We start from the raw sequence: 120071 nt of genomic DNA on the forward strand, positions 1-120071 counted from the left end.
GGTGGGAAGGCTGCGGGAAAAGCGAGGCGGGATCGCTCCGGGCTCCGCAGGCACCGGACCCTTCCATGGCCGGGCTGGGGCCATCCCCTCACCCCAAATCCCCCCCGCATCCCCCTGCCTGACCCTTGGCTTCCCCACAGGAAAGCCCGAAACAGGAGCCGGGAGGAGCTGGCAGCGCTCCCTCGGCCCTCCACAAAAGCACTTGTTAATTCTCTATTCTCCCTTAATTACACGAAAGCAATAACCATTCTATCATCACTTTACAACGCTTCGGTTTAAATCCACTATTAAGGCAGGAGTGTTGTGGCTCAGACACTTTAATTAACATGAATGATCTCACCTTTGTCCACAGCATCTTTTTACATGTTATTATATCAGGTAATTGTTAAACTATTCACTGGTTTGGAGAGGTCTATGCTTTCATTGAAATGTCTTGCTTTTTCTGACCCGGCAGATTACCCACATTTTTACACTTAGAATTTTCAGGTGATTTGAGTTAAATCAATCTGCAAGAAAGCAGATGAATTATTTAAAGCACTAGTGGTCTCACACTAGGAAATGGGATTTGGTCAATGCTTCTCAAAATTTTAGAAGTTTCAAGGTGCTCCCAGAGCTGGCTGGGAAATCAACTCCCTATTGACCAAAGCTATCAAAAGAACGAACTGGATAGTTTAAATTCATTTGAAAACTCCCACACTTGTGGGGAAAAAAAGGGCATTCATTAATTTTTAACATACTCTTTCTTGTTTCCTCTCTCACCAGAAAAAAAAGCTGGGAGAAAAACCAGGGGCTCTTCCCTCAGGAAACAAAAGCCCTGCCAACTTTTTTTGAGCTTTTCAGAAATGCTACTCATGGGGGTTTTTTTTTAAGTGAAATTACATTGAAAATGTGGAACGATTAAATAAAACCCAGCCCAAACCCCCAGATGATAAGTCCTTTCAGGGCACACTCTGACATGGATGAAACTTGCTTCTGACCAATTTCCACCACTTGAAAATGTCTGTTTTCTAAAATCAGGGAAAATTGAAGTAATTTTTGTGCAAACAATCAGGACTGACTAAAGCATCTTGCTTGCACTCTATGTCAGCCCTGGAGATGGGAAGTGATTATGCTTTTCTGCTAAAACATGGCCCAGGGGGCTGCAGGAGGCTTGGTCCTTCCCAAGACCATCTCCAGTTCCTGCTTCCAGCGTTTAGATCAGGTGAGAGCAAGACTGGGATGCAGGCACAGGATGAGACTTTTGCCTCAGCTCCTCAAGGACGAAAGCACTGGGTAAAGCCTGAAATTTTGTCTGAACACCTGAACCTTTATTTCTTTCTCTTCCTCACCTTGAGTTGCTCCTTAAAAACAGCAACAAAGCTGAGTTAGGACAGACAGGTGGGAAAATTTTACTGCCATTGGCTTCCCTATCAGCAGCAGGAGCATCACCTGTCCCCAGCCCATGGCAAACTCTGATATCACAGAAGCACCTGGGGGCCCTGATGGCCTTGCCCAGCCTCAGCTGGGACTCACACCTGCCCATGGGCACTGGAGCCTCTTGCAGCTCAACCCTTCAGCTTTTCTTCTGAAGGGACCTTGCATCATCCCTTTTCTCCAGCCTGGAATCTGTTTGCTCCCATCTGCTGGACTGTGGTGAACCTGGATCTTGTTCACATCTCTCTGTGTGTGGATGGATGCTGGTCCCAGCCCGGCAGGACTGCCCCGTGGGCGAGGATTGTCCCTGACTCCCAGCTGGACCTGCTGCTCTCCAACAGTGAGTTTTTGTGTTTTGAGTGGTGGTGAAGGCAGAGCTGTGTGTGAGCCACATCGTTATGCTGGCATGAACCTGGGAAAAAGGGCTGGAGGGCAGCCTGCACTAAGGGACTGCCTGAATTCTGCCACGTGTTTGATCACCACGGCTGTGCCTTTCCCAGAGCTGGGACAGCCCTGCTGCACTGTCACCCATTGCTTTGGAAAGTGCATCTGAGTCTTGGGAACCGAGTTGGGTGTCAGGGTTCTTGTGCTGTCCTGCCTCTGAGAACATCCTCTGGCACTGCTGAGCTGGGGGAGAAGAGGCAGAGTCACTCTCTCCCTGCAGAGTGAGAATGGGGAGTGGTCCTGCCCCTCAGCCCTGTGGATGTGGCTGGGGACAGGGCAGGGAGGCTTCTGTGAGAGCAAGGGCAGGTTGGTGTGGCAGTGATGAGAGTTGTGGTTAACTGGGTTAATTATATTCATGTTGCTAGGAACACGGTGAATTATGTTAATAGCAGCATCTGGGGAAATTACATCTTCATTAATTGGTCCTGATTACTGTTTGGCAGATGTGAGATGTTTCTGACTTTAACATGCAGGACAAAATTTATTGTAATCAGCACATGCAGTAACTGCACAAGTACTCTTACCATACCTTGCTAATTGACTCTGTGAAGAGGAAGGGATGGCAAAGACCTGCAAGGCCATCTCACCCTTGCTCTCCTGCCCTAGCCAGGACAGGCTTGTCTTCTGATTCCTGCTCTAGTGCTTCTTCTGATAGAGCTCTGAATGTTGTTTTGAGTTAATAATGGTGATAATATGGTTGACAGACACAGGAGAGCAGTCATGGGGCTGAGGATGCTTCTGTTGGTGTTGTACCCTCGAGCTGGCCTTGCTCTGCCCCCAAGGCTCCTCCTCATGGATGTAGCCTGGGGGCAGTCGGGTCTATTCACATGATTGGAGTCAAACGCGTTGGTGATTTGGAGACCTTTGATCCCAGCAGGAAGGACAGGAGGCTCACCCGGGCAAGGCTGTCCTCAGGGCACCACCCCTGGGTGGCACACGGAGCTGCTGGCCCCATGTGAAGAGATGCCAGCCATGGCCAAAGCAGGGGTGAGCTTCATGCAGTCTGTGGCACTGATCATTGCAATGCTGCAGCTTCCAGTCAAGGAATAAACCACATTGCAGTGAGCTATCACACCGTGGCAGAAAGCTCCATTCTTAACCACGGAAGAGATCCTAATCCCTTTGGATAAAGCCCCCAAAGCTCCAAGCAAATGCAGAGGTAATTCATTACCTCCCTGGGGAAGCAGGGGCTGAAGCACAGGCGATGCACCGAGTCCCTCATAAGTTATGAGGCTCGTCTGGGGACAGCAGTAAGTTGTGTTATGGCCTTGCTTGCTCTGCCTTCTTTTTACACAGCACTATCTTTCATTTTAATAGTGGTTTTTCAGCCAGCTTTGTTAGGGCTGCTGCTAATTGGGCTGGATTCATGTGTCCCACCAGGGCACAGGACAAGCCTGGCACTGCTCAGAAGGGAAGGGTTTTACTGCCTGGTGCTTTCAATGGGCATAGCCCAGGATTTGGGGAGCAGGAGGAGGGGACATGACAGGGATGAGAGAGGAATTCAGCAAAAATTTTAACACTTGAAGCTCATATACCCTCCCTGACCCACATCTTTTGCTGTGAAATTGGCTTTAAAAGTTCTTCAGTGCTGAAAGTATCAGGTTCAGACCTTCACAAAGTAGTTTTCATAGGTCATCACAAGGAATGAGAACTCATTGCTGGGACAATTCCACCAGAGCTTTGGAAGCACTAAAGTCTGTGCCCTCAAAACCTAGAGCTAGGTTTCACTAGGAATCTGTGACAGGTGCTGAGTGGGGAGCTGACCGTGACTTTTCCACGACACTGCCCCTGTAAATAAATGCAAGGACCAGGAGAGCTGTGATGCACATGAGGTTTGGCTGCAAAGCAATTCTTCTGGCTTGTGAGACACTTTTACCAGCTCCAGGGCTCCCCACGTCCCTCAGCACAGGGGCACTGAGAGGTCAGAAAGCTCCAGGGTTTCTGCTTGTGTTCTCTGAGCCTCTGGGAGACTCACAGAAATCCTCTCCCCACCACTGCTGCACAGCACTTGCCACCTCTGTCCCTACAGCCCTACAGTCCTCTCTGGGTCCTGTGGTCCTGCCAAACTGGCTGTTCCATGGTGACCAGAACTTCCAGCTCCTAGTCACCCCACTAAGATGGACAAACCTCACTAATTAGATGGAGAAATTAATGTTTAGTGGGAGCATCCACTTGGGATGTCTCTAAAATGTGTGGTTCTTTAATCAGAGATGCCATCATCTCACTGCCCCCTCAGCCAGTGTGGCAAAGTGTGTCCCCATCTTGCTGTGGGTCAGACCTCTTTGTCTGGAGGACAGAAGAATATGGTACAGGAGATCTAGGGTCCTTTTTCTCCCCCATCTGGATGAACCAGATGGTAAAACCATGCCAGTTGTTTGCAGAGGTCTTCCCCCATCAGTCATACTGGAAATATCAGGAAACTCCTGTGAGTGGAAGCCTGCTCATGCCAAACACCAAAATAGTTCACATTTGTAGCCAAGAAACACAGCAAGGAGCTTACTAGTTGGCAAACAGACTGAATTGTAGCACTGCTTTTATTTTAAAGGGCAATTAATGCTGTGGAAGAATTCTCTCTGCCTCTTCAATATGCCATGTTTGTTAGTTAAAAGCTCAATTTATGGTTAATGTTATATGATCACATATGTCACAGCTCTGCAGTTGAGCTGCTCAGTGGCATCAAGAAAACTGTGCCACGGCAGAAGTTCTGAGAGAGGCAAATGGGGGCAGTAGCACTGTGAAACTCCGTGGTACCCACAGAAATGTAGTGGGGAGGTTTTCCAGAGAAGACTGAAACTCTGGAAGATGTTACTATTTGTGGGGTTTTCCCTTCCTGTCAGACCTGGGTGTGGTTTTTGCAGATTCCTTTTAGTGAGGGTGGTGCTCAGGGTGTGCGAGTGGCAATGTCAGTCCAGGAAAAGTAATCCAGGCTGGCCCATGAGCCATCCTGTGAACCTGGTATTGGGGCAGGGAACACTCAGGGTCTCCACAGCCAAGCAGAACAGCCTGCATGTGTGTGGGGAAATGAATGTGCTGGTCCATCCTGCTGCTTGGACTGGCCCTGGCCTGAAGCAAGACTTTAGCTTCAACACCAGGCACTGCTGTGTCCATCTCTTAGTCACTCAGCTAAAGCAGAGATGGCAAGCATGTCACCACTGTGACCACCCCAGTGATGGCTCCAGGCTATGATCTCAACTGCTGCCATGCCTACTGCTGACAGTGAGTGGGAAATACTCTTTTTTCGGGGAGAAAGATTCTATTAGCAGTTGCAGAGGGCTAGCACTGGGTTTCTCCTCTTCTTCTGGCTGTCACCAGAGAGATCAGAAATCATTTATTTTTAACGCTATGAATATGTAGAAACTTGTCTGAGCTTCTGCGTGCAGTGGCCATGAATTTAGAAACGGCGTCAGGAATCGTGGCATTCGGCATCCTGTGAATCGGTCAGAGCTATAAATTTCTCTTACTGGTGCACAAGCCATTTGCCATACGTGACTTGCTGAATTTGTGGTCATTTCTCTCTCTGCCCCTGTGCGCAGAGCGTATGACTGAGATTTTATATTGCACCTCTGAGACACAAAGTCCTTCTGGTGCTTTTGCCTTGCATCCTAAACAGCCTCACTCGCTCTTCTCCTCGTCCCCTTGGCTTAATGGCTTCTGGCCACAGCCTGCCCCTTAAATCATGGGCTGCACCTGGACAGGCATAAACTGCAACTGTCCCCTGACACGGAGGGTGTGACTGGAGTGGTGAGGGCCGTGACTCTGAACACAGCTCAGCCTTGGGAGAATGATGCTCCTACACTGAGCCCGAGACGCGTCCTCTGGCACAGGGACTAAAGGCGATTGGGGCAAGTCCTACAGAGACCCCTGACATGTTCAGTGAGGCTTTCCAAGGACACTCATTTGGAATACAGAGGGATGAAATGTTCAGTGTGGATTTTGTGGGATATGTTAAGATGATCTGTGTGTTGGGAGGAAAGCTTATAAGCTAAGCAAGTTCACACTGTGGAGACTGGAAGATGATGCTGTCATCCTCCACCTCCACTTTACTGCCTGTGCTTCTCCTCCCCCATCTCTATCTGTTCTAGACATAAAAGCTTTTTTATTGCAACACTATTTTTGCTCAGTGAATTAAAATGAAGCATTTGGAACCCCTCCTTCCCAGTGCAACTGCTCCCAGCAGCAGTGCTCTCTAGCTGGTCCCAGCCCCTCTGGTCAGTCTGGGAAAGGCAAGCCCAGTAACAGGATATGAGCAGGGTCTTGCTAAACCCAGCTCTGCTGAGATGTGCCTGTGCCTTAGAATGGGTCTGCCCTGATCCACAGACTGCTCCCTATGAGCCTGGTGAATAACTAAAGGCAGCAGAGGTGACCAAGATATTCCCTAACTGAATCAATTCATTGCAGCAGTGCCATCACACAAAAACAGGAACTGTATCAACAGGATTGTTTATTAAATTCTGGTCTGGTTGCAAGGGTACAACCCCACTGAGACCCTTTGGTGTAGAAACATGAAACAAGAGCAGGGGATTTTCTCACGTTGCTGAGAATTGTATCTCGCCTGCAGCTTGCCCTTGAGGATCAAGCACAGGTGTTATCAGGGTCTGAGCCCAATTACCAGGGCAGAGCAGGACACTGGAAACTGCACACTTGTGGGTCAGAGATGAAGCTCATGTGGCCTCTGCTACTAACTCACAGCCACTCTTCAAAGCCAACAAACTACACACACAGCTGTTTCCATCAGGGTGAGGTTTCTGTGCTTGTCAAACGTGAACCTTTGAGCCTTTTCAATTTAATCCTCTTCCAAGTGTATTAGATTTTTGGGGAGATTTTTGAAATAGCAAGGTTTCCTGAATTTCTGATCTATTGGTGCATATCTAAAGCCCTTAACATAATTCATCAGGGCCCTGCCAACATGCAATCTCAATAAAAGCAGAGAAAGCACCTTTGCTATCAGGATTTTTCAACTATAAATTAGTGGAAGGTGATCTTTGTGAAAACAGCACTAGCTTCATGTATTTAGCAGGGAACACATGCCAAGCAAAGGAAATACCAGCTGGAGGGCTGGTGGTGCAAGGTTATGGCTATGGGAACAGGCTGATGATAGAAACTGGTTTCTTGGTCTCTAGCAGACACAAGCAAAGAGACATTTTAAAAGCAAAGGTTTCACAGGAGCTGTCCCTGAAGCTGTCTCTTGAAACTGTGGTTAGGGAAAATGCCTCTGTTGCCTCCACAAACAGAAATCAGAGAAGGTGAGAGCATCCTGGAAGATGCCAGCAGCTTTCTTCTCAGGTTTTGTTCAAGCCTCCATGCATAGCTTCAGAGTTAAAAAACTTTCTTGCCGATATTTCATGTTCCCTAACTTTTCAATGAAAGAACAACACAGCCTTCAAAAACAAATCCGAGGACTTTGAAGAAAGGATGATCTTGTACAGCAACCATTTATAACCAAAAGAAAAAAAAGAATACATTTTGATTATTATGGTAAAGAGAAGGACAGAGGTAAAAAGTCAGAGCTCTTTTGCTGTTTTTTAGAGATACAGGACTGTGCAGATCTGGCTTTAAATAAATAATAACAGCAACTTCCCAATGGCCCTTAATCTCCCAGCTTCAAGAGTTTCTGAACTAGCTAAAGGCTACTTTCTTGCTAAGGGCTTTTGTCTCACTCCAACCTACAGCTTTGTGACAAAACTGAAGTTATTAGTGGAAGGGAGGAAGTAGATGCATTAGTGAGTGCACTGCCTTTTGGCTGAGGTTTAGGTTTGCCTGAATTTATTATTTTTAATGTAATCAACTGATTGCTTATTGACCATTTTAGTTTAAATGTGGTCTACAGTCAGTCAATCTATCTGCTCCCACCCTTGGTTCCCCTCTGCTATGTCACCATGTCCCAGCACTCTGTGTTGTTTATCAAGCCATACTTGTTTTCCAGCTCAGAGCTGAAGAACATTGTGAAGATCCCACCTGCACAGCACGGTGGGAATGTGACTGTGTGTGCTCTCTTATTCATAACACTGAGCAGCTCCCTGACTAAACACTCTTTTCTCTTCCCAGCCATCACTAACCAGCTATTCTTCTCTCAGCTCAACTTCAACCTGCACTTAACCATTAACTGTGTCTATCTGTACCTAAAAATTATTTGAAATGGAACATTCAATTATTACAGATCTTAAACACACAGAACAAGGCTGCTGTTTGATTTCTGTTTCAGAAACGATGAAACACTCCAACATCACACTCTCTTTCTCTCCAACAGCAGCTGAGCCACTAAACTGATGACACGAGGATTAACCAGACAGTCTAACAAGTCATTGGTAGAAAGAGCTGTTTGTGAGGTGCATGGACCACAGTCTGAATCCATTTGAGGAGCAGCTGTCTCACAGTCATTACTCATTAGCAATCTGTCCCTCTTGCAGTTTAATTTTCCAAAATGTTCTCCTTCATTTTCATGGAGATCTCCACTGTCACTTTCAACAGCAACAGCACCCATCACACTTGTTTTGTGAGACTGTGGTAAAACCTGAATAAGATGAGGCCCAAAAGGTATTTTCTGCAGCTCTTCTGCTTTGGGTGTTGGAAAGTCACATTCCTGGGCTAGTAATGTGCAGCTCCCTGGTTCACAGCCAGCTTCCCTTCTCTTCCTCTTGCATGAGGCGTTTGTCCTTTGCTTTGCACCAGCACTGCTGGAACGTGCCTGTCCTGACACACTGGCCTCCTGACACTTGAGGTATGCAGACACAGCTTTATTCAGGTACTGAAGATTGATTTCATGGGATGTTGCCTCAACCTAAGAAAACACCCAGAATACACTCAGTTAAAAGGAGACATGTTTCAATTCAGCCTTGCGTGACTATCTTCCATGAATTACTTTTGCTACGTGAAGGGATGGAACTTAAAATTTTTTTCTCAAAGCAGCATAAAGACTCAGGGGGAGCTAAGCAAAATGTCAGTAATTCTTTGTTATTGCTGCTATAATGGGAGCAGTAGAGGGCTTACCTCCGTGGGATTTAGCCAGAGATCTCCATCACTGGGATTTTCTGCTGATTTTATGGCGCATACCAGCATTCGAGTTATTGCCTCTTCTACACGGGCTTCATGATCTGCATCCTGCCTCAAGAGAACAGAAGGTTTAAGGAGATGCATTAGCTCATGGGTCTCTGCAGAAAAGCTGAAAGATCTTAGGAAAAACAGATGGCCTTAGTTTGAAAGCCACACTCATGTATGTGAAGTCAGTGGAAGGTTTCAGGCTCTCTTCCTGTGTACACCCCTCGAACAGGTGACAGCACAGGCTTTGGTGTGATTGCTCATCTGAATAAGAATTTGCAAAAAATAGTATGTGTATACAATATTTTTCCTTATTAGTGTTTTGTTAATTGAATCTGTTGCTTGAAATTACAATGCAATATTAGCATTTAATTAACGTACGCATTTAAACAGCTCTTTAGGACTATAAGAGCCATAGAAGTACACAGCACATTTTTATATCTACATATTATGTCTAATTTAAGCAATTAAAACACACAGGATGTTATAGCAAGGCAGCAGCTATCTAGGGGCTACACAAGCACAAAAGTGCTTGTATTAAGGAAATTTAGGAAATATTTTATGATGTAACAGAAGCTGACAAACTGCTGCACTTTTGAATGTTACCAGAACGAAAAGCATGTTTGCTCGGAAAACTCTCCTGCAAAACTGAAAACTAACTTACTAACCTAATAACAGGCTCTTTGGTTCAGGCCTTCACTTCCTGCATCATCTCCCTTGGACAGCTGGATACTAGCTAGGTTAGGATAGCAGAACAAAATTTTATAGGATCATAGCTTTTGTTTCCCATTTGAGTTTCTTGTATGTGGAAGGAACTGTAGGCTCTCCAAACAGGGTAGTGGTTTGGTTATCTCAATGACAAATTGATACCTAAATTTGCTTTAATTGAGCTGCATAAATGTATTTGTTTTGGAGGGAAGATGCAACATGGTCAACCCACAGCCCTGATCAGTCTAACTGTGGCTCTAGGAAACCTGTCAAGCAAACCACACATCTGGCTAGGATGAGTGCTGAAGGCAGCAATTTGTCCTGGAACCCTAAGGAGAATCTGGGATAGAAGCAGGGGGAAGTGATCTTGGTATTTCATGGGTTTGGATGCTAGGCTTTTTAATGGCCTTGTATAAAAATACCACCAAAATACAGAGTTTGGTATCTACATGTGGAAATGATTTAAGGTGTTGCATTCTTGGTATTCATCCTGGCCTGCTGTACAGGGCTGTACTGATTGCATGACAGTATGTTAGAAAGCAAGAAATACTTTTGGGTAGCTCAGATCCAGCTGAAAACAAATTAAATTTCCACTCTAAACTCTTGCCAATATAATTAATGGTTTCACTGGGACTGTAATTGTTGGTGTGATTCACATCTGTCAATATGAAAGCAGCTGGTAACAGCTGCAAGCAAGAACTGCTTGGTTTGGTAATGCAAATGTTCTGAGAATTGTCTTTTAGAATCCATGTCAGAATTTATTTTATAGATGGATTACCCTAACAAACAATGCTGCATCATCAGCTGCAGGGACGATTTCTGTAAGGAACTTTCACCTGGGCTGCAAGAGCCACATTTGCTCATGGCAGATACTGATATCTGGGGAGGGTGTGTGTAATTTATCAGCAAGACCAGCAAACACTCCTCTGCTTATGATGCCAAACAACCACTGACTCTTGCTGTCACCAAACAGGATCTTGGGATTTCTGCAAGACCTTTGTGACAGAAAAGGACATAGAGTTTAGCTCCGCTTTTTTTTTTTTTTTAACCTTGCAACACCTAAGAACAGCTAGAAATGCTCAGGCCCCACCCCAGCACCTGGGAGCTACCAGCTCAGCTGATCCCATTACAGCCTGCTCCTCCAGAGGGGGACAACCTGTGAGGCCCAGCTTAGGGCACAAGTGTGTGTGGTGACATCAGGGCCTTCCCAAGCTCAGGGCACACAGCCAGTTCCTCTGAATTACCTCAAAGGCTCAAATTCAAGACAGGCTTAAGTGGCTGCTCTACAATATAATTGGTGCTTTCTCTGGCACTGGAAGCAGCCTGACTGCACTTAGGGCTATGTAAGAGCCTGGGCTGGGCTGTGGGCCTGCTTTCCTTGCTAAATACACAAGTTTCATCTCAAAAATTTCTCCATGAGGGAAATACTCAAGTGAGTTCCTCTGCTCTGCTTGGTTTGATGTTGGTATGAGAAATGCTTCGTGTGGTCTTGGAACAGCAGATGAATGCATGTGTTCTGTGTTCTTTCCCCTGCAGATTTTCAGTCTAATACAGGTCTTACAAGTGGAAAAACAAAAAAAAAGGAAGTGAGTATTTTAGTGAGGCAGCTTTCACAGGCCATTTCAAAAGGTCTTTTTTTTTTTTTTTTTATATTAACCTAGAATTAATAATAATGTCAATCAGAAAACCTTCTGGAGTATTGAGATGATCTAGTGGAAGATGTCCCTGGTCCCTGCAGAGTGATTGGATTAGACAACCTTTAAATGTCTCTTCCAACTCAAACTATTCCATGATTCTATGATATCCCTGGAACCATCCCATATATACTGGTTAACATGAGCAAGAAAAATCAAAGCCCAGGGAGAAGAAAATTAATTAAGTTCATGAGGAAATGTAACTTCAGCCAAATCAAAACTATCACAGAGGAATGAAAATTCAAAAATCTTCTTCCCCTCCCTTCCTACTCACATTAATCTGATTTAAATTCTAATTTAGCTTTGCGCATAAGCTTGTCCTTGAAGTGAAGTTGCTGGTTTTTTGTTCTCTATTCAGCACAAAGCTGTCTGGCCCTTAAGAAACTAGGCATGAAAATTTAGCTTGTGCTTAATTGTTTACCTGATTGAAGTTGACCTGAAAGGGGATTTCTGCTGAACTGGGGCTTCAGATCTGGAATCTTGAAAGGTTCTTCCATAAAAAATGTGTCCATAAGGACTCTTTCCAGCCTCTGAACACAACACACCCAATAGGACTGAACCTGCCTGGCAAGGGACAGAAATCCCTTGGAAATGCTACATCCCCAGAACATTAAAAGGAAAATACCAGTTCAATCCAAGAGTTTATGCTGACAGTGACAGGATCAATGGATTCCACATAGTGCCACCAGTGCCTTGGAACGAGCAGGACCTGGAATTGGAGACATTACATTAGGGTACAAGCAGAAGCCTGAAGAAAGACACAGTTTTTAAATTTAGGTGATGTGGGATGTAAAGACAGAACCGAGGTAAAGACACAGGTGAGAGGTGATATTTATTTCTCTTTTTAAGAGCCTTTTCTCAAGACTTAAATGCCCACTCTACCAACACTGTCACATAAGAAATGGACATGATGCAGAACTACCTTTCACCCAAACTCCTTCCCATATGGTCCCAATCAGGACTATAACCTTTAACTGCTGTAGGTAAGCAAAGTCCAGCAGTACAGAGGGCTGCAGCTGGTGCAGCAGTACATCAGGGCTTCAGAGAGAGTCTCAGCCAAGCAGGAATTCTTTTGTAGACTCTCCAGCTGAGCAGACATCCCAGTTCCTTTAGGAACTGCCAGCTGGTTTCCCCAAAAAGCAGGCATCCCTATGCTCATCTAGATGACTAGGTGACAAAATATAGCTTTAATTCTGGTAAATAATCACCAGTATTAAATTTGTCACTTTTAGTAGACAGGCTTTTAAAAGACACTGTCATGATTTCTGGGACAATCTAGTTTAGATCAGAGCTTTATAACAATATCAGGACGATAGCTGTGACATAAAATTGATTCCAACCCATGGTTTTTATGGTACATGACAATGATGTTGTTTCGATGGTAGAGGACAAGCTTTGCAGATTAGATTAACATGGAGCTATCAAGGAAAGCATAAAAGATATTTTTTGACAAGTCATAAAAATGGTCAGAGACAGATAAAAATATACACTTCACAATGGGGAAAGTGAAGCAATGATCTGTATCTGACTTGCAGACAATTCTTTCTCTTGGTAGACACAAATTACTTAGAAGAATGTTCTGCTACCCAAATAGCCCTGTGCTTCATTATATCAAAACACGGCTAATGAGAAAATGTCTGTGGAAGAAACAATGGCACCAGTTCTGCAAACACTTACAGGACACTTGGAACACTCTCATTTTTTGGGCCAGATGACAAACTGTTCTCCACAGGCTTCAATTTAAATCAAACAAAAAAAAGCACTGCTCTCCAAAGGTCAAAAACATTTGGAAATTATTCTTTAATCCAGTACAGCATACAGAATAGAAAAGGAAGTCAGTCAGTGGAGGGTCATTACTTTAAAAATATCACTAGTTAGTTCTGATGTATAAATGGATGAAACCCTACAAACTGCAGCCAAAACATGTTTTCCACACTGAACAAGTTTCAGAGTTTTATTTTTATCAAGGAAACATCCACTTCAAATGAACAGTGCAGTTGTATTAGCAGCAATGGGTTTATCTGTAAGGAAGTGTTTGCCAGTTTTACTGACTGCAAAATCATACAACCCTCCCCCCCCAAAAATGCTCATCTGCTCTATAGGGGATCTTACACTGAGCTCTGCTAAAGATCTGGGTGCCCTCCAAGTGACTGGGTGTAATGATGAACCCTGGCAAACTTTGTTTTACAGCAGAAGAAAGGAGAGCTCCCATAAGCAGCAACAGCAGGATCCTTCCTGTGAGACTTATGTAGGAACAGTGAGCTTCCAACATGCTGGAGAGGTGGATGAAGACACTGGGGAATTGGGGCAGAGGGACTATGTAGCAGGGGAACATGAGCAAGAGACAAATTACAGGAAGTGTATAAATGTTTCAGGAAGAGATGCTGCCTGGAAAACCAAGAAGGAAATTATGGAACGTGCTGTCTCCACATGACTCACACACAAAATGGAGACAGAATTGCTTTGGAGAGAGGAGGTATAGCCAGAAGGAAAATGCAATCCCCCAACTTGTCCTGCATTTTCAAACCAAAGAGGAGGAACTTGGTCCTTTAGAGCCTAATCAGATTTCCCTTGCAGGGAAGGGTAATAACTACAAAGTTGTGTCTTTCTGGAGCTGTTTGTTGGTACTGTTTGCTGATGCAGTGAGCTGTGACTCAAATAGGCAAAAGAAGTCCATAAAGACACTTGCTCTCCCTTTTTTATTGTTGAAAAAGCTTATGCTCGTTAAAATAAGGATTTATAGCAACAAGAAAATTGAAATTATCAAAAAGCAAAAGGACTAAAACTTTAAGGAAGATAAAGAAATGGAAAAAGGTAATTAAAACCAAAACATACAGCTGGCAAGAGAGCAGAACTAACAAGACAAAAAAAAAAAAAACACACCCCAAAAAACACAACAACCCAGAAAAGAAAGAGGTAGGATTCTTCTATGTTTATAAACTAGTATTCTTCTAGGTTTTAAAATTAGAAGCAAACATATGCACAACAAAATGAAAACAAACAAAAAAAGCACCACTCCCACCTCTAATGATCAATTCCACAATAAAATAAAGCAGACTTCCATATGTTTATGAATATGGGACACAGATTTAGTTACATTCCTATAGGAAAGTAAGCCACAGTGAAACAACACATACAAATGCAGCAAACATACAAATTTTACAGGGAAAATGTAAAGTGCAATAGCAAGACAGACTAAGAGATAATCTTGTGCTAGCCTGCTTTCTACAGAACTTATCTAACTTTATTAGTGCTGGGAAGATACTGATCTAAACAGTAACGAATCAGATAATTTTAATATTTAGGCTAGTGACATCCAAATATAGCAAATGAAGTTAAAGTAGGGCAGAAGTCCCAGAAAAGATAAAATGAGATGCTGTAATGGGAGGAAAGAAACCAAAGGAACAGTTGGGAGAGCAAGTGGAGCAATGCTGAAGACTTGTACAGCACAGAGAACAGAGCAGGTTTGAATTCTCAGTGGACATGATTAACTTGATACAGTGCAAAGGTAGGGCAAAGGTGGAATTGCTTCAAAAGGAGAGCATACCCTGAAGTGAAATATTATACCAAGAAATTTCTGCTCATTAGAAGAAGATATTTACATAAATGCACACAAAAAGGAAGCCAGTGTGATGGGATGATAAAGACATCGAGCCATGGGGGGACCCAAGGAAATCCCAGTAGCGTTTGCAACCATGGCAATGAAAAATAAAATGAAGTAGGTGCAGGCATAGTGAATTCTGTGGCAACACCACCTGAGGACTCTGTGCGAGCACTGCTGCCCCAGCCTATGCCTCATCCCAGCTGGTGCCTGGCTGTCCTGGTGCTAGGAGGGTGCTTCCCATCCTGCCTCCCTTCCCGTGTCTTCCCACCTACTCAAATGGAGCTCCAAGGGTGACTGGAGTCAGAAATATGGCCACAGCCCTGGGGAAAAGCACAGTGAAGACGGAGGGAGTGGGGCTGTATCAGGCCATGCCCACAGTGACCCAGGCAAAGCTCAGGGAAGAGGTGGAGAAGTAGAGTCAGGAACCTGCAGCTTTGACCTTTTGTTTGCCTGGCTTTTGAGGCATTACTGGGGTTCTCCAAATGTTGCAGGTTGAGCAGTGTTTTTACCACCAATCCTAGAATAAATTCAGCTCCTGGACTCTTCTGCTTCCTCTGTGATGGAGATAATAGTTCTGGTGTCTTGAGGTTGGGTTGGGCTGTCTGCCTTCTCTATGGGGTGACCTGGGGCTAGCTCTGCATATGAAAACTCTTAATTCCTTCACCAGAACAGAATTATCAGCCATCTACTATGCATAATGCTGTGGCCAACTCTGAATTCTCTTTTAGTAAAATCACTTAAACTCTTCTCCAACAAAAGTAGATTTTTTTCACTGTAACCCCTTTTAAAAAGTCTTTTTTTACTTTGAGCTAGAACATTACGCTACCTTTGAATTACTTCATTTCTTGACTTACTAAAACACTTTTCTTTGGTATCAATTTATTTTCCTTGGCTATCTGGACTGTGTATTCTGCTGTCCACACTTTAAGCCCAATCTGATGTTCTCACACCCTTTCTTTAAGGGCAGCACACAGGGAAATCCCTCCCTGACTTCATGAAGATTTTTTCTTGCTCAGGGTTAGATTAGAAATCAGAGATTGCCTGTGCTGTTGGGAGCTCTGCTGCAGAGCAGGATCCCATGGTGTGTTAGATTCTGCAGCAGAAACACAGAAAGAGAAAATCCTGCAGCTAAATACAAGAACTGAGTGACAACTGTATCTGTGGCCACACAAATGTGCTTCTTTAGACTTTAAGAAAGCAGGTAAGCAGAAGCAGGGGAGGGGAGCTTCTGAGCAGCAGACCATGGTAAGAACCAGCAAGCAGTAATGTTCATACTTTTCTAAAATTGTTTTTTCCCATCCAGTGACAATATTTTTCATGGCTGGAGGGAGGGCATCCTTCTCAGACTCAATGTGCCTTTAGACTACCTCTGTTAGGCCTTTCCTTGCACTTCTGCACTGGCCAGGCCACAGGGCAGGCAAGCACTGCCTCTAACAGCACCTGCCTGGGGTAGCAAGAGGGGGAATGGGATTGCCCATGGCAGCCCAGAGTGGCAGCTGCTTGCTCTTCGTGCCTTCAGATAAACTCAGATGCGCTTTGTAGTCTCTCTACCATTGTCTAGTTATGTGGATATGGATTAACAGGGAGATGGATTAAGAGCAATTACATTAGCGAGCAGGAAGGAAGCCAGAAGTCAGTGAGAAGTGGGGCAGAGGAAAGAATGATCAGTGATTTTATGCTTGTACAGCATCTCAGTTTTTTGTAGCCTTTTCAGGTGGTATTCATCTCTCCTATTTTTAATCGTCAAAAAAGTTAAGCACTTATGTGTGTAGGCTCCTTCTATAGCCTGTGCTGAAGGACAAGGTGGGATGAATGCTCCTGCAGAACTGTAATTGTGTAAGACAGGAAGGATGAACCACCTTGTTGAGGTGCCAGGTGCCACTGATGGCAGACAGGACATCTGTCCTGAACAGGATTTAAGCTGAGGCTGACAGATCTCTAATTCTCTTAACACTTGTCCCAGAGCATGGGTAGAAGATACTAGAACAGATATGTTTTGTCCCATTTCTGGTCTTTTAGGGAGTATTTGTATGCTTGAGAAAAGAATCAAAGTGCTACTAGAAATGTTGCTCCACACTTAGTCCTCAGCTTTGCAACATAGGTCACTGGGTCCAAACATTTATAAGGAACCCCTACATTTGTGTGACACAACTTCATGGATATAGTGGATATAGTCATGTACTGCTGCAAGCCCTTCAACTGCTCAGCTGCCTATTTGAATAAGCTTGACATCTCAATGTTTTCATAATTTGTTTCAGAACAGATCACTAATGTATAACCAGAAATTATATCTGTTGAAATGCAGCTGACAGCCAATGGTTAGGTACAGGATGAAACCTTTTAAAACCTTGAGTCTCAGTCAGCTACCAAAATTCATAGCAGAGGTTCATCTCTGAACAGTACAATGGAAGGGCACAAAGGATCTAATTGAATCATACTCTGTGCACTGGCACAATGTTACATGAAGGAATTCTGCTTTCAGGCAGAAAGGGTGTAGAAAAATGGCTGGTAGCAAACATCGACCAGAAGGTGGCATTAGACACATTAAGTTTTTTTATATTCAAAGCTGCACTCACCCTACATGCAGCTGCTCTCCTGAATACCTAAGAACACCTTTGTCTTCGTTTTTTCAGTCTTTTATTGTTACAATAATCCAAAATGTTCTGCATACCCTCTGGGAATGAGTGGAGATGCTACATATTATCACAAAATAAAGATGCCTACAAATTCTGCAGTAATTGGGCTAATTCTATGTGAAAACCACTGTTAAGCACATATAAAGACATTATTTAGGAATCCTCTCCCTTGTTAATAAAGGAGTTCTTCTAGGTCATTCCTTTCCTCTCTATCAAATGGCAGCAGTTCCCAGCCACCTGCCTAAAAAGCTTCTGGATGAGATGCTGGCAAGCACCACACAGAAGGCACTGATAAAATGGATGAAGGCAATACCTCCCTGCTCCATCATTGCTTCTACATTACTTTCCCCCCCACAAGAAATCCAAACAATATCTCGTTCATGGCAATGCAGACAAATTGTATTACTGAGCTGGCTCAAGATCTTTATTCCTAGCAAGATTAATTTGTAATTGCTTTAAGCCTAATTAAAATTAAGATCATATTAAAGGTTCTCTAGTACACTTGATCATTGCAAAGGAGATTAGAAATTCAAATAGTATTGGGGATCAGGGATAACGCAGTACTGAATGGATGTGACATTTTTATCAATAGTAAAAATTTGTTCTTTGTGCTTTAAATTACTGACTACTGCAACCTTACAAAGTGCTGAATGTGAAACTAATGATTTGCTTTAGGAGTATGAGTATGAGCTAATGTAGTGCAAACAGTAAAGGCTGATCATAGATTCCCCATTTGCATCTGTACCAACTGCAGAGCATACACTTCCAGTAGATGGATATCACCCTTTTGTTGGAAACTACTATCCTGCCCCACTCTGCCTCCTCAAAATTAACTTAATTAGCAAAAATCCATTATTTAAATTGTTGAAGGGAGCTAGGTTTGCCAGTTAGGGACACGGGAACGCTCATACAAGTTGTTGAGCTGGCAGGTCAAAAGAGGTGACAATATCTGCTAGGAGAATGGCAAAAGGGCTCCAGAAGCAGCAATTCCACTGTCTGAGCAATGACCATTGCAAAATTCCTTCGGAAGGGCCTGACAGCTTGAGATGCACAGCAGTGCGTTACAAGGACATGCATGGCTGAACAAATGAAAAACGGTAATTCAGTCTCCAAATACAGACCTTGTTGATTAAATAAAGAAGGACACTATTTACAGCAGGAGACTGGGAATCAAGAGTCCTGAGCCCTACTCTCACGCTGCTGCTGCTGCCTGTGTGACTGTAAACCAGGCATTTACAGTTGAACCTTCTCAGTAAAGCAGGATTAGAAACATTCTCACAGCCCTGTGAAGCATCAGGAAACCTGTGAATGGTGTGCACTCTAAATGCAAGTATCATCATTAAAGTATTTATTAAAGCAACACGTGAAGGCTATTCACTACCAAAATATGAGTTCCTTTGCTAGCTCTATATACTCATTAACCAAATGCATTTTATGGAACATACTGCTGTCAGAGTAGACAGGTCAGAGTTCAAAAAAGTTCTGATGTAGACAGATTTGAGGTGGCTGCAAGAAAGATTGTTGAATGGAATCAGGCAGCTGATTGAACTAGCTCTCCAAATGTCTGCAGTTTTTGTACAAAAAAGTGTAGGTAAATAACTGTCAGCAAAAAGAAAGTTCCTGTGCTGAGAGAAATTTTATAAAGTCTGAATGTGGAGTGAAGGAAGAGGGAAGCTCCACCGTCAATTTGTTAAGATTTCCTAGCCCTTAATTAGCCAGTTAAATAGAGTATTAAGTAACGTAAAGCTTGTATGTAAGTGGTACCTGTCCTGGACTGAGTGTAACAACATGAGCTGTTGAGTTCCTAAAGTCAGGAAAGCGTTTCAGATCAGGGTTGGCAATGTTGACTTTGCTGAATATGCTGGATTCCTCATAAGGGATCCTAGTAGGATAAAGGAAACTGGTGTCACCAGGTGGGAAGAGGTGCCATCTCTTCCTGAAAATAGAGAGAAGATAAAAATGTATTCAGTGCATGTCACTTGCAGCAAAGAACTAAAGGCAGTAGCAAGGTTTTCAATAAAACATAAATCTGCCTCACTGTGTGAATCTCCTACGCAGTGAGAACAGAGACAGTGCTTACAGGCTGCCTCCTGAAAGTGTATTTAAAATATTCCACTTTTTAATTTTTTAACTGAAAAGATTTACAGCTTCTCACCAATCATTTTTAAAGGCAGATAAAATAAAATTTAAAAAACCTCTCCCATCTGGTTTCTTTTTCCTTCTTTTTACATGCAGCATTTACAGATGCTCAGAGCATAAAAAATTGCTCTATAAACTAGAGGAAATAATTTTGTTACAGACAATGTATTTTTGTCCACTGAATGAAAAGCTTTCAAAATCTGTATTTGTTTTGAAAGGAGGGCATTGTGTGTTTAGGATGACAACAGTAAAAGGATATAGATATTATTTTCTGTTTCCTGCAGTTCTTACATGGCTGTTAGTTGTGAGTCCCCCCTTCTCAGTAAAAATCACCTCGATATTCCCATGCCAAAGATGGCATAAATAAAAAACAGATACATCCATAGACATAAGAATCCTTAAACATCTGTATTTTTTTTGTGTTATCAGCACCACATGATGAAAATGTGGTTGGTTGTACATTTAAGAACTTACTGGTGTGACTAAATGCCAGATGGAGCAAGACAGGGTCATTCTGCTCATGAGGGCATTCATGTGTCAGGTTGCTCTCTACATGCCCAAAGAAGCACATGAATGCACACAGTACCAAGCAGAGCTGAGACCACCCCTTGTCCTCAGGAGCTAATGTCTCTATTTCACTTATAAAGACCAGATCAAAGAGAAAAAAAAGAATGTGCCAGAACTGGTGGTGCCAATTTTATGGGTATTATAAATGAAATATCTTAGCAGGTACACATGGGATTTAGAAATAGAAGTTTTATATGGCAGTACTTTAGGTGATAGAATTAACCAGGAGGAATACACAAAGAAAATTTATCACATTTAAGAGGTGCCAGACAAACATTACAATATGACCAATGCACTAAGCAACGGAAAAGTAAAGGCAGCACTTTACAGCACAGCTAGAGAGCTTATGTAGCTCTTCTCTTTGTTTTGGACTCTAGCAAGAGCTTTTCTTTGTGTCCTTTCCCTTGGCACTCACTTCTTGAATTTTGTCTATGGCTTCTGGTTGTCAGTTCTAAGTCACAGATCTGAAAATGTGAGCAAAGCAACTGAATGGCACAAAACCAAAAGGGACAGGAACAGAAGAGATAGGAATAGCAGGACAGTCAGAAATACAGAGACCAGCACAGATGCAAGTGCCATAGGCTGCTGATATTTCTTGGTAATTACCAAAGCAACTGCTGCATGCAAGCATAAAACCACTTCTGAAACTCAAGCCTTATTGCAACTTTCTTTTGCCCTCTAAGCTAGATCCTCTGAGGGGGCAGAAAATGACTAGGTTAGGAGGCTCAGGGTTAATCCTGCAGGCTGACGACAAAGCAATATCATAAAGCAAAAAATTAAGAAGCCTGAGGGATGCAAGGAGGAAATTCAAGATAGCAACAAAGGGCTAAGGAGTTGTCCCTGGCTTTCCTGCAAAGGCAAATCTATTTAAGTTTAGCATAAGCTTATATTCTGTTACAAAGCCTGTCTTGTTCGTGAGTCTCAAAAGGGAATCTTTCTGCTCTGAAGAAGCCCAGGATTCACAAGTTTGTAGAAGTTTGCAATCTATTTAAAGGCTTTGTTCTGAAGAGGAAAACAACCTTGTCTTTTCAGGCTGTGCAAAGGCTTTGGATTTCTTTCCCTAAGAGGAACAGGATTTTGGTCTACTTGAGGGGCAGAAAGTGCCTTGGGAAGGTGGACAAAATTGCTGCATGATGCTGGAACTCCGGCTTGGCTCGAGTTCAACATTTGAAGGTAGATATCAAAAAGGCTTGGCAGGTATTGTGTCTGCTACACCACTGTATTTATTTAGTACATCCAGTAGTTAAGTGGATCCTTAGAAGATTATGGCATTTGTCTCATGGTTTTCATTGAGATTTCTGGCTCCTGAATACACTGAAGTGTCTGGACTTCAACACACAATGCTTACTGATGTGATCTGAAGTCTATGGGATTGGCTGCAGCACAGCAGTGCTGAGGGAGGCTTCTAGAGTGTGCACACCCACCCAAGGACCTCAAGGCTGTTTAAAACATGAAAACCCTACACAAAGTTACCCTTCTTAGGGATAAGATGATGACAAATTCATTACCTCAGGCCTTAAAGCCAGTCAGCATGTGGCACTGCCCAGCTAAAAGGCAACACACCTGACTTCCAATCCTGCACCTTAATCACACCACCACCACCATGATCTTACTGTTCTATAAAATGGCAAAGTAATCCCATTGAAAACTTCCTAGCAAATTACTCCTTCCACTCCATACTATCAAACCTAAAAAGTGTGTGCAACTTGTTCTGTTACTCTAGCACTGCTCTAGCATAATAGATAACAACCCAAAAACAAAACAAAAAAACCCCACCACTGACCCTGAGGCCAATATGCAAGGAAAGGAGAAATCAAAGAATGGAAAAAAAAATACACAAACAGGCAGAAAGATACAGCAATTGCCACATGCTCCCAAATGAGTTTGGAGCCTCAAATGTCCCTTTCAACTTTGCTCACAGCTGGCTGCTCCCATCCTGACGGTCCCCTTTTAAATTAATTCTAGCAGGCTATTAGAGCCTCTTGCACAGACAATATTGTAAAAGTCTAAAGTAGTTTATTTCTATTTTGTTTGGGGGCTTTTTATTTTTAACTCTTTTATCTCCTAATTTCAAATTCCTGAATTCATAACTACCAGGAAGATTAAAGTGTTTATAACTGGATCATGTGACACACAGACTAGAAAATAAAATTGTGTTAACTCTACTTCAGAACGCCCTGAACTTCTGCCATTTCCTGTAGAACAGTTATGATGCTCTTCAATCATCGGGGAATACTAAAATAATCAGGACCTAGAATTAATATAAAAGAGTCCAAAACTAACTTAATGCATGGTATAACTCTCCCCTGTATTTGCTGTGTCACTTGTTACCTTCCTTGTACTTGCAACACTAAGTTGCAGCCGTAGGAGTCCAAATGGCAGGGGGTGTTTGCTCCTTCAGAACCAATCCACAGTGTGCTCTCTTTTCCACTTCTTCCAGGAAAACCAAAGTCAGACCACCTAACATCCTAGAGCAACGAAAAGGTTTATTTATGTAAGCTGTTCAACTGATTCACATCCTATCCTTAGTTCTGAGAGTCTCCTGTCTTCTCCTTCCACTGCTCATCACTCTTTATCCACTGCAGCTGTTTTTCCTTGGTTGGGTTCTGGAGCATTCATAGTCTGTTTCCCTTCCTCCAAAATTCTCATCCCCACCTTTCATATCACTCAGGTTACTCCTTTGCTCTTCAGAAGGGCTGCCCAAATTCTCATGGCCACACGGGGCTTCTTTTCCTTCTCAAACACTCGTTTTTATCTTTCTCCACTCTTAACCATCCACTCAAGCTCAAGATTGCTTTTAGAAAAATTCTTATATATGGCATTTAAAAAGATAATGAAAGGAAAGAAAAATCCCCATTCCCTTTTCAAACAATTTAATATGTATGTGGAATTTTTACTCTCTCTTTTCTCCTATTTCAGCTTCTCCCCATAGTCTGGGAACACAGACTTTACCCCATCTGTGACCCAGTGTTATGCTAGGCTAAGTTTCTTATTATTTAATGGACACATTTGCAACTGCAGAAGCAGTGAACTTAAAACAACTTGATGACAGGGTGAGAGAGGGAAGAACAGGTGTGCATGTATTATGAACACAGTCCTGGATCTTTCCAGTCTGTTGATCCTCCCACCAAGCAATCCTTTGAGGCTGACAGTTGGAAAGAGGCGCAGTGAGGTATTTTTCAGACAATCCAAGGGTTTTGCAGAACGGTTCTGTGTAGCTTGGATAAAGCTTTCCCATGTATCTACAGCTCTCCCTGCCACCTGCAGGGCCTGATCATTTGTTTATTGGAAAGCACTTGAGGAATACTGGCCAGATACTGGCACCTTTTGGCTGGAGCCCCAGACTGAGCCTTAAGAAACAGAGATTAAATTTGTGGCTTCCTGATGGTCTTGGGCAAATCGCTTAATCTCTGAGTTTTATTTTTCCCATCTTGAAAAGGAAGATAATGGTATTTGTTCCATTTCAGTAAAGCATTTTGGGGTCATTCACATTACCTAACTTTAGGAACCTAATTTAAGCTTGGCTCCTGCTCTAGTCAAAGCACTCTCAATCAAGCCTTGGAAAAGCCTCTCTCTCTCTACTGTCTATAAAGAGAAAATAGGAGTCTAGGAGTCCTAATTTAAGTATGTAAGCTTGCTGCCTGCAGACAGGTAGATGACTATCCTTTTTTAAGATCTATGGATGAGGAAAACTACAGCTAGACATTATAAGGATGACTTCACCATGACTCTGTATCAGGAAACCCTCAAAATGAGCAATAGCCTTCCCAAAAATTAGGTGTTAAAGATTCTGAATTTCAGAGTTATTGATTTTAAAGATATCATTTGAAAAAAACGCAGAAGTGTAATATAAACATTTGTCAAAGACAGCAAAAGATCAAAACGAAAAAGTTGCTCCTATAGATTTCAGCAGGCATAAAATTTGAAATTCAATACAACTATTTCAGTGAAAAAGTTAAGCATAACACCATTTCTACACTTTAATCTCACACCTAAATAGTTTTTATATTTTGCTACAATTTAAGTGAAAAGAAAGCACATATAATCAATATCAGATTTAAAAGAACTTTTTGAAAATGCTGCTGCTGTAGTAAATAGTAGAAACGATTATGGGTAAAATAGTTTTTAACCAATGAACTGAAAAGGAACTGGTAGTATTACTGAAATCTTGTCACACTGGGTTCCTTTTCTACAATAAAAAGCCACAGTAAGAAGAAATGCACTAAAAGGTGTTCCAACCATAACAGATGGCACATTACTTGTGATATATATTTATTTCATTTGCTGCTTATAATGAAGTTAATCTGTACCCGTATGTCACTTTAAAAGGTCTCATTTCTATTTAAACTTCATGCATGTATCTTGCTCCTGATTTATATCTCAAATTCTGTAATGAAATATCAACTGAACAAAAAATGTAAGATGCTAGATATTGCTCATAGATTAGAATAATGGAATCATTACCTTAGCCCACACAACTGTAAATGATAAACAGTGCAATCTAAATTTCAAACAACTTCTAAATGGCCCTATTAATCACTATAAATAACAGTGCAGTTGGCCTTCTTTTCCCCTTCAAATAACCTTATGTAAATCTAAATAAAATCTAGAAAGAAAAAAAGGAGTTATCATCAAATTCACACAAGAATGGAAGAAAATTTCTACAAAGAACTCCTTTGGCTGGTATAAATTGTGTAATAGTGTTTCAAAAGCTATGTGCGTGTGGAACTGACGGATGCATTTCTCTCCCATGCCTGTGAAAATGGCAGATGACACACACCATATTTGCTTGCATAACACCACCAATTTTTTCCTTCCCAGATTCTGCATTTCAAAAAAAATCCATGGCATAACCATTACATGTGTCTATTCTAAAACTGCAGTACAATCTGTTGTGTGTTAGGTCAGGTGATCAGATTGTGGCATGACACCTGCACAGAAATGCAACTCCTGGGGCCTCAACTTTGCTCTTGAATGGGGGCAAGGGAAAGAAAGAGGTAAAAAAATGGTTGTTTCCTTCAAGTGTGAAGGAAGCAGAAGGATATTCAGGGCTTCTGAGCTCCTATTGGCTTGTGCTGGGAGACACATGGAAATGCTGTCTGTGGAAGCAGAGAAAGAGAAGAGCAAGACAGGACCACAGATAGAGAAAGTTATGCAAAGATCTGGGGAAGTCTGAAACATCCCTGGATCTCCCAGCTTAGTTCAGACAACACAAACCAGTCCAAGGTTACGTGATCCTGGTTATGTTTCCATGTGCTCAGGAAGGAAAGAGGGAAAGAAAGGTAAGTTGATATCTGTGTCCAATCCTTACCTTCAGACCCAATGGAAAGTCTGAAAAGTCTGAAAATCTGAAAAAGACTGATCACTGAAAAACACCAATTTTACTGTCACAAAAGAATAAAATACATATAAGGAGCATGGGAAATACTTCCTGAGGAAATAATTAATTTGAGGGGGCTTATCAGTTCATGGTCGTTGTCACCCCAGTGATACAGTGATTTTACAGGGAATTATGATTCCATTTTCACCTTTCAAAGTTTAGAAATGAGTAAGGCTTTACTTACTCTTCCTTTTTATCTTTTGAAGAAGTACACCTTTTGTATAGCTATCAATTTTGCCGTCTTACAATTTGCAAGGAGAAACAGCAGGAATGTAGATGGAGCAAGACATTGAAATAGGAGATAGGTACAGAGAAAAGAAAAAGAAATACCTTGGGTAGTTGTCCTACTATGTATGGTAATTACCACAGACTATGTACTTCCATGGGCAGGTTACTTCCTGTATTTTACTGCCTCCACAGAATCTCTCCTCCTCACAAACAGTTAATCTAATTATATTAAGAGAAGGAGCTGAGCTACTTATGAAAGTGAGCCACAAGTCAAAACATGGAGCAAAGCCATATTACAGCCTTGTTACTACGAGGAAATACATGCATCAATCCTCCCTCTTGAGTGGAGCTGTTAATTTGGGCACCATTTGGGGGCAAGCTGTATCTGGCCTAAATGAGAAGGAGAGTGATGCCAACCTGGTAGTTCTTTTTTTGTCACTTGGAGTGGTGTTTCTAAACTTGTAAGAAGACCAAGAATTTTGATGGCTGCCACTTGGCAGATTTCAGTTAGCCTAAGAGCCAATAGCTTTTACTCCACAATTTTAAAATAAGTGGCCAAAGGAGCAGAGAGGGATAGCAGGAGAGGTTTCAGACACTACATTAGATAATTTGCAATGGTTCAACTAGGAAGAGATAATATTAATATTTTACCTGGAAAATTTCTGGCTTGTCTTCAAATATCCTAGCAATGTACTTGTAGTCAGCATAAGCCCAGTATTTAGAGTAATCGTAACAACTGAATGGTCCAGAGAGACAAGAAGGCTGCCCACAACTCCAAGCCAAAAACTCCTCAAGTGTAGCTTCCACGTAGCTGCAACTGGTTTCAAACTGGGGAACTAGAGTAACAAAAGAAAAATCAAATATTACATGAGCATTGAGCATAGAACCAATAAAAATAATACAGTTTTCTCAGCTCTGGTTAAACGCAACGTGAGATACAAATCTGACTAGGTTGCTTGACTCTGGTGAATAAAATGGCTCTCATGACCTAACTCATAAGTAAAGTCTGAGACTATTGCTTTTTCATTAAGGTTTAATTGAATGGCTGTTACCTTGAACTTGCTATGAGACAAAAGCACACCAATTGTAGGTGTTGCTCTTCAGCACAGTAACTCAATAACACACCCAAGTTCACTAAACAACTTTGCTTCATCTCCCTTCCTAAGTGTGAGTTGCAAATGTGCACATCAAATATTTCTGTATCCTTAATTTTGTCTCCATAGATTTATGCAGATGGACATGTTCATCTTACCCTTTCCCTAAAGCAATAACCAAACCAGTGTGGTCATGCATAGAAAGTGAGGTATGGAACCACATGCTGCCAGTGATCCATCTAAAACGCTGTGTACCCTTACTTTTCATTTGGGACTGACAAAAGCATATTGCAGTGTTCCTTGGCAAACACAAGAAGTGTAGGGTTTTGCTCCCAGCATGCTTTGGTCAGGCTGACTGATACAGCCTTTCAGCTCAAGGTCAGGTCACTTGGAAATCTTTAAGATAACCCACATCACATTACACTTTAATTTCAGTTAATCAGAGATCTTCATTTCCTGCAGCCACTAATTGTGCCATCTTCAAAGAGACTTATCCAGTGTTAAAAAAATATTACTTTACTATAACTACTATTGGGGAAAAATTACTGCAGCCTGCATGAATGACAATGACAGAGCTGCAATTTAATCTTGTGTAACTCGCACAGATCTGCACAGAAATGGGATCCTTTCACTGTTGTGCAGCAGCAGCTCTTCGTTCTTTACCACTTTCATTTTGTTACTGCAGCAATTCTCACAGTCTCATACAGCTTTTACAAACCTTTATCACTATTATTTTGCTATTTTCCATTGTAGTAGCATAGGTAGTCATTTTCTTCTCACTACTATCAAATCATTAATAAAAATGTCAGATAAGCCTCGTTATTCAGCAGTCTGTAACCTGGGTCTGTGCAGTGGATGGGCTTCCTACCTAAGGACTGCATACAAGACATACAAATTACATGCAATTCACAAAATCCCAGTCAAAACCCTCTGTATTGGATCCCAAGTCTGTGTTGCAGTCCCTCTCCTGATACCCAGTTTTTAATGCAATATATATAATTTTACTAAAAGGTGGTCTGACAGAAAAATTAGACAAAAGATAAAAGCAGGACTGAGGGTGCCTCAATATCTGTCTTACTTTCATGAGAACAAAGAGTGCTTAGGACACTGCCTATTTTCCAAGAAAACTCAGAAGCAAATATTTTAAAGGCAAGAAATATGCTTTTTCTACCTCTCAGCATATTTCACTCTCAGTTTCATTTAAAAAAATTCAACTATGAAAGGCAAGACTGTCTTGTAGAATACAATCTCCTCAGGGCAGGGTTCTTGGTTTGATTTATGCCTTGTTCAGTACCAAGGTGTGGGTGCTTATGGAAAAATAAGTAGTAATAAAAAACACATTTGGGCAATCTAGACAGTTTGCTTAGATGAGTTTGTAGGCTGCAACAAGGGTGAAAATGTTAGCAATGAGCAACTGAAAACAAGGAGATTATTAACCAGTTTGCTAACACTTAATGACTTAAAGCTGAGGGTGTTCTGTAATTGACAAATTGCAGATTAAGCCATGCAAGTCTAAAGTAAGCTGCCAGTTCTGTCTGATGACATGGTACCTGAAGGCATAACAGTCCTTCTCTTTCCCCTAATACCAGATTGGAGGGAAGGAGAGAGGGGAAAAAGTGGATTTTGGAGAAGCAGCTCTCCTCTTTAGTTAAGGTCTAGTTCTGACAGTTGCCAAAATCTGTTCTTCTCAGAGTGTTTGCAATGTGTACTAAGGAAAATGTAGAAAAAAAAGGTGTAATACATAAAGCTCCAGTAAGAATGCAAGTGAAATGTCTTCTCCATTTCATTAAAGAAAATCAAACCCCTATTCAGAGTTGCTGGGGAATTAAACAAATAATCCAAGCAAGGAATAGCCATTTCATACTATAACAAAGCACAGGCATTCTCACAAAGAAAAAAACTTGGCCATGCACATCCAACTCCATTAACCACTTCAGTTCTCAGCTTTATGCAACATTTAATCAGTGTACAGTATTTGTACTGTATTTTCAGCCTCCGATTCAGCTACTGGTTCTACAGCCACCTTTGCAGTCTCCCTCTACATCAAACCTCAGAGACCTGAATTCTTTTGCCATCCTTAGAGGTAAAACCTCTTGGCAAGATGGTCAAGTTGAAGCCCTTTCCTATCCAACTGCACATCTGACAGCATCAGCTCTATCCAGCATCAGTAAGAGAAACATCCTTCAGAGATCTTGTGACTCAGAAACTGATCAGCATGACAGCTTCTTGTTCTCTCCAGCTTCTTCACAGTAAACTCATTGTTGATTCATTTTACTATGCAACCACCAAAAATGGTCATAACAAGAAATGGCTGTATACAGACAGAAGTAATTTCTGTTTAAGTTTTCTTCTTACTTTGTGCTGGTGTGCTCCAGGTAGCTCCAGACACAATAGCTATAATCCTGCATTTTCTCTGTCAGAAGCCAGACTTCTTTAGCTTTGGCCTACATCTGAAAAATAAATCTTTTAGTGTGGCTGGAACCAGATGGGTAGGGATTTCCTGATTAATAGCACCTTCACTGTTCTTGTAATGAACGCTGATACTCTCTTTGAAGGTATCTTTTGTCAATGCTTAGTCTTGATCGTATTTTTTCCCCTTCTTATGGACACAAATTGTTTAACTTGTGTAATCAGACAGAATACTATCAAACACATACTTAGGTACAAAAAACATACACAAATAATACTGCCAGCTCTCACATTTTTCCACATTTCAAATGTGCTATCCACATCAATATGCCTCAGGAAATTACAAACTAGAAAGAATAGCAAATACAAAATGCAGGCAACTCCCACCAAATTGTCCCATTTGCAATTCTCCCTTTTGTACATTAAGGAATCTTCAGCTTGAGAAACCCATCCAGGCTGCAGATGTGGCACTAAAGAAAGATGAAGAGTTGCTGTAGCAAGAGGTCTCCATTAATTTTGAGTCTTCCAGATTGTGCTGGTCTCAACTAGGGAAGGACAGACTCAGAGAGGTTTTTTTCTATGAGAACTTCTTCTGTGAGTTGATGGGACCAATTGAAGGCTGGTTTGGTTATTGACAGCTTGAGAAACTATAAACAGATGAACCTCACAGCTTAAATAACCTCAGAAACTCTGCAGCTGCCATTTCAGAGTGTCACCAAAATGTGCCTTTACGCAGGAGAGTGAATTTTTTATTCTACACTTCCAACTCCATAGTAGGAGTGGTCTCACCTAGTCTTAAGGCAATAAACCTCTTGTGAACATGGAAGTAATATTCAGAGAGACATCAATGCAATTTTAGTTGTATTCTAAAATATTCATTCTTTTCTCTCTCTAAGGACAGGACTAGCTCCATTTCACCTAGGAAAGTTAGCAGCAACAGTAAGAAAGAAAGGCCCTCATTAAAAGTAGTTTTAAGCATGCAAGAGTGAGATCAAGCACCTTCCAAACAACAGTGGCACATGGAATGTATTTCAGACTCTGAGATGGCTTGGATAATGGCTTCACTAATATATTCTTACACTGAAATTTTTTTATGGCATCACAGGTCTCATTCAGTTACAATATAACCCCTGAAGGCTGTACCCATCTCCTTGAAGACAATTCTAACCAACATTACCACATAATGGAGGTTCCTGGAGACAAACTGATTGCTGCACAGGGATGAATGCCTTTAGGGAAAAGCAAAATGCAGATAGATGCTTCAAGATATAAATTCCAATTTAAATCGACTCTGTATCTCTAGTGACTATAAGTTATTGTTAAGTGATGACTCTTAATCTGCTCAGTTGGTAGTATCAATCTGTGACTTAGCTACATAACACTCCATCAGTCCCATCAGAAACTCTGCCAGTTGGAAAATCCATCTGGCTCTCAAAAAGTGCCTACTAATTAATGGAGAGTAGGACCAAAACTACTCTTTTACCTGGCAGGCCTTGTGTGTTACAACTCAGATATATTAACAAGGTTATCAAGGAAAGTGTCATATATATATATATATATATACATATATATATATATATATATATGTTACACCTTCTCCATTGGCAATGGGATGCATTTCACACTTAGTGCAAGAATTAGGTGGTACCTCACTGAACTACAGAGATATTGCTATGAAGATGTGTACCAAGGTTTTAATTCTACACCTCAGTTTTCCCATCTGTAGAAAGTGAGTAAATAATATCTGTTCCCCCCAGAAATAGCATAGAAATCATTAATCCATGCTGGCAAAGTGCTTTGAAATCCTAACATGCCAAGCATTTTCCCTCTAACACTTGTTTCATCACTTCTCTTGCAAAAATTGAACATGAAATAACATGGTCATGATGCTGTGAGGAAAGCAAACTTCACAGTGTTAAGTAAGATAGTATGATGTAATCCTACCACTTTCCCTGGAACTGGCAGACCCTCATCTGGAGTCTTTGTGCAGACTCTACATTCCAAGAAAGAGGAAGTCCAACTGGAAAAGGTTAGAAGACATATGAAAGAATAGTTGTGTGGGGTCTAAAAGACCATGACAGATTAAATATTTTTAAAGTGGATTTTTCTGGCCTAAGGGTTAAAAAAAATCCTAAAGGTAGTCAAGATACTTTATAGGCAAAAGGGAGAAAGTGCATGGCAAAATGTATTCTGGTATGTCGCTGGGAGGGCAAAGGATGTAAAGGGCAGGAATAAAGCAGAGTATAGCCTTTGAAGTGGATAGCAGATTGCCACCTTGGAACATGTTTCTTCTATCTTCCCTCCGTGGTATGAAACTCAGTCTGTCCATGGACACACTACTGTGTGGCTACAGATGGAGATGAAGTTGTAGTATTTAAAATCAAATTGGAAAACTGTATTTCTCCCATGGCATGTTCCAAGATGTATGAGTGAATCTGGAGGGCTAGAAGTGAAATTATTGCACTGGTGTCAAATGATTTTCTTAATCCTTTACATTTCCATCATGTCTTTCATCATAGGACCTTAAAGTACTGAAAATCACCTAAAAATGTCTGGAGGAGGGTGAGAATTACCACCATTACAGATAAAAACCCCAAGTCAGGTAATTATTTAGCTAATTCCTTAACACATTCAGGCTTGTAGATATGGAAGCTCAGTTCACATGAACAATCTGATCACATGTAAGACCAGGACCGAACACACACACTACAAAGCAAGGAAGGCAAACTGACAGGCTTGGTTCTTAAATGCTGGTGTTAACCACCAGACCCCTACTAAGAATAAACACATGAGAAAGGAGAGTTCTACTGCTGGCCAAATCCCATTCCTAAAAGCAGAGCCTGCAATGAAAAGCAATACATTAGAGAAAGAACAGTTATAACCAAAAGGCAGACAATTGGAGGACCTAAAAAAAGAGACTTGTGACATTAATGACTGTCCACGTCATTCTCACCTAAATCCACTGTCTTCAGACCCAGCCTAAACTGGATTGTCTTTCCCTCCAACACGGCAGAAAGGTAATTCACATTCCAGTGCAGGGCTGGCCAGTTGCCAACCATGTTACAGAAGACTGCAGGTTGCTGTAGAGACATCACAATTTCCTTGGTTTTCTCAGGAGTAAATGGTTTGACATCTTCACCTATGTAAAAAAAAAAAAAACAGATGGAGAGAGGTGATTTATCATACATGAAGTGTTACCTACAATCTTCCATGGAACAGAAAACAAGAACTAAGACCTCCTTTGTTTATACCTGATTTTTTTATTACATTTGTAGATTTTTTTAAAAATCAAAGTTGTACTGCAAACACTGAAGGAACTAAAAGTTTAAAGTGGTGTATTAGCAAATAAAATATAAAGCAAAAAATAAAAATAGGCACATGCTTAGAATTTTCACTTGTATCTTAGGCAGGAAAGCACTGTAGCCAAACTACTTAGAAATAGGCTAGCAATAAAATAAACTTGCAAATAACATTCAGAGTTTAGAGAACATAAATTTCATGAGTAACAGTCTTTCTGCATGGGATTCTTTCCAAAATTGTAGTGTATTGTCAGAGATGGCAAACCAGCTCCCCATGCATTACTTTAAACAAAGGAACAGTAGCATAACCAACAGCAGGTATTTTTGAAGTGTTTTAAAATTTCATCAACAGAATTTTAGAAAAACGAAATTATGCCGATCCAAGAACTAAACTAACCCAAGACTTCTATTTATTCCTCTGCTGTTTAGAGATTTATATGCCCCACTGAAACTGTCAAGCTGAAATGCTGGCAACCTTGAATTAACTCAGCATTATCAGAACAACTTTTTTTTAGGGACATATTCAGAAGGAAAAGCCGGGGTTTTTTAAAAGGAATGACATCTCCATAGAGTGGAAGAGGTGGACTACAGCTTCAGATGATAAAAAAATCCATTCATTATTTTAACCTCTACTGAAGTTAACTCATGCAGAATTTGAATCTGTCTAATGGCTAAGATTTAACACACTGAATTGATACACATGGCTCCCCGTGACTTCCAGCAGTTTATTTAAAAACAAACCAATTCAATTAAATAATTGTATTTAGGGGTCAAATGATGGTCTGGCATACACAATGAATTAAATAAATACAGGCCAAGAACATTTCCTTCACTGCTGGGTGCTAATTTTGCCTGTTGCTGCTCTGCATGCATGGGAGATAGCAGAGAACCACCCAGTCACACATGGAGCAACTCTGTGGAGCCAGCCGGGGGAAACACAAGATGACCCACTGGGAACAATGTCACTGAGGAAAGTTCTTCAGGATTAATTTAAATGCAACAAAAATCCAAAATAAATTTATGAATGCTGAAGTGAGAATAGCAGGAATAAGAGGTGTCCTGTGCATGCTGTGTGCTGTATCTTGTTGGTAATTTTTGTGAGTCCTTCTACTTTTGACAGGGTTTATACTCCCACATAGCTGTGCTTTTTGGTTTTCTAAATAAAGCTGCTATCTTCCCACAAAGTCAGTGGGAGGTATTGGGGCTGGGGTGTCGTAGAGTCAATGAGTCTCTTATTCCACAGACTTCCAGGGAAATCGAATCCCTCACTTTTCACTCATGAAAACTCCCTTGTGAAGCTTTAAAACTAGAGACCTCTGGTATTTTATCTTCATGGAACAGAGGATTTTTTAATGGCTTCTCTTTCCTAAGGCAGATGACAGGAGGGAGCTTGGGTTTTGGTTTGCTTTCCACATTTCCTCTCGTACGCAGAGCAACACTTGACAGGATGGTGTTGCTGTGACACAGGGATGTCTCTGACACTTGGCCTTCAGTCTCACACTCCAGCAACTTACACAACCAGGACATAAGGAGGCCTCACTGGGACCGTATGTCTCACCATATGCTCTTCCCCACCCCGGGAGGAGGCTCTGGGGCTTCCCAAGGAAGAGGTTAGCACACCTAGAGGGAGCAGGTCAGAGAAGGCACAAAGACCATCTGCACACACAGGGGCATGTGCTGCTGCAGCCACCAGGAGCTGGCTGCAGGCATGGGAAGGAAGAGGTGAAAGCTCAGCATGTTTTTTCACAGTGATTCTGCTCAAGAGCTAAAGCAAGACTTGGTCCAGATCTGAACACTCCCAGGGGGTTTATGAAACTTCTGTCTTTCACCAGTGCAATTATAATATTGTACAGAGGTGGCTTTCACCATGTGGGAGCTGGCAGGCCTTACTTACCTTTCAGATTTTCCAGCTCATAAAAATGAAATTACTTCTGCTTAGGCCACGTTTACCACTGCATAGCTGTCTTTTTGACTACTCAGGAGTTTTTTGCTTTAAGGGCACTGTATTTAAGTATTTTAGAGGAAGCAAACCCAAATAAATGCAAGAAATTGGTGACACTTTTTTGGAGGATTTTGTAAAGCTGACTTTTATTGCAAAAGCTTCAGGTTTATCCTGTAACTTCAGTCAACAGTTGAGATGTGCTACAAAAGCAGAAATTTTACTGGAAGAGACAGGAAGGTTCTTTGAAGCCAACTGTTGATTCTGTGTGGCTTTCTAATGTGATTTCCACATGCACATCATGCTTTTGTAAGGTGTGGTTTTAACAATAGTGCATACACACTCAGTGGGAAGCTCAGAGCTGAAGCTACTGGGAGAGTAGGCCACTGCCAAACAAAAAACCACAATTAGGCTAAATAGCCTCTCCTCTACTGAATGATTGTTATGTCACCATGCTCAGTTGTAAAATATTCTTCTATAAAATTAAGAAAAAATGAAAAAGGACAGTCTGTCTTACTAAGATGCTAATAATTCCTATCTTCAAACAGTATTAAAATCTTTGTTAAGTAAGTATATATCTTCTGATATAGATAACTGCATACAATACATATAATGCACAATGACATTTGCAACATTGAAAATTGAAAGACTTAAATAAATATACATTGGGGATTTTTGCAAAGACAAATGCAGATTCTTATTAGATCTGTATGAAGAATCTGTGTCTTGATTCGCCTTTATAAATTCCTTGGTGAGAACAGTCAGCTAAACGTAATTCTTTCCCTATAACACTTGTCATGCACATCTAAGTGCCTGCTAGAGAAAAGACACATGATAAAAGGTAAATATCATATACTACAGCAAATAGATATTATAATAATTTGGAGAATTCTGCTCAAGACCAACAGAGATTTCTGATGGAACCATATGCTGTGGGAGTGGGAAAAAGTAATTAAACAAGATACCTGAAGATAGAAGACCTGAAGAGAGATTAGCAGTATTATAGTTTAAAAAAATCTTTTCCTCAGTTATTGTTATCATAGCTTCACAAAGACCTTACAAACTGGGCTGTTGCTTCTTGGTATTTTATAGCCTGAGATTGATGGTAATTGAATCCAAGGCAAAACCTGTGGTTGTGTAGCATATATAAGCACATACAGTTTGGATACAGATGTGCACAAGTAAAAGGTGAATAAATAAAATGTGTAGCAAAGAAGAAAAATATCCATTGCACATCTTAGGCATTAAATATCAAATTCCCAGGGGAGATTGGGTAGCAGGAGAGAATAGAAATGCATATTCCCTTGAAAAAGAAAAGCTCTGTGGGAGTCTTCATTTTCTCAGCTGTACTCTGATCCACAAGAGAAAAGGAATACTTCAGCTTAGTTCTTTCTATCAGGCTCAACAAACGGTGTGACTTCACAGTACAAAAGAAAGCAGGAATAATTTGTCTCATGTTTTGACTTTACCCAAGGCATGTACAGAATCCAACCAGGAACTGAAAAAATGAACCAAGTTTTAGCTCAAGTTTTGTAACTGTGGCAGCTTATATAATTGGCAAAAAACATAGGTGTTCTTTAGAAAGGCAACACCTTGCAAAATAGAGATCGCCCAATTAAAAAAAGAAAGCTCTCCCGTTGTCTTTACACAAAGTACTGTCAAACACTAAGCCTCATCCAGACTTAGCACTGAGGACAGGTAAAAGAAAAGTAATGAATTGGCCAAGTACTCTCCAGTAGACTTTGCTTCTGAAAGAGAGAATAATTTAATGTTTCTGATTAAGAATTTTTCTGAATAACTGAGTGGGGTTTGGGAATTAAGAGTTTAGCTCAGCAGGCAGTCTAACTAAAAGTGGACTTGATCAAAGTTGTTCAGAAGTTAAATGTACTGTCATTAAAAAGCTAAATGTACTGTCATTCATTTAAAATAATTTAGCAAATTATAAGAGTTCATTAGTGCATGGCAGTTGGCTTCTGCCAAAACACCCTGCTGCTTAAATATGAGATTTAATTGAGAGGTATTAAAATTATTTTCTAAAATAGGGAGTACAAGCAAATCCTGGTAATGTATTTGGTACATGCATCATCAAATTGTTTTTCTTGCAAATCTGTAATGTTCCCTTTTCCTTACTTCTTTTATTAAAAAAAAAATTTAAAAAATTAAATTTTGAATACATTAATACAGAGCAGCAAGGTGAGTCAAAAAATCACCTAACCTCCAGAATCTTAACTATTCAACAACCAGGAGTGGCTAAAGAGAAGGTATGGGGCAGGATGAGCAAGCTCCCCAAACGAAATATAAGTGACTTGGTTTGGAGGTCAGACTTAATGGTTTCACAGTACATTAACTCTGTAAATTAAAAAAACAACTTTAAATAATCTGCATGTGATTACAACACTATGCACTATAATCAGCCTCCTCTGGGCAAACAGAATGCCTCTAAATATACATGAGCAGTTTTCAGAATAGGCTGCACCAACATCTAGGTATTACTTCCTAGCCAGCTATTGCTGTTGCTATTCGTTTTGACTCTGGGAATGGTAATGCTGTAAATGCACATAGCCATCAGACAGCTACCCTAGATTTACAGATGTTTTGGTTACTGAAGGAGAGGTGGTAGTTGCATGGAGAGTCTCAGATAAACCAGTCTGTACTGGTAAGACTGGCACCTGCAGCTCCCTCTGGCAGCCTGCAGCCAACACACCCTTCCTTCCTTCCTCTCTGTGTCTCTTACTGCAGAAGGAGGGCAGCCAAAGAAAGAAAATAAAGAGGCTAAAAGAAGAATTTGGATTCACTTTCCAGTGCCCCTCTGGCAGGGCTGAGCATCTTACAGTTTTTCTTACAGGAAGTCAAAGTGACTTCAGACATGAAGTAAGACAGGAGTGGGGGCCATGCCCAAACCTCATCTTGTCCTTCTGGTAAAGCAACGGGAATTGCAGCCAGACTCCTTCGGGGGGAGTAGGGGCTGAGCCCAGAACACAGGTCTGGGAGAGACTTCCCACCGCTGCTATAAATGACAGTGCATCATCTCAAGCACAGGTTTAGGAAACTCTTCCCCTAAATCCCCTAAGGCCCTTCCTCGAAAGCTCTCCCTGAAGCCCGGGCCAGCTTCTGCCGGATATTCCTCCTCCATCCTGCAGTGCAGGTTCAGAACGCAGCCGTGCTGGTTTTCAGCTAATGAACTGAATGTCGAATGAACTCAGCTCCTCTGGTCTCCTCCAGCAGAATCAATGATTGAAGGAAAAGACTCTGGTCTTTGACCAAAACCTTCCACCAGGATATAAAAAGACAGACTATTCTTCCTTAAGCTAGGCTGACATAATTTCACCTTTCTGTTAGTCTATGGGGTGTAAATTACACACACCTGCTCCCGAGGAAATTCAGTAGCCAAACCATGTCTTCCCAGTAGCCCACCGGCACTGATACACATTTCTGACATGTCCCAATAAACAGAAAATTTAATACAAAATTCAATACTAATACAACATTATATGAAGGTAAGGGAACTGGCATGTCAGGAAGTTAAGGTGTGGATTTCTAAGAAAGAAAATAATTTATTCATATTATAAACTTATTTGTATTTCTTTTTCTATTCCTTGTCAGTAGTAAATATCAAAGCACTGCTCTTAAATAGATGAATACACGGTATAAAATTCACTGTCAGAAACTGTAACCAATTGTGACTTTTTTTTTGTTCAGTCCTGGAAACTTGACTGACAAGAACTTTAAAATGTCAAGAACAAAAGAATCGAAATCTTCTAATTTATAATATTTTCCTATAAGCTATTGTAGTATATATTCGATAGTATTCTCAAAACACAGGCTTTTTTTCCTACAAGCTATTATAATAAATAGTAATTAATATAATGGAGCCGTTTGAATCTGGTCCACAAAGAGGTTATGATGTAGTATACATGACCTTGTTCACTATTATACTTCACAGGATAAAAATTATGATTAATGACTGAGACAATTAGATGTATAATTAATTGTCAGAATGAAATTATACTTTAAAAGAGTAAAAGAAGTTTTTGAATTACATAAATCATCAACTTGAAAGAGACCCACCATGTGAACCTCAAGAAGAATTTCTGAAATGCACAATAAGGTATTAGATTCAGGGATTGCCATTATTATAGGAATACTAAAGAAAATGCATGGCTATTATTCCACTGTTTACATCATTCCATTTCCTTCAGCATGGGTAAAACAACCAGAAGTGCCTTTAATTTTTGCTTCAAATTGATATTTCTGGTTGTAAAGGTTCTCATGCTTCCACATTAATTTTGTAGGTGAAAAACTTTACACAGTGTATGTTTGGAATCCTGGGGTTCATATAGACTGTAAAAATATTGCTTTGACATAATGTCAAGAATACACTTGACCAAAACAGCCCAGAAAATTGTGAACTACCAAGATTTTCTGATTTAATTTTCAACCTTAACATCTAGTTCATGTTAGGTCTGTTTTTTAACTATTAAACATAAAATAACCACAGCCTTTTTACAGAGCTCATATTTCATAACTTTGTAATACAACAAACTGCTGCTAGTGATGTCAGCGTATCTTTAGCATTTTCCCTCCAGAGATTTACTTTCTCTTTTCTTTTTCAAATAACAACTGCCTGCGAAATTTCTTTATTTGTAAACCCCAAGACTAAATAGCAGAGAAGATCATGGACTGCAGGCCCAAGTCTCTACTCAGATCTCCATTAACTCCTGTTATAATCAGCTGCATCTGCATTTCCGGAGACTGAAGGTGACCTTTAATTATACAACGAACTATGACAGTGCTGCTGCTTTGAATTTTGGAAGTCTCCTGCAACGTGCAAAATCTACCAAAACCCATTATTTTTCAACCTATCAGTAAATATAGAAAACTCCTTTCAGTAGAAGAGTTTCAATATTTTCATATTCTTTTTAAGCATTAACATCCCTCTACTCACCATTGTCTGATATAATACTAGTATTAGAGGGCATTATGTCTTTTATGTCTGGTGTTCAAAAGCACATGGTACATAGAATTTTAAGCTAAGCCCCTCACATTAACAAAATAATAAAATTGCAAAAGGTTAAAGTTGCACTTTTATACCAAGACACCCAAACTACCTTACCATTGCTCTTTTAAAAAATACTCTTGCAGAAGCAAAAATCTCATGCTACTGTATAAACTCCCAAGAATTTTATTGTGTCTATGATCACAAAGCATAGAACAGTTTAAATTTTGTTTATATATGTCCCCGTTGAGAAAAGCACAGAGAAAGAAATAATCAATTCAGCCTCTTCTTCCTATATGGAATTACCTGATAGGGTCACATTTTCAAAGAGACAAACAACACTTTGTGAGCTTTATATGCTCAATATGGATTTGATCCCAAACACCTACCCAGACAATCAGGTCTTCAGAGCTCTTTGCACAGCTCACAGCATACTTATTGTATGACAGCTGAACATGACTAGACCAACAGAAACAAACTCCCTAATGTCTACATTGTTAATTATAGCAGAGAGGTAATTAAGTTACCCCTTGCTGCTTCAATGTAAGACAACAGGAGAACAATGGCATAGTCTGATAAGAAATGAGAAACACACGCACCAGAGACACAATGGACAGACCAGTACCAGAGCACCATGACTATCTCTCCTTGCTGGCATCAGAGACAATGAGAGCTACAATGAGGCAGTCTTAGTGCAAGGAGACAGTGGAGATTTTCACCCTGTATTTCCCAATACAAGCCTAACATCCTCCACCATCCCTGTGACTCAGCTCATTTGCATAATTCTCAGGTTTTCAGGAAGAGATGAGACCATCAGGCTTTGAAACTGAATTTCCTTAACGTAACTTTGAGGTGTAAAATACTCCACTGATGTCGTTTGCAGTTACTTGCACGTGGTGGCCCCGAATAAAATGAGACAACATGGGGGCAGTAGTCTGCTGAAGCTGGAGTTCCAACATAAACTCCCTAAAACATCTAAGACATGGAGCCTGAAGGCTAAGTGAGGTAGGGAAGTAGCCAACAAAATTACCGTGATGATAGACATCATGTAGCTTCCACCTCCCCCTCAAAGAATATACATTCATCACTTACATGGTCATCATTAAGCAGGTGATGAATGGCAGAACAAGCAGAAATGGAGCACAAAATGCTTTGAATGTGTTCAAAGCCCAAGTCAGATCTGACTTTTGCATATTCCTTTTGAGAGCTGCAGTAAAGAACCTACAGCGTGGTGTATAGGGAATCTAGTGACATGTCTTTCATTAGCCAGCCACAAAGGTAAACTCCACAAGAAAAAGGAGCTATCCCACCTCTCCCTAGAGAATCTTACAACGGGCTCTGGCACACCACAAACCTGGAATCATCTACACTACAATGGTCACTCTGCAGTGGGAATATACACAGCCTGCAATCAAAAGGTATAAATGAATTCCCCACTGGAAAACACTGAAGTTTGAATTCAAGAATAAAACTGTTCAGCTTTCATAAGCTAAAGATGTGTCTGGTCTGTATTTTTGCTTCTTGTTGAAACTAGAAAAAAGGAAGCACTGTAAAACCTGGAGGACAAGGAAAATGCATGACATTAGAGCTGGAGTTTACATATTTCTCAATAAAGAAGAAAGGCAAGAAAATATGCTGAATGAATACACAGATTGAAAGGTGCCCAAACCAAGGCCAAGACAGAGCGTATTTCAACCAACCTGTTCCTGAGCAACTAGAAGATGTCAAAGCTTGAGGAAGGACAAATCGGATTTGCTCACACCTCACAGGCTCACCTTCAGAGGTGTTTTTCAAGATGGGGTGTAAAGAACACCCATTACAGATCCCTGCTACACCAGCGTTGTTCACGGCAGCTCTGAAACTGCACTGTCACAATTCCAGCTGAAGTCTGGAAATTTAGGGAAATCCCTGGTAAAGAGAACTTTTTTTAGATGCTGGAAGGAATTTTCAGAATCTGCTAAATACCATTTTTCAATCTTTTAATTAATTTTGGGTTCCGCCCATTTTGTGTCAAAATGCTTCTCACCTTTACAGGGTATGCAATCACTTGCTGCTTGTCACATTGCAAGGTACGAGGTGACACAAGAAAGGACAAGATTGTATAAACGACATTAGGAGCTGCTGGGAGAGAGGTGTAAGAACCAAGGAGACTCTGAAGTTCATTGAATCTCTCTGAAGAATGTCAAAACGGTGCTGACAGGAAAGAGCAAATGGCACTTCCTAGCATGCTAGGAACTGGGGTTGTGCCATGGGGGGATGCTCTCCTGCACTGCTGAACACAACCATTACATGATAGATGTGTTTTAGCTGAACTAGACTCTCCGGATGCCTCAAGGCTGTAACAAACCCATCAAACCCTCAGTTTATATTAATAAGCCAATCTTAAATCGGAACACTGCAGGTGCCAACTTGTAAGCAGATCCACCAGGCCTGCCTCAGGGATGGGAAGAGCATTTGGAAGCAAAAACAGCCTCAGCCATGTAATTTTTGTCCGTCACCACTAGTCTATCAGAGCTACAGGCGACCAATCTTCTTCTAAGATGAATTCCAGAATGTTTTAGGTCAGACACAGGCAGATAGGCATGAATATGGTCACACAACCACCTCAGAGCTTGCAGGAAAAGAAGGCACCTGCCAATGGACACACCATTGTGCTTAAGCAATTAGTACCTGTATTGGCATCTGTATCACAGTTTTGGATCTAGGTGTCATTCTGTCCATGCAAGACCTGCTATACACATGAAAGTTATGGGCCAGGAGAGAAAATAACCTTTCTGCTTGCCTGAATATATGTGCATTTCATCTGATAATATTCAAATCTCCTTAGCTACATTATAATGAGGTTAAAGCAAGAAAAATTTCCCCACCTCAAATATTACAAATGTCAGTAATGAGAACAGTAAAAATGTCACCACACGGAGAAAAGAGTGAAATTAGCATTTTCAGAGGAGTATTATACCCATGAGTGAAATAATGCAATCAGTTAGCTGCAAGATAAAGCTAATTTGGTTTCTAACAGTTTATCAACAATACACTGCTCCTTTACATTAACAAATTTAACCGATACCATATCCTGCAAACAAGAATAATTCACACAGAATATTACACTGTGTTAATTAAATAGCTGGAATAGAAAAGGTCAGGCCATGACTGAAAGATGCGCATATGGGTTGTGAAAAGATGGAGTGATTTCAAATCAAGCAATTAAAATAAATTATTTAAATCATCATTAAGTCAATAATAAATACACATAGATATTTTTGAGCCTACTTCGACAGCCCCTTTAGTTTGTTGCTGTTTCTCAGAAATTTCTCTTTCTTACTTGACCCATGAAAGAGTCAAAATATCTTGAAACCCATCATAAGATGAAGTGTCTTGGATAAGTTATCAAAGAGGTATCCTGCTCATATTCAAATTTTCATTTGACCATGAAGATAACAGGAGGCATGAGACAAGTATTGAAGTTAAAAGGACACCACAAAGCCCCACTTGCCTTATTTCTGCATGGGTTTCCTGCCACTAGAACCATGAAACCTCCACAATTAAGTTAATACAGTTAATTGAAAAAATGTTCAAAGAGAGAAGTACTTTTTCACATTGTTTACTTCTGCAAATAGCAGCACTTTGTCTTTGGAAGAATGCCAGTAAATCACTTAAATTATAGTAGTAACATACCCTTTTAAAATTGAAAGACATTTTGGCATGGGCTGAACTATGCCGAGGTGGTAATGTATGAAAAAAACTTAGTAAAATGGGGAATTAATCTTATTTGGAGCCCCAAAGCACTACCAGAACATACACTAGTCATGACCAAGTCCAAATCTCACCCTATGTTTTTACTGTACGTTTGTCACTACAGCTGTACACAGCAGCCTCAAATCTGAGTTTGCTGTATGTCCCCCCATTATTTAATTGTGAGTGAATTTTATTTTTCCTGGGGCATTTCCTGAAATTTTGTAGACAAAATTTTCTTTTGATAATAGTTTTGCAGATTTCAGTCAGCATATACTTCCTTTTCGCACTTTCCGTCTAGGCAACTGAGCTACATGGATTAAACAAAATGCAATGTCTGTTTCGTTCTGAGAAGGATTTCATGGGAGTCTGTGGTTTTGGCTGCAAAACTGAGGGATGATGGCCACGTGTGAAATTCAGCTGTCCACTGCCCAGCACATCAACAGTTATGACACTGACACTGGACCTAAAACCAACCTGTGGAGATCCCACTGTTCAGCTCTCCTCATTGAATTACACGAGCCTTTATCAATCCAACTTCCAGACTTTGTGACAGAATGCCTAATCAAGCCACACTGAAATACCCAATTTTTTAGGGAAGATGAAGCACTCTGCAGCATATGAGCCATTAATTTTATGACAAGTGCAGATGGTTGATATACAGATAAATTCTCACATAACCTAATCTAATGAACATATACTTCAATCTATTTAAATGATAATACTGATGAGCATACTGTACCCCACATAATGGTATGTTCACACAAATTATTCTGAAATGGATTTCAGTGTATATTGTATCTGAATCCTTCTAATTTCTTCCTCTCAATTCGGACCATGGTTGATTTGTATCCACCAAAGCAACACGATTTCCTTCTCCCTTTAAAAGGATCGATACCCGAGGGATGCGCTGCTGCAGCGAAAGTACCACACTGCGGTGAGGGGCCCGCGGCCGAGAGGGACGTGTGGAAGGAGGAGCTGATGGAGAGGCTCGGCGGGCCTGGTCACGGCCCCGCTTCAGCCGCTGCTTCGCCCTCCCCACGTCCGCCCTCGGCCTGGACCTGGAGCCGCGCCGTGCTGGGGCCCGGGGCGGGCCGGGGCGAGGGGCACCTACCCGGCGCGGAGGGACGGCAGCTCGGCGCCCCAGCCATGCTCCGGCGGCTCTGCCTCCAGGGCGGCTCAGGCGGGCCTGATTCAGCACCGCCTTCGGCGGCGGAAGAGGCAGCGGGGCCCGCGAGCCGCGGCGGGGCGGAGCCGGGTGGCACCGTGCGGGCCGGAGCTCCGCGGCCCTGCCGGTGACACTCGGGCGGTTGTAGCTGCGGACCGCCGCGCTCCTGCCCCAGGCTCCTCTCCCCCGCTCCCCGCAGGGTGCCGGCCCGGTGCCTTCCCCGTCCCGCACGCCCCCGCTGGCCGGCGCGGCTCCCTCCCCGCGGGCGGTGGGCCCGGCTCTCCTCCGCGGCGCCCGTTCCCTCCTCCCCTCGCCGGCGGAGGAAGGAGGCGGCCGCCGGCCCTCCCCGATCGCGCATGCGGCAGTGCCGGGCCGGGGCAGCGCTGCTGCACTCGGGGGCTGAAGTGTGGGTGTCCCTTCCCCCGGCCCCGTCCCCTCCTCCCCTGCGGGCCCCCGGCAGCGCCCCCGCAGATGGGCTTGGGCTGGAGCAGCGCGGAGGAGCGGCGGCCCCTCCTGCCGCCGCCGCCGCAGCAGCCGCGGCCGCAGCCGCGGGGGCCGGCGGGGGGCCCGGCGGGGCGGCTGCCACCGCTGCTGTCGGGCCGCGTATACGGGCGGCGGTGGCTGGTGCTGCTGCTGTTCTCGCTGCTGGGCTTCGCGCAGGGCCTGGTGTGGAACACCTGGGGCCCTATCCAGAACTCGGCCCGCCTGGCCTTCGGCTTCAGCGGCTGGGACATCGCCCTGCTCGTCTTCTGGGGGCCCATCGGCTTCGCACCCTGCTTCTTCTTCATGTGGCTCATGGACAAGAAGGGTGAGCAGGGCCGGGGGCGGCGGGGCCGGGGGTTCGGGACTCCCCGACCCACTCCTGTGGCTTCCCCCGGGCCAGGCGGGGCCGCCGTGGCCGTGTCCCCCGACGCCGCGCTCCTGTGGCCGGTGAAGGGGATGCTGCCAGACCAGGGACACTCGGGCCCTGTGGCCTCGGCCTTAAAAGGGGTTGACTAATACTTAAACGCATCGTGACTACTGTTTTCAGTACCGTACCCAAACGAAGGCACATCAAAGTCCATTCACAAGGAAGATACTTAAGCTAAGCGGAATTAGGGCATCTGACGTCGCAGGTGAGGCGTGGGTCTGGAGTGTGCTCCAGTCCGGCATTGCCATCCTGCTGTTTGACCTGGAGATGGTCGTGATTTCTGGGTACCAGCTGTGAAACAAACACGCGTTCATGTTTGGATCAAGTAATGTCATTGCCCAGGGTGGCCATTGCATCTTGAAAGAAGTTCTTCATTTTTAAAAGCAGACTAGACATGAAGTCTGTGGTTTTCTTTGCATTGTGCTAGGGAGATACAAACACAGAAAAGTTGAGCTTCAGTGTTTCAAAGAGTTCAAGGGAGAGTTTCCTAATTTGTGTTCAGGCCGTTGCATCTTGGTAGCAAACTTAGGAAAATGGTATTTGTCTCTGGAGAGCTTCTCCAGGGTCTTATGTTTCCTCTGTAGTCACCTAGAGGACCCTTCCAGTGAGGTCAAGTACCTGTGTTTGTAGATTTCAGCTTTTGGGCCTAAATCCACTGAACGGATTTCTTTTAATTCCTGTTTAAACAGACCTCTAAACAGGAGATAGGCGCCAGTGGCTCCTTGTGGCCCTGATCCTAAGTGCTACTTATTCCATTTATTTAGGAATTAATAGCTCATTTGTGGGAAGGGACGGAAGGTGAAGGGAAAGTAAAAGCAGGCAGGGAGAAAAGTTGTATTTGAGAAGGCCTGTCTCAAAATTGGAATTACTTTTCCTAAAACTGAAGGGGCATTGGGGGAATAAAATTTACTGGGCTGAAAGTACGTTCTCAAATTGAGTCCATGGTGGTTGTACATCCTGTCCTCTCTCGTAGTAGTTTAGACTTAAGTTGGCAATATCTATCTTAACTGATACATAGTAGTGTTGTTAATTATCTTAAAATTAAAGTAAGTTATTTTGGTTTGTGAAGATGACTGCTCATGGCGTGAAGGAAATAAAGGTAAATGTGAACCTGTGCTTAGAGAGCTGAGTCTATTCTTATTTCTACATTTTCTGTGAAGTTGATCTGGAGCAATGCAAAATTACGCTGGAAAAGTTTTGAAGTATCTCATAGGAAAAGAAACTTTAGTATTTTGTTATTTTATACTGTGATTAGTAGTGTAGTTGTGGGATTTCTTGGTTTAACATATTGGTTGTTTTGATGAGAGTATGTATACAGGTGTATTACTCATTTCTTTAAGTGATTGCTTTGGAGGTTTTTTGTTTGTTGGTTTTTTGGGTTTTTAATTTTTTTTTTTTGTGGTTAGTTGGTTAGTTTTCGGGTTTTTTTTAATTCCCATGTTCATTGGAATGCAGATATGAACAGCCCCTTTGCTCTTACTTTGTTGCTTTCCTTAGTGAGAGAATGTTGTAGACCCGAATAGAGCATCTCTGCTCCTTTGACTGTGTGCGTAAGGAGTACATATGGGCACTGGAACAAGTTCTTTCCAGATCAGCAGATTTTGTGAGGGCCCTGATTGTTTTCTGATATTTGTTTCATGCTGTTTTCTGAGTCTGTGTGATTCTCACAGAGAATGTGGTGCTTCACTTTGGAAGTGATGGTGGAGTCCTGTCACTTGGTTCATCGTGGAGCAGAGAGGAGAGCTACTGAGTCAGCCATGGGGCACACTTCCACTGGAGGCATGTTGTGGGGAGTTACCTGCTCTTTGGAGTACATGTGTTCCAGGAGAATCTTGACTCTACTGCTTTGAAGCTGTAAAGTTGGTTGAATCTGATCTTGCAAGTATTTCACTTGCTTGCTGTTACACCAGGTTTGCTCTGGAGAAGCTATACCATTTACTCTTTGACTTCAATCATCTGTCACTGGAGTTGGCTAGTAAAGAAGCTGTCAGGAAAAAATGTATTTGTGAAGTGTCAACATGTAAAACCTGGCAAGTATCAGAAGTATGACACTGTAGATGAGGCATGTCAGAATCTGAGAGGAGATTGTGCTGTTAGATAGTCCTATACTTCACAGTCAGAGGTAAATCTAACTGAAAAGTAGCTGCCTGCTGTCACTTAAGTCTGATTTTGTGTTAGGATGCTTCAGAAGAAGTTCAGAAGTGTTGGTCTTTTTGGTTTTCAGTTGTTCATTCACAGCATATAGTTCACAGCATATATCTGTATCCCTCCCAGACCTGTCATGCATTTTGTGCACCTGCTCCTTGTTTAAGTACTGGTTGTAAAGGTTTGGTCACTTTTTTCTTATTTTTTTCTCTTCTTTACTAATTGGAAGTTGAAGGAATAAATATTCATGAATAGGCATGTTAATAGTTACAAGAAGCGTTTCTTTGATTCTGTGATCCCGTTCCATTATAGCTTCTCAGAGAAGTGTGGGGCCCTCTGAGAAGAGATGACAGCAGTGTTTATTTTTAGTGAAAGGTGTGCTGAATAAGCTCTGTTCTTCAGTTCTCTACAGAAGGGTTCTAGGAGGGAGGTATTACAATTTTTTTGGTTTTCTAACATCAAAAATTTTCTTGGCTTTTGTGGTCTTTTTCCTACTGGCCTGCTGAGGGTCTCTCCTGGATTCTTTTTGAAGGCCTGGTTGCAGCAACCCAAGCAAGGCAGCTGGGGAATGTAAGGAATACGTGGACTGGGAAAGCTGTGTATATGGTGTCACTTCTGGCTCCCCAGGGAATACTGCTGGCATCTGTACACCTCCCCAGAGGATGACCCAAAGGGGTCTTGGTGCCAGAAGCAGCAAGACAAAAAGTCTTGGTTGATGTAAGCCTATGGATCCTGTGTTCCTATGGATCTATAGGAATATAATGTTTTTTTACAAAGTTGAGGATGATTTTTCATCAGGAAGGTAGTGATGGTCTTCACAAGGTTTCACAAAAAATGTGTTACTTGAAGATCTGAACAGACTCAGAGAAGACATTTTTGAAGGGTTTTCTTCAACACTATTTTAAAGGGTCTGTGAGGCCCTGGAGGAAGCCTGGATTTAGCTCATCTCTGTAAGCTGTGTAAATTGAAAGCTAGTTTGTATTTTTGCTGAACTCTTGTCGTTCTCAAAAATACATTCATTTTCAGATGCATAGTGAAGTTCACATATCACAGCTGAAAGTTCTTTGGGGAATGAGCTCTGTTCCTGTTCCTCCCTCCCAACTTCCTCTGGCTGAATGGAGACTTGTGCAAGCCCTTGGGCACTCTTGGGGGTTTCTGTGCTCCTTGGCTGGGTGTTGTATAAGGACAGTGGTGGAATCTGTCATGTTTCTTAGTCCTGTTCTGGGATGAGTGCATGTTAAAATCAGGAATTATATTTGTATATGTCATTTTTGAGCATGTGCCATTTTTAGTGGGTTTGAAAACTTGTTTCTATGCATAGGATTAAAGGTGTTGTTTTGGTTGGTTTCTTAGTGAAAAGAGGTGAAAAGATAGAGGGTGCCATGGAGCTATATGTGTCTTATTTGGTGCATTTTCTTTAGCAGTAAGATTAGAGAGTCCTTGTTTAAATTCTAATTATCTTTAGAGATTTAATAAGACTGAAATTAAATGGGAAATTACTTCAGTGTGCTATTGGATGGACCCTTGTTGTTTACATGATTAAAATTAGCTACAATTTGTCACATGATGCTTGAGTGTTTATGTACATTTTGTGCCTTGAGTGTTTCATTTCCTGAGAACTGTAAATACAAGCACACAAGACTGTTAGGATGTTAATATATCTAACTTAAAATCAAAAGCTTTACATACTTCCCTGGATCTGGTTCACCAAGGGGGTTTCATTAAGCTCCTAGTTACAAGGTGAGGCCTAGAAGCAATATATGTCAGTCTTCATTATGTTCCCATATAAGCAAGAAGAGGCAATGAAGAATGAAATATTTTACTATAGTTTACATTAAACAAATTGAATAGAATGGTGATATTTTTCATTAATTTTTGGAATACAGTGAACAGTTTTATATTGAATTTGAAGATGAGACATTGTAAAAGAGGAATGTAATCTATTTCTTGGTCCTTGTTTATAAAATTATATATACTTACGTGGATTGCATAGACAATCTTAGTAACTTTATTTTGCTGAAATTAAATTTAAACAATAATGTTATTCTAGTGATTACGTTATGAAGGAGAGAGAAGACTTCAATAATCAGATTCTGGTTTTAATCAAGATTGGCTTGCCCATTGACACCATGAAAGTTTTTATTTGTAAGAGTAGTTATTCCTTTCTTGAATACCAAACTTACTGCTGTCTCCTAAATCATGCATTGTGGTTTCCTTCTCTGAGACATTTGATAGTTCTTTCTCTTCCACCTGGGAATTTTGAGATTAAATCCTTTAATACAATCTGACAAAATTGTTATGAATATTGAGTACAAGTACTAAATCAGACCTTATTAATATAAAAATGACTTAATAATTGTTCTCCATACAAAATAAACTACACATGATGCATAAACAGAATCGTGCATGGCAACTTTCATATTTGGAGTTCCTGGACTGTCACTTGGTGCTGTGTGCATACACTAGTTTTGCTTTCAGGGGACCTTTGGATACCTCTATCTTACATATAGGGTCACTGGGACAAAAGGGAAGTGACTCTAAGTGAACTTGTTTTCTCCTGAGATTTTAGTGTAGGAGGTGTTTGTGAAATGCTTTTGGGTTTGATATTGATGGATTATGTGAAGTACTTTCCATAGTGGCACTCACAAGAAAATGAGAGTTTTTGATGGAAGTATTTACAGTTCTGTCTTGTCACAGGTGCTTAACAGAAGGACAAAAGAGGTGACTTGTGAACCTTGAAAGTCTGAGAATGTTCACCTTTGGCAATGAAACGCATTTTCATCTCCTTTTTGTAGTGATTTCAGAAACAGACTTTTCTTATCTCATATTCATGACTTTAAGATGAGCGCCCAGTATTTCAAAATGACCAATTTGGTAATTCATGTGGTAAGTTCAAGCGTGAGCCTCAGCTAAAAACATCTGGGATAAGACTTGGCATAAGGCTGTAAGTCTTTAACTGTGTGACATCAAGCCAAAGGGATCTACACACTTCAGCAGTGGAAGAAGTTTGTAGGCATTCTGATTTTGGTAGGTTAGTACAGCCTACAAGAAATACCCATGGGAAAATTTACAGATTCAAAAATGTGAGTAGAATGGCAAGGGAGCAAGTAAGAAAGGAAAGTGTGATGCAGAAATTAGAGAGTAGCCTCATAATAAGCAGCTGATTCTACTTAGTACTTATGGTGTTAGGATCTAGTAATTATGCTTATTGGAGAGATGCCTCTGCCCAAATTAAAGTGCAGATGAGACCATATGTCCAGTCCATAGTATGGAATTTTTTTAAATGGGAAATGTGAGGTAGAGAGAGAGAAGTAAAAAGAGACGGAGAAAGGGGGTGACAGATTAAGTAGAAAGGTATCACCACGCACAGATGCAGACAACATCCCGTTGGTCCTCTTCCTGTCTTCTCAGTGGTGGGGGTCCTGAGGTCACTCCAGACTTTCACCATTTATACATTTTAGCAAACAAAGGAGTCAGTGCTCATTTGGCTACACAGTTCTATTCTATTGGTTAAATGATTTCCTCTCTTCCCATGCTAATTAGTTCCATGCTCAGTCTTTCACTTTTTTGGAATCGGCGGGCTGCCCATCTTGAATGGGTGGGCTATGGCCTCCACCTGCTGGACCCAGCCAGAACTGATTTTCAGCCCAGTAGCTGTATTGGCTTTCAGTGTGGATTCTTTATGTTTATTATCAGTGCTCCCCCAACTTGTTTTCCTCTTCCTAGTCAGAGATAATTGGAAAATAATACCACCTTTATCTTATCTCAAGTTCCCATCAGGTGGCATAACTTAGTGTCCAAATTTCCAGGAATTTCATGGAGTCATATTCAAGGGGGAGGGGCAGGATGGGGAGCTGGGTGGTCACGGATGAGCAATTGCTTCTTTGCCGTAGTGGACAAAGTCCTTTGGTGATCTTAAAAATTTCTCAGGCTATTATAACCTTTGTGCTTCTTAAAAATGGCAAGGGTTTTAACTCCAGTAAGAGCAGCAATGAGCTCTTTTGGATTGAATGAACATTAAATGTGAACTTGGGGCTTCAGCTAAGAAAGGAGCAGAAGGAGAATGCCTTGACTCATTAGAAGTAAAAGGTACATGTATTTGGTGAAAATGCCAGTGGTTGATGCACTTTAACCAAATACAAAATAAGTTTGAAGGAAAATACCTGCTTTTCTGCAGTCTGTCTCTCTCACCTTGTAGACAGCTATTGCATGCTTTTAATGATGTGTATTTCATTATCTTGTAAGTGATACTGATCCACACCTATCAAATCCTGTGAAAGGGATTAATTTTCCTAAGCTAACAAATCTTGGAAGAAATGAGACGAAGTGTTGCTTTTCATGAGGAGAGATGAAAGAAGCAATTAGAGAGCTGAATATAGGTAAATCCCACTAGAGCAGGTATTTGATCAGCTTAGTTTTACAAAATTTATTTTGATGAGTGCTGGTGTGCATTTTTTATAGACATACTTTTCCTCTGTTTCATCAGAAGAAAAAGGAAGACTGAACCAAACTTTGCTTTTGTTGCTAAATTTTATATACTGTGGCTACATGAATGTCCACAGAGTGTTTGTGCAAGTGCTTCCAGAAGTGAGGGCTCATTAGAGAATTGATTGGCCCACCCTCCTTGGAGTCAGGCGTGCTGCAAAAGACCACTTGATGCACAGTGATTAGCAGCACAGAGTGCTTTAATTACCTGCTGGTGAGGTGTATTAACTTGGTGCTGTTATGGTTCATCATAGCAATGCTAGCTTGATTCTTGGTAGCACTTCCCATGCCTCCTCTGGCTCTGGTTGAGTTGAAAAGCATCATTCGAGGCTGTAGATAGAAGGTCTTTCTGTTGGGTGAGATTCCACCCCAGCTCTGATGGCTGCCCTGTTTCTGTACATTCTCCTTATGCTGCTGTCCTATGCAGCTGCTGTGCCCTTTACACTCTTCACACAGGTCTTTGCAGCTGTGGAGGGGTACTAGGACAGCTGTTTAAACACCACACAGTGAAGCATATCAGGAAGCTGTAGACATGATTTAAAAGAACTTTTCCATGGTAGAAGTAAAATAATTATATTTGCATATAGCTCATGTGACAGTAGTAATTGCCATGTTATCTGGGGATAATGCTCTTAGGCTTTGGTGCACACACAAGCACAGTGAGCATGGCGTGACTGCCATAAACTAAAACACAAGGAATTCCACCTCAGCATGAGGGAGAACTTTATGTTGTGGATGGCAGAGAACTGAAACATGCTGCCCAGGGAGGTCATGGAGTCATGTCTCCTTACTGGAGATACTCAAAATCTATGTGGATGCATTTCTGTCTAACCTGATCCAAGTGACCCTCAGGTGTTGGACTAGAGGATCTCAGGAGGCCCCTTCCAACTCTAACAATTCTGTATGTAACTTGATATACCTTGATGTTGGGAAGTTGATGAATAGGGAAATAATTTACCAGTGTAAAATATGATCTCTTGCTTTTCTTATGCAGTTGCTAACACAAGCAGAGTTAAAGCACTGAAGCATCCCTGAACTGGGTCAGGACACAGGTCCAGATAGGAAGATATTTTGTCAACAGTAGCTTTTAGAAGTTGACTATAGAGTGTGTAATACCAGGGCAGCTATGCACTGTTACCTTCCGTGTTGTATGCTCACATTTACTACTCATTTACTACTCATTTTTACTACTCCTCATAACCTTCTCTTGATCCAAGTTCTTTTTAATATGACTGCTTCTTCTCTACTTCCTACCTTACCTGTGTTCTGATATGCCCATCTTGTCTTCCTATTTTCCTTTATTCTCCACTCCTCTTGATTATTGAGGAGTTGGAGAGGTTGGATGCAAGAAGCTCAAAGGTGTTAGAAAAACCTGTGGATAGATGAGCAGAGGAAGAGAAAGGGAGAGTGTGGAGCAAGGTAGTGGGTGTGAAGTATGGGAGGCACAGATTCAGAAATAAGATTTGGAGCCAGAGGGCAAGAAGTGCTGGGAATGGGAAAGGTGGCGGAACAAGTTGAGTAGAAGGTACAGGGAAGTGGATACTGCGAGGGGCAGTAGGAAATGGGACTGATGTAACCAGCAGCAAATGGGAAAGGGGCTGATACCTGCAGAGCAGTGTAAGTGTGACGTGTCTTGACAAGCTTTTAAAGCCAGGAACTGGGAATCTATTGGGACACAATTGACCTTTTTGTCTTTTCTCAACTCCAACAAGATCCCCATGTTTTGCCTCTTCACAACCAAACCTCTGAACTCTGCCTGGCTCTCTCTTGTGAACCAGAGGGTGACCTGGCCCTTCCTTCAGCCCTGCCTGCCCTGAGGTGTGGTGGGCCACAGCCCTCTGCTCCCTGCGGGCGCTGCTGACGCAGGGGAGGGCAGCTGTTCCTTCTTGTGTGGCTTTGGTGGTCACGGATGTCTGGCCTCGTGATGGAGGCACCAGTGGGATGCAGAAGAGGATGTGACCCCTCTGGCTGGTATCTCTTCCCTTCTGGAAAGCCTTGTGGAATGGGACAAAAAGTGCTAAAATACTGTTTTGTTTTGCACTGCCTTGCTGCATTTTAAAAACATTTGAATTTTGGCAGTATCCTTTCTTCTGGGAGTTTTTGATAGTGTGGCAGCTATGCTGCATAAAGGTAGCTGGTACTAACTTTTATAATGTGAATGACAACAATAATTTCTCTGTTATCAAAGTCCCCTGGGCTTTCTCATAGATTCTTAATATGGAAGTAGTTAAGTACTCAGGAAAGTTGTATTGAATTCATTTTGCCAGCTGTATCTTTATACTGTATTTATAATTCCAAGCTATTAGTTTAGAATTCTATTAAAGAGAAAAAGAGTAGATCAACTGTTGTTCTGCAAAAGCTGAATCTATTTATTTTAAATAAAACAGAGGCTTTTCTTCAAAGAATTAAAGTGATATTTATTTTTCTTATCAGAATAAATTAAGTATGAACCAAGAAAGACCATTTTCACTTGGTAATGCTGAACTAACCCCACTTTACTGATTTCTGAATTCTAGTAAAAGCATTACACAACTGCATAAACAAATTATTTTTATTCATTATTTTCAGCAGATGTTGTTTTTAGGAGTTAGTTTCATGTTAAGTTTTAGGAGTGAAAAACAAGTCTGAAGCAAACACAAAAATGAAGTTCATTACTCGTTAATAAAGTTTGGATATTTTCTGCATTGCTTTTCACCTCTGCTTTTTTTTCTTCTGATAAGAAATGTCTTGCTTGTGGAAAAGAAGCCATGTAAAACAGGGATATTTACTTGCCTTTTCAGACTGACGAAACAGTCAACACAGGTCCTGAAATAATCTTCCCTGTTGTGAAAATTTGTAGTCTGACATTGTAAAAAAAAAAAAATTTGGTTTATTTAAAATATTTGTTTAAAAACACCCAAACCCCCAAAACCATGGTCAGTGCAGAGAAAAGCCGAAGTAAATTGAAGAAATATGATGTTTTGGCAGCTGTTCCATTATTTTACAAAATGTTTTGGAGAGTATTTGAATTCTTCCACTGGCAGTGTGGTATAGCCTTAACTGAACAGACCAAAGACCTGATAAAAAATTATTTAAGAAGTTTTTTTTGTTAAAATCATATATTATATATTATATATTATATATTATATATTATATATTATATATTATATATTATATATTATATATTATATATAATAAATTCCCAGTGCCAGGGAAATTGTGGCTTGCCCTGCCTTTCTCCTAGTGGTGACATTCAGAGCTATTCCATCACTTCCTGCCATAACTTTGGTTTTTTAATGTTTCTCATGTGCATGTGCTATTGTAGCTCTGTAGCTGTGCTGTAGCTGTAATTGTGCTGCAGGAGCTTGTGATCAATGCTCTAGCTTCCTCAAAAGCTGTAAATTAAGCTTTCTCATGCAGATTTTTAGTAGAGAGGATTTTTTAGATTTTTCCTGTTTTTAGAGCTGGAGATCTCTGACTCAGCCGGAGGGAGTGACATGTTTTGAAAGTGAGAGGTCTTCTGCTTTTTGCAAAGAATGCTGCTTTTTGTAAAGAATGTTTTTCTAGAATACAGGGCATCCAGTATAACCACAGTTAGAAACTTTTTGTTTTATTTTATTTGTTGGTGAGAGCCATCCCTTTTGAATAATTGAGAAAGGTGGTGGTGTTATAATTTTAATTAATCACATGAACCTAAAGAATTGATCAGGACCCTTAAAAAATACGATGGGTTTAGGACTCATTATAGTTCTGCAAAAGATGTCTTTTAGAATGAACTATGTACCTTAAATAGTGCCTGATGCATTTTAATGTTAAAGTAACACTGAAACTGTTCACGCAGAGAAAATTTGAAAGCTCACTCCAGTGACCTTTCATATAAGTCACAAGACCTGCATGGATATTACATCAGTGAAGCTCTTCCAGCTCTTTATTTCCCCCTCTCGCAGCAGGGATAATAAAAAGGAGAAGCCTTGCATTTAGTGTCCTGCTTAGCGGATGCACTAGGCAGTATTTAATGTAGCTGCCAATCCTTGCTGCACGGTTGCTTCTTAATACTCTGTTGATGCAAAGCAAAATGCCTCTGTGCTTCTTAAAAAGCGGAATTTCATGCACCATTGAGTGGTGTGAGCAAGTGCGATCAAGGTAACAACAGAACATCTTCCCTTGTAGATGTGTGTAAGAGAAATTGTTTTTGCTCTCTGTTGCCACAGGTAAGGCTCTGTAGTTAGCGATGTAGTTGAGCCTGCTGTGCAATTGGGAGTTCTTGAAAGGAGCGGAAAGAGAAAAGGAAATGCTTCCTCCCCTTGTGTGGTGCTGTAAGCACTTAAGTTGTTGGTGTTCATTCAGGAGAGCTGGAACGAAAGCTTCCTGTCGTGTACTTTGTCAACTTGTTAGTGACACTCTTTCTTTAGTTTCAGAATTAGTGAGGAGGTTTAGTCCACAACTGCATTATTGGCCATTTTTGTCAATTGCTCTGCATCTCTCTCTATATACACACTGGCACGTGCCATTATGTAGATTTAATTTTATCAAACGGCAAAGATGGATTCAATGATTCATCTGAATTTTCATGTTTTGTTAGATACTGGTGTTGAGAGTAGAAAACCTGTGGTGAGAGAAGAAAAAACAATTCATACAAGTGTTTGTTAATGTCACTGATTTAGGAAGTATTAAATAGCTCTTTTTTGTTGCATCCCAGCTCTGCACTGGTGATGGGATATACCTCAGGTGAAGAGAAAACCTGATTTAATAGACTTTCTAATACTAATGGTGAGACTGGCTCATGTTTCCCTGTGTTCATAGCCTTAATAAACAAGGCAGAGTGCAGGGGAAAGAGAGAAAAGGGAAGCAGAAGAGAAGTGGCCTGTCCAATTTCATAAGGCATGTTGAGAGATACAGGTCCTGCTGCCCCAGGCCAGTGCTCTCAGAGATGCTCTGCTAGCATTAAGAGAGCTTCATTGCACTTGGATTAGTTGCAGATAAAATGGATGCTTTCTGCAGTAAAATGTATAATAACAATAATTGGCTAAAATAATTGGTCTCCTTTGAAACCAAGAAACATGTTATTAAAGAATAGGAGATATTCTAATAAAGGGTCTAAAACTGATTCTAAAATAATCGTTTTGATCTTCAGGCAAATACCGTTCAGCTCAGCACTTTGTTTATCTGTTCAGGCAAAATGTCAGTCTCTGGATTGCTGAATAGAATTTATAACACTTGTATAAACTTGCAATGCAGATTTCTAATTTACATATTTTGCCATTTTTCCCATTGTTGATGTTGGACTGTTAAAATGCTTCAAAATTCTTCACTGCCATGTGGAAGGAAGCTTTGCTACTTGTAAGCTACCTTTTGGTATATCCAAAAGCTTAGATTAAGCCTGTTCAGTTCTAAAAACAGGACTATTCTATTTACAGTACCAGACTTATAAATCGCTGCCCAAACTCTGAAATACTTGCTTTGTATTTGCAGGTGTAGCATGTCACCAGCTGTGGTTAAATCCGTGGTAGTGGAGCCAACTCTGTAAAGAATTTGGATCATTAAATCTGTAATAACTAAATGTAGAGGAGTAGAGAGCAGGAGAATTAAGTGATACTTTCCTTGACATATTTTTAGAGATTGATTATGTGCTTGCCTAATATGCTGGGATAATGTTAAAAACAGTATAGGTCCACTGTTCACATGGGCTTGGCTTCATCCATGCAAATGAGAGAAAAGCACCCTGCAGCCTCTTGATGTGGTTGTTTCAGCTTGTTCTTTCTAACAGGTGCAGTCAAGTTCTTGTATCTAGAGTAAACAAAAAAATAAGGACTTTAATATGCTTTAATGAATGTTGGGGAGGGCTGTGTGGGGAAGAATAAAAATAACTCAAAAACAGGAGCAGTATTTACAATACAAACCAGAAGTGGGCCATGCAATTAGAGTGTGTACTTAAGTGTCTTGGTTTCCTTACAATCGGGGTGCACATAAAAAAAAATGCAGCAGCTCAGGAATTGTGGAGTGGTTGTGTGATTGTCCTCATAACTCTCAGTTGCGTTCTGTTTAGTTTGTTTCTCACAATTGTATTTTGTCAGCTTCCTTTTCTGTTTCTGTGGTTATATGTGTTCAGTCATTTCCCTCAGAATATCTTCTCTGTGAAACACTTGACAGGCTAAATTTTGTGCTTTGAGTCTCTGACCTCTATTGTGTTTTTTTTACAAAGTTCGTAACTAACCTCAGAATTTGAGAGGGGTACTCTCCTTATGAGGATGTACATGACAGTGTTTATGCAGAGAATGCCTGTTCTTCATCTGAGAGTTACATTGGAAAAAAGCCATCTGTATTAGCCCTCATGCTTTTAGTTTGCACACAGCCTTACTAGGTCTGTCCCACAAGTGTGAGCAGCAGAAATTACTTTATCTGTGGGTCAGATCTGGTTGCTGGCACCCTGATTTGGCAGGGACTTTCCTATGGGTTCCCCCCATCAGTGGTGATGACGCTTCTGGGATGTTTGCTCTACTGAAATTCTGACCCCGATGAGAAAGTTTGTCCAAATCACAGGAACTATTTTGCTTCAACTTGTGTTTATGTACAGAGTTTGCTTTCTCAAATTTAAATTTTGTAAGTAAATCAATTTATATAGAAATGTCAAACTCTTGCTGATAGTCTTGCTGTTAACTGGGCAGCAATTGCTGACAGATTCTGTTGCACCAGCTGTAGGATAATGTAAAGAGAAATTGCCCCTCCCAAGATCATCACCTTCTATGTCTACATTTCAAGAAGTTTCTACTACATATTTCATGTGAGCATCTCAATCCGCCAACTGTTTATGTCAGACAGAAATTGGAGCAGTGTCAGCTGGAATCTGCCCTCCAACCCTCCACTGAAAGGTGGAACTGGGATATGTTGTGGATTAGTACAGGAAAAGATCTTGTGGCGTAGACAAGACTAAAGGTTGAAATGTAGCTCTGGGTTTAATTTATTTCAGACAGGTTCTATATGATGGAGCTTGGTTCTCACATTTTGATGCCAGAAGGATGCTGTCACCTGTCTTGCAGAATGTTTAAATTGAGTTAGCTTCATTTTCAATCAGAAAAAAAAAGTACTCAGGTCCTAAATCTTCGCAGTTGAAATTGGGATGCTATCTTGGCAGTGCCACATAAAGCTGGGGGACTGAATGGAAGCACTTGGCTTCAGTTTATTTTAAAAACAGAGATTTGAAATGGGGCAATAACAGAAGCATCAGCATCAAGTATCCAGGGAGAAAGGGACGTCTAGGCTGTGCTTAATAGCACCCAGTGATAGAAGCAGCAATTAACAGAACCAGTGATATCTTGGCCTTCAAACAAGGATTAGAGCATGGCGTTAATGGTGCTGATAACACCGTGGTGGTGGGCTCTATCACTGTATGGGCCATTCACTGAAGAGTTGGACTCAGTCCTTGTGGGTCCCTAACACCTCAGAATTATCTATGAATCTGTAATTTTGGATTAGCTACACATGACCTGGTAGTTGTTCTCTCATGCATGCAGCGTTTGTATGTGGTTCCCTGTTTTTGTTGATGCTATCCTTGAGAATGTATTTCTTTTCTGTTGAGTTTCCAAACACCATTTATGCCACTCTGCAATCAAGTGCTTTTGTGGAATCTAAGGCAGGCCCAATATACTGACTTTTCAAGTTTATTCCATGTGTTAGCAGAAACACTGGGACTGCATCTCAGCTATGAAGTATTTACATCAATGAAAAGGTTGTTTTCTTTTGAAAATTGTATTGCTTGATGCAAGGATGCCTCTTCTGAAAGAGGATTGCCACTTATCCTCCTTAATGACTGTAGTCAATTTGGCAAAGAGCAGGCACAATGCAAGTTTTATTCGCTGTGTTTAGTAGAAAGCAATTTTTTTTGGTATTTTAATCATGCCAAAGATAATTGATGTTATGAGAGTAAATGTTGCCGCTATTAGTATAATTTTGCTAGAATTACATTAAAAATCCAAAGATTCCTGGAGGATGGTGTGTGTGGGCAGTGCTTTCAGGATTCCTTGATAAAGGGGGCTGTTTAATTAAGCCTTTTTTAAAATTACAGCTAAATGTATAGGCATATATTAAGAAGGGAGAAAAGCAGACCCATCATATGAAACAGAGAATTGGTATCCAGCAAAGAAACCCATTTAATAATAATGCTTGGCCAGTAAGGAGGACATTTAAACAAGACATAAAAACAATTCCATGTCCAAAGAAAAACTGTGGAAGAGTTGGAGCTCAATACTTTACTTACTGAATCTAAATGTAAAAGTTGTTTTTATAGGTTAATTTCATAGAAGGAAACATGCAGGGACTGTGGGTTTTTTTTTTGTCAAGAATAGCAAAATAAGAACTTCTTTGGATTTGCTTTAAATTGGGAGGAAAAGCATGACTAAATTGTTGGAACAGCTGTTGCAATCGGTGAGTTTTTAATTTCCTGGTGTGTGTGGACCAAGACAGACTTTTACATTGTAGTTTTCTCTTAGCTAGATATGTTTTAGTCAAAATGATAGGAAGTTAAGCAAATGCTCTCAGTTCAGTGCCAGAAGGTGACCATTTGGACTTTCAGCCTTGTCTTTAAAAACCGTGGAAAAGTGCAGAAGGCTGATGTCACTTGTTTCTACTCAGAGCATTGTTGTATTTGGTATTTGTGAGAACTGATTTTAGTATCTGCAGGGGAAGTTAGGAAATCCCTCAAATGTTACTGCACCTAAGAGCAGGGTGTGTGAGCTTTATGAGGGAAATCACTGCTGCTGTGCCGAGAAAAGGGCTGAATCCAGCAGCCTTTCCTCTGGCCAAACTTCTTTTAAAAAAAGGAGAAAGGTGAAAACTTGTCTGTTCTGCCCATCCAGCTGGGATTTCCCTTAGGATGAATGTTTCATTGTAGGGCGAAAACCAAATTCAGTGTCTGCCATGTGTGTGATGCTCTGAGCTAGAAGAGGCTGCTTGCAGTGCCCTGTATCAGTAGTGGGCAACCGAGGGAGCTGATGTGCTGGGCTCAGGTGGGGATGCACAGGAATGAGTTAATCACATTCTCCTCATGAATGGCAAACTCTAATGTAGAAATTGTTGGAATGAGGACAACAGCATCTTTTGTTAAGTTTCTTGCTAAACTGGGCATAATAATTCACTCATTGGGTTACAAGTCAGTAATGTGGGGGGTGGAGAATGCATTTTCTTTTCCTATACTTTGAAAAGCATCTTGAAAGTTAAGGCATGCTGGGGGATTTGTGGGGGATCAGCACCCACGTCCTGCATGCTCTTGCTTGGTGTTGCTGTGAGGGAGCTGAAGAGCAGCTGGGTGCCCCTGGCAGGTGCTGCCCCCATGTTCCAGCGTAGTGGGGTTCTGCTTGTGCTCTTTGTTGGGCTTTGGGTGGTGGGGGATTGTTTAATCTGTAATAGTGGCCAGAGTTTGGAGATAGTTGTTTTAAAAAGAAATATGAAACAGCAAATGCAGCATTGATTGCTGAAGTCATAAAGCAGATGGTGTTATGAGCCACAGGAGGGTTAAACAGTTGAACAATATCAACTGTTACACTCATAAATGATAATTAATACATCTTTTTTATTACTGACTCCACTTCTTCCACTTACTTGGACTTTTCCGTTGCTGTCAATGAGGTTTGGCTCTTCTGAGTGATGCCACAGTTTGTTCAAGAGCCGCTGCCACCTGTGGGGCCCAAAAACCTCCTGCAAGAACAGGATGGGAAGGAGCAGCTAAGGAGACAAGGTGTAAAGAGCACAAAACTTCGCCCATTGGCAGAAAATCTTGTTTAAAGGAATTTCTTCCCCTTCCAGCCGTGTGTCAGAAATTTCTGATAGAAAGAGATGGAAACTGAACGATGGATTTTAAGAAGCTGTACCCTCCTCCCTCCCTGCAATTATTGCTTGCATTTACAGGGTAGAATTAATGAAGTTAATTACATCGACACAAAATCTCTTGGTTGAGTGAATTACTTAGATCTTTTAAAGTAGAGACATAATTTTCTGCAAGATTCACAGGCTGTTTTTCAAGCTTGGTTGGTTACTTTGGTTTATAGTCTCCATGATGCATGGCTGCTATCTTAAGCACTCTGGGGTGCACCTTTTAGAGTAGTACAAGATGTCGAATTCAATGTAACAACAACTGCAGCATTCAAAACAAAAATATTGAAATAAATAAAAAGGCTGATTTCTAACAATGGTGGAAAAGAGTTAAAATGTAAAGCAAAATTATAGGCTGAGGTGCTTAGAGGATAAAACTATATTGTGTAATTAGCAAAGAAAATGTCTAATGTGCTGCTTGCCGGATAGTCTTTTGTTCACTTTCGTGTCATCATTTTCAACATTCAGCATTAACTGAAGGAATTTTCAGGAGTGTGTTTACATGTTAAGGTGGAAACAGAAAAAAAGGACAAAGAATAATCTGGGCAATCAAAACATTTTATAGGGATACCTTACAGTAAATAGTATTCAAGATTAGGACTTCAAAGAATGAAAAGATCAGGCATACACGATTGTGAAGCTTTAACAGATAATTTTACTTTAAAATTATCTGACATGTGAGGTTGACATTAAGGATAAGCCTGAATTTAGGGCTGGAGGCAAACTTCAGCATCTAATTATTTTTTCACCAAATTGCATGTTGGGTTTTTTTTTTTTTAAAGAAAATTTTAATGCAGATTTAATTTAAAACTTTCTTGGTTTGTATATGTTTTGGTTTAGGGATTTTCTTAAAAATTAGAAATCAAATAGGAGTTTTTTATATGGAAACACTCATTTTGGATCTTGTGGTGATTTACTTAAATTTCTGTTTCTCATTTACAGCTGTGTCCTGGGCTTGCCCCTAGCTTGCACTTCAAGCAGGGCCCCATGAGCAGCCCCTTCCATGCTGTCCTTGTGTCTCTTGAAAGGTAGAATGCACCGTGTTTTGTGAAATGTAGTTCAAAAAGAACCTAGTTTACATGGAAAATAAGGTGGTGTGTACATTACTAGAGCTTTTCAGAAAAAAATTCTATAGCATTTCCTAATGGAAAACTTCAGGTTTTTCATATAAAAGATTTGTATTTCAATTTTCCATCAATAAAATTCCAATCCTTACTGCATACAAATTTTTTACTGTACAGAAAAGCAATGCTAAAAAAGATTAATTTCCAAGAAGAAAAGGCATAAGCATCATGTATGCAATCCAGATACACATAATTGCCCCCAGCACAGCGCAGGCAGTATGGTAATGTGGAAATAAATGTCGCATGAAGACTCGTGGTGGCCCAGCAAACATAGGAACAGGAAGTTTTTGAACAGCCATATTAAATGGGCATTTATTTAGGGCTCTCTGAACACGCTTGAAAAACCGGTTTAACAGCAGCATTTGCTGGTTGAACACAGAGTCAAGGAACTAAGCTGGGGGAGGCGTTGGGAAATGCTAACCAGGAAAGAAATATTTTAGGCTGATGATACTTCAGGGCATTAGGGATGAGGTGTCCTTCAGAGTCACATCACTGCAGCTGGCATTCCTTGTGTTGATGACTGAGCCTTAGCAACGGAAGTCTCACTTCCATTTCAAAAAACCTGTAGCTTAACTTACTAACTTATTTTTGTTTGGGTTGTCTTGGGCTACGCTGATTGATAGAGAAGCTTATGTTTGCTTTGTTTTGTGCAGTGTCCAGCACCATGGGTTGCATTCCTATGAGTGAGGTTCACTAAGAACTGTCAGTATGAGCAAAATTTTGTCTCACCCAGTAAAATCACATTTTAGTAAAATACACGGAGACAAAATATTTAATGCAGCTATTGCTTGAATTATACTGATTACAGGAGTCAGAGGGAGCACTCCTCTGAAAACAGGCAGCTTTAGAAAGAATCACTCATTTGTTTGATAGGTGATTTATCATAGGGCAGGTTCTTTTACCATCTGTATTTTGGGTAATTACTAGTTTTGCCTAAATGTTAGAGGTATTACATGTTTGTCATCATTAATAATTTTTATTGTATTCTAAGAATGTGAAGGTTCTTTATTTTCTATTTGTTGCTGTGAGATTGTTTCAAAATTTACAACTTCACAGATGCAGACTCTCTCTATGGATTTTAATTACGAGTATTTATGATTTTGGTGTTTTGCAAGATTCTGGAGCTTAAGCCCCTCAGCTGTCACTGTTCTCTGCTGATGATGGAAACACCTTAACAGCAGCAAACAAACTGCTGGCAAAAGGAATTGCAGCATGAAGATAAGGTTGTTTCTAATCTCAGGGCTTCTCAGTTGAAAATCGCATGAGGAAAAAAGATATTCAAGGAATCAGTCAGTTGCGGCTTTTTTCTAATGTATGATATTTACAACCTCTGACAATTTGAGCTGAGAGCAGCAAAAATATGCCCTAATTGCAAGGACTGCAAAAAAATACACTTTTTTTCCCCTGAATAAATGGTTTTTTCTTTGGGATGAAATGCATATCTGCATTATGAAAGAAAACAATAACAGTGCTGTGTCTGTGCTCATTAAGCAGTTGGAGAAGAATGAACAAGTCCAGATTTTTCTTTACATCTGCCTAGATTTCAGATAACACAGTAGAGCATGTTCCCCAATGTCTCTAATTCTGAAGGGAATATTGTACATTTTGATGATACTTTTATTACCATTTTTCACTTTCAAGAATGTCTGTAAAGATTTTGGATACATTCCTGCACGTTACTATGCCAAGAGTGAGCCTTCATAATTCTGGAGTGTAAGTGTAGAAAATAACTCAGGATTTCATAATGTGTCTGGAATTTATATCAGCACCAAAATGCTTATGATTTGAAAGAAATAGGTGTTATTTTTGTGAGACTGCGTTTAAATATATATATATGTATATATTTAAGCAACATTTCTTTTGCAACATTACTGATTTAACTTGTAAAATACTGTTGTTTTTTCATCTTAGGTCTGAGGGTAACAGTGCTACTAACATCATCCCTCATGGTATTGGGAGCTGGCCTGAGATGTGTTCCAGTTTCAGACCTAGAAATTAGGAAGAAGTAAGTGAATTAATTCTTTTTAATATACGCATTTTATTCTTTCTGCTAATAAAATTTTTGCTGCTACTACAAAGAAATGTTAGTACAAAATTTCTGTATGAAGTTGATATACCAAATGTTTGTTGTGTGACCATGGGTTTACATGCTGCTTTGCTTCTTAAATGGATTTTTCTAGTCCTTCTTCTCCATAGTATCTGAAGATCAGAAAGCCCTTTACAAGCCTGAGTTAATTTAGTCTCACCCTGTTCTGCATAACTAATATTAATCTGCTTTGCAAATAAGGAACCAGAGATTTAGTGAGGTTCAGAAACTGGCCCAAGATCACACAAAGAGCCATGCCTCAACCCCCAAAAATAAGTAATTTGTATGCAAATGTTAAATAATGAGTTCATTTTCTCATATTGAATGTATGGGATCATGCCGTGAGACAGATGAATTTGTGCAAAATGGCTTTTTTCATGTTGTCTCTTCTAGTCCATGTTCCGAAGTAGCCTTGTATTTTTTCTGCTGTTAAATGATTGTCTGCTGTACTCATGCACTTTACAAATCTGTGATAGAAAGATTCCTTCCTAAAAATCGCACAAACCAAACAATTTAATTGTTCCATCAACATATCCTGAATCTGGGAATTCTCATTAAGGACTAGTGCTTGGTTTGTACAGCCAGGGAATATGGATCACTTGTTCACTTAACTTTCTTTCGCCTCTTAGTGTGAAGGCTGTGGGAGTATGTAGGCATTTACTACTCTTTCCTGCTGCTTTAGAAAAGCAGTAGCACTGGTTCTTTGCTAGTTATACTTGCATAATATGTAAACACTAAGAAAAGATCTTACAAATAATATATTTTCTATGGGTTGAGTTTTTCCCCTTTGAATTCTAGTCAGCTTGAATTCTACCACGCAGTCCTGGGATTACTTCAGCAAGTTGTTTGGGATTTTTTACTTTTTATATTAATTTTTTTTTATCCCCTTAGTATTGCTTAACCTGAAAATCAGGTTGGGAACCTTTTAAGCCGGGAAATAAAATGTTTGGTGTGAAGTTAAAAGCTGATGACTGGGTTCTGTGGATAAAACAAATAAAGAGGTTCAGAGAGAGAACTGAGAATGTAAAAAACATATGAATTGTAATAGTAGCCCTGGTAAGTAAACTGAGAGCAGAGTGTCAGGTGGGGAAATGCAGTTTCAGTTCTTAGGTGTTTAGTGAGCATATAAGGAAGCATTCCAGGTGCTCCTAATGTTGGTTGCCCAATGCTGCCCATTTTGACAGGGTGTTCAAGCACTCTGGGAGCAGGGCATTCTGAACTAACCATCTTGTGTTACCCTTCACAGTGACCCTTTTGAGGAAAATGCACTGTTTGCGTGGCCAGAAAGAGCTGTCCTCATTTTGCCATTGGTTTACTTTTTTTTTTAATGTGAAGGGGTGCTCAACATTCAGTTTGCTCATTCTCATCAGTTTTGGGTTAAATATCAATAGATTTGAAATGGGACAGATGGCTTAAATGCAATGAAATGTGGTGTTTTATGTAGCTTTTTTTATGATACATGCCAGAAGACATGAGCTGCCTTAGGCTTTTCCAAAACAAGGATGAAGACAGTAAATACCTGAGAAGATGGAAATTCCCAGGTGAGATTTAGATGGGAGGTATCATTTGGGGAGTGGGAAGGAGAGTTTCCACAAATTCTTATCACCTTTAGACAAAGTTTTCCAGTGTAGTTGCAGAAAGCAGGGCAAGGAAAACAATGGGATGCATAACTAAGGAGAAACATTCAAGGAACAAAGAAAGGCTTTGGACTCTATAGAGTCTGATGAGTGAGATGTATAAAACATGATGTTAAAATTTATTGAAAACTATATAGGGAAAAAAAAGAGTATGAGCAGAATACTGATGGAAAAGGTTAATAATTTCATATATTCATGCTGTGAAAATATGTAACATCTCCAGCTGAAACTGATAAATTTTCCTACTTATCCTGCTCCCAAAAAAGAAATTTTCAAGAATTGTAGCTCTGCATGAGGAAGAAGCTTGATCTTTTACACAGTTTGATTAAAAAATCTACCAAGAATTAATTATGACAAACTGTGTGAAGCAAAAGAATGGTTTTCAGTGAAGTTTCTTGAGACTTTGTAAATAATTATACAGACCGTGTGATCTTCTGCTCCGTAACTTGCATTGTTTTGTGGGTTAAGGCTTTAGGCCAGTTCTCATCCATTATTTGAAGTGTGATACCAAATAAAATAATATTTTTGAGATGAGCATTATTACGTAATGCATTAGCCACAACTGGCTGTGCACCAAATTATGCACTTATTCTAAATGTGTATACGCATTAATACAACAATTTGAATGTTACAGAGCCTGTCAGAGGGACAAGATCACATGCAAGCTAATTGGAAGCATTTCAGAAGCCAGTGTAATTGGAATTTCTTTAAATGCTTTTGCATGTTTTGCAGTGTGTTCCTTCAGTCTGTGAGTAATCTGTGGGAATGCTGAAGATTTCCATGGGATAATTCTATGAGAGTTAATATACATAAAATTATAAGAATGTTCATAAGGTTTGTAAGGCTTAAATTGGGGGTTTTGTGGTTTGTAGCAGTCTCTGCTCCCTAAGCTATTGTGATTAACATTAAGGAGAGCTACTAAAGCCCACCACCTATCAGAGCAGTCATAGGCATAAGGAAATCACTGTTAAGACTGACATTTAATCCTGGCTGCTTTATGCTCCTTATCTCAAATAGACCTGTAATATCCAGGTGTATTCTTAAGCCCCTTTCTAGTCTATTCTTTCTGGTTGTAGCATGTAATATCAGACTAAGACCTTCCCCAGTCCTCTGAGTCATGTTTTAAACATGGACCTTAACCTCTCTTTTCAGTATATTTGATGCCTATGCATATGAGGGAAAATTCAAATTTCACATTTCAGTGTGTCTCTTGAAACAGCTGTGAATTTTCTATGGTGAATTTTTGTTCTTTGCCAGTGTGTGACCTAAAATTTTACTGGAAATCCATGCCAGAACTGCATAAATTCAGTACGAGCTGAAGTGGGAGTACATGGTGAAAACGTTGAAGTGAGAACTTGCGTGGGGGATCCATCCTTTACGTGGACTAATAAAGTCCTTCTCATATACCCATATGCTTTCACCTGTTTTCCTCCCCAGCCCAGTAACCTATGAGGTTAATGAGTCTATCATACAGACAAGGACATTAAAAAGAATTTTTCTTACGTACCATGCGCTTCTGGGTTTGTCATATGTGCCAGATGTATGACAGTAAATTTGATGCCAAATTTATTATTCTTTTCTAAGCGTTATGAAAACTTCATTTGCCACACCTGTTTATTTAGTTCACAGTTAAAATACACTATATAGAACATAAAGGAAAAAAAGATGTTACCAAATTGTACCTGTCCTGGATCTTGTTCGCTTTCCTGGAGGTTACAAGAATATCACTAGTGCTTTTTTTCTTACATTTTATCCAGTCCTTTTCTTTCTGACACCTTCTTGTCACTAAGTAAATATTTTCATTAGGCTCTTTTAGGATTTGGTTATTTTATCCTGAACATTAACTTTACTAGGAGGCCATTTTTTTGTAGACTAAATCAGAGTTGTTTTTTTCACTCCACATATCAATTCATATTTACCTTGTATTCTCTGTTTAGGAATAGATTTACATAGATCTTAGATCTTAAATCTAGACAAAAAGCTGTATGAGCTAAAGCGTATAAAAAAGAAGGAAATAAAACGATGAAATCAGCCCACAGCCATAAATCTTTGGCTTTTAAAACTGATTGTGTGATGTAAGACTTCTTAAAATGTTTTGAAAGACAGGATAATTAAAGACATGGAAGTAAAGGATGTAACATAATTTGTCATTTGTATTGAACGCATTAATTAAGCAATTTATTAGAACTTGTTATGCTGTGGGCTGGTAGTGTTTGTCCTTCACATTAGATTTCACAACAGATAAGTAGTTATTGAAGACCTTGAATCATGGCAGTGAGAGGATGCTCCTTGGCAGCAAGTACCACTAAAATGTTTGTTGGGAATCCAGCAAAATAGCACAGAGAATTAGAGTGGAAACAGAGTGGTTGTTTACACAGTCGTTTATAGGAGACACGCTGATAGCTGGTAGATTCTGTAAATGGGTGTTTTTGTTAATATTACCACTTCTTAGGATTTTGAATATTTCTCTTACCCTTAGATATGTTGTTGTAAACTCTTTCCTTTACTATGTTTGAAGATTCACTCTAAGCGCATCTTTGGTACATTTTGGTTCTGTCAGCTAATGGCAACCCAGTTTATATGTTACTCTTGTTAGACTTTCCCTTTAATAGTTCCACATTTTCCCCTTTTCTGTCCCTGAAAGAATGAATGGGATCATCTCATTATTTGATCCTAAGATCCTAAGACTGCTATAAGCCACCATTTTTATGCATGAAAAATGCAAAGGGGCATCTTGGAAGAGGTTATTTCAATAAAGGAAAGACATTCTAGGATTCCCATATTCCCTGGTAATACTGAACACACTTCTGTGCTCAAAAAACCCCAAACAACCCAAAGTGAAACATCTGTGGAGAAGAGGAATTAAAGTGTTCTAGGGAATGAGAAGAGCCTGTTAGGAGAGGATGGTAGACAAATCAGCCTGTAAGAAATAAAGACAGAGTGTGCTGAGTGTTCTGTGCTCCCTACCTCACCGGGGAAGGGAAATGAAAAAAGGATTTAATCTAAAGTGAGGGTCTGAGAGCAGAAAGATGAATAAACATACCTGTTTGTGTGCTGTAGCTCAGCAAGCAGAAGGGGAAAATGTTAAGATAGAGCACTTGCCAGATGCTGATGGTGCTGGTTTGTGCTGCAGTGGTGGGGGAAGCTGAGCTGGGTTAATCCATGGCATCAGAAAAACAGGAAAGTGGGGAAAAAAGGAAACGGGTCATTCATGAGTAGGTTCACATGGGGAATATTTATTTTTATGCCCCTGTAACTTAACATTTTATCTTGTTTTTATTACTTGCACCAAGAGCTTCATCTTGTACACGGGGTTTTTTTTAACCTCTGCTCCAAAGCATTTGTTTTAGATTAGAGGTCCTGTGTTCTTAAGTGATAATGATTTTTTCCAGCTTTGCTTATTTGTTAATGGTGATGGGGGGTGATTTAATGTCCCTCTGGCTACCCAGTGGTCCTGCCTGCCACTGCTCCTGTGAGCCACATGTCCTGTGATGGACCAGCAGCTCCTGATCAGCACCACCACTCCAGGGGCAGCCAAAGTAGTTTCTCCTTCAGCTGGATCAGCTTTAGTGGAAAAGGGACATGACTTGACAGTTCTGGTCATAAATACTCTTTTCCTTTTGCTTATGTCCTGGACTTTGGCCGTGGCACAGTGCGTGTCATCCACCTGCAGCCAGCGTGGCTGCTGAATTAGCAATTTACAGCCCTGTGTAAATTCTTGTAAATTAATTTAAAAAAACTCAGAAAGGGCTTGGTATTGCAGCAGTATTTAGTGGGCAGCACTTCTACAGCCTCAGTTAGTGCAAGCCTGTTCTGGAAGGGAAGAGAATTTATATTCTCTGTGGGATATTTAGCTTCATCTCATATAATGGCAGGTGGTATCCTTAACTGTAGAACATTTTTAATTTTTTAATCACACTGAGCTCTTTGCCTTGGTTTGTGACTCATATTATGGTGGTTAATTTCTGTCCTTAAAGAATTCGTATTAATCAAATTTATATTGAAGTTGCTACATTATAATCAAAACACCCTCTTGCTCTTTCACTCACTTAAGAAAAATTATTCAGGAATATTTAAATAGGTCTTGTTTATCCCATTCCTCGATTTGCTGCATCTCTTGTACACGCTTACTCTTTTACTAAAAATCCTACTTAGGACCTCTTTTGTATTAAATAATCTTAATCAGCTTTCTCCCACAGCAGCCCAAATAGAAGCCAGTCTTGGTGTACTTCCCTGATAATTTTTTCAGTATGTTTTGCCTCATTAACCCATAATGTAATTGCCTACTTGATGTTTACAATGTTGTGTACTTCAGGTCTGTTCATATTTGATGAGCATGTCCTCTATTAGTTTTGCTTTAAATATTTATTCTTTCACTAATGGGTTTGTGGAGTTGGTTAATTTTAAAAGAAAAACCAGAAAACATAAGTTTTAATAAAAAAACCTCTCAGCTTTGACTTTATGTGCCCTTATCTTTCAAACCTGGATAAAGTGAAGAACCACCCCCTCACACACAGCTGTGTGACAAGTGTGATGGCTGCACAATAACATAGTGTAAGGATGCAAGGGAATTTGTCACCACAGTGCCAAGGGGTCTCGTACACCCACCTCATCCCTCTCCTCTGTCAGGATGTCTGATGGACACCTCAGGCTCTTGGCCTGAGATTGCTGCTTCCTTTCCTTGCAAATACTTGTCTCTCTCAGCAGGCTCTCAGTAATGAGTGCTGGAGAAACTCTGATTTTCCAGTCCTTTAAATTTAACCCCAAAACTCACTATCTTTTAGACCACTGTAAATGTGTATGCTGTTTTCTTTAAGTGTGGGAGAAGAGGCATGAGGCTGGGATGCCTGGGATGGAGATGCTGTGACCCCTTCCAGCTCCACTCCCATAATGGTCTGACTGACTGTGCTGAGTCCATGGTTCATACAGGGGTAAAACATGAGCCTAATTCCTGATGAAAATGGCTAAATGTGCATTTCTAAGTTTTTCTCTTTTCTTTTTCATTCTATTTCTGGAGATAATGTACCAAACAGTGACTCAGACTTTCTGCCTGTAATAATATTTCTTACTGATGGGGAAAAAACAGCTTTAAATTATTCCACATATCAATGGTCGCATGCATCAAAAACAAGCTAAAAAATGCTAATGGCCTCAATCCATGAATATCCAGAAGGCAGAAAGCTTTTGTAGTATAAATATATAATTTAATGAAAATATTGAAAGGAAGTGCATTTCCATGAAATTCATCTATCAGAACGTTATTTTTAATAGATGAATTCATTGCTTTACCCAGAGGTATTTTTCTTTCCAGTCTTTTTCCAGACATAGAGCCTTACTGTGCTCTCTTTGGGGTATAAACAAAACATAATTTGCATTGGTTCTCCTCATGCTCTGTAGCAGTGAATTGCAGTAAAGTATGAATTTGACCTCCCTAATTCTCTTATCCTTAAAAGTGCCTGAAAAAGTTACACTTTCTAGGAGGCTCTTTTGTTGTATTTATTTTTGTGAGTTTAAAGGAGAAGCTCTTTCCCCTTCTGATTTCTGAAAAATCAGAAGTGATTCTTGACAAAATTAATGTTGGTTCCCTCTGAGGTATAATCAGTCTCCTAATATATAACGTGGGTGAGTCCATGGCTTTTCATGTGCCTTTTCCTGGGCAAGTAGTTTGCATCACGTATTGGTATAGGCACCGTAGAGTAGGAGGTATTTGCTTGCTTTGTTGCCATGTAGTGACACTAAATTCAGTAGCACTTCAAAAGTTCTCTGAAGTCCTCCAGTGGAAGAGTCTCTTTCATTTGCTTCCAGGAGTTCCCACAATGAGCTAATCACTATATAAACCATTTTGTCTTCCAAATTAGCAGGAGTTGAGCAATCCACTTGTTTCAGTGAATGAAATTGTTAGGCATGTGAAAGAAATATTAGCCATCCATTTCTATAAAACATCAACTTTTTTATCCAGAATTTTTGTGCTAATTGTTAGGATCAACAGTTCACGTACTAAACTTCTTCATAGAAAGTGGAAAACGTACTGTGACACTGTAGCACTGTCTTCCTGTAGAATAAGCACTCTCAGTGACTTTGTTGCTCCTCACACTTTGCCCAACAATGGCAAAACTGAGTTGCAGTATATTTTTGTTGTATTTGCACAGAAGTTTGAATAGTGACTAAGCAGTTAATTCTCACAGCAGTGAGTGGGAAAAACTTGGTAGAAGTTTCATGAAAAAACCTGCACCAGAGTCACATCTTCTCAAGGCTCTTGAAATGAGCTCTGCGTCCTCCTAAGATGCAAAGGAATTGAATTTTCCAGTCAGCTGGGGTCATTGTGTTTAGAGAGTCAGAGCAACACGCTGGGATTGACAGCCCTGCTCTTCACTGTGTTGTCTGCCAAAGAAAAGGTGAAAATGCTTTTTCCACACTGTGAATTGGCTAAAATACTGATTCAACTTCTCCAGTCTTAGTCTTCCCAGAAAAAGTTCACTTAATGTATCCTAGAACTGAGCTTTGGATACTTATTTTAGTGCTGTGGGTTTTAAATCCATTGTATCAAAAGCAATTTTTTCAGTAAGTAGTTCTCCCTCCAGTGTTGCCTTTTTTTCCCCATCAGAGTACAGAAACTAATGAGATTTTCTTTCATTTTAAATTCTCCTAAGTCCAGGCATTAGACACACAGCAGTAGGAACACTAAATGTCTGGATTTTTTACCTAGAAAAAGCATTTATGTAACACACAGCTTTTAAATAGCTTAACAAATCCACTACCTGATGTGACTGTGACCATGCATGCGAAGTTTCAACTTTTACAAGGAGAAAAAGAAAAATAAAGCCGACTGTAAATGGAAGTGCTTTCCCATCTAAACTCTATGGTATTATCATCAGTCACTAGAACCTTTTTCCTATGTAATCTCTCTTTTTTCATACCCAGTTTGCTCAGTGTATTGTAATTCCAGCGTTTATAGCATTGGTTTTCTTTTTGCTGCCTGTTAGAATATTGCAACAGTGACTGCAAGAAGTGAATGAGGCAGGTATAGCCAGGTCAGTTCCTGATATTAGGATCAAGTCTTCTCAGGAGGTGATGAAAACTGCATAGTTAAATATTTATAACGTGACTTGATAAAAAAAATTTGGGGAAGAGGTGACAGTATAGTACAATAAGAGCTTTTCTTCTCTAATTTCTATTGCTGTATTTGAACTTCCCCTTGTACTATATTTTTGCAGTTCAGAAGCCAGTTTAGGAACAAAAGTGATCTTTATTTTGTGCAAAGCTCTGTGTATGTGTGCATGCATATGTGTATTTTCTTAGATCGATAGATACATAATGTAAATGTCTAAGTTAATCATTACTGTGATGCTTTGGCATGTGATATTTCACACTACCATTTACTATCAGTCCTCAAATAATTGGCCTTTTTCTTTAAAAGGGCTCATAAAGAGCTCATGTTCAATTGCAAGTTACAAGTTTGGCAGAGCACATAAATTCATTAGCAGGGAGGTCAGGTGTATAAAAACCTTGACATATCAAAATGAGTCCTGACCTGGCTACTGAGACAGTTAGAGACAAAATATTTTAGATAGGTGTTTACTTCTCCAATTTTGCTTTAAGCTACAGTCATCAGCTATTTTGTAAGTTGAGAATGAATTTCTGGTGTAACTTTTTTCCAGTTTTCTCTTTCATGATTGTGATTAAAAAGCCTTCTGCTCATGTTATTTTCTCTCATTTGACCTCAATAGCTTTCTGCTTTTTGATACATGAAAATAATTAAATGATGATTGGATAAATAACACATCTGAAAACAGCACTGGGTAAATAACAGATGAACATTACACTTGATAGTGTAATAAGACTGAAAAATGTTTTTCCATCTGGGTAAGATCCTGAGCTAAAGTTATCTTTTTATCCCTTTCCTCAGGAAAGAGAAAACTTGTTGTACAGAATGAAATTGGAATAGTGGTGGGTGAAATCCAGTTCCACTTTGTATCTTTTCAGTATCAGAAACAAGAAGAAAATCACGGGATAGCAGAAACAAACCTCTCTTGGTCTTGGAGCATTTTTTAGCACTGATGGTGTATGAGAGGAGACTCATGGGCTGCGAAACCAAAATCTAGTGCTGATAAGATGTTGTAACAAACCACAAAAAGCCACTGATGCTGTTGTGTTCATATTTCTCTGTCAGGTGGAGCAGCTGCTACATACATCTCCCAGAGCAGCAGCTTAGTAAATGCTCTGAATTGCATTTTGAATCTCTCATCCCTGCCTCTCTGGGGAAATGAGTTAAGGATGAGCAGAAAAACCATGCAAATAATCTTTTTCTCAGGAAAAAGTAGCTTAATTCAAGCCAGTATTGAAAAAGAGATAAAATAGGGTTTAAGCTGTTATCATATGCAGAGATATTTGAGGTAGAAGTCTGTATATTGATGGCAATTTAGTCTCAAAATAGTGTTTATTAACTCAAATATGTTGGACTTGAGAAATTAAACAATATGAAGATAAGAGATGCTCTACCCTGGATGATAATGTCAGGCGTGATAAATGCCAAAAATGCAAATCCATGTGAACAGAGCACACCAGCCAGGACAAGGCTGGAAAAAGCAGCCAGGAAAACACCAACAGAAGACACCGTGAAAGAGGCAAAATTGGCTGACCCTTTGGAAAATAAACCCAAAAAATAACAAATCCAAAACAACAAAAACAAAAAGCTAACATGGAATTAAAATTCTGGCTAAAGTTGCTACTTTCTCCCTTGGGATCTGCAAAGTAAAATAAACATTTGTTACTTTCTTTGAGGAAAGAGATTGGTTATAGAGCCTTATTCAGATTATGGAGTTTGATAGACATAATCTAAATCTGAAGTACTTAGTAAGAATATGGGTGTGTGATTTTCACAATATATAAATTGGGGGCTTTTGATGGTTTGTTTAGGGTTTTTTTTACAAAACTTTTCTTCTTTTATCAGGTGAAGTGCCTACATGACCACAGGTGCTGCAGAACTACTGTACTTCTTTCTGATTTTACTGAGTTTTATTTGCCTTTAGGATGACTACAGACAAGGCATATTTGAATTGAAACAATAATACCAGAGTGGTGTGAGTGAACAGAAGTGGTAGTGTGGCACCCAAAGCTATAAAGGTTGTTTTGTGGTGACACGGTTTTCCAAGCATACAGTAACAAGAACACAATTTAAATGTTAGATTCACTTTGAAGCAGGAGGAAATACTAAAATAAAATTATTATATGTTGCAGTAGTTACCTCACTTGCTACCGAAATTCAGTTCTTTCTGGGGATGTACCGTAGCTCTGCAAATACCCTGGAACATTTTAGAAATTTGAGAATAATTTATTGTAGTGAAATAAGTAGAATGAAATTACCAAAGTGCACAAGAATACCTTGGTTTATCCAGAGTACCCTGGAGAGTAACCATAGGAGATTGATGTAATCTATCCTCCAGGAAAATACCCGAGCATTGTTTATATAATACTTTTTCTTTATTTAAAACTATTTCATTTTGGTTTAGTGTGTGTGACAGTTTAACAAGCATTGACAAGGCCTGACTATGCCTTGGTGATGTCTATCTGAAGCACATCATCAACACCAGTAATGAAATCTGTCATTTCTGTGTGAGGATAAAAAAAAAAAAATCCTCCTAAGACATTGAATTGCTTATAAATAAGAGTGGATATTATTTCTGTCCCAGCTCAGAAAGAGTTTCCTTCAGGTGATATATAATAGTGGGTTTTTTTGTCTATTTTTTATAAATTTTGTTTAAAAATTTTATTTCCAATCCACGGAGAATCAGTAGCATCTATTCCTTTCTATTGCAATCTATCTTGTTAATTCAATAAAGAGTCTGTAGGCATTTCTTTTGCATATTGTGTTCCTTTGTGTGCTTTAAAAAACTCCTGCTACACTGTACATTATTCAGCCATTTGTGGCTTGAAGCATTGCCTAAATGCTGGCTTATGTTTCCCTATTTTCAGGCCGTAGCTTTTTATGTCTCACAACTCAAGTCTTGCAGCAATAACACCGAGTTCCTGCTATGGTTAGAAAAACACCACCCATTTGAAAATATCATCTGTCACCACTTTATTGCACAATGAATAGATTTACTTTGGAGGGTTGCAATATCTCATGTGACTCTCTAGCTGTTTTTTAGACATGAAGTTTTTATATAAATTCCAAAAAAGTTTTTCCTTCCGTGGTTGATTACTTTTTGGAAAAATCAAAGTGGAAGATTTCTGACTGAATTCCACATGTAGGAGAGCCTTCAAAAAGTCCTTTTTATATTTGTTCATTGTACTAATATTAAGCCAAATTTTGCAGAGATTTCACTGCTTGGAAGTACTATCTCTGTTCTGTCACCAGTCTTATCTGTTAAATCCCAACGAGTGTGAAAAACGAGAAAAATCTGGGTTTACTTGGCTCTTTCAGCAGTATGTTGAGAATGGCCAGATTGCTGGAGAAGACGACTCTCTTGGAAACCCTAACAGCCCAGCCTTCTCATCTGTAGGCACATAGAGCTCATTTGAGTGTGTAAATAAAAATAAATAATGCAGTGAAAAAATATGCAGAGTATTTTGCTGAAGTGTTTCAATTTTGGATGTGCCATAACTAATTTAAATCTTCGGTTGGGATTTATGCAGGCAGGAGGGTCAGGTTTACAATGTTTGTAATTTAAAGCTTTTCTGCTACTACACCTTTTCTACTTTTATATCCTGTCATGATACCTTTTTGCTGCAAAGAAAGTCCCTTTTATTCCCTTTTCCTTTCCTGCTTTGAAGAGAACATTTGCTTCTCCTTTTGTATGAGGTAATGAGATCAGAGTAGCTCCGAATTCTTTAAATCAATTTAATTTGGCTTCTTTTAGTGTATAGAATATCCTTCTTTTGCACTTCCATTTCTTTGTGCAGTAGCTCCATCTCCAGCGCTTGATATGCCACGTGCCTTTTTAATTAAAAACCCCAGCAAGCAATTGTCATCCAAATGGCCAAATGCGGTGTGTTGTGTCTTTCAGGCTGATTCACGGAGGGCAGCTGTTGAACGGCCTGGCGGGGCCCACGGTGATGAACGCGGCTCCGTTCCTCTCCACGACGTGGTTTTCTCCGGACGAGCGCGCCACGGCCACGGCCATCGCCTCGCTGCTCAACTACCTGGGCTGTGCTGCTGCCTTCCTGGTGGGGCCTCTGGTGGTGCCACCTCCCAACGGCACAGCTCACCTGGTGTCACTGAGCAGCACCCAGCACATCAAGGACCGCATCGAGGCCGTGCTCTATGCAGGTGTGGGTCAACCACAGCACCTGAAAACACAAAATGTACATGCTGTCGTGTGTGGTTGGTGCTTGAGAACCACTACCCTCTAGTGGCTGGTTTGCACAGGATCTAGTCTCTGGCTGAGGGAAAAGAATTAACTCAGGAGGCGCAATTTTTTTTTCCCTTTTGTGTTGGAAAGGTTTTAAAATTGCCTTTTGTACAGACTGACTCAAAAAGAAATAATTCAGTTGTTTGTATCGGCTGATCTTGGGAGAAATGTCTTCTTAGAGTTTCCCAGAGCTTCAAAACTGGTTTTTGCTTATTGAATTTTCATTAAAAGTATGTTTCCGTGACAGGTTGAGTTTCTTCTACTGTTTCTGTAAGGATGGAAATTCAATAGTCTTTTAGTATTAAATTCTCTTCTGCATTAACTGAGCCTTAATTTATGACTTGCACGTGTCTTTCAAATGTGATTACATCATTAGTATTTCAGAATCTACAGAATCAGAAACACTGAAATTAAAACACAATAGATCTTGTTTCTAGCTATAACCACATAATTCTTACTGGTGAGCAATTTCAATGAAGTGGCAGCAGTTCAGTGGAAAAAATCACTGAGATAAAATTCACCTGATAAAAATTGGATTTTATGTCCTTGCTCTTATGTCTCTTCCTGTCACTTAGAAAAATTAGCAGCAAACTTTAAGGAAACAGAATTGGTTAAATGGTTTTTAGTGGATATAAATTGGTACAGCCTTAAGAAGTGCACATCTTACAGAGGTTTTCTCCTCTTCTAATTGCATCCTCTGAAATTCAGCCAGGACTTAGTCCTAAGTGTTCCAGAAGTCCTAACAAATATATACTGTGTAGTTTATATGGAGGTTTAGGGGATTGAGTTAGCTGTTTGTGATCATTTATTCCTGGACGTTATTCTTATGGAAATTTGTCAAGTTAATATTTCTGTTGGGTGAGGGCCACTTTAATGTTTGTTTTAAAGAAAGTGTAATAGAATTTGGATCATGCCTTCAGCAAGTATTTTTGAGTAACCTACTTTTTACCAGATTCAAATGAAACAACAAGGAAATTCAGGTTTAGGTAAGCCTTTTTCACAAGTAAATATGGTGTTCGGCTCTGAAAATCTCATGGCAGATGAAAATGGCTGGTGTAAAAGAAGGGAAAATGAAAGCAAGTCAGGTGTTTTCCTGAGGAGCAGTAGATAAGGGGAGGAAAAACCCTAGCAATTAGAGAAGTGCTTTGGCTCTCCCTCCGCAGATTTTCCGTGGAGAGGGAAGAATTCATCTGCCTAAGGAAATACCATGTTGTGCTTGAAACCACTGTGTTGAGTCTGGTAGCACTAGAAATGTTGCCTTCAGCAGTGCATTAGATTCACATTCTCTTCTGTTCTCTTTCGGGAGGTTTTCCTAAGCATTTTCCTCAGAAGCAGGGATGGATGTTGCCACCAAAGTTCAGGTCTTGCCTGCCTCACATCTCAGCGTGGCTCTTTCTACCTTTCTGAGCTGGCAAAGATGTGGGAGCACCCTCGTAGACCTGTTTGGGATCCCTGGTCCCAGCATATGATGATCGTACAGCAGCTGTTCAGCTTCCTAGGAATTGTGGTTTGTGGGGCATCTGTATTTCTCACTTAGGATTTGAAAGTGCTTTGAATAGAGGTGGTTTCTTTGTGCTGGTATTTGTGTCCTATGGGATGTGTATTTTCAGGAGCTGCAAACCCTGTAGCTGTTCAGACAATGACAGAGAGCTTCTTTGTGAACATTACTGGCCTGCAGTGAATCACAGTAATGATGGAAAACCTCCAATTGGTTTAAAATTGCAAAGAACTGTCAAACAGGAATTTGCTTTGAATCCCTCATGGGATTTGTTCTGTCTCAGCTTAGCCCTGTTTCCCTAGAGAAATGAAGGCACAAGATTCCTGCTGACTGCTTCCCTGTACTCTCTTGTGCCCCATGGGCTCCAGAGGTTGAAGGACAGCTGCTTCATGGTGGGTGATAGTGAACAGACAGCTCTGTTCACCTGTGGGACAAAAAACCCTGATAGGTGTGGTAGGGTACTATTTATCCCCTTAAACAACTGTGCAGAAAACTTAGGCTCAAATTGACTTCACAGATCAGTAGTAAAGGTTTTGCAGAATGTAGAAGAACAAGAAGCAGGACCCAAATGTCCCACTTTGCCACTTCTTCAGCAAGTGTGGTCAGGTTTGGTATGACTTGTCCTTCCAGATACTACAGGAAAGCCAGTTTCACAGGGCAAGCACTCTGCATTTCTAATGAGCTTGCTGCTTTTGTGTGAGCTAGCATTAAATAAGCAGCCTCCAAAAGTTAGATGATGTCTTTGAAAAGACAGTAACGATGTGAATTGTTAACTTGGGATCAGTAGTATGCCAAGAGTGTGCAAATTTTCCAAGGACTTAAGCTCAAACATGATTACAAAGCAATTGCTTATAAGCCCATTCTGAAATTGCTCTGTTAACTCCAGTCTCTTCTGTATTTTAATAAATTGCTGTTCCTTTATCTCAAACACGGACTAAGAGCTCAGCTGAATTGCCACAGCCTCTTTCTGTGTCATCTGTGTTGCTGCAGTTTCTGGTTCACAGCTCAAGTAGTACGGATGTAGCAAATCACGATTGAAATGTACTACCTGAATCATGTAAGGAAGCATGAATTATTCTGGGCTGCAGCCACAGCTTTTAGCCTTGTGCTTTCCTAAATACCAATGTAAAATCATTATTTATTTTTAAAAAGTGTGTGTGTGTGTGTGTGTGTGTGTGTGTGTGTGTGTAAGGGGCCCTCATGCCCCCTGGAATGTTCCCAGAAAACAAGGTTTTGTGGGAGGAGGGTTTCTGGGATTGAACAGGTTTTTGTGCTGTGAATAGCCTGTCTGAAGGAAAAATATTATCAAGGAGGCTTGTGGCTTTGTAAACCTCTTTGGTTTCTTTCTTTTTTTTTTTTTCCTTTTCTCTGTTTGGGGTTTATACAAGCATCAGGGTCCCTGCTTCCTAGGCTAAGATGCAGGCATCTCTCATATCACAAGTCACTGTGGTGTGGTACGCAGCTTTTGTGAAGCATTCCAGTTTCACTCCTCAACAAGTAAACAGATAGGTACATATCTGTGTCTCTGCACACTAATTTATGAGTTGCCCCATTCCATGTGCTCTGTATGAGAGTATTCGTTGCACTTTTGAGAAGCTGGCATCTTCTAAAGAGCCTCTCTCTTGTGACTGCAGCTCCCTCACTCTCAGCATTGACCTATTTCTTACCTTCTCAATTTTGCTTACTTTGCTCACTGCTTACCTGACCAGGAAAAGTTTTAGATCGTACTTCTCTTGCTCTAGTCTGGTAAACAGTGGGGATAAGGGTGTGGGTTTCCTATTGAGGAAGGATTTCAATATGTAAGAAATCAGATATGTTTAGCAGTACCTGGACTTTTGATAGAGATTTAAATATTGTGTACAAAGCTAAGATAGCACTAAAACCTCAGATTTTTCAACAGAGGGAGATGCTTTTGTTTCCACAGTGAATTCGTCACTTTTCATTTGTGCGTGAGAGCAGAGCTATCTAGGCAAGTTTGTTAGCCTGCAAAGTATAAGACTGGGAAACATTAAAGAATTGCAAGAAGGTACTACAAGGGCAGCATGCTGACCTTAGTAATTTACAAAAAAAAAAAGTTATTATACTGCTCCTACTGCAGCAATTTGACTGGTAGAAATCTTGAGGCAGTGTATAGATGAGGCCCCAGATGGGCATCTGTTATGAAATATTTGTATGCTTTTAGAAAAATTATTGATACGGTTTACATTCTTCAGAAAAAAACCTGACCTTTCCCCTTATATAGAATCGCAGTATAACAACGTTAAATAATGAGTACCTTGGCCAAAATTTATGGGATTGTATCATCACATTCTTGATTGGCTATACCTGTCTGCAGTCTTAAATCTGCCTTTAATATGTGATTAAAATGTGTGTATCCATGTACATATGTATGCCTGTAAACCTATGTGTAGAATAGAGGCGGGGGGGGATAAACAGCTTTTACTGAAGAGCTGTGTAGAATCATCCTGTAGTGACAGAGCATCTCATCATTTCTTAGGTCTGGGATGATCAGTTACAGCCAGTTCTTTATTCACTGCTCATGTTCTCCAAAACAATGTGCACAAAGATAGAAGTTAATCTATTTTCTGAAGAGGAGTGAGAAGGTCTAGTTAAAGTGCCCTTGGCCCTCAAAACATGCAGTTACACCACAGCAGGAAAAGACACACCACGTAATTCAAAATGAGTCCTTTAGTATTTGATCATGAAAAATGGCATTGTCACACTCCCAATATGCCTTTTTTCCTGTATGCCAAATAGAAGCATTCATTTCCCTTCTCAATCTCCAGCTGATCCGTTTAGACTCTGTTATTTACTTTTCGGTTTCCTGAATTTATTTTCTTCTAGTTTAGCAGAAGACCTGGCGAAGTGCCATGTTCATATTGATTTATTAAAAAAGAGAAGAAAAAAAGAAAATTAAGACAATTGAGTATCTAGCTCTGCTGGAATTTATTTGTGGTGTCAGTGAACACTTCTTTGGTATAAGATCACAAATTCTTTTGAGATAACACACTTCAGCTATACATTTTTCTCTCTATCAGCAAAGAATCTTGTTTTCAAAGAGGACAGGAGAAATACTGGGATTGAGGACTGTGGAGAACATGATATACATTGTAAAAGGCCTGTAAAACAAATTAATTAGACTGACTGTGGGTAGAGTTCTTTCTCCAGAATGTCTGCTCGTGGGACTTACTGTTTTCTGTGAAGTGCTCATCACTTTTCAAGCTCAGGTCCAAACTTCTGCTATGAAATTTTTCAAAGGTTTGGAATACCTGCTGCTAAACAAGCAGAGCATCCACAAACAGCTGTATTCTTTCTTTTTTACCCCCCTCTTACCTGTACTTTTCTATTCATGAGCCATGGCTGCTTCTGCACTTTGCTCTTTATATTCTGTTGCCATGTAGTACTGTTTGTGTTGGAACTGCTGCCTTGCTTGACCTTTTGTTTGCCTTCATCATCTTGTGCAATGAATAATTGTTATTCCATGCCCTGGGGCTTCCCAAGTCCCATCTGTTTAAAGTCTCTAGCATGCTGTTACCTGCACTGAGTTACTTCCATCGCAAGGAAACATGGCCAAATCCTCATATTGCAGTTCTCTCTGAACAGAAAAAGCAAAAGCTTTCCTTTTGCTTCACTGAGTCCTCTGTGTGTGAGCCTGGTTCTCTGCAGCACCTATCACTGGAATGGACTGCCAGTCTCATTGATTCTCCATCTCAATTTGAAATCTTGTTTGGGGAAGGAGAAAGAAATTTCTCCTTCAAGTTACGGAATTCTGTTGTCAGGAGCAGTCAAGCGCTTGTGGTGGGATTTATGTCTCAGAGGCTGGCTGATAACAGGACTGTAGTGAAATAAGTCTTTCAATGCTAACATCTGTTCTTGGTTTTGTTTTTCTTTGCCCTCTTGTTTAGAATTTGGAATGGTTTCCCTGATATTTTCCGCAGCGTTGGCCTACTTCCCCTCACGCCCTCCATTCCCCCCCAGCGTGGCTGCAGCGAGCCAGCGGCTCAGCTACAGGAGAAGTTTTTGCAGACTCTTAAGGTAGGACCTCATTGGGTTTCCACTTCAAAGCAGATCAGTGCCTAAGTAAATAAAAACAAGTGTGCTTTAATCTTCTCACTGAGCAAACAAGTTGGTTTGTAGTGCTTTTAAACAAAATAAAATTAAATATTAATGTCAAGACATAAAAGGATGTTAACTGCTAAAGAGCAGACATTAAATTTTAAACCAATGTGTATATCTCCAGTCTTCATGCAGTCCTTCAGCACCAGCAGTGCTTTAGTCATCCTGTTAGCATGGCTTTTCTTATACAATGCTTCTGTTACATCAGGTTATACAAGATTGTTAAAAGTGAGCAGTGAGAAAACAGTGAACAACACTAGGCAAAACTAATTTCTAAGTTGGTTTCTTCTGTGTTTATTATATTGGAATGAATTTGGGGTTTACTTGTCTTTTGAAGGATTATTCAGCTGCTTTCATTCAGCCATGGAAGCAATGCATGAATTGTCTAAAATTATCATGACCTATTAAATCTCGTTAATTGTACGACAAAATATGAAGTGGGAATAGGAAAAGTGTCTCCAGATGTGTTTCTGGATAGGCTCAAAGGTAAGCTAGCTTCCTTTGAAGTTCTAGGTTTAATAAAAAAAGAGACGTTATAAAGAAAGTGACAGTATTGCAGCTTCTCCCTCTTGGGTTCTTTTGGTAAGACACAGTCTCACTTCCCCCAGTGTTCGTATGGTGTCTTGTGTAATGGAAATATGATCTCAGAGGAGCAGCTAAAGCAACTGTAATATTAATGGTGAATAATTGTGAAGGCCTGTGCCCTGTAGATGATACTGCACAGAGGAGCTTCCCGGGGCAAAGGAGAGCTGCTCCCCTGGTACGGAACATGACTGACTTCACTGGGGAGCTTCTGACTCTTGCTGTAATTGTTGAGTGATGTAGGAGCTGAATCTGCATATAAAGGCCTGCTTGAAGCTTGGTAATTGTGCAGCTTTAGACATTTAGTTACTACAGAACTATTGTGGGCTGTACTTTTGATAATTGTATTTAGAGGCAGCGAAAACAACTCATCCCTTGTTGTCACTGGGTTTTCTTTTGTTTTTGGAGGCTTTTTATTTTGTTGTTGTTGTTTGGGGGAGTAAATAGTTGGCAAGATGTTTAATTCTATGTGTTCATCCTGGAGCAGGCTGGCACTCAGGAGGTGTGAGTACAGCTGGGTGGTTAGTCTGCAAAATGACCCAATCAGGGTATTAAAAAATAGCAGTTCCCTTAAGGACGCTTAGCACACATAATAATGCTGTTCTGCACCCAAGCTGCTGTGCTGTTAGACCCTGCCTGAGGGCTGTGTTGTAAAAAAGTTGCTGTTGAACAGAAATTCAAACAGCAACTGGCTCCTCAGGTGAAATAGAAAATTTCAGTTGACAGTGCTCCATTTGGGAGTTTTATAACCATTAGATTCTATGTTCGAAGTGTTGTAAACAGTGGACTTGAGATACAGGTAAGGTCAGGATGTAAACAGCAAAGCTGGCTTACTATTAACAATAACCAGTGAAACTTAAGAAAACAAACTGGATTCTTAAATAATAACTATAGTTTGCAATGTCTCCAAGTACCAAGAAGGCTTTTTTAAAATGTGGACAGGTAGATAATTGTATCTCTCTTCCCTCAGGTCTTGCATTCTTCCATGCTACTCTTTATCAAAGGCACTTCATTTCTCTGTACATGAAACAATCAGCAGTTCATCATTAAAGCCACTTATCTTGGGGAGCTGTTCAGTAACAATCTGTCATGCAAGGGAGTTTTATAAAAAAAAAAATCATGGTATATCTGCCATGCTTCAAGAGAAATCCATCATCTGGTTCATTAGGCTTCTAAGCTCTGTTGCCTGCCTAATCTAGGTTTCATCTTGGCTCAGAGAGCCTTTCTTTAGACTTGGTGGTGTAGACTGAAGGTAACCAGCAGATGAGTACCAGGAAATCATTACTTCCTTTTATTGTAGACTTACCCTTTGGTGTTAGAACTGTGTGTAAGACATTTAGGATGTGTGTGAGCTGTTGGGCTGACCCAGCTATGCACCAGATACACTCATGAGAACCGAAATGTTCATTGTTTCCCTGTCTTCTCTGCCAGGCTACAGTTTTATTACTTCAAAATAAAGCAGCATAGCATAACTTTACCATTGAAGTCACTGACCTTTTTTTCCTTGGACATCAAGGGGATCTGTCACATCTTTGCAACTCCCACAGTCCTTTGTGCCTTCAAGTCCTTGGGCAGTCATCTACGTGAGCTGCTTCTTGCAGAGTTATTACACCATCAACAGAGGTCAGCCATCCCCTGCGGGCTCTTTCTGGGGGACTTTCTTAGGAACTTGATTCTTCCTTCTGATTTGGAGGGTTCCTCCTTCTGACAGATGGTAACAATTAGTTGATGTCTGCTTATCTCCTGATACCAACTCTCTCATCTTGCAGTGGGAGACAACAGATTCATCATGGTTTGGGAGCTAAGCCCAAATCTTTTAACAGTCTATCACACACTGTGACAAGTGTAGTTTGAATTTCCATTAGAAAATGTGTGGTGCCCTGTCTCAGTTTCTTGGGTGAAGCAAATATGACTTGTTTTTATTTCCCCAGTTCAGGAAACTTCATTTCATTCAGGAAAATTCCACAAACTTCAATGGAAAAAATCTTAATACAAGTAAATGGTTGTTAAGTCTTAAAACCTGCATTAAAAAACACGTCATGATTTTTGTTTTGAACTAATAAGATACTTTTAGCCAGTTACATGGCTTTTATATTTTCTAGGGACTATGTAAGCAATTTTGAAATTTTGTATCAGGGGTTTTATGCATCATTATTGCTTTAATGACACTTTCATCAACATCACCATCCAGTAATGTAATCTGCTCAGAATGTGCCTGATATTAATAGGCACTGTCAAAGTTACTCTGGAAATGATGACTGACTTTGATGGGGCTCCCCCCTGAACCAGCCTGTCTTACAGATTCTAGTGGCATTAGGTTTCTGAAAAAAACAGAAGAAAAAATCAATTCATATTCCAGCAGAATGGTTTAACAGAGAGGCTAATGCTGATATCCTGCCATTGCTGATAGGATGGAAAACAGTGTGGTTTCAACAGCTGATGGTGTGACAGACAGCACATTTTTCTACTTTCAGTGGAGCAATTGCAAAATTGCGAAAGCTGTGCACAAGTGACTGGAGCCATGAAAAGTGGAGCTGCTACTGAAAATGTGTGTTTTGAATGGCTTCAGCCAGCACGAGCTATTGCTGGGCAAGGGGGCAGAATGACACCTGGTGATCAGTGTCTCTGTCGCTGCCAGGCTCCCTTTCTCCTGGTCACCTTCCTTGTTTTGGATACTGGGGAGCAGGCTCTGTCCCTGGAGATTGTCATCGTGCAGAGCTGGTACTGTAGGATTGGTACTAGGGGTTGGATGTGGCACAGAGCAGTTATCCTACATCACAGTTGCTTGAGTTACAGAAAACAAATACACCAACGAAAATGCCAATCAAGTAAAGGACAAAGTTCTCCCTCAAAAGTAGCTCTTTAATGAAGTTGAGGTCCAGGTAGCCAAAGATTTTGAATATTCAGCAAGTGTTATTTCAGAACACTGCATTCAGACTTGTTTCCTCTTAGCAATCTACAATATGGCTCTATAAGGTCCATGCAAATTTCCCTGTTATTATGTTGAAATGGCTTTCATATGGATAGTATTAAATAATGTCAAATGGCAAGGTGATATAAAGTAGACTGGGATCAGAGTGTGGCATTCTTAAGAAAGAAAAAAGAAGTTGTCAGGCAGACAGTAGCATTCAGAGAAATATAATACTAATGTATAGAAGAGCTGAAAGTTCCTGAGTTGTTTTTCTTTGCATTAAAAACAAATCTGACATGATATTGAAAGCAGAGGATATGTTCATGGGATAGAAATGTGTTATTCAAGAAGAGGATGTGTGAAAAAGAGCAGTGCAAAAAGCACTGGCTGGTGTGTGGTGTGTGGAGCATCTAAGGGAATAAAACAGCATAAGCTGCAAACTTACAAATGTTTTGGAGAGTAATTGAATCTCTCTCCCTCTTGGCTTTCGTAACTGTGTGCTATCAAATTTCCACTGCTTGCCAAGGAGCTGGTACTGATCAGGATCAATTTTATGTAAATTGTTTGAGACTGGAGGGAGCCACGTTTGGGGTTACACAGATATCCCATGGAATAACTGACCTTGGAATCACCGTAAAATCTCTTCAGTTTAAAATATCACTGTTTCAGATTGCAAAGTATGTTTTCTTTCCCATTTGAAACATTTTTGAAGAAAACTTGGATGTCTCTTAGCAAGGATTTCACATTTGCTTTCAGTTATGGTGAGTGGGGGAAATTATTGGTTAAATTCCTGTTCAGCTCTATACATTGAAGATGATGATACAGCTTTGGCTGTTTCACCTTCACTGAATACTAAAGGTTGGATAACTGGGGGGAAAAGCAAACGTATTGATTATTTAGAGTAGAGTATTATATCTGTCTCTGTTTTTTGCCAGTTCAAATTTTCAAAATTTTCCACTCTTGCAACTGTATCTGCCTCATTTCCAGAGCTTTCCTTGCCTTTCACCAAATAAAGAGAATTAAAACAGGTTTGGGGTTTTTAAATTTCATTTTTTAAGTACAGTCCAAGAGGACTCAATCTCTGGTTTTATTTTTGAAATAAGCTTATAATCTTTTAAATTAGTGCTTATTATTCCTAACATACACTTAGGCTAATTAGGTTGCCCATGCCAATACATGGAAGAATTGCTTGCAGAAATGAGAAACATATGAGCCCAGCATGTTACAGAAATATTTGAACTATGTGGAGAGACTGGCTTTTTCTATTATCACAGCGCTAAGGTAGTAACATATCAGCAACTAGAAATCCAGTGACATGGCTGGATATCTTTCTTGTTTTCCCTAGCTCACTCCGCCTTCAGACCTTTGCTGTTTTTCTTGATGGGCAGTATATAGATTCTAGGATGTGATTTGCTCTTCTGGCTGATCTTGGTGCAATTTTTAATATAAGCTGAAGCTAATGGCAATGTTTTATCTTCACAGCAATTTCCGATTCTTGATGATTGCTTTAGCCTATGCGATACCACTGGGTGTTTTCTCTGGCTGGTCTGGTGTTCTGGATTTGATATTAACACCCATTCATGTAAGCCAGGTAAGTATCTCCTGACTGATAATCAGCAGCTATTTTGTAAGTGGCATGTTTTTATTTTGCAGTAGCATGCAGTTTTATCAGGTTTTTATGTTTAACATGCTATTAATACATATGGACCACTTTACTCCCTGAAATTTAAAACAAAATGAGCTGTAGCTTTGGCATCCCACGCTATCACAATTCTTCCTGCTGACTCTTCATCCGTGGTGAGTGTTTTCAGAACTGTACACACCTTTCGGCAAGAAGGAAGAAGTAGGTAAACAAATGGGAGTATTGTTGGCTGCTGCATCTCTAGTGGAAGAAAATAATGTATGCCTGGTGGAAAAGATGAAGTGGGGAGAAGATGATTTCTAAGCTTTCGATAGAGTATTATAAAAAACAGAGGACATTACTCAGATTCCATAAAGAGAGGTCACATTTAGGGCATAGACTACTTAGTCATACTTTCTTGTGGTGAATTTATTTCCTTTCCTAGGAAAAGACTTGCACTTCAGATAATAGTAGAGAGCTGTTGTTAGCAGTTTGGAGCTCCTGCACAACATTTGTTTTGAAAGTAACATAATCTTATTTTCTCAGCTTTAGCATATTTCTCTATGTTTTGTTTTGTTTTTTTTCCCTGTCAGGTGGATGCAGGCTGGATTGGATTTTGGTCTATAGTTGGAGGTTGTGTTGTTGGCATAGCAATGGCAAGGTAGGAATAATTACAGGTCCTTCTCTGTTTCTTCAACTGTGATTGTCATTTAGTTTATCCTCTTAACAAGAGCAGAACTTAACTTTCTCTCTTCTTCAGAAACTTAAAAATGGAAAATTCCTTTTGGAGTTATAATGTGTTTCTGGTAAAGCAATAATTTGTACCATGTTAGTGGTTGCTGAGGATTGAGAACTCCACATGCATATACCTGCATTTGGAAGTGAGATTCTTGTTCCTGACAATGGCATCCTGTATGCTGCTTTTAAAGACAGCTCTGATGAATTCAGCTGCCTGGTATGAGGGAGAACCTCATTGTAGCACATTTGGAAAGCATTGAAGAAATTATTGTCTGTCTCCTTCCATTAACACTTTTGGGCATACTGACTCCCAAAGGGATATAGGGAATGTAACACAGGCAGCCTACCCACAATAACATTATGTTCCTCCACAGAGAAATTAGTCTGGGCCTATTTTGGGCAGGTTCCTGGATCCCTGCATAGCCTAACTATTTTCTCCTGTGGCCTATGGGCTACAGTATGGGTATATGTATGCTTTTTATAAATCAGACACAGCTGTCTGTGGCCATTGTGAATGCTGATGACACGGTGAGTGGAACAGCAGGAAATGGATTGCCCTTCCAAAAGGCTGCTACTTCTTCTCCATTGAGTTCCTCTTTAGGAAAAGGGATGGTGGGATGGAGGAAGAGTTATCACATGTTCCCCTTACTTTGAGATACCTGAGTATTGTCCTGGCTTCTCTGTGTGCACTCTTTGGACTCCAGTTCTGCAGTGACTTTACTACATATTCCAATATCTGCAACTGTTGCATTGTCGTGGTATTCTGATGGAGAGAGTGATCTTTTTAGGACTCTCTTTTCTTTGTTTTTGAAACTCTATTTTTTCAGTTGCTGTGCTTCATCAGAGTACACAATGCATAAAGAAATGTGAGGTTTCATATCCTGACATTTTGCAGGCTGCCTAGCAACTGCAACAGGGAGAGGAAAAAACTCCTGACCTAGGGAAAAGAAATAAGCTCTTCTCTCCCATCCACTCCAGATGCAGGCCAAAGGACTGCATCTAGCCAAACAAAGTTCATGCCCTGATTTCCTCTAAAAAGAGTTGCTTTTGATTAGCCAATCTCAGATACAGTGTTTTCTCTGTAAGAGAATAGGTGTTTAAAAGCAACTGCAGTAAATTACACAGATGCCATAGATTGCATGTTGTAGCAGGTAGACTGCCAGTTTAATATTTTTCATCATGAATTAATCTCTAGTATATTTGCAACAGTTCAGTAGTAGAGCTTAGAAGCTCACTTAGCTTTATTAGGAGAGAATCTGCAGACTCTATGCCAACATGCAAACCTCAGTCTTTATGGTAGATTAATTTATTTAATAGATTGCCTGGGTTAAGTTTTAGGAAATGCTGGCAGTCCCTTCAACTACTTCAAAACTGATTTCAAACCTTGTTGAATACCTGTATTTTCTAGCATTTAGTAAATTTAAGAAATACCAACTGTCTCTCCCCAGATATATCTTTCTGACTTGAGCAATGCACAGTTCAGATGGGAGGGTTTGCATACAGAAAGAGAGGGAGGAGGTGATTTGTCACTTCTGATGGATGACTCTCCCTCCTAGGCCTATTCAGCATTTATCTGTGTAGGGTTGAATCAATGACGAGTCTGACTGTAATCTGCTGAAAGTTGTAATTAGGAAAATTAAGTAATGATTCTTGTCAAAGCTGACAAGTTGATATATTTCAGTGTCAGAACTGTGATTTGCCAAGCAAGCAGCTCTCTCTCCCTTAACCACCTCTCAAGAAGCTGTTAGTTTTGGGGTGGGTTTTTTCCCTCTTTTTTCTTCTGCTATTTTGTCAAAGCAAAATTGGTGCATCTTAGGAATTTGGTCCTTCCATTTTTATCAATGGAAGTTCTGTAATTTAGAATTCTTAACAACCTGAGCCTTGCCCTGGAGCATTAGGTCTTGTACATCACAGTAGGAGTTAAATCATCTGTATTTAAAGTAATGCCCAGTTTGGAAATTTGTTTATCTCTCTCATTTTCAAAACAGTGCAAGTTTTCCTCAGCATTATACATAAATCCTTCTACTCTCCACCCACTGCTGTCCTGATAGCCATGAACTTACATGTTTAGCTAATGTGTTTGATGCATTTTTATAATTGAAAAGCCTGGCCTATTTTGGGCAGCTGGTAGGTGCTGTACCCTTTGCTGGCAGCTTTCAAATGCTACTAGTTTGAAGAAAAGCAGTGTCAAAGAGCAGCATTCATATAATTGCATGGAAACATAAATCTATTCCCTTTTCTCAGATTTTTAAATTTTTTTTTCCCCACATTTGCCAAGGATCATAGATACTTCTGAGGTTTTGTCCTCTGCAGCTCAGTTTCAGTTCCTGCTTCTAACCTGCAGTGTAGTCAAAATGCTGAAACTTTATGGCATGGTGATAATTTCCTTAGCAACAGACAGTGTTGTCAGCAGTGTGGGTTTGTGATTTTAACTGTAGGATACAGCCTGGGGCTGGATCTGCTGGGAGTCTGGAGACTGTTACCAGCAGTAGGCTCAGAGGTCTGTGTCTGGCAAACTACACACCTTCTCTCCTGTTGTGCCTACTTTTTTAGCAGCTGCAGACAATCCCTTACATGCTAGATGATGAAGAAGGATTTATACAGAACAAAGGTTTGAAATCAGGTACAGGTCCTGAGGATAAAAGTAATTGCTCGTATTTTTTGATTGAAAAGAGTAGACTAGATTTACAGTCTTCTTTATTCTCCTGTAACCAGACAAGAAACAGAAGTCCTTCAATTACCAAGTTCAGGCTCGGTTATTATGTAATTTTTTTCTATTATTTCTATTGCTGGCTGAATCCAATAGCTGAATAAACCTTTACTTTGGGGTATATTTGACCCTTTTGGAGTTCTGTGATATCTGAGAGCTCTTTGGAGACACTGCTACCCAAACTAGGATCTTTGTGTCAGGAAGAGTTTCAGCTGCTTGGTAAAGGTAGGTATTTTCTCCACTTAGCTGTCATGGCTTAGATGCATATCAGCCTCCCATCCCCACATATCCCTCCCTGGTGGTGGGATAGAGACCGAGGATCCCCTAGAGATCACCCCCAGACCTGTAGTCTCTGAATGTCCCTCTCAGAAAGCTGATATTTCTCACATTGTTTCATTGGACAGGATCTATGTCACTTGCCCTTGCCTGTAAGGACAGTGATGCTGTTTGCCAGCAGGCAAGGCAGGAGTCTCTGTGGAATAAGCTGCAAGTTTAAATTTTGAGATGCTTCTGCAAAGCTTTTAAAATTGCTGATTTTGACCCTAGTGATCCCAAAGAATAATTAAACTGGCAAACCAGTGAGGCAATCCTGACTCCTCGATTGGGTTGTCAGAAAAAAAATCCACCAGTAATAGCTGACCTCTGGCTATTGGAGATGAATGCATAAGCCACTTGAACACTGCAGTCATAAACTTCTCAGATTATATGCAGCATTGATCTCCCAGTACTGCTTATTGAATTACTCACTGCTAAATTCACTGTGGAATTCAGGCATGGGGAGAATCAAAATACAAGGAAAGAAGTTGGTTTGGGGGAGCAGAGAGTGTTTGACTGCATTACTCCTATGTCTCTTACAGTATATTTGGAGGCTCTCAAAATGTTGATAGCATTTCCTGTTTTATCAAGTAAGCTGTAAGGTGTCTGCCTATAGAGTGATCTTTGTCAGGGCAGAGAAGACAGCTGATGGACAGAAAAATTTCATCATGGACCAAACTAGGTGGATTATGCTGCCATTAGCCTAATCAAGGTAGGAGCCTGTGGGGGCAGAAGATAATTCTTTAGAAATACATGTCTAACCTGTCCATCCCAAAATCACATCTCCTAAGCAGGAGATTATAGAAAATTACTCATGAATAAATTGCCTTTTCTAATATATCTTTCCCAGTAGTTAGGTTGACAACCCCTTTGAAAATAGCAGTTGCACTGATGATTGTGCCACAAGAGCACTGCTCAAAAGCATTCTGTCTCCTTGAAAGAAAAAGGGAAAACAAAGGTGAAAAAAGCAATTGCTCCATCAGGTGGTATAAAGATCATCATTCCCTCTATATAACAGCCAGACTGCCCAAGGACTTGTGGGGCTGTCCTCCCCCAGTCTGTCAGCAGGGTCTGTGTGAAAGAGGAGCAGCACCAAGCTTGTGGTTTCTGGAACTTTTCAACCCAAAACAGCCACTGGCAGAGTGACCCCCTGTGTAAAGAGTTCCTTCCTTGCCTAAGCCACCATGAGCTTCATCACCAGTGCATTCAAGGGTTCAGAAGCTGTTCCTTGTCATCTTCAGCTACGGATCCTTCGGAATTTTTTGGAGTTTTTCCATTTCCCACAGGAATAAATCTTGACACTTAACTGTGTCTTGAATGAAACTCGGCAGCCTCCTCATATGCTAATGGAGCTCTGTGTCTGCCAAGGGAGACTGGCAAATGCTGACAAAACAGCGATGGAAGTACTGGTGAGATACTGTGTCCAACAAATGCAGAAGAAAAAAAAACTTTCCTCCAGTGTTTTCATTTGATGCAATTGAGAATTACTTGAGAATTGTTCTGGTTTGGTTGTTACTTCGTGACAGCTAAAAAATCCATGACTCTTCAGCTTGACAGCTAGAAATATCACCATTCTATAAAAATACCTTTTTTCTATTTTTGAAAATGAGAAATTACTTTTAAATTGTTTTTATATTCCCCAGAATGTTTAATGAGACTATACTGAATTAATTGTCAGGTATCACATTTAAATAATATGAAAATCAGCATTTGTACTGCTCTGATGTGTGCTTTTATTTTAGATTTGCAGATTTTATCAGGGGCATGCTGAAGTTTATACTGCTGCTGCTTTTATCTGGAGCAACATTAGCATCAACCTGGTTCACTCTCACCTGTCTAACTACTGTCACTCATCTGCCTTTAACTACAGGTATTGACAATTATTTTAATTCCTATTCTTTATAACTGATATTGCAGGCAAATATTTGCAGTCTTTACTATCTTATAACCTGGTTTAGTATCTTTAGTAATACAGTAGTTTTACTAAGACAAAAAATTGTTTAGAAAGTCTGTTGAACCTGAAATATCTTCACTGGCTTTGAATAACTTAATAAAAAGATTAAAAACTTGAAAAACCCAATACCAAGAACTCTGAATACACATTTGAATGTGATTTGGGGACTAAGTGTTTTCCTCTTTTGAGTCCTTTGGAATAACCGAAGTGACAAGTAAATCAAGAAAAATCAGATGAATGAGAGCAGTGTTGCATATAAGAAACAGTGACATGTCTGGGAATTTCGGGGTTTGAAACTTACATTAGTTATTGGAAACAAGTGGTGCATTTCAAACCAAGGTGACCCATAGTGTTTTCAGCCATCTAAATCTGTCCCTGCACAGTGCTGTCCTCTTTTTTTGCACCTGCATGCAGGTTCAGGGAACTCTTCCAGCCCAAAATTAACTCAGCCTGTGCCTCAAAAAGACAGAAAAAAAAGCTGTTGGCAGCAGTGGGGGGAAAAGCTCAGAGGTCTAGTTGGGCTGCAAGCGAGCTGTACCTTTAGTTGAAAGCTAGCACTGCTTTCTTCTTAAAAATCTGTCCTTCACCTTATTATCTGCAGCAATATGATCCACCTGTGATTCCAAGACCTTCAACAGAGCAGCAAGTTACAGTAAAACCTAAGCTATCAAGATTCAAAATACATTTATTTAGTAAAGAATCCTATAAATCCATTTTAAATAAAGTGCCATCTCTGTCACAAGCAATTTTTGCATTCTAGGAGAAATGAAAACTTTTTTTGCCCATTTTTAATAAAAGAGTTTGGTGGGTAAAGTAGTATATAGAGTAGTGTTTTACTCAAATGAAGTTTGAGTTTCAGTACGTGTCCTTGGTGCACTGCAAATGTCACAACTATAAACTAAAGTGGGTACAGCAAATTGAAATACATGATCAATTCAGGAGCAACACCATCTGGATAGATAGGTCAAATTTGTGCTTTATCTTGAAATTTCAATGCTTTCAAAAATTCTGCTTAAATAAAACATAATTTAATCAATAAGCAAATCAAATTTCATGATGGCTGTTGTCAGACTAAATGACTACACATTTCCATCAGATCTAAAATAAAAGCAATAAAAGCTTTTTTCTCGTACTTGCCTGCTTCATCACTACAAGCCTGCAGTAATGTAAATTTTTACAGTAACGCTATCCTCTGAATTGATGCAACAAGCCAAACACATAAATGACCCTTCAAGTCTATGCATAAGAATGAAGCAGAGACGTTTCAAGAGGGGAAAGTCATTATGTACATACTCGCCAGTGTTCCAAAACAATACTGATGGAGCTCTCTCTGATTTTATTTTATTGGTTTTTTTGGTAAAGAATTTGGCATGTGACATAGGTTCTATAAGAATTCTTATTTGTTTATAGCATATAGGTGCATTGTGCTGATTTTTTTGGAAAGGTGATCCACTGTCAGGACATAAAAGTGGGTAGGGTATTTGAGGTTTGATATATAGTGTCCTAAACTAGCATCCCGTGACTCAAATACAGGGATTGGGTTGTACTTTTCATGCAATTACCATTTATCTTAAAATGGATGATTCCTTAGATTAAGTTGTAATTTATAAATCAGAGATTTCTGTCAGTGCTTTTCTTATATATGTCACTGTAAATACTGAACTCTTTAAAACACAAGCTTGTTTTGAATAGAAGTGCCAGGAATGTGGTGCATTCCTCAAAAAAAAGGCAATCTAAAGCATCAGAGTCTAATGTGCAGCCAGAAAATAAGGTGTCTTTTTTCTTCTGTTTAAATTTCATAGATATGCGGTGGGGGAAGGTTCGTATCAGGCTTTTCTCACTAAAGTTCTTTCAAAACAGATGTAACGTGCCTGTTCAATTTAGTTCCTTGTACACAGAAGAGCAGTGCTATATCTTTATGAAATATGCTGTTATGGATGAAAACACACAAGCTATTTAAGCTAATTTATAGGACTTCATGCTAGATTATTCCTCAATGTAACGATGCAACACGATGATGACCTCTGCATTCACAGTAATTGGGAGAAATGGTACATTTGAATTGATTTGGATGAACTTCCTTTTTTTCTTCTCCTTTTAATTAAAAGTTTGAGATGTAGAGTGTATCAGAGTACAAATCTAGGAGGTCAAATGCAGGCTGTGGGCTGGCAGCTTTTAGAAGTGATTAGTGGTAGCTGGTAAAGGTGGAAGTCACTCTGCATATCAGTGGACAAGTGTTGACAGTGGACTGTCACTGTCAGTAGTTATTCTCTGTGTTTTTTGTAGAAATGGAAGATGTGCAGAACAAAAGCAGACATCATTGTGGAGCTTTTCCTCCATTCATCTTTTTAAAAACTTTTTTTTCTTTTCTTCTAGTGTTCTCTTTTTTCCTCTTTCTCTTATTTTCTTTTTTTTTCCAGAAAAGGTCCATAAAATACTTTGTATTCCAGAGCCACTTGGCAGGCAGCACTGGACACCTGCTGCAAAGCAGGCTTTGTGTTATTGAAGGCAAGCTTTGATGTTGCCAGAAGGTTCATAGGCTCCTCCACTTCCTCTTGTCCTGTGGCAAAGAGCACGAGTGTTGGGCTTGGCAGAGCTACAGAGCCAGCAATGGATCTCAGTCCACACCTTCAGCCCTATTCAAGTGCTGAGGCAGAGCAAGCAGGGTTCAAAACTGGCATGGAAACTTGTGGGGGTGTACATCTGATCTTCCAAAAAGGTTTTCCCTTCCTACCATGTAGCTCCCATTTTGGGAGGGACTTCCCCCTCCTCTCTTGGCCTGCCTCCAGTGTTGTTCTCTTGAGCAAGTCAGGCTTTGCCTTACAAAGCCACAAGTGTTGCCATCTTCAGCAATACCTGAGAACTGCTGAAATACCCACGTGATCTGAAGGATTGCTGGTACAGTGAAAAGGCAGCTTTTCCACAGGACAGGACACATTCTGGAGAGGAGACAAAAAGCCTTATGGGAGCCCTTGTACTGGCCCCGGTGTTAAGGCAGGCTTCACCACAGAGATGAAGGCTGATTAGGCAACATCATCAGCTGCTGTATCTCACCTGCTTGATTCATGAATGAAGTTTGCATCTATAGGCAGACCCTGACAGTGATGTCCTCAGGTCCAAAACCAGTCTTTTCCTTTAGCATGTGGATATTGGGTGACATATGTTCATCTCCCACTTCTGAAAACCCTCTGTTTGTCTCCCACCTGGGCTCAGAGCAAGCAGTAGGTGGGTGTGTTTTTATGGAAGCATATAAAAGATGAGTTTGGCCAATTATTCACCCTAAAAGGAAAAAAATCTCTAAATATTTTTTTTAAAATACAAGCAAACCAAACCCCTCTTTTATTTGGTGTTCTTTGTAGGAGTTTTAGTAATGTCTGGTTTAAATATTGGGGAGGGAAGGTAAAAAACAGTCACAGCAAAATATATTTTCCTCACCTTGTTTGTATAATATTCTCCTAATTCCTTTTAAATAGGCACAACATCATTTAAAGAGATTTCCTACAAAATGTAATTACTTAGAATGGAGACCTTTAATGCAGATATTAAAAATCAATGACTGCATTTGTGGTTTTAAATTATACTGTTTAGCATTGTTTGTGTTGAGTAATGCCTGCACTGCTTTGTATTTGCATAATACACTCCATTTTTCCTCCTCCCATGGAGGGGGACAAGTTTTGTGTCATTTGCTGACTTCTTAATGTAACACTAAATGACTTTATAAAAAGTGTATTCAGAGATGTATATATGAACTATAGCACCCAGTGTGGAGAAAAAAGAAAGCAAGGTAATAATGATACAATGCCAGCTACTATATCATCTGTCTGAAATACCTCTCATCAGCTAATCACAGCTCTCCAAAAACCTTGATTCTGAAATTGGTTTATATTTTAAGCGAGCCTGAATTTTATTCTAAGAAATTTTAATTTTAATGTATATTATTTGCATTTCGGTTTCAAAGACAATTTTATGTACACATCAAGCATTAAAATAGTTTTCTCCATTGAATTCCCAGTGCAGCTGCTGATCTGTTTCTCTTTGCCAAGTTCATTGTTAGTTTGCTTTGTACTGAACTTCATTATGTGAATTTATGTACAATGGGATACTTCGACCCAAAATAATTGTGTAAGGCATTGTATTGACAGTTTCAGTATCTTGCCACTTTGTATTGCTGGTAGGATCTCTGGATACAAATACTAGCATTTTCCAAAAATTGATATGCAACACTAGTTGCTCACAGCTCAGATTGAATGTTTTCAGTGTAGCATATCAAGAATATTCTAATATTTATGAGCACATTCAGCAGAAGTTTGCTTTACAAAATCTTTTCTAGTGCTGCATGGCACTAGACACTGAATACAGTGGCAATTCCCTAAGTGGATGACTATATTTAGGTTAAGCAGCCCACTCTTCTGTTTTCAGGTTCAGCAGATTGAACATTATAAACACCTGTGTCTCTCTGTCCTCATCTACGAAGCACAGAAAAAGAGAGGTGTTAATAATGTAATAGTGATTGGTTTATTATTTGTTTAATTTCTTTACTGTAAACAATATGTGTTTGGTAAGTGTGTATGGCAGGGGGACCCAGAGGATAAAACAGTGGCCTGAAAACATTAACCTACTTAGGGCTGTGGGCAAATCATTACCCTGGCTCCTGCTGTGCTTTTCCCACTCATAAGATGGGAATAATGACCTTTGTTTTGCTGACAGCTTCTTTAACTTCACAGATAGAAAAGTACTTAAAGAAGAACTAATTTAGGGGGTTATTGTCTGTTAAAAAACAGTGTTCAATAGTATACAGTGCTTGAAATTTGGGAAGAGCATTTCGGGGATGAATATCTATGAATCTGGGCACTTGAAATATCCATTGATAGCAAACCTCAGATATTGTGTCATTTCCAGCCCTCTCGTCTTTCATTTCTTGAGGCTTACTCGGTAATTTTTTCACTTCTTAGTTCTCCAAACTGAATGCTCTGCTTTCAAAGCAAATTCCACTTGCTTTTCTCATGAGAAGAATGTAGACCAAATCGAATTTGATCAGATTTTTGGTTACTTTCAAAACTATATCATGAGATAGCAATTTGATCAGTGCATGCTGAAATGGAAATCCAGGCAGTGAAACATATTGATGTTATAAATGTAGTCTACAGAGACATCTTTCTTCTATTGTGTTTTTTCATTCCCATAAGTGAATTACGGTAAAATTTACTGTCTTACCTTAAGGGAGTCACATTTCTCATGGAAAAATTAAAGGTTACTTCTTCCATGACTTTTCTTACCACAGCCAGTAGCAAGAGTTAGATTATAGGGAGGTTTCATTCTACTTTAATGGACTTTAGATTTTGGCTGGAACTAACTTGAATTGTTCAAATTGGTCATGGGGATACTGAAGCACTAAAGTCAACAAAGCCTGCATTCATATGATGCATTATCCTTTCACTTTGATGTTTGGGATACAGTTATAATGGGCAATAACAAAGTGCCCTAGATCTCCATATGTTTTGCTTTAAATTGTATGCTGCTCCCAAGAGAATATATTCCATTGTATTTACTCTCCTGTTTATCTATATAAAATTTGTGTGAGTTTTGGCTGAGAGTGTCTCAGGAGAGAGCTGTTACAAAATGTGCAGAGTTCAAGAGATTCTGGCAGAGGACTTTGGAAGGAGATACTGTACCACTTGCTTGCACTTGATACAGCATTTCCTGTGCAATTTTATCTGAAAACTTTTTTTAAAATGGTAATATTTCATATTCTTTGTTAAAAGTCAGCCAAGATACATATGCCAATGGTTGATAAGAACTCATCACATCAGTTGAGGTCCTTCCATTAATTTCATTTGGGTTTGGATTAGGTTCTGTAGTTATACATTTAGTGATGGTATAATTTAAGAGTAAATTGCTAAACATGTTGCAGAACGTCCTGGAAAATTCTGGGAAATTGTTTGTATGTCAGGGATAGTTGAATCTCCTTCTGCTGCATTGCAAGCTCATCTGAGGACACCAAGTGAAGGCTGTCATTGAAATCACTTCCCTGTTTGAATTCCTAACTTCCCTCCCCCCCCTCCCCCCCTTCTTTTTTTAAATTAGTAGAAAGCTTTTCCCAGCTTGTGGCTGGAAGAAGAGAAAATCTTTTTCTGGGATGCAGGCATGTATTTGCCATCCAGTAGCTGAAGGCCTGTAGGAGATAAGCCAGTCAGGAACCTTCCTTCTTGCCAATTTTTCTCCTCTTTCTACTAAGCCACTGTATCACCATCAGTCCCAAGTCGTTTCACTGGTAACATCTCTAGTGCTGTTATCAAGGCACATTTTATTCCTTGCTTCCTTCCTGGCCAGCAGAATGAGTGCTGAGGGAATAGTAAGGGTTACCTCATACCTCAAGCATGAACATGACGTGATGAAACATGGCTTGAGCCTCCTGCTGCAGCAAATCCTGGCCAGTTCTCTGAAACAGCTGTGCTTTGGATGGGTTTTTTGCCTTTGCTGATCTTTTTGGAGCGGTCAACCTGAGAAAAAGCTGCTTAATGCACGCAAACATATTTTAAGCTGTTTCAGTTAATGTCATGTTCTATGAAACCCAGTCCAGTTCCATTGTTGATGTCCATAACTGCCATTGTCTTGGATATACAACTTTGCACATAACTTCACGAGCAATTAGTTAATTCCTTTTCCTAAGAAAAAGTGATACTTTTTTTTTTTATTGTAGTAGCGCGGCACCCTTCTCCACTGTATGCTTATCTAAGTTGTTATTATTTAGGACATAATGTTAGCTTCTTGGTGAATCATCTCTCTTTTTTTGTTGTTTTTGTTAGTGCTTTCAGATCCTTATATTCATTTCCAATGACTGTCATTAAGATTGTCTTAATTGAAAGAACATTTGCTGTAACTTCAGCAGCTGTTCTTCTGCAGTAAAAAATCATGGTAATTGTCTGTGTTCGTTCAGCACAAGGTCTCTGTGATGGAAAGCAAATGGTGCCTGTTAATAGGTGGTATCTCCCTAATATCCTGTCACCCACGAGCTGGAATATGAGATACACTATTTAGTGTGAGAAATGAAAAACAAAATCCACTACTGAACTCTGATTTTACTTGTTTCTACTACTTATTTTTCTAAAACTGCATATCTTATATTTGAGTTCGTGTCTAGTTGACCAGTTGGATTTGTGACTCAGTTGCCAAGTTACTGGGAAAAGCTTATTTGTATAGCACTCAGGATAACCCTGGGTGATTTACAGATGCATGAAATAAAAAGCAGTTTCCCATGACTACAATATATACCATTTAAAGAAGGCTTTCAGATGTGGACATCTCTCTCATTTTCAGAGCTTGTTTTTGTGGTTTCCCAGTTGAGAGCTATCATTTCCATTAGATGTTAGAACTTAAATTGGCATCTGCTGGGTGCTATATTTCTGTCTGTCCTTTTGCTGTGGCATTTCTGCTTATTAATTCCAAAGATGTGTGTACCTGTACCTCTACACAGACCTTGTTTTATCAGTGATCTCAGTGTTTCACCTGTGATCTCAGCTGAGGTGCTGTCACTGGTATTCAGCTGTCAGTTCTTGGTGTGCCCACACAAGGCAGGCAATACTTTGGGGCAGCCAAAAGGTGATGCAAAAGCTGCTTTGCTCATCTCAGTGTGGAAATGCGAGGTGTGTGTCAGTGGCTGTGTTTGTGTGAGTGTCGTGACAAGGAAATGGGGGGTACAGAGGTACAGAGTTACTGCCCTTGTTCACTTGGGGTCTGGTCATCTTAATACCTTTTAGTGAGTGGAGAGCAATGATGTAATTCAACTAGCAAATCTAGTTTGAAGGCTTCTGCTCATTTATGGAAACCTTGGCACCTACTGTGTTAAACAAAATCTGAAGTCTTTAAATGGCTGCTAATTTTTGCCTTCATCTCAGTGACTCTGAGTTTCTGGAAATTATATGTCTAGACATTGTCTCTGTCCAGAGATATGATTTCCCAAGATGTTTTAACCCTCTTGCAGAGGTGTTGCTTCTGACACTGTTCACTGCTCCACTTTCAGTGGTGCTGTTGTGGCTTTCAGCAGCTTCTCAGCTATTTCCACTGTTTGAGTTTCTGATACAGAATTACAGCTGTAATTACCTTCTCTTCTTTGGGGAAGTTCTAAAAATGTTGTCTAGAAGTTACAAGTCCATCTGATTTATGTGTTGGTCTCTCAAGCCAATCCAAAAACTTCTAACCACTAGTGTGATATTCTGGCTACACCAGACAGCAGTTAGAGTTAGAGCAATATGTAGCAGTGTTTGAGGTAAATGGGAGTTCAAAGAGTGGCTCATGAAACTTTAAATACTGGTGAGCACTTGCAGCAAAAATCTATGGATCTTTTAACTAGGGAATCAGGTCTTCAGTGTTAGCTAGAGAATCACATTAGGAAGAACATCCTAATACTGTATGGGGTTTTTTCTTTCCTCCCTGACAACTCCTGGACATATCTTGCATCAATTTCTTTGATTTATTCTGCAGTTTATGACAGGAGAATTCAAGAGTAGGAAAGCTACCATGGTTTTTTTTTTTTGAGGGGGCTAGTTTTGTTTGGTTTTGTGTGTGTTTGTTTGCTTTTCTTAACAGCTTCGAGTACTGTGGTATATTCAAAAAAGCAGGTCCAGCTCTCCCTCCTTTCTCCTGTCCAGACAAGTCCTCTGCTGAAAAAGAAATGTGCTAGTGCCTTGGAAACAAACCACATGATATGGAGGATATGATAGATACCCTTTCTGCTTCTTAATGCCTTTATTTCTTTTCAAATTTTTTTTATATTTTAAAAAGCTGATTTTTAATTTTTTGTTGAGCTGAATATTTCCTGCTTCACAATTTCTCAGTTGAAAGCTTGAGCAGTGCTTAACAAAAGATGAAGCAGAGCTGTTTCTGTTCTCTCCTTTCTAAGACAAAAGAGTGAAAATTAAACTGAAATATGTACACATAAATATATTTATATGAAAAATATTTCTAAGGATTTTGTACCATATAATATTTTCACTATGAAAAGACACTATAAATAATTTACCTGTGACTTCATAGCACTTTTGTATCTGAATTTTTTTCTTTAGATTTTCTTAGTATTTTAGTGGGAACCTCAGAAATTATTCCAGAGTTTTCTGGTTATTTAAAGCTTTCTGATCATTTCCTTCTTCTTTTTACTTGGTCAGTAACCTTAGGTTATTGAGGTTGTAAGTCAGGAAATCTTCTCTGTCCAAGACAGCATTAAGAAAAAACTAACTTAAATTTCTAAATAGATACTAAATATTTGTTAAGTTTTGTGGGGGTTTTGTTGTTTTTTTGTTTGTTTGGTTGGTTGGTTTTTTGTTTGTACGTTTTTGGGTTTTTTTTTTGTTGTTGCTGTTTTGTTTTGGTCCAGAAATAGTTATAATATGTTTATTAAACGATAATGTAGATATATTAAGCTTCTGTATTAAGAACTGTGAAGTATTTGGCAGAAATTGTCGAATGAAATAGCTGAGGCTGCTGAAGAAATGTCACCATTTTCTGTTGGTTTGTCCAAGAAAAACAATTTGTTGTACAGCAGCAAATAATCTGCATTATCAAATCTGTCCCGTTCCTGTCAGGAGCTGGGTGCCCTTCATTTCCTTTTGAAGCCAGAAGGGATTCAACACGTTGCAGCTCAGGCTGAATACTAATGTCTTGATAGCTGGTGGATCATTAGTATTTATTTGTAAAATGGAATCAAAATTAGTTTTGACCTTTAGAGCTAAGTCAAAAGGTTAATCCATGTCCATTTCCAATTTGGTGCATTAATTGCTCCCTGTCCTAATTGTGTGTAGGACAATATTTTCTGTTTGTTTCAGAGGTAAATCAAACTGTAGGTGATGCTTTGCATTCATAATTTTGTTGTTTGTTTTACTTACAAGTGAAGTCCAAATCACTGAATGTATCTTCATGGATTCTGTTTAAATAAATAGATAAATAAATCAATCAGTATTTCGGATTTTTTTTTTCACAGATCAATGCATGCATTCTTCCTAAAGCTAGTGGGGTGTGATGTTCTTTTTGATGCACAGAGGATAAAAATAAGATTATGCATTTTTTGGTTATTCAGATATTAGTATTCTTGGCAGCTCTGAATAGGGGGGAAAAACACCAGCATGAAATTAATAACTGGTTTTGTTTCTGTCATAGCTACACTGTACACATCCTGCATTTTGCTGGGTATATTCCTCAACAGCAGCATACCAATATTCTTTGAGCTCTTTGTGGAGACCGTCTACCCTGTTCCAGAAGGAATAAGCTGTGGAGTTGTCACCTTTTTGAGTAATGTGTTCATGGGAGTGCTTTTGTTTTTCCTCACATTTTACCATACAGGTAAGAAATATAAGCCACTTGAAAAATTTAATTCTCCTTAAGGACATACCTTTATCAGTTAAAGGAAGGATTTGCACGTACAATTTCTATTAATAACGAAATGTTTGAATCCAAGCAAGGGCAGCAAGGAAGGAGAATTTTAATTACTCTTTTTTATATGCATGCTTATAAAAATGAAATTTCTTAGATGCAAGATAATTCTACTTGAATTTGCTGTAGCCAGAAACCACCAAGGTACACACTGTCATCATATTTCATAAAAGCCTGGGTAACGTGACCATTAATAATGTTTGTACCTATGGGTGTCCAAAACCACAGTAAAGATCACCCAACCCTGTGCTGCTGGGTAGAACTGTATTGGCCAGGAGGGGCAGAGCAGAAATGCCCTATTTAAAGCCAGTTCTGTTCAGTGCATCAGAGACATCTGACCACTGCTCTGACAGAACAGGCATTCCTCTGGGTAATCCTGTGGCCTAATCCAGCTCAACAGCATTTCACTTCATGTTTTTGGCAATTTATTCAGACTTTCTCGTCTCTCAAGTATTATTTGCTTCCTTCTAACTCATAATCAAAACTTGCTGTTTAGTAGACTGTAATGCATATTATTACTCAAAATGTAAAATAAGAACCCAGCTTGCTTTCAAAGGGAAGTGGTCTTTATTAATGGTTTCCAAAGAAGCAGATTTTTTATTTGTATTTTGTCATTATGCTAAACATTCGCTTCATGGTGTAATATTTGTAAACCATTAGAAAATGTGAGCTTTTATGTATTATTACTTCTTAAGATGTTGCATTTTATAACTAAGAGGAGAGTGACAAATTTCAGATTGAGTTCTGCTAGAAATTATCAAGGTTTCAACCTAGGGCAATTTTTCAGCATGGTTTGTCTTTCTGCCAGGAAATTGCAGGCAGGATGACAACCATGTTCCAAACTGTGGCCTGTGAACACAAACGGAGAGAAATAATTTAATTTTTTTAATACTGGTGCTGAACTATATCATTGTAAAACCTAAATGTCATGTGGGCTAGCCTTGGGTGGTGTGAGAACTAGTCTTTACATTTTAACGTATACTTTTGATATTAATTGGTGTGAACTCTGTACAGACACACGATTGTTTCTGACATCTATACCTGAGCTGGATGACACAGAATAGTCTGAAAATTTTTTCAGAGTTTGGCATTACATAATAAATAAGGATGGGGATATGGTGTCTCACTTCTGATGAAAGAATTACAATAAAGTGGACTCATTCCCCCATAAATCGGGTATTTGGGACCATTTTTTATCTCTCATATTTCTTTCTTTACGAGATATCAGTAAATGCAGGTTAGGATAAACCTGAAATTGGTATACCCATACACTTAAAATATTTTCCCTATTGCTTCAAAATGAAAGAAAATAATTTGTGCTTAGGAAAATCCATTCTTTGATAGAAAGTAGGAGAGGGTGTGTGGTCACTGGGGGGAGATCAGTGCCAGGGGTGCTATTGGCTCCTCTGATTAAAAAAATCCGTTAGAAGGTAGATAATGATCTTAATCATTTGCTTTCATTTGATTCAAATACATCCTCTAATGGCATTTAAGAAGCTTACAGATAAATCAGAACTCAGTGAAACTCATCTTGTTCCCTTGGTCTTTCCTTTTAGGCCAAATAATCTTTCAGTAGTTTTCATTCCAATTTCTCTTTTTCTCCTTGTACTGATACTGCAAATGCTGTGAAGGACCCAAACCCTGGAAGCTTTCCAGTGCACTGAAGATTTTGGTTCAGCCAGCAGAGTGCGGATGTAAAGCTTCCTAAAGCTCAGCCTCGCTGCTTGTGCTGTGTCCCAAAGCTGCAGCCTCTGGATGAGGTTTCCTTTGGCTTTTTCTGCAGGGACTTCCAAGGGAAAACAAAAGGAAACTGACCTTTGGCTTTTCACATAATTGATGCGTTCCCTGCATCGCCAGTGCTGTCACAAGTTCTGAATCAAAAAAGACATGAAGGATTCCCAAGTTAAATTTCATCTTTTAGGAAATTGGAGTTAAAGTTTGTTTAATCTAATTAAGGAGGAATGTTATAAGGAAAATAACAGCAAAGCATTTGCCTGTGGATTTGTGGCATCACTTAACAGTCTTCTCCAAGCCTAGGAAAATTTTACTATGATTTTAATAATCTTACTGCCTAAACAAATCCATAAGGGTTTTTGGTGGATCAGGGAGAGTGTTGTTGAAAGTTACTCGTTTTGGAAGGTTGATTTTTCAGGCTTTCTGACTGTTGTCCTTTGCATTGTTTAAAATAAATCATGCTTTTTCTTTCAGCAATATAAATTACAGATTTAAAAAAGTAGCAGTGATGAAGCCATGATTGTGATTAACTCACACCTGGAGGGAGAGTTTAGATTCTGTAAAATTAAATAAATAAATTATTATTATTGTTAATAATAACAATAATAATTATAATGGAAAATTTTAAAAAAAGTAAAACACCATCCAGTGAAATGAATGTTTCTTTAGTAAATTGACACATTAAAAAAGAAAATTGTCTTGTTCTTGTTTGAAAAACAAATCAAACTGCTAATTATTAGTCAAATATCAGATGATAGGATTTCTTGAGTATGGAACACAGCCTTTTAAGAGCAGTACATTAGCTGTTTCAGAACAGCTGAAAAGAGGCTTCTGAGGACCTGTTTTTGCAATGACTTTTAAATTGAATTGATGTATTATGCACAAGTTTCTTTTGAGAAATTGGTTTTCCCTCCTTATACGATGTAGCAGGTTTGATTCAAAATCAAACCCAGTTTCTTCCTATGCTTTTAATTTTAGTTCTCAATCTATAGAAATCAAGACACTAATGAGCAGAGACTCTGGAAGTGGTTTATTCTCCATTAGCAATGATAGATTTTATTTTTCCCCCCATTCTCTTCATTGGCAGGTTGAATAAGGAGGATTTACATTAGCTGGGGGCATTGGTTATAAATATATATAACTTAAGGTGTCCATGGAGCAGGCTCACAGACCATGTTAACCATTGATTGATCAATCGAGCTGTCAGGATTTTGTCAGAACACAGCAATTTCCTTCAAACCTGCCGTCAGTCCAAGCATAGAACAGGTTTGATAACTGAGGCTGGGTCTCTGTTCTGCTTCACAGAGATTTCCTGGTTCAACTGGTGCCTGCCAGGGTCGTGTCTGCTCAGCCTGCTCCTCATCCTGTGCTTCCGCGAGTCCTACGACAGACTCTATCTCGACGTCGTCGTCTCCGTGTGATCACACTGGACTGGTGAGGGCTTGGAAGAGACTGGAAGTCGGCTTTGCAGTCTGCACATCTGCCGGGATTTGCACAGCTGAACAGCAGAAAAACAAATTTCAAGACTTAATCATGGCTTTATTTAGAGAGGGTGAGGGACGGGTTGTTCTTACGTTCAAGACCATCTTGATTTGCCATAAATGTGGAACTGGAGTGGTGATGGTGACACCGAAATGCACAAAGAGAATCTCTCTGCTGTCCAGGTCCCTGTGCCAGGACTGGGGCTCTCTGTTGAGGAGGCTCTTGATGTAGCAGTGAGGTGTATGTTGTGTGTGTGTGCCTGTGTGCTGACTCACGGTTATACACACCAGGGTACCAGTAATCTTCAGAGTCTTCTATCAGAATAAAAATAGGGAATAATCTTAACAAAAAGAAAAATATAAGAAAAGAAAACAAAAATATTTTCTTTGAGATCTCTTTAAGTTAATCACTAGTCATTTATATATTGAATGTCCATTAAACAGTTAAGCTAAAATGATTTGGTGCTTGTACACTACATTTACATTTTAATAAAGTGGGTTCTGATACAAGACACTGGTACCAGGGTTTTTAGCCATACTAAATATCCCAAATAATCCTTGCAGTGTTATTAGAGGTGTTTGTTACCACCCTGGAGCACAAGCAAACAATAGCTTTAGCTGCCACTGAATCCCAGCCTGCACCCACAGTCACCTCTGAAATGCCACCGTGGTTCCATATCTCCTGAATATGGAGCATCTGTGGTGTACCAGAGTGTCACTCTAGGTAAATGTTGCTGTTCTAAAGGCCACCACTGTGTCACCTTTCCATCTTCCATCTCCAGTACTGCCTTTTTTACTGTTTGTGCCACTGAATACTGTGGGTGTGGATGTCTGAGTCCTGCTAGTTCTCTCCTGATACTCTAAGGTGTGTGTGTTTTTTAGGATTAGTTTATGACTGAGGGTGCCTAAACAATATTGCTTGTAACCCAAGTCTTGAGAAATCACTGTTTCCTAAAAAAACCCTTTCTAGCTGAGGAGGAGGTGCATTGATGGCGAAATGACAATGAGTTTGACAATGAGGAGTAACTCATGAGTTCTGGCATAATATGGGAAATTAATGCCAGCTCTTTTTATCAGTACTAATCTGTGGTCATTCTGGCCCTTACTTGAATAAGTATTAAAGACACTTTGAATAGTTTTTTAACTCAATTTTTAAACCTGCTAATGATTTCTTAATTACATTCTTAGATTTCAGTTCAGCATCATTTAAAATATTTCCGTATGTGTGTGTGTGTTCTGTGCTTTGTGTTACGGGGTGTGTTTGTGTGTATGGGGGTGTGCATATTTATATCAATGTATACACAAATAAAACTTATATATATAAGAGATACATATATATATATATATATATATATAAGTTGTGCAAGGGTATGTGTTTCCCTAGGTTTACTGCAGGTGTTCCTGTCTGGGGAAGGTGATGTGCCCTTGTTTGTAACCCAGCCAGTCACTGCCATGAGTGGGAACGCGTCGTGCGCAGTGTGCGACAGGGATTATTTTCGGGGTGAAGGATTTCCTGCCCTGGCAGTTCTATGGCAGGAGGTGGGTGCACAGGTTGGAGGAGGCTCTGGATCTCTAGAAGTTGAATCAAGAACCCTCTGCTCCTGTGTGGGGCTCTTTGCCCTTGGGGTGACACCAACACGGTAAGCCACTCAAATAAACGCAGAACTCCCTTTCAGATATGGATGTGTTCCTCCTGCCTGCTCTCCTTTTGCAGAGAGAATACACCTCTAAGACTTAACTCAGGAGTGTGTCTGTGCAGTAAAATAAAACAAGCTGTTCCCTGCTTTTATGCTTTCAGAGCAATTGATGTACTTACTGTAGTAACTGAAAATGGATTTAGCTCATTGCCTATATCAGCTCTAAATGATCTTTCCTGTCTTGAAGCAGGCTCTTTATAGTAGTGGAGCTAACCTGCACAGGGAAAATTAAATCAGTCCAACCAGCACATTCAGATCCACTGGCATCATCCCTTACTTTTCAGATGAGTGGTGTTAACTGTCCAGCTTCTTTTTACTATGTTTTAGTGCCTGGATTAGTTTCAGTATCCAGTAGCTGCTGCTACCTATTGTCTTCTGAAACCAAGGACCGCTTGCCAAGATTCTGGAGTTGCATTGTCATGGCAGAACTGAGAGCTTGGATGGCTCTTCAGAGCTCTGTTTCTGCAATTTACTGTAGCTATATAAAGATTAAAATTGCTCAGCCCAGGCACTGTCCTGAGTGACAGAGATTTCTAATCCTTTCACTGTTTTAAGGCAGAGAAAAAATTTACACAGTATTCAGACTATAACCTCTTCTTCCTCTGTTCCAGAAGGCATCAAACAATTCAAAATACTTGTCGGTGCTTCCAGATGCAGGCACTCTATAGTCAGGGAAGAAGAGTGAACCTCTTGTTTCAAAGCTTGTTGATTGTTTTTCTGAGTCAGTGTGAATGGCTCACTGTGACTCTGATGCTTTGGTAGCTGTTTCTCTGTGTGGTGGGTTGACTGTGGGTGGGCACCACGTGCCCACCAAAGCCACTCTGTCATTGCCCTCCCCAGCTGGGCAGGGGTGAGAAAATATAATGGAAAGCTCATGAGTTGAGGTAAGAATAGGGAGAGATTACTCACCAGTTGCCATCATGGGCAAGACAGACTTAATCTGGGGAAACTAGTTTAATTTATTAGCAATCATATCACAGTAGGATAATGAGAAATAAAACCTAATCTTGAAAACATCTTCCCCCCCATCCCTCCCTTCTTTCCATGCTTAGCTTTACTTGTGGTTTTCTCTCCCTCCTCCCCTCAGCAACACAGGGGGACAGGGAATGGAGGCTGTGGTCAGATCCTCACCTGAGGACTCCTCACATTCTTTCCCTGCTCCAGGATGGGGTCCTTCTCAGGGGAGACAATCCTTCACGAATTCTGCCAGTGTGGGCACAGACCTTCGGGAACAATTGTACCAACAAACCTGCTCCAGCCTGGGCTCCTCTCTCCATCATGTTAAGGTCCTGCCAGCAGTCTGCTCCAGCACGTTTCCCACAGGCCCACAGCCTCCTTTGGGCATCCAGCTGCATGGCCTGGGGTTCTCCACAGGCTGCAGGGACAACAGTTGCCTCACCATGGTCTGCATCACAGGCTGCAGGGGAATCTCAGTGCCTGGAGCAGCTCCTGCCCCTCCCTCTGCACTAACCTGGGTACCTGCAGAGCTACTCCTTTCTCTGGCTGCAATGGCTGCTGTGCAGTAACTTCTTTTCCCTTCTTAGTCTGTAATCCCAGAGGTGTTATCACCATGGCTGAAGGGTTCAGCCTTGGCCAGTGCCAGTGCTCCATTGGGAGCCAGGCTGGTGTTGGCTCTGTCACTCATGGGGAAGCTCCCAGCTGCTTCCCATGGACACCACCCCTGCAGCCCCTGGCTGCCAAAGCCCTGCCATGCAGAGCCCATGCCCTGTGCCTGCCTGGCACTGCAGCATGGTCTGAATTACAGCCATCAGTGCCTCTGCACAAAAGCAGGGACCTGCTCCAGGGCTGGGCAGCCCAGCCAGGCCCTGCTGAAACCTGCACTGGGTTCATAGGCACCACTCTGCAGTCAGGGCTCAACCCGAGTTCCCAGCAACTCTGATGGAAATCTGCCCAAGTGAAAGTCAAAGGATTGCTCTCAAATTACTTGAAGTTGTGCAGGACATGGCTGCATTCCATACACACGGTGTTCAGGCTTAGGATTTTATTAGATTAGCAAGTCTGGCTCAGGATGGAGGTGAGAATTTTAAGTGTATTTGCCGAGAGCTCTGAAAAGCACTTTATCCCCATCTGTGCCCCACAGCAGCATCTTTCTGTGGAGGAGCAGTCCATTTCATATCAGTAACACAACTAAACCCATAGAAATAGTTTTTAGATAAGCATTATCACTTGGTCCACCCTTGTTTGGGTTTAGCAAGAGTCCAAGCTGCCAGGCTACCTGCACTTCGTTGGAAGTTTGAATTTGAAGTGCAGGGAGAGCCCTTAGCAGTGCACTTAGCAGTAGTGCCGAATAGACTCAAAACAGTTAATGTTTTTCTTAATAATGGAAGTTTGAAGTCTTTCTAACTTGGAGCAGTCACAGCACTGGCTGCTGTGTGGCCTGTCACTTGCCAGCAGAGGAAGGCGCCCTGAGAAGCCCTGGAATTTCCTTCTCTTTGTGGCCTGTAAGTTCACAGCCCTGAAGAACGTCTTCCCCAGCATTGCTGAGCCCTTTAACACAGGTAATTGTGCTGTGGTTTGTATTGGGAATGCTGGGAAGGAGCTCCATAGTGACTGCTCTCTCCTAATGGTTCATTTTAACCATGGGCTGCTCCTCAGGTTTCTTTGGCTCAGTGACACCCTCAGTGCAGCTTCCAGTGCTGCTGGCTCTCCTTCTCCCAAGCTGTGGAGCTCTGCATGCTCCCATGCTGCTCATGGGGAGGCTGAGGACTAGAAAATGCAGGCTCCACTTAGAGCAGTTCCTGTCTCTGGTCACTGCTGTTACACATTAACTTCCTCTGGAATCCTTTGCCCTCCCTTGGGGCTGCCTGCTCCCCTGAGCTGGAGGTGTGGAGAAGAACTTCCTTGCTTCCCGAGCAATTTTACAGGAAGGGTTGGCTGGCCATGTACTTACTGTAAATAAGAATAGGGATTTTTTAGAAAATCATGCCAGTTGGAAGAAAGTGCAGACACAAAGGATTCTGCACATATTGTGAACAGATAATCTGTTACAAGCAGACTGTAATTTACCTGAAACCTATGATTTTAGCTCCCACACCTAAAGAAGCCAAGCAGATGGGCATTGTGTGTGTCAGGTGTTCAGGCTCACAGCATCACAGTTATTCCCAGCCATCTGACAGAGCTGAAAAGAGTGGGATGACTTGAATCTTGGAGTGGGTTGGAAAACCCCAGACTCTGTCAGTGTTTGTAGTGGTAACTTGGGGAGAGCAACAAGTTGGATTGAGTAACAAAAAGTGCCCAGTTCCAGGGGGCATTTCAGCACCAAAATATTGCATTGGACAGATCAAGTCCATATAAAATGTGAAATTTTGTGGTGACAGAGATGCCAGTGCTGGGCTTGTTCTACAGTAAACTGAGCAAGTGACTGCATGGCCTTGCACTGCAACATAAACAAGCTGCATTGATTGATGTGCATGTATTGGCTGTTACAAGAAAGGGAAATGTGATTTAATTGTCAGGAGTGACTGAAATATGAATGGGAATTACACAGTTTGCACAGTGGATATAACTGCTCTGTAATGGTGTGACAGCAGGGCTCTAATTGTTCATTTCTTCTGTTGGGTCACTTGCAAATTAGTAAGTGTGTCTGACAAAGGCATTTTTCTGTTTCATTAGTTTTGAGGAGGTTCCTTTTATACTAAATACAGACCATTGTAATAACTTGGCAAGACAACTGCTACACCGGTGTGGGAACCTACACCAGTTCTGGGCATTGATTTGGTATTTGATGTTGGTGCTGCAGTTCTCAGGGTTGTTAAAGCACCACGTGGGAAGAGCAGAGACGTGTGGTGTGCAAGGAGCTTGCTGTGTGTGTGGATGCACAGTTGTGCAAGGGCAGATGCCAACCCTGCCAAAACACACAAGAATTTTGTCACCTTCTGTGGGTCCCAGCATTCCAGCTGCGGGAGGAGAAGAGGAAAATGCTGCCTTGTGGCTGCTGCCTCCTTTCCATCAGAGACAAGCCAGGCAGCCTCCAGGCTTCATGTGAGGTGATCACAGCCATCAACAGACTCCATTCACAGCCCTGCAGCCGTGACTGCTGCAAGGTTGTGGGTGGCACAGGAATATCTGCCCTGCTTCCTCCAGGAGTGTGACTTCAGCTGGCAGGGAATTGCCCGAGAGCAGGCACAGCCCCAGTGAAGTCAGAAGAAGATGTCAATCTGCTTACAATTTTTGCAGTTTGTGTTTCAAGCCAGATGAAACTAATAAATAAAGGAAGAAATGTAACTCTGTCCAAAGTTTTGACAAGTAAAAGCAAATATTTGCACAGATGTGCTGGCTCCTGCCAATTACTTGGGATTACAATGTTTTTGGATCAATTCATGCCCCCCACAGCCCCAGCACTGTTTCTTCACTGTTCAGCCCCAGCAGCACCGTGGGAAGCTTCAAGCCCTGGTGGAGGGCAGGGACTGCAGCACAGAGGGAGAAGGGAAGCGCTGAGCCGTGATGCCGAGGAGGGGGGATGTTGGGCACCAGGGTTATTTGCACAGGAGGGTGCCTACTTCAGCCCAGTTGTTTCAGAGCCTCATTTTTTCCTTCCTCAAGGATGAGTTTTTGACCTTCATTTTCTGTTTGTGATGAGATTTGTGCCTCAGGGACAGGGACAGCCATGGTGGTGGCACACGATGTAGAAGTGCTGGTTTTCCAAGGTGCAGCAGGGAAGGCAGGTGGGACTTGCTCTCTGCAGTAGCAGCTTTTCCCTGCACTCTCTCTCTCCCCACTGCTTTCCTCCATGTGATTTATCTGCTTTTTGCATCTGGACAGACTCGCTGCACTCACTTTTCTTTGCTACATGAAGACAATACCACCAGCAAAACCTTTTTTCTTTATGGGAAGATTTTCCCTTCAGGCTGAGGCCACTTCTCCAACCTTAGTCCATGTGTTTGTCAAAGGCACAACAACCCCAAGCCCATATTTTCCTTCACATAGAGGATGTGCAGGTTTGTGTGAGACAAATCAGGGGGCTTGGGGAAGGGCTGCTGGGCCTTGGGGTGCCCACCCATGCCAGGAGAGAGAGATGCTCCATGTCCCCCCTGAGCAGGGACACCCTGAATGTGCAATATAAACTAGAGTTGTGTTCCCTGCCCCCTCCTTGCCCCCATCTCTTCTGTGTCCTCTGACCTTTCTGCTGTCACCTGGGCTGAGCCAGCCCAGCAGAGCTGCAGGGTCTCCCCACGGGCAGCCTGCCATCAGCTCCTGCTCCCATGGGACAATGATGCATTTTCCAGGCATATTTCTTTGCTCTGCCTATGATATTTTCTAGATTAAAATCTCTTTTTCCCTTAGTACGTTTAATGTCTTCCGCTGTGCATTTTAGAAATAAGTACTTGGTAAGGTCAGCTTTTAATTATGGGACACACCTAACAATTGGAGTTTTTTGAACTGCATGAACATATGGAGAAGGAAGAGGGTTTTACATGTCGGAGAACATCTTTGTAAACTATCCTCGACTTGTAAGACTGTTCAGTTTTACTGGAGTTGTTTGTATGCATTTTACTTTTGTAATTTTTTAAGTGATTTGATAGAATTTTATTTTAGGGCAAATTCTACATTTTGTATGCGATATTCTGATGTGGTGTATTTTTATTTTTGAGAAAATAATGTTGAAACCACTAAATACTTGTCAATGTAATATATCCACTGTGTAATTTCTATTTAAAACTGGACTCTGACCATGAAGTGCGTGTTATTTTACGTACTGGTTGTTGCACATTAAAGAGGTTACTCAGTTTGCTGCCATCAGTGTTCATCACTTCCAAGAAAGCACAAGGGAGTAGTTTATTTCTGCCATAATGCTGCCAAAACCCACTGCAGATATTGCTACGAAATGGGGGTTGTTAAGTCTAAATGAATGTAGCCTCATCCAATCTCCCAACCCAGCCAATGAAAGATTTCCATGGCTTTTAGTGAGGTTTTGGAGTGGGGGTCTGGCACTGCTGGTGAGCCCCAAAGGAGGGGAAGGGGCTGGCAGTAGTGGCAGCCTCTGCAGCCCCAGCACACCATCACAACTCTGATTTCACACCCTGATTCCTCCAGGCTCATGGCTCAGGATGCTGCAGGCCAGTTGATTTTGCTGGCTCCCATCATCACTGCCTCTGCTGGGGCTTTTAGAAAGGAGACCCTTTATAATAACCTTCCTTGTGTTTATCCTGCATTTAATTGAAGTGGACCCAACCCGGCATCTCTTGATCTATGTTTATTTTCTAGGACCAGCTCTTCAAGAACGCCCTGAGTACTTACCAGGGCAAGTTTAAAATAGGCTCACATCCCATTAGTGCTGGGAAGAAATCAGTCAACTCTCTTGTCGTGGAATATCTGGGCCCCACTATTCTTAGCAACAGTCTCTTTCCAGGCTATATATGGGAGCTTAAAGCGCCTCTAATGATACAGTTCCCAGTTGTATTTATCCTTGCAGTTACAGAAATCTCCATCCTTAGGGGGATGAGAACTGAGGGTCCATCTCACAGTCCTGATGTAGTTTTGTGTGTTGGTGAAGTCACTGTGCTCATTCTTTCTCAGGATTTTTTTTTCCCATTTTCTGTTTCATCCTTGCCGTTGTTGAAGTCTGCTGTTTCCCTGGCACATAAATGACATTTATTTCCTGAGAGAGTGCCGGGTGCTGGCATGTCTCTCTTTGGCTGTGCTGCAGTTGCACATGGGGGAGCAGCTGGGCAGGGGCCAGCTGGTTGAAAGCTCTTGGTGCTGTGCCCAGATGTGCCCAGATGTGAGTGAGCTCTCACAGAAACCCTCATGGCTAACAGCCGTGGGACCAGCAGAGGCTGAGGAAAAGGTTGGGGCCACTTGTAAATGTTGGACTCGTGTGTTTTGGCATCTTTGGGCTGCAGCCCAGCACCAAGGATGTTGATGCCTGGAAACGAGCAGCAGCCCCCCAGGGCAGGTGGAGCTGCCTTTACCCTCTGGCCATGGGTCACGAGAGCTGAGCAGTTGCAGGGCTTTACTTGCTCCAGGAGCATGATTTGGGCTTGCATCAGGGACTTGGGACCCAAGGCATTCACCTTTACCTTGGCACATGCCACGATGTTGCTCTGCACCCATCGCCACATGAACACAAATTTCCAACCTGGGATTTTTTGTTTTGTTTTTTTTTTTTTTGCCACAACTTTGAGCTGACAGAAGGGAAGGCCCAGAGGTGCACCATGCCAGGATTACCTCACACCAGCTGCCAGGAGCAGCACACTCTCCCAGTGCAGGCTAGCCACCCACTGAAGTCATCCTTGGCAAAAAACACCCTAACTCTCCAGGAGTCAAACGAGCATGGGAGCAGAGCCCCACAGCCCCGAGAGGCTTTGCAGGTCCCATGGCCACAGTGAGGTTTCTCTTTGGGAGCTTTCTTGCTTTGCTCCATTTGTTCGCTCTGTATCTGCAGGCAGGTCCAGGGCTGGGGAAGCTCTGCCAGAAATGCCTTCACTGCCTCTGATGTGCAGAGAAAAAGGTTTTGAGAGATATTCAGCATGGGCCTGAGCCTATGGCAAGCACTGCAGCTCATCCCACCTTGTACACTCAGTGTATTAGATGATTTTATCTTGGCTGGGGTGGGGTGTGGGGCGTGCAGAAATGATGCTCAGAGTACAAGTTTGTACCTGTTCACTCCAGCCCCTCCTTGGCTCCAGCAGCTCCTGGCACGGTGGGGCCTGCCAGGAACTGAGCTGCTCCCCAGGACAGGCAGCTCTGCCAGGCAGGGAGGTTCATCTCCTCCAGAGCCAAAGGAGTGATGGATCAGCAGAAGACAGCAGTAATTGCCAGGAGGCTTTCAGGCAGAAAGCAAGGCTCTCGCTCGAGGACAAGCTGATGTAAGTCAGCATGTAAATTGGGGACAACATAAAAATAATTCCAGCCAAGCTCCTAGGAAGAAACCTATGAACAAAAAAATGTTGTTGCTAAGAAATGTGAAAACAGAAAACAATAATGTGGCTCCTGGCAGGGTAATAAAAGTGTATCAGCGTTGTGCCTGCTCTCTCGTACAGATCGCTTGCTCGTGACAGTAAATTAAGTACTGCCAAAATGGGTACAGTTTTCTCTGTGGCCATTGATGCTTCACATCATGGAAATATCAAATGTTTCTGATGGCTGTTCATTACCCTGCACTTGAGAGGGGAGCAATCCTTTGCTGGCTCCATTATTTCCATGACAGCAAGGAAATGACTATGGGAGGTTTAAAAACGAAGGAATACAGCAAGGTTAGATGGATGGAAGCTCAGCAGCCTGTTGCTGTTCACCGTGGTCAGTGCTAACCCTGAGTCTGGGAGACACCTCACTGTCTCCAGAGTGATGGAAAGCCAGGACTACTTTTTGCCTCCAGTTAATTGCCAGCTCACAAACTGTGAAGTTTGACCTTGAAAATCTCCAGAGATGTTACTTTGAAGGGTGACTGCTGCAGCACAGCTGCTCAGCCAAAAGGCACTTTTCCACAGCTCCCCCACAGCCAGGAGGAGCTTTAACTGGTTGCTGGATTCCAGATCTGCCTCAGCTGGTGTGAGGACCCAAAGAGTTGCACCTTCCATATTCTGCAGAGATCCACACCACAGAGCTGACAGATGGGTGTGGCTGGTGTGAAGCACAACAACGTTTCCTTGTCATAGTAGTTCTAAAATGCAAACCAGCTGCCCTTACACACGTTTGAGTTGCTGTGAGGTGTCAACATAAGGTCAGTCAGAACAAAAAAAGGGTGATAAAACTCTGGGTCGCAAAATAAACCTGGCCTGTGATCACATCAGGGCAAGCAGGAAAAGGTGAGAGTCAGCCCAGCTGCCAAGAGTCAGCTTTACATTTCTGTCACAGCACCAAAATCACCTTCATCCACTTCAGTCCTTACACAGAGGAGAACGGTTTGGAGATATCGTCAGCGGACTGAAGTGTTGAAATCTCACCAAAGACAGGGGATGTGTGCATGTGGTTGGGTTTTTTCCTTTGGGCACAGCTGAACTCTGTCACCTTCTTGATTTGAACCTCAGTTTTTTAAACAGAAAGTGCAATGACAATTCTGTCAGTGTTTTGGGGGGTTTTTTTCTGTTTTGTTTTGGTTTGTTTTTTTTAATGAATGAACAAAGCAAACCATGTCAAAATGCATTTCAGCTGTTAGCAAAGCAGTTTGTGATAAGTCTAAAGCTTTTGGTAACTGTGTGGTCCCCTGGCTGTACCCTCGAGGGAGAAGCACACATGAGGTACCATGGGGAGCAGAGCTTTTGCAGTTGAGGGCTGACTCTCACACACACTGAGGTGCTTGCTCTGTGCTGATCTCTTCAGGATGTGATTTCAGCCAACACAGGCACATTGTGATGGGAGGACTGGAAGCACTGGTGCCTATGGGGCACTGGTGGGAGTGCTGGGCACCAGTAGCAGTGTGGGTGTGGCAGTAGGGGATTCACTTGAGGCTTTTTTACTACTGCAGCCTGATTACTTTCCAAGGAGTGTATCTGCACAATGCTCTGCCTGGCCACAGCTCCTGGCAGCATATGAGGCTCATGTATGAGAGAGTCAACAGCCTTGCTAAAATCAGGCTGCAGGATATTTCTTATTACCATGCTATCTGCACGACGTGGTGCCCATTCAGAGGAGGAAATTAACTTGCCCAGGTGCCCAAACATATCTGCTCAGCTGCTCTGGGGTGGTTACAATTCATTGAGTCCCTGCTCCAGCGTTTTAATGAGCACCGGCTGGGCTGGGCTGCAGTTCCCTGCCCTTCCTCACCTCCACCAGCACCGAGTGTTGGCAGTGCCCTTGCCCCACCCACCATGGATATTTCCATCCCTTGCTAGAGAAGAAAACACCAGAAAACGGGCTTCGTATGGAGGGAAGGGACCAGGTTTGTCACTGCATCTGGCCCAGCATGTCCCCAAAGCCCCCCCTTGCAGAGAGTTGGGAATAAACAGCGAGACCAGACCCGAGTCATGAGGAAACTTCTGCTTTTTCCTTTTCCTGCATTTTTTATACTGAGCCTCTGAGCACTACCAAAGGCAGGTTGGAAAGGTCACTGGGGCTGCAGGTGTTGCTGTGGTCCCCCCAGACAGCTCCACAGCCTGGCCTGGGTCCCATGCTGATGGGGATGCTCCCACACCTCATGGGGAACCCACAAGATAACAAAACTTTCTCTGTTTTCCACGCAATTAAGAATTAAAGAGAGAAAAGGGTACAGTTGGGATGCACAGTGAAGGTGAGAGAACAAAATTTACTGAGGCTACAAGTGAAAC

At 40.7% G+C, this 120071-nt stretch overlaps 2 protein-coding genes across 2 annotated transcripts; one reads left to right on the plus strand and one right to left on the minus strand.

Moving 5' to 3' along the window:
- Window positions 1-6280: 6280 nt before the first annotated feature.
- Window positions 6281-44858, minus strand: HSPBAP1 (HSPB1 associated protein 1). Its single transcript, XM_014871765.2, has 8 exons — window positions 44432-44858; window positions 32305-32490; window positions 26500-26684; window positions 22572-22708; window positions 19299-19470; window positions 11920-12003; window positions 8845-8955; window positions 6281-8635 (listed from the first exon to the last, which is right to left on the minus strand). Exons 1-8 carry the CDS (start codon window positions 44841-44843, stop codon window positions 8081-8083), a joined length of 1842 nt encoding a protein of 613 aa, XP_014727251.2. The 5' UTR covers window positions 44844-44858; the 3' UTR covers window positions 6281-8080.
- Window positions 44859-44941: 83 nt separating this feature from the next.
- SLC49A4 (solute carrier family 49 member 4) lies at window positions 44942-115602 on the plus strand. The gene is made up of 9 exons (XM_014871839.2): window positions 44942-45293; window positions 64904-64997; window positions 77722-77984; window positions 83470-83599; window positions 88656-88764; window positions 89388-89455; window positions 94300-94427; window positions 104661-104843; window positions 107973-115602. The coding sequence occupies exons 1-9, from the start codon at window positions 44957-44959 to the stop codon at window positions 108086-108088; spliced, it is 1428 nt and encodes a 475-aa protein (XP_014727325.2). The 5' UTR covers window positions 44942-44956; the 3' UTR covers window positions 108089-115602.
- The last annotated feature ends 4469 nt before the right edge of the window (window positions 115603-120071 follow it).

The sequence above is a fragment of the Sturnus vulgaris genome, chromosome 7 (genome assembly GCF_052056855.1).
Source record: "Sturnus vulgaris isolate bStuVul1 chromosome 7, bStuVul1.hap1, whole genome shotgun sequence".
Classification (NCBI taxonomy): Eukaryota; Metazoa; Chordata; class Aves; order Passeriformes; family Sturnidae; genus Sturnus; species Sturnus vulgaris.

What these genes read in the sequence shown, in the direction of transcription:
- SLC49A4 (XM_014871839.2), top strand. Translation starts at nt 44,957, where the DNA reads ATGGGCTTGGGCTGGAGCAGCGCGGAGGAGCGGCGGCCCCTCCTGCCG. An exon ending in CACCCATTCATGTAAGCCAG is followed by an intron (nt 88,765 to 89,387) that starts GTAAGTATCTCC and finishes TTTCCCTGTCAG; the next exon opens with GTGGATGCAGGCTGGATTGG. An exon ending in CCTCACATTTTACCATACAG is followed by an intron (nt 104,844 to 107,972) that starts GTAAGAAATATA and finishes TCTGCTTCACAG; the next exon opens with AGATTTCCTGGTTCAACTGG.
- HSPBAP1 (XM_014871765.2), bottom strand. Translation starts at nt 44,843, where the DNA reads ATGCGCGATCGGGGAGGGCCGGCGGCCGCCTCCTTCCTCCGCCGGCGA. An exon ending in CTGCCGTCCCTCCGCGCCGG is followed by an intron (nt 32,491 to 44,431) that starts GTAGGTGCCCCT and finishes TTTTTTACATAG; the next exon opens with GTGAAGATGTCAAACCATTT. An exon ending in TCTGAAGACAGTGGATTTAG is followed by an intron (nt 26,685 to 32,304) that starts GTGAGAATGACG and finishes TTGTTACTCTAG; the next exon opens with TTCCCCAGTTTGAAACCAGT.